The following is a 144,179-nucleotide window of genomic DNA, read 5'->3' on the forward strand; positions in this document are numbered from 1 at the left end:
GAAGCAGATGGGCGCTTCTCCTGTGTGCCCTGGCCAGGAATCAAACCTGGGACTCCTGCACTCCAGGCCAATGCTCTACCACTGAGCCAACTGGCCAGGTCCAGTATCTATGTTTATCAGAAATATTGACATTTTTTTTTGTAGTGTCTTTGCCTGGGTGTGGAATGAGGATAATTCTTGCCTCATAAACGAAGCTTAGAAGTCTTCCCTCCTCTTGAATTTTTTGCAATAGCTTGAGAAGGATTGGTGTTAGTTCTTCTTTAAATGTTTTGTAAAATTGGCCTGTGAAGCCATCTGTTCCAGGACTTTATTTTCCTGGGAGTTTTTTGATAACTGTTTCAATTTCATTTGTTGTTATCGATCTGTTTAGGTTTTCTAATTCTTCCTGATTGAGTTTTGAAAGATTGTATGATTCTAAGAATTTACCCATTTCATCTAGGTTGTCCAATATATTGGTATATAGATATTTATACTATTTTCTTACAATGCTTTGTATGTCTGCGGTATCAGTTGTTACTTTTTCACTTTCATTTCTAATTTTTTTTATTTGAGTCCTTTCTCTTGGTGAGTCTGGTTAAAGGTTTGTTAATCTTGTTTACCTTTACAAACAACCACCAGCTTTTGGTTTCATTGATCTTTTTTTTTTTTTTTTTTGCCTCTGTGTCATTTATTTCTGCTTTTATATTTATTATTTTCTTCCTTCAACTTCTTCTGGCCATAATTTGTTGTTCTTTCTTTAGTTATTTTAAATGCAGGGGTAAGTTGTTTATTTGAGCTTTTTCTTGCTTCTTCAGGTATTCCTGTAATACTGTGAACTTCCCTCTCAGGACTGCTTTTGCTATGTCCCATAAGTTTTAAGTTGTTGTATGTGCATTTTCCTTTGTTTCAAGGAAATTTTTTATTTCTTCCTTGATCTCGTTGTTAACCCATTTATTATTTAATAACATGTATTTAGCCTCCATGTGTTTGAATGTTTTTCATTTTTTTATTGAAGTTGATTTCTAGTTTCATGCCATTGTTATCAGAGAAGATGCTTGATATGATTTCAGTCTTCTTAAGTTTATTGAGACTTGTTTTGTGTCCTAACATGGAGTCTATCCCAGAGAATATACCATGAGCACTTGAAAAGATATTCTACTGCTTCGGAGTGAAATGGTCTGAAGATATCAATTAAACCCAAATGATCTAGTGCATCATTTAAGACCACTGTTTCTTTGTTAATTTTCTGTTTGGAGGATCTATCTATTGATGCTAGTTGGGTATTAAAATCCCCTACTATTGTAGTATTGCTGTTCATCTCGCCCTCTATGTTCATCAAAGTCTTTATATATTTATGTGCTCCTATATTAAGCGCATAAATATTTACAATGGTTATATCCTCCTGTTGGATTTCTCCCTTTATCATTATGTAGAGTCTTTTTTTATCCCTTTGTTTTAAAGGCTATTTTGTCAGATATAAGTATTGCTACCTCAGCTTTTTCTTTCTTTTTTTTTTTGTTTCTATTTACATGAAATACTTTATTCCATCCCTTCACTTTCAGTCTATGTGTATCTATTTTTCTGAGGTGAGTCTCTAGTAGACAACATATGTATGGGTCCTGTTTTGTTATCCATACAGCTACCCTATACATTTTGATTGGAGCATTAAATCCCTTTACTATTAAGGGTATTAATGACATTTACTTAATCATTGCCATTTTATTCTTTAAATCTACATTCCTCTTTTTCTCGATTTCATTTTTTTTCTTTGCCCTTTTTATAGCAGGCCCCTTGATATTTCTTGCAGCACTGATTTGGTTGTAATGAATTCCTTGATTCTTTTTTGTTGTTGTGTGGAAAGCAATTTATTTCTCCTTCAATTTTAAACAATAGCCTTGCTGGAGAAAGTAGTCTTGGTTGTAAGTTCTTGTTTTTCATCACATTGAATATTTCTTGCCAATCCCTTCTGGCTTCAAGTGTTTCTGCTAATAAGTCAGATGCCATCCTTATGGGGGCTCCTCTGTAGGTAATTAACTGCTTTTCTGATGCAGATATTGTTTTTCATGTTGTCACAGAGCTCTCTTAGAGTTTCTTCTAGAGTCTTTTGAGCCTCCTTTCTTTTTGTTGCTCTGCTTCCATGCTTTTGTTTTTATCTTGTCCTCTAAATTGCTGATTTGATCCTCTGCTTCATCATGCATGCTGTTGATTCTTTCTAGTGCAGTCTTCATTTCTGATATTATATTTGTCATTTCTGACTGGTTATTTTTTATTATTTTAATGTCCTTTTTGATGCTTACTATCTATTTAGGTGCTTATTATGTCCATCCATTGTTGCTCTAAGATACTTGAGCATCCTAAAAATCATTATTTTAAATTCTCCATCAGGTAGTTTGGTTATTTCCATTTCATTTAGTTCTTTCTCTGGGGATTTCTCTTGTTGATTCATTTGGGTCACATTTCTTTGTCTGCCTATTTTTTCTGTGTATTATGTAGTGCTGTCTGGCTTTGAAATTTGTTATGATGCCTTTATGAGGAAGATGGGTTTGATGATACTGCCCTCAAAACCACCTGTTTTCCTTGTTCTAGGAATGCTTCTTGAAGGTACTATTTTTCTTCCTATTGTATCTGAGTATTTAATGCAGTTGGTCCTTTCATGCATATAGTTATTCCTTCTGGCTGGATGGCTCTAAGGGTCAACCTTGATCATGTGTATTAGACACTGTGCCGTGTCTGTCCTGTTGGGCATATTTATTCTCCACAATGTCTGATGGCTGCTAGACTCCTCCTTTGGGCATGCTGCTTGTGTAGCTAGCTGAGTCTAGGGTTTATGCTGTCTGCCACCCACTTCCAGTTCTGTTGTTTCTGGATCTTCTTGGGTTGCATCAGCTATTGTTTGTAACCCACTGTGGGCTACCTGTCTGCAGGTACTTCTCTGTTCACAGTCTGTGTCTGCATTTTCTCTGCCTGAGTAGTGTGGGAGAGGCCAAGCATTATATAAGGATCAGCTTCCTCCTCCTAGTGATGACAGCAGCTCTGTAAAAGCCCCAAGTTCTGTAAGAGTTTCCTTCATTTTTCAGCTACTCCATATCCTCTTGCAGCTGTGTGGTCTTCTGACAGAATCTTCTCTAGAAAGACTGTTGTATGTGCTCAGACTGGCCTCACCCAACCAACTCCTCTACAAGTTGCTAGCTTGTTGGGTTAGGGCAGCTGGGATTGAGAATACAATGTTTGTGGGATCCCCTACTTCAGGGTTCTCTTCATCAGGAGCTCAATACAGGGAATGTGGCCCCTATTCCAGTGCCTAATTCCTCAGCCACTGCTGGATACTCAAATTTCATTTCTCCCCAAAAAAGTGAACAGAAATTTCAGATTGAGTAGGGCTGACAGTCCCTTCTGCAGAAGTTTTTCCAGCTGGTAAGATCCTAGTCTCAGAGAGGAGGACTGAGAAAGTTCTTTCCTGGGGCTGACTGTGCACCCTAGAAAGTGGCTAAGCCTCTCAACCAGATCCAACAATAGGCTCACAGGGACCCACACTTTCAATTTCCATGCTCCAAGCCTCTCTCCCTTCCCCCTGTGCAATCTAGCCCAGCAGGGCAAGATATACAGCACCCAGGCCAGCTAACTGTGAAGTTCCACCCTATCCAAGGCATATGAGCCACTGTGTTGGTACTGATCCAGAAAGCAGAACTCGCCTCAGCTGGGCCAGGTGTGAGGAGCCCTTCATTAGGATACCCCAATACAGGGTTGTTAGGTTCTGAACCGATGCTCTCCATAGCTGGCCACTGGATGTGCCTGCACTGGGCCTCCCTAGCAGGAACCTGGCACAGATCAGTGGGAACCACTACCCATGACTGGCCCTCAGCAACCTTCTTGGAGCTAAAAGCAATCCAGAGTTTTTGGCTGCCTCTGCTGGACCCATGTGCTCATAGAAATACTAAGCTGCACACCTAGGCTGGTTTTTCTCCACACTGGGCCTGGGGGGAAGGTCTGCTTAAAAGATCAAGGTTTCCTGAGTCCTGCCTTCTACAGCTTCTGTCTACTGGCTGCTTGTTGGGCTTGGACACTGAAAAATCCTCTGATTGAGTCTGGAGCCTATAGCAATTCAGGGATTAGGAAGGGTGGTGGGTGTAGTTCTGCCCCTCAGTTCCAGTTGTCAGTCTATCCAGACTTTTTTCACAGACCTCAGAAGGGAATGTCCCCAGTAGCCTGGTGGATGAGACCTTTGTGACCCAGAGATGTGGTCTTCCTGCAGTTGTGACAGTTTCTAATGAGTCTCCCGTGAGGTGGAAGCACCAGTCTTAGACTCAGGAGCATGTGGGAGAAAGCTCCAGTCTCCACACCAGAAAACTGAGTCAGTGATGTGCCCACTGCTTCCTGGCTTCTCAACATGACCCTGTCTCCATGAGTGGGGCAGAAGAGACTGCCAAGGGCTGAGCAGTTGGCTTTTCCCCAGGCTGATGCCATTCAGAGGGGACTGCTCCACCCAAGAAAGATGGCAACTGCAGTATCGCAGAATGACTCAGCACTGGGGTTCTAGTGGCTGTCCTCCACAGATCTCTCCCTAGGCCTCCAACTTTACACTCTCCTTATGTAACTCTAGTCCTTGCAGCCTTCCCTCCTCCAGAGCCCCTGGTTAAGTGGCTTGTGAATGAGGTTTTCTGCACAGGCTCTTTAAGACGAAGCCTGCATCACCGAGAGCTCCGTTTCTTTATCACAGACAGAAACCCAGCTCTTTTCACCTCCAAATGCTGTGTAGGCACCTCTTCTAGGCTCTGGGGATCTAGGCTAGTTTCCGGGCCTGGGGATGAGCACCCACACCTCTCAGGGAAACCCTCCCCATAGTGAGAGTCTCTTCAGACCCTCTGCCTCCGCTCGCTCCTGGGAGCAGGGCTTTCTGTGTCTCTGCCCTTCCTACCAGTCTTGGTGTGGCTTCTTCTGTGATCCTTGGTTATAGACTCCTCTTCCTTTAGTCCAAAGTTGTATTTTTAAGATGATTTTTCTTAAATTAAGTTGTAATCCAGTTTGTTCCTGGGAGGTGGTAAAAGTGGTCCCTCATCTATCACAGGGGTTAGGTTCCAGAACCCCCCATAACCAGTGAAAATCAGTGAAGTTGTGACCTTATATTTATTTTATTATTTATATATATTTTAAGTCTTTATTTTGATTTAATATTCTTTTAATATGTTTTAATCAGTATTTTTATATTTTTATATTGTTTTTATTTTTTAGGCTAGGAAATGTTTATTTTACCTCAAAAATAATTAAAGTAATAAATATATAAAAATACCTATATACCAAAAAATCCTGTGATATAGAGAAAAATTCATGATACAAAATTAGATATATACAATTAAAAAATCTGTGATACAGTGAGACCGCGAAAGTGAACCGCAATATGGCGAAGGACGACTATACTTGGAACATCTACCTACTCTGTTGCCATCTTGGAATCCAAATCACATGCTCTTAAATTTAGCTTTTCAAATATATCCAGAAAGGAATCAACCTCACTAAAATATTTGGTCATGGATATTTGTCCATGAAAATAAGATCTATTTTAGCCATAAATTTATTTAAAAATTACTTTAGGTCTTTTATGTGTTAATGGGAGATTGAGTGGTCTATTCAGGCCCCCTTCTTTCTCATGGTGGCACTTTAACTATTCAGTACTTTTTGTTGATGCTTAATAGCTTCATTGCCTTAACTGATACGTGTATAAATTCTGGCATTACTGGAGCATTGGTTGTGGTGGTGGTAGAGATGACAGTGGTAGTGACTGCAGTTCCTCTAGTTTCACAGACACCTCTAGGTTTACTTGGCTGTCATGAGCCTGTCCGATTTTTTTTTTTTGGTTTTTTTTTTGTTTGTTTTGTTTTACCGAAAGTGATAAGGGCTGTCTGAAACACTATAAAAAAAAGAACCAGAGTAAGTAGGTTTAAATGTGAGAGATTTCTGTTGTATATAAAGACCAATTTAATGTTCATAATTCCATGAAGATGCAAAGAGTAACTTTTGGGCCATGTCCAAAGCAGAGACTCTAAGAGCAAGACAGCAGAAAATGTCATCTGGGAATGAAGGCAAGTTTAAATGTTGAATTATGTATTTGTTGCAGATTCACTGCTATAATGAGCCACATACCAAGTCAATCAAATGGGTCTTTTTAAACATGAAATTTTACACTTACCAATTAAGATTTGAGCATTATGAGACAATAACTTTTACAGTGAAATTTGGTTTGCTTTCAGTTGAATTTAAGAAAGTTTAATATTCATTTTTATTGTATCTTGAGCTGAAATCATTGAGTCAAAGAGTCTATTGTTAAGAACAAAACTTACCTAAAATCTGTTTGGGGGGTGATATTTATACAATGAGGCCCACAAAATGAGAAAAAAAATATAAAAATTTTGTGCTCATAAAATCCAACTCAGCCACAGAAGTTGTTTATACTGCACTATAAAGGTAGGCAGAAGTTAAAGTAATTATTTTCATGAAAGAAATTTTTTTAATTGAGGTAAATTTTCTGTATAGTAAAATGTATTCTTTTGATTATATACTTTTTTAAGTTTTGACAAATGCATGCAACTGCTTATGTACAACCACAATCAAGGTATAGTTTTATAATTCCCAAAAGTCCATTTTGTAGACATACCTTTTCCTTAACTCCAGCCCCTGGAAAACATTGATCTGTCTCTCTACCTATAATTTTCTAGAATATCATATAAATTGAATCATATAGGATGTAGCCACTTCTGTCTGGTTTTGTCATGAAGATAATGCTAATGGTTGAAAGAAACATAGTACATTTTAAAGCCTGGCTTGTTTGGGGTTGCCTTGAGAACCACAATTAGGGCAAATATAACAGAAGGATGAAGGACAATTTGGTACAATCAATAGTGCAGACACGAGGAGAAAACAATACTGGGATGTGTAACAGTACCAAACAAATGTGAAACACCCCCTGAGGAGTCTCAACAATGGATTATTTTAGGGGAATGAGATTCCACAGTTCTGCAGGTGAAAGATAACTCAGTGAAATTCCCATATTAACACTAGTGTAACCTCATATGCCTTGGTTGATGAGCTCTGTAAATTTTATGTAAGCATGCCAACATTGGTTAAAATAAATAAAATAAAATAGAAAAATAAAATAACTTACAAACTAAGTACTGCATGTACTGGAATGTTGAAAATAATGCTGACAATCAGAGAAAGATAAAAATATCCTGCATTAGTCCCAAAACTCAAAATGAAAGACTTTAAAGAAAAAAAGCAGGAACTATATGTAGTCATTCATGGACCAAATAGAAATAAATTAGTGGAAGGAAGTTGTTAAGTAAATGATTCTATTCTTAGGAATTGCCATCAGGCTTCTATTTTAACCATGGTCATTGGTCAGGTTTGTTCTGGTAGATTTCACGACACTGGATAAATCCAAGGATAAGCTGAGATCGCATAGTTATTCAGAGTGATGTAAATAGAAATAGTTTACTAAGAAAAAAAAGCTTAGTCAAACTTCTAAAATGATCAGCCAGAATTTTTTTTCAGATATACTTAATAGCAACATTTTTTTCTTAAAGACACATCATTCAGAATTAGAGGTTTTGTTATTTGTTTTAATGACAGTAACAAGATTGGTTAATAACTAGGTTTCACTCAGTTTGGACTTGAGGAAGAAGGAGAATGCGACTTATACCTTAAGACTTCTGGAAAGTTAAATGGATCATTCTTTCACTCCTCCATGCTCTTTTTTCACAGTCATTATTATGACACATAGACCCACTTGCTACAGAACATATTCCAACTTGTTAATGCTCCCTCAACTCTCTCCAAGGCTCTAGAGAAATTTCCAAAAATTAGTACCAGTTTATCTAAGGGGAGGTGTTGCTCAGAGAAAGTTGTATCTTACTTGATTTTGTATTAAGATGTGATTTTTCTTCCTCTGATTCCTCAAAATAATTGAAATTGGTGGGTATTATATTCCAAGTAATTCATAGCCCGATTCCTGCAAAGCCATGAGCTAACTGACTTAAGATTTACTGTTCTTCAAACAAACTCAGGTAGCCTCCAGTGGTTAGGTGAGAGCTTTATTTCTTATTCCAACAAAAAAAGAGGTGTACTACCATGAGAACAATTATTTGACATATTCCTGCTAAAAAGAAACATTTGTTACAAAACATTCATAAAATCAATCAAACTTTTCTGTAGCTTTGAAAAGTTTTCCTCCAGTCAGTAGGTGCTTGCACAGAGATCTTAAATGAAAGATAAAATATAATCACACTTCAACAGCAGGCACCTTGGCTTTGTTGTCAAGACAGGGAAAAGGGTGTGCTACTCACTACTAGAGAGACTTAATACCTGAAATCAGAGATTTGGATTTTTATACAATGATAGAGAATACAATACAATATTCTTAACAATTTAACACTCCAACACTAAATACTCAACTTTATAAAGACATTAAAAACCTATAACTAACATGGTAATAGTGAAAATCAAAATGCTATCCTCCTAAAAGTGAGAAAAGGCAAGCTGTCAATTCTCAACATTTTTATTCAGTTATAATTTTTAAGATGCAGCCACTCAAGTAAGGCAAGAAAAAGACTTAAAAGATGTATAGATTGGACAGAAGGAAATAAAACTGTAGTTTTAAAACACATGATTATTGAAGTTTTCAAGGAATCCACAAAAATACTCTTAGAATTAGAACTAGTAAGATCACACAATACAAAATTAGCATGCAAAAATTCAATAACATTTCTGTGTATTAATAATTAATATGGAAAAAACAGCAATTAAAATTACAATAGAATTTATAATTACTCCAAGCATAATGGAAGGCTTATGTATACATTTAACAAAATATGAACAGGATGTGTATATTAAAATTACAAAATGCAGATGAAAGAAATCAAAAAAGACCTAAGATAACAAGTTCGTGGATTGCAAATTCAACATCATAAAAATTATCTTCAAATGGATCTATAAATTTAATGCAATCTCTGCAAAACTCCCACAAGATATTTGTAGACATAGACATTTGTAAAATATACTGGAGAGTTATAGGCTCTAGAATAGCTCTAATTATCTTGAAATAAGAATATACTTGGAGTAATCACTTTACTTGGTAATTAAAATGTACTATATAGCTATAATATTCAAGATATTGTGCTTCTGTCAGGGAAATAAATACAGCGGTACCTTGAGATACGAACAGACCAACATACAATTTTTTTAAGATACGAGATGCAACTCGGTTCGTATTTTTGTTCGAGATCCAAGTGAAATTCCGAGATACGAGTCATGATTCGAGAAGCTGTCACTAGTTGGTGCACTGGCGCACGGGTCCAGTATTGACAGTTTGATATACGAGTTGACTGACTTTACAAACTCTGTTACAGAACAAATTGAATTCATATCTCGAGGTACCACTGTATATGTATATACATAATGAAATAGAAAACCCAGAAATAGGCCAATGCAAATACAGTCCTCCCTTGCCATCTTGCCATATCGCAGTTCACTTTTTGCGGTCTCACTGTATTGCGGATTTTTAAATTGTATATATCTAATTTTGTATCATGGATTTTTCGCTATATCGTGGGATTTTGTGGTATACAGTCATTCCTTGCCATATCACGGTTCACTTTTACTGTCTCACTGTATCACAGATTTTTAAATTATATATGTCTAATTTTGTATCATGGATTTTTTGCTATATTACGAAATTTTGTGGCATATACGTATTTTAATATATTTATTATTTTAATTATTTTTGTGGTAATATAAGCAAAATAAGTGTGGGAAAGGTTAATAACAGTGTGGGAAAGGTTTATAAGAATATAGAGAGGGTTTATAAAGCCTTAAAATATATATAAATAATAAAATAAATATAAGGTCGCTACTTCGCAAATTTTTGCCTATTGCAGGAGGTTCTGGAACCTAACTCCGGCTATAGATGAGGGACCACTGTACAGGTAGTTTTATATATTTATTATGTTAATTATTTTTGAGGTAAAATAAGCATTTCTAGCCTAAAAAATGGAAAACAATATAAAATATTAATTAAAACATATTAAAAGAATATTAAATCAAAATAAAATACATAGCATACAGGAGATGAGTAGGCAAAGACTCGCATGTATGGAAAACTCAGCTATGGCCAGTTCTGCTTGAGCTTGTTTGCCCACATAGATCGTACGCAGCACACTATTAGCTGATGGATGGGAGGCAACCAACCAGAGCACTGTGTTCTGTGTCTTGGGCGCTGATTGGCTCAGCAACCATAGCCTTAAAACAGATATAAATAATAAAATAAATGTAAGGTCTCTACTTTGCAGATTTTCACCTATGGGGGGGGGGGGTCTGGAACCTAACCCCTACAATAGATGAGGGACCACTGTATGCTGAACTAATTTGGTAGCAAGGGTTAAAAAAGCAATGCAACTAAAAAAAAAAATTACCTTTCAACAAATGCTGCTGAGGAAAGGGGGCATCCATAGGCAAAAAAAAAAAAAAACTTTAAAACCTATTAAAAATAACTCAAAATGTCAAAATGGATTATGAACTTAAATATAAAAAATAAGAGTAGAAAACTTTGAGAGAAAAATATTCAAGATTTTTTAGCAAAGTATTTTTGTAGGCTTGACACAAAATGTATGATTCATAAAAGGGAAAATTGACAAATTGGTTTTAGAAAAAATTAAATAATTTTGCTCAAAAGCTTATATTTTGAGTGCCTCAAAATTCATCTAACAAAGAGAGGAGCGATACTTCCTAAATCCTAATACAAGAAGAGCTTTGGATAATATTGCAGTAATTTACCTAGAAAATAAGTGCATTCAAAGATGAGGATTAACCTTTCTCAAAATCAAGTATTATATTTTTATAAGAAGATATGATATCACCTGTACACATTGCTCTGACCTTGCCCTTTCTACCTAATAACTGTAAAGATAGTTTACTTCTCCCTGAGAGTTGTTGGCTCACTCTACTTTCTAGTACAAATGATGATTATATTATCTCTGATTAGATTATATCTCATTACCAAAAATCTGCACCCTCACAAAGTTACATACCATAGATATATTGAAAACTAGGCATAAATACCTTGAATTAAAAAATAAACTGTAAGTTATCTTATTTTCCACCAGATTCTCATGTTTTCCTTTATCTCTTTTCTCTCAATCCTTCCCTTTATAAATCAGAGCTACTGTGCTTCCCAGTGGTGCCATGTCTGTCCATCATTATGCATGCCTTCTTCTTCAACATATTGAAATTTTTGTCTGTTACAGCTGGTACCTACTAGATATCACTCCTTCAAATGTAAATAGCTGATAGGCATAAACTTTATTATATTCCAAAAGGAGAGCTTATTAATTAAAAAAGAAGAATTGAAGGGAGCAAACCTTATAATCAAACAAGTTTGCAGAATAACCAATACTCTCAGATTCACAGGGTCACTCACTTGACATTGACATTACTTTATAATATCTCTTCCAAATTGTCATGTAAACTGGGCTTGAATACCATGAATAATGAGGAATTCTGTGTCATAGGACAGAGTATTACATTTAGACAAGACATGACTATAACAGTTAATATACAGAATGAGTAAAACATGTGTCCCTTTAATTTTCACTCATCAGATACTAGTTCTCTCACATGGGATCCCTTTCTAAAAAGCTCAATTTTTCTTCTACATAATACAATGTAGTCGTCAGAAAAGCTATTATTTCTCACCTTAAATTTTTGGTTATAAGGTTAAAAGTGTGCTTCATTTATATGATTCAAGTGCTTTGACAATATGGACACACTCCTCTGAGCAGATTTCAATTAGTTTATAATCTGTTTAAATTAATATAATATCCACACAATGTAATATACAGATGTGTCATGGAGGTATATTCTTGAAACCTATTTGATTTTATTGACTAATGCCACCCCAATGAATTTAATTTAAAAAAATAAAGCAAAAAGAAACAAAAATAATAAAAAAGTTATAATATCCAAAAATAAATGCAATATTGAAGGTGGAAATGATAGAACAGTATTATTACTCTCATACTGAAGATTTCTTAAAATGCAGCCTAAAAGTAGTTTTATTTTACTTACAATTTTAGACTGAAATTTAAATCTCTTAATTTATTTTTTGACACCATATCCACTCTACCAACAACTTCTATCAGCTTTTTCCTTTAAATAGATTCAGAATCCACAGCAATTTTTCACTATGGTTTACTGGTAGGAAACAGAACCTCTGATCTTAGTTCAAGCTACCGTCATTTGTCATCTGGACCACTATAACAGTCTCCTAACTGGTCTCTTTCAAATCTTGTTCACTCTACTCTATTTTCCATACAATGATAAAATGTTAAAGTGGACCTTAAAGTCAGATCAAGTCCTTCCTCTGCCCAAAACTTTTGATGGCTTATCTTCTTCAGAATGTCAATTGCGATTGTTCATTTCACTAAAATAGAAGCTCCATGAGGGTGCAAAATTTTGTCTCTATTCATTGCTGAATCACCAGTCCTTAGAATAGTGCCAGAGGTACTTAATATTATATTTGTTAATAAATAGGAATTAATTATGACCAAGGTAATAAAATCATTCTTTTAATTGCTGCTATATCTAAGCAATAGCTCTTTCAACTGCTATATTAAAATTATGGAACATTGTTCAGTTTCATCTTCTGTATAGAAATATACATTAAAAAATCTCAGACAATCAATTTATAATGTCTTTGAACTAATTATATAATAAGCCAGTTGGATAGTATTCAATGCCCAATACATTTTCCTGTATTGTAATAAAAGCAGATATGAAATACAACTGAAGAATAACCCCATTCATAAAATCTAATTATAATTAACCTAGCAAGAAACTTTAAAAGAAATGTAAAAACTATAAAAATAAAACTACAAAATTGTACTTAAGCACAAAAATAACTTTCATTAGTAGAAAAATATGACATGTTCTGTGGTGAATACTATAAAACTGATTTCTTCACTACTATTTTAAAAATAAAATAAAACAAACTATTAGATAACAATAATAAGATGTTTAAGATAATGTGAAGAATTTATTCACTTTATTTGAGGGAGTTATTTCTAAGATATTAGCATAAGGCAAGTTTTTAAAAAATTTAAAAAGATTTAATTTAATTTATTGGGTGACACTGGTTAACAAAATTATACAGGTTTCAGGTGCACAATTCTACAACACATTTCTTGTTCAACACTCCCAAGTGAAGTCTCTGCTCATCACCATTTATCCTTCTTATACCCTCCTCCACCTCCCTCCCCCACCACAATCACCACACTGTTGTCTATGTCCATGACTTTTTCTTTTTGTGTTTTTGTTTTGCTTAATCCCTTCAACCTCTCTATCAACCACCCCACTTCTGACAGCTGTCAGCCTTCTTTCTATCTATATGACTCTGTCTCTGTTTTGCTTGTTAGTTCAGCAAATGTTTCAGGACTAAGGCCAAGTAAGACCATTTTAGGCCTGCCAGTTAGCAATGGACATTTAATGTTTAACCCAGTGGTTCTCAAACTTTTTGAAGTCGGGCACATTTAAAATTCTACAAATAATTGTAGGTGCACTATATATAAATTTTGAGAAATGTTATGATAATTAAGTCAAATATTAAAGAAAAAATATATGAAGTCCAAGCGTAATTTTATGGTAATTAAACAAAATAAATACAACATAATTAAATTTGTTCTGACATTAAAAAACATTTTTATGTTACATATTTTGAGTTATGCTTTTTTAGAATTTGGAAAAAAGAGGGGTTAAAAATAAAAAAAGACAAAAAAGTTATCTTTTTATATAAATAGATACATTCTTAGTAAGGTTTAGTAAATTTGGCAGGTCCCAACACGAATGTGTTTTCTCATTTTTGTGTTTATGAGAAACATGAACCTGATGTGTCCTAGTGATTTCTTCAATGTTTGGACATCTATTTGAAAGGCAAACTCTCATTTCCTTGTCAATACATTGAAGAATTCCTCTCTTTTTACTCTTAATTGTGTTGAGAGTAGAAAATTCTAATTCACATAAATAGGATGTTGAAAATTGTAGTAAAATGTTCAAAGCGTTTTTTTATATTGCCACATATTCTTCTTTTATAGAAATCCAAAAGGCTTCAATAGACAATTCCTTATGTTTAATCATCAATCCACTATCAGTCAATATAGCTGCCAGTTCTTCTTCTTCTGTTAATGTTAAACCAAAATCACTTGAAGCTTTCATGAATGGGTTTCTAATCCAATCGTATTGTTCAGTGTTAAGTGATGGAAAATAAGAACCCAATTTTTCTTCTAAACTTATTAAATGTTCAACTATTATTGGATTTGTTTCATTTATGCAAGTGTTATTTACCAGTGGAAACATTTCCAAATTACCTTCAATAGCTTTTCTTTTCCAAATCTGTAGTTTTCTCTGAAACACTTCCATTTTGTCAGTGGATGTGAGAATATTTTCTTCTTTCCCTTGTATGCTAGTATTGAAAGTACTGAGCTGCTGAAATATATTGGCCAAATACTATAACCTGGCAATCCAAAATTTGCATGGAAGTATGTTACAAAATTTAACTGTTTCATCTCTTCAAAAAATGCAAGAAGTTCTTGTCCTAGCTCCTGTACATGGGTAAGTACTTTTTACCTTGACAACCACCTCATCTCAGTGTGTAAAAGCAGCCATCTGTGTTGTGAATCCATATCGATACAAAGCTTTTTGAATAAACACGGATTTGACAGGTTTTGTTTTAATAAAGTTTACTATCTGACCAACTTGATCTAAAACTTCTCTTAATTTTTCTCCCAATGTTTTTGCCATCAAGGCCTCCCTATGAAGAAAGCAGTGAGTTACAATAACATTCTCATTTTGTTTTTTTACAAGAGATGTAAGACCCTTAGCACAGCCTATCATGGAAGGGGCTCCATCTGTACAAATGCCTACACACGACTTCCATATTAACTGCCTTTTATCAAGAGAGTTATTCAAAATGTTAAGAACATCTTCACCTTTTGTAGACACATCTAATTCTTTGCAAAAAAAGAAACTTATTTACTATATGATCTTCATTAATAAAACAGACGAATGCTAAGAGTTGCGCTGTGTTCTTAATGTCTGTTGACTCATCAACTTGCAATGCAAAATTTGAATACTGAAGCTTATTACTGCATACATTTTTCTTAATATCAGAAGACATTTCTATAATATGCCTGTGAACTGTATCTTTGGACAGAGGAATCTTTCTTATTTTCACTGCTGCTTCATTTCTTAGCATTGTCATACCATTTTTTTTTTTTTTTTTTGCATGCAGGCAAAATATGTGACTCACCTAAAGTATGAGCTTTCACATTTTTTGCTATCAGTTCTGAGACTTGATAAGAAGCGATTTGAGCTTTATCAGAAAGTCATCATACTTTTAAAAGAATTTGCTGCTTTTGTTTGTTGTTCAGACAAACTCTTGAAAAAACTTACAGATTTATCTTGTAAATTAGAGTGTATAGTTTTAAAATGTTTACTCAATTTACTAGGAAGCAATGATTCATTTGCCATTTTACATCCACATACTGAACATAGCAGTAAAGAATGATCTTCACTTCCGGTCCAAGTGAAACCAAAGCTTAAATAACTTTCATTATATTTGCGAGTAGGCCGCGATTTTGTTTCTTACTTGCACTTAACTTTGCTCACTTCCAGAATCGGATTCTTCAATATCACACTTCTTTATTTATTTATTTATTTATTTTTAACAGAGAGAGAGAGTCAGGGAGAGGGACAGATAGGGACAGACAGACAGGAACGGAGCAAGATGAGAAGCATCAATCATCAGTTTTTCGTTGCAACACCTTAGTTGTTCATTGATTGCTTTCTCATATGTGCCTTGACCTTGGGTCTTCAGCAGACTGAGTAACTCCTTGCTCGAGCCAGCGACCTTGGGTCCAAGCAGGTGAGCTTTGTTCAAACCAGATGAGCCCACACTCAAGCTGGCGACCTCGGGGTCTTGAACCTGGGTCCTCCGCATCCCAGTCTGATGCTCTATCCACTGTGCCACCACCTGGTCAGGCTCAATATCACACTTCTTTTTTGAGAAATCTATTCATTTTATTTGGGTGTATTTATCTAAAAATAATATGTTGTTAATAATAAATATAATAATGATGGGTTAACAAAAAGAGTAGTATTTCCATAATGAAATGGTATAATAGAGTAACTATATTTATTTTTATATCTGGGCACATGCCGTTAACCAGCACAGCTAGTAATTCCAGGTCCCAAGTGGGAACGGTGCAGAATTAAGAAAATACGTGGAATTAAGAAAACACAAGGTCAGAGGGCCCTGTAATTGCAGCTGACTAGAACAAAGCACGCCCAAACACCGCACCTTGCTTTATTTATAGGGCAAAGTGAGGCCATTAGCAAATCTTAACTTTACACCCAACAAAGGATAGAAGAAACTTGCCTCCAGTCTATTCGAGGAACATGGGGGTAGTGTAAACCAGGGGTTCCCAAACTACAGCCTGCGGGCCGCATGCGGCCCCCTGAGGCCATTTATCCGGCCCCACCGCACTTCCAGAAGGGGCACCTCTTTCATTGGTGGTCAGTGAGAGGAGCATAGTTCCCATTGAAATATTGGTCAGTTTGTTGATTTAAATTTACTTGTTCTTTATTTTAAATATTGTATTTGTTCCCGTTTTGTTTTTTTACTTTAAAATAAAATATGTGCAGTGTGCATAGGGATTTGTTCATAGTTTTTTTATAGTCCGGCCCTCCAGTGGTCTGAGGGACAGTGAACTGGCCCCCTGTGTAAAAAATTTGGGGACCCCTGGTGTAAACAATCCAGCACCACAGTCTAATAGCCTTTTGCAACCTAATCAGTCAAGTGAGGTGGAGGTTGGGCAGACTGTCAGTTTACAGCCAATTCCCCATACCTCTGTCCCCAAAAACCTAAACTCCAAAAACCCTATTGGTTTTTTGGTCCCCATCAGGCACATATTTCTCTGAAATACTATAGGGCACACCTAGAAATCTTCTAGGGGGCACCAGTGCGCCCTGATGCACACTTTGAGAATCACTGGTTTAACCAACAGAAACAATTAAAATTTTTAAATCATCATTTTTTAGTTAACTATCTTTTAGCCTGTGAACTTCTAGTTCATATTTTTTCAACCAATCCATGAATATCCTTATCACATACACATACATAATCAACATATTAATATTTCTTCACCATTTTCTCAAATTTTTAAAATATTTTAAATAACCAGTATTTATCTAACATATTGCAGTCCAAATCACTGACAGAATGTAATTACAAAGTTTCATAAGGTTCTTTATATAAATGTTCCTTTAAATTATACTTATTTAGCTTACTTCTGAATATTTTGGAGAATAAAATTTAAAATAGCTTTTCCTTTAGATATTCCTATACTATTTTCTATACTGCTTTAAAGTACCCTCCTATAGTGAGAATGCATACATATACACAATAATTTAATTTTTATATCCTACATTTGCTGTTTTCCCATATTGCCCAGAAACATTTTATAAAAAGTTATCTCAGACTCATGACTAATGTTGAGACATTATTTAATTGCCACATTTCTAGCATAATAATATATATAGTATATAGAATATAGTATAAGATATTGATGTAATTAGTCAAAAATGGTTTACTTTTTTGCCCATTCACATGGATCCTAGTTATCATTAATTCATTTTTCATCTTATCCTGAAGCATCCTTTTAACAATCTCTCCTAAATTCTTCTCACAAATTGAGTGTAAGTTCACCAATAATTTTGTTTTCTGGTTATTTGATTTGGTTTGTTGCCCATCTTCTGGACACTCTCCCAGTCTACATATCTCTTTAAAGCCTTGACAGTGCTTCACTAATCTTTTAAGTATAGTCATAGTGCTCTGAGCTATAATTGCCAACTTCATTTGATTAAGCTTTGTTTTAATTATTTTATCATGGCTTTCATATTTCTCTTTCATGACTTCCTGGATATATGCTTATTTAGTTTGTTATATTTGTAATACTTTGAGAAATATCATCAAAATTTATATCCCTTTTATAAGTTCATGTAAAATTTTTCAGAGATAATTCTATTTAAAGATTTCTTCAGAGAAATTAGTCCGTTTACCAGAAAAGAATTACTTGAGCATTTGGGAAAGCCAAATTTATAGGTTCCAACTTATAAAAGAATGTGTCAGCCTTTAATTTTTGCTACATAGGAAACTAAAATAAAATTTAAAACCTGGCGTTCCCCTTTATCTATTTCTGTCTTGTCTCCTGCATCACTTTATAGTATTCTAAATGTTGTAAGCACACAGATACACAATGTGGAAATAGTCTGTATTGCACTTTTGATTCATCAGCAATAGAAACCAGCACCACATTATTAATGTACTCCATATTCTAATAACAAAAGGGATACGTAAATCAGATTGAAAGATTAGTAAAAGTTTAATAAGCAAATAAAAATGAGTATTAATAGGTGATATTATATTTTTAGGTGATATTATATTTAATAAAATTAACTATTTCTTTTCTTTCTTTTTTGTTTTAGTTTTCTTTTTTAAAACAATGTAGCATTTTAATTGAATTTATTGGGAGGACCCTTGTTAACATAATTATACAGGTCTCAGGAGCCCTATTCTACAACACACCTCTGTATACTGTATTGTGTGTTCAGTGAGAATCTTAAAACCAGGCCTATATACCATATAATAATCTTATGGGAGAGCTAATAATGTTGTGTGCATGCGTGCGTGTGTGTGTGTGTGCATGTGCACACAGAAACAATTTAACATATAAAGAGATAAAAGAATACCCTTTATTTATGGAAGTCATCAGAAATACATATTTATGTATAAAATTTATCATTTTTATAATACTAAAGTTCAAATTAACTGAATAATTAAAACTATACAGTGAAGTAAGCTGGTTTCAGATACATTCTGCAATATTATTCAGGCATATATATTGAGTTTTGAGAGTTTTTAATAGCAGTAAAAATACGTGATGACCTCAAATAAAAGCCAAAGATAAGAAATTGCTAAATTATGTGTACAGTATGACATAAACTGTAAAAAAGGAAGAAACTGAAGGAGAGTATATGTAAAATTATACAAATGGTTATCTCTAAATTATAAACTGAAAAGTAATTTTTATTTTCTTTAATCTTCTGATTTTTTTTCTAAATCTGAAATTATTTTTTTCAATAGTTATGTATGCATTTTATTTGAAAAAATTAGAGGAAGACATTAAAAAAGAAACAACAGAATGACAAAAGTAGCAATCCAATATCCAGAGTCCTTATAACAAAATTTTATTTCATACTATATTTAAAGGCATAGCTATTGTTATTTTCAACTAGGAACTCTGTCTCTACATATCTTTGTAATTGTTTATTTTTCAAGAATAACTGAAGCAACAAGATGTCATTCATTCACCCAGTTTAGATTTCATTTGAATCCTAACCCATGAAGAAGCTGTGATTTCATTCCATCACTCCAATAATGAACTGAGAACATGAAAACATAAGATTGACGTGTGTGTTTAATTAGTCATGCTTGGCTAATGTTCAACTTCTCAATGATAAAGAGAAGAAGATTCTGGTAATGAAGCATCTACTGCACATACTTCAGTGATGGAAAGTGACATGAGGAGCACAGCGTATGCTCTGCTCTTCAGATTCAATCCTCTGGACCATGCTGCTCTGGACAAGACATCTTTTAATCATTTATAGAACAACCAAGCAACTTGATGCTTCAACAGTAAAACCCAGCTCAAGATTTAATCAAGGTGTTCCAGGTTTAAATAACTTAATAAAGATGTAGACCTAATCAAACAGAAGGGAAAATGGAGGGAACTAGGGATAGAGGGACACAGAGAGAGAATGAATTTAAGAAAGCTATTTGGGGTGGCAACTGACAAAACTAAAATATTTAGGCAACAGTTTTTATTTTCAGACCGAATCCTTTCCACTTGTATCACCTGCCCTTTCTAAACCCCCCAAATATCATTTAAGTTAGAGCATGTGATTTACATCTCTGTATGTCAGCTTTATGCTTACCAACATAAGTTTTTTGTTTTTGTTTTTTTGTGACAGAAACAGAGAGAGAGAGACAGAAGGACTGATAGGGACAGACAGACAGGAAGGGAGAGAGATGAGAAGTATTAGAGTATTAGCTCTTTGTTGTGGCACCTTAGTTGTGCATTGATTGCTTTCTCATCTGTGCCTTGAATGGGGGCTACAGCAGAGCGAGTAACCCCTTGCTCAAGCCAGAGACCTTGGGCTCAAGCTGGTGAGCTTTACTCAAACCAGATGAGCCCGCACTCAGGCTGGCGACATCGGGGTCTCGTACCTGGGTCCTCTACATCCCAGTCCAGCGCTCTATCCACTGTGCCACCACCTGGTCAGGCCCAACATAAGTTTTGTAGGAATCCTCTCTTCTCCTCTATGGTGATAACTTCAAACTGGCAGGCATCTATTTTCAAATCATTTCCAGTTCCCCATAAAAACATATAGAATTGGCTTTTCCAAATTGCATTAAATGTGAAACCCTTACCCTTACACCATAAAATGGGGGCGGTATTATTTATTCTTGTTTTTGTCTTAATGTTGCACCTTTTCTTATTAAAGAGCCTGCTGAAAATAATACTGCCTAGATCAGGGGTCCCCAAACTACGGCCCGCGGGCTGCATGCGGCCCCCTGAGGCCATTTATCCGGCCCCCACCGCACTACGGAAGGGGCACCTCTTTCATTGGTGGTCAGTGAGAGGCGCATAGTTCCCATTGAAATACTGGTCAATTTGTTGATTTAAATTTACTTGTTCTTTATTTTAAATATTTATTTGTTCCTGTTTTGTTTTTTTACTTTAAAATAAAATATGTGCAGTGTGCATAGGGATTTGTTCGTAGTTTTTTTATAGTCCGGCCCTCCAGTGGTCTGAGGGACAGTGAACTGGCCCCCTGTGTAAAAAGTTTGGGGACCCCTGGCCTAGATCAACACTCATTTATTAAACCAAGTCCTCATGTGCTACTTTTCAACCTTTTTCAATAAGAGGCCTTTTGCATATCTGATACATACAATATATTTGTGCTGAAGTGGAGTTGCTTTGCTGAGATGTCCTTGCTTTTGTCAGTATTTTTCTTACCTCACTCTACTTTCTTAAGTTTGGAAGAACAGTTCAGAAGTCCAAGCCCCACTTCGAATATTTGGTGATTAAAGGATTCAGGTCGGTATAGGGGAATTTCCAAAATAGGTGCCAGTTTGCATTCATGCATTAAACATCCATTAAATGAATGGTAAGGTAGTCTTTTGGATAAACAATTTTTTTTTAGAATTTACTCGCTTGTATTGGGGCAGCGTCTTGTGTGTGTAGTCTATGGAAGGTTGTGGGTGCTTGCCCTCAGGGTGGCAGATTGCAAATTGTGGATTGCCTTCCTGCTTGGGAGGGACCACAGTTTGCTGGAGAAGAGTTTTTTTCCCCAAGCCAGTTTTGGCTGGAGTTCAGAAAGAGAGCAGGAATGCTGAGGGGATTTGGGAGCCATGCTGAGGCTGGTCCGGGGCCTGTGAATCTAGGAGAGTCTGGAGAATGAGTCAGGGCTTTGGGAGCCCTGAGTGAGAGGAAAGTGGTCTTCCCTGCCTGTTTGCTCGTCCGCCATTAGGAGACTTTAATAAATGGAATGGCCCACCATTTTCTGGCTCCACAGTTCCCAGCTGCCCAAATTGAATGTGAACCTGCATGGCCATGGCAGTGGCCACTAGCCCTACATAGTCTTTCCAATTTTCTTTCTAAATATCCAAATTTAGGCACAGATGCTCACCCAGCACCAGTGTTCATATAGCTCCTCTCTATGTGAAAAAGGGTGGCTGTCTATTAGCTCCATTATTCCTACCATGCCCTATTTCTCTTTCATTACTTCCCAGCTAGCTGCTCAGCCATGACACTGGTTTGCTATTTACTATAGTCGCCTTTCTTACTGTTGCAACTGCACCTTGCTCACCAATCCAGATGATTTATTTTTTATTTTTACTTATATGTGCCAGTAAATATTTGTAGAAATGCTGAAATGATCTATATGAACCGAGGCACATCACAACTCTGTCTCCCTTCTAGCTACAGGAATGCATATTACTAAAATCTAAATTGTAGAGTGTTAGTTTTCAAACAGCTCATTTTTTATTGGCTTTGTTACTTGTTTTTAAGCAGAAGAGAAAAAAAAGCCTTACCTAAATTTTCAGAGCCATGAACCTGTCTTTTCTTTCCTTAATCGCACAACACAGTGGAATTAGTATACATCTGAAAGGGCTATGAACAGAACTGTTATCTCAGCACGTTTGCACTGCACCTCCCAGCAGGTATCCAATGCTTATTGCAAACTAAGGAAGACTTAAGAATAGCCACTGGCAATTCATTATTAACTCTCATATATTCTCCTGTTGCAGGTGTGGAGAGCTAAAGCAATATATTTAGTCTCAGAAAACTATCAATGTTCTAGAAGAATAAAATTAGAGGACATAATAAAAACTTAATGAAAACAAGCGTAACTATAGGTTCAAGAGTGGATACTGAGAACATTTCTGAAGAAAATTCTTCATACAGTTAAAACAAGCTGACATGTGATATACTCTTCTGTTGGGCAGATCAAGTTATTTTTTTTCACCCTTATTGTTAAAGATGGTGCTGCCCACGTGAATGGCCATCGCCTAGGTGATCATGTTAATTGCCCTTCTTGTTTGGAAGGGGCATGGTTATGCTAATGTGTGTTGGGGGAGGACTATCGCACCAAAAGGTTTTAAAAGAAGAGCTAGGAGGCCACTGGGGAGAGATCACATTGCTCCGGGGGAGAGTAATGGAGGCAGGGCAGGGAGGCCACAGGGAGGAGGCAGTCAAAATGGCAGATGGCGAAGGAGAAGCCAGTTCATAGAGGAGAAGGAGATGGGGAACAGAGGTGAATAGACTGGTGAGGTTGAAGCCTTTGATTCTAGTAAAACTCAGATGAGTCAGTAGCTTTGTGAGCACTGAATGAGTGGGGTTTGGAGCCCAGTATGTGTTCTTACTTGCTTGCTTGGTGCGAGTTAGAATAAAGGAAAATGGACCGCCAGTTTTTGACTCTGTTACCTCTTTACCATCTGTCCAAATCCAATGCGAACCTGCACTGGCCAGGCGGCTGTGATGGTGGCCGTGGCTACTGGCTATACATCTTCATTGTTAACTTCACACTAGAAAGGATATAAGAACCCTCTGTTCAGTTCTCTTTTATTTGGTCAAGATAATTTTAAGACAGTGGTTAAATATTGAGAAAAAAGACTTGAAATCCTAAATTAATTATTTAGATAAAAAGAAATTTGCATAGCTACTTATGAATACAAAAATTGAAGAACTTAGACACATAGCTATATACTCATATATTATTCTACATTTATAAGGTCTATATCTGTCCATTGTACCTCACATACTTTACTCAGGGATACATTATTTGTAGAAGATAAGTTTATTGAACACATACTAGATGATGGCATGCTTGGTACCTGGTATTTATTATCTCATGTAGTCTTTACAACAATCCTATGACATAAACGTACTCTTCTTGGAAATGACTGATAAATGTTCAGTAATAGTTCCAGGGTCACACTATTGGTTTAATTGGAATATTAACTCATCAGTCTGCCTCCAGACTATATTTACTATATTTTTTATGATTTCACCATTATTTTATGGCCATATAACTATAAGGTTGGCCGAAGGAGGACATCTGAGTTCAGGTGAGAAAAGTTTATTAGGGAGCCATCTGCCAGGCTGACTCCTAAGGCCAAGCTCAGCAACCGGTTCTCTAACAGGTAGGGTTAAATAGGGGATTCGAGGGTGGGCTTGTAATTGAATGGGAAAAAAGAAAAATGTAGTTTTCAGTGATTTATGTAGAATTAACCATAAGTGAGCTAGGGGACCCTCCATATGCAGGTGAGTCAATTCGGATGCCTGGGGAGGAGGTGATCTAGAACATCCAGTTTGTCAATGTCCCTTCATCCACATAAGGGAGGAGGAGATCATGGCCCCCCACCTGCAACCCTATCATTCCAGCCTTTTGTTATATTGTTATGGGGCAGTGGTCATTTTTCTGTAGCTGCTTTCTGCTGACTGGAGGCGGTGAGTTATAGGAGGAGACGGCTGGTTTCGGGTTGCTCTGGCAAAGTGACGATCTTTTGGTAGCTGGCTTGGAGCAACAGGAGTTTGTGGACTGTCTGGTTAGTAAAGGCCTTCAGGTAGTCCTAGAGGAAGTTAGAGAATATGTGCAGAAAACAGGGCCCAAATGCTAAAATGACAAAAATAGGAGTGTATGACCAATAAATGGTAACAACCAAGACACTCAGTTTGAGTGGAGCCAGTGATTCCAAGACCCATCTTGTCTGTCACAGATTTGTTGGGCTTGTTCCTTTAATTTGGTGACTGCATCTCTAACCAGCCCTGATTGGTTGAGGTAAAATCAACATTGTTCTTCTAAAAAGACACAGATACCTCCCTTTTCTGCTGTCAAGAGATCCAGGCCTCTGCAATTTTGTAGTGCAACAGTGGCCAGGGAATCAAGTTGGTCTTGGAGTCTTACCAAACTGGAGGCAATTTCCTCTAGGGAGTTTTGAAGATCTTAAGAGAGAGTTAAAGTAAGACAAGAAGTTGGCTAGCTGCCCCCCATGCACCCCTATGCTCACCCCTGTAGAGATTCCTAGGGCTTCTAGGAGAGGGATTACTTGTATTGCCCATTTGTTCCTTTGCTTTATTAGAAGAGTGCTAGGAATGGGAAAAAGCTCATTGGATGGAAATATGTTGATGTTAGGGATGAGGTAGACTAAGATACAGGTTCCAGTCCAGTTAGTTGAGACACACATGTAGGTGTTAGTCCCATACATGTAGAAAGCCCCTGACCAGGTCATGCAGATTGAGAGATGAAGAGAGAATCAATAGATAAAGGGTCATTCTCATCCTTCTGTTTCCAAGCTCCAGACAGTCAGGGTGGAGGAAAGAGCAGCCCTAACAAGGGAGAGAGATATGAGAGGTAGAATGTTTTGAGCATTGTAATCTTGTCGAGGAGGAAGTAGTAAGCCAGGAATATAGTTGATCAGTGGGATAGGAGTATTTATGTTGTGAACCTGTAAAAATAGGAGGTCTTGTGAATTGAACTGCGTTAGAAAATAATCTGTTTGCTTCTGGAGAAACTTGATAGTCTACTCAGTTGTTCTGATGGTCTTTGGGAAATTGAATAGTTATCATGATGTTACAGAGGTCAGAAGGGCAGTGACCTATTAGGACAGTACCTTGAGCAGTAAAGCATAGGGGGCAGGTGAAAGGAGGGGGATGTTGAGAGTGACTGCCTTTTGGGCAGGAGGGGTAGAGGTTTTCATTTCTCTAGCTGGGAATAGTAGGTTTAGTATGGCTTGTTTGCTCAGTTTGCAGCTGAGGTGGGGTAATGTCCTATGAGAGTGCTGGCTCTCTCAAAGAAGTGACCCCTTTCTGAATCTTGTACATAAGAGTGGTGTGAAGGAGATGAGTATTATTAAGAGGAATAGGGAGAGCTGAGTAACCTGAAGATGACATGGACAGACATATCCAGCAGTCAGCTGCATAGAAGGAGTTTGTCTTTAGGAGATTTTTTAGTAAGATTAAGGGAGCATTCTAGATGTTAGGATACTAAGAGGGAGGGTGGGAGCAGAGCATGCCTTTAAGTGTAAGGAGATTAGAAAGAATAGAGCAAGCTGGAATAGAGGAATGGGAGCAGGCATATCTGGACAATGATTCAGATAGACTAGAAGGGGCATCTGTAGCCATATGTGGAGTTGGAGCTTCCATTTTCTTTATCCTGGAGAGATGAAACCAGGGGGCCTTTCCTTGGAGTTTTGCGGCCACAGGGGTGGTAAGGAGGACCTTCGGATTCACTATGCTGAGTGGTAATTCTGTAACAGAAGTGGGCAAATCTGGCTGACTGAAAAGCAGTAGCAGGGCCAACTCTGAGGACGGAGGTAAAGGAAGAGACAGCCTCTGAATTTGGAGATAGGTATTGACCTAAAATAGGCATGGGGCATTGAGGTAGGAGAATAGAGTGTGCAAAGGAGACACCATGTATTAGACAAGGCAGCAGACCCATGTCAAGTGGGGAGGAAATAAAATCATCAACACCCACAACAGAGATCTTCAAGGGATGAATGAACAAGACCCGAATGTTCTGGCAAGGCAAGTAAGTGACCCTAGTGTCTATGAGATCGGCTTACCTGCTACTTGGATGGTTATCCTAGGCTCTTTGATGGTGATGTGAGATGGGACTGATGGCTCTGGGTACCTTCAGTCTTCAGTGGCAAGACCCAGCAGGCTGGGCAAAGTTAAGTCAAAAGTAGCTGGGGTAAGGATGGAAGAGAATGAACCCTCTCTTAGAGGAGTGAGGGGGCAGTCTACCTTCCAGTGTTCCTTTTTTCTTGCAGTGAAAGTATGACCCTGGTGGGGCCAAGGAGCCAGACAGAATTTTGCCCAATGACCTTCCTTTCCACATCTGAAGCAGGCCCTGGCGGAGTCTTATGAGGACCCTTAGGGGCATTGGAGCCTTTAAGGGCGGCCACCAAGAGCTGGTATTTTGCCTGATCTCTTTGGGCTCTGTCTGCCTTCTCCTGTTCCTCTCGGTTATTACGGACCTTAAAAGCCATGCTTAGGAGATCTTGTTGAGGGGTTTGAGGGCCCTCCTCTGCCTTGTGAGGGGCCTCTTGGAGCCCCTCTATCAAACAGGTGACCATATGATTAAGAATGTGGCCCCTACCAGGTTTGCCAATTTAATAATCCCAATTAGGGTCTTCCCAGGGAACAGCTGCTGCTCCTCCAGGTTTCTGATTGTCCTATGGAGGTCGTCAGCATGTGCCTGTGCAGCCAGCCAGACTTGCTCCTTCTCCTCGGGTAGTAAAGTAGAGGAGAGAATGATATAGAGGTCATACCAGGTTAGATCGTATGACAGGGTAGGTATCTAAGCTCCTTTATGTAAGTGTCTGGGTCCGTGGAGAAGGAGCCTAGTCTCTTTTCTGTTTGTGATAGGTCTGTGAGGGAGAATGGGATGTAGACTGTCACAATACCCTCAGCCCCCACTACGTCCTGGAGGTGGAGGAAGGAGGTCTGGGGGGTCATCAGTGTCTGACTCTGAGCTTTTATGGTCTCTAGATGGCAGGGAGTTGTCGGTATGAAGGGGAGGAAGAGAGAGCAGACAGAGGGACAGCATGATCAGCTGGATTGATAGATGGAGGAATCTGCAGGAGGAGGTTTGGAGTGTGTTAGGAGAGTCTGATATGTGGAACAGGTATGACAGAGAAAGAGACAAAAGCGAAGAGCAAAGAAGGCCTGAACATAGGGGATGTCCAGCCATTTGCCATTGCATTGACAGAAGTTATCAAGATCTCAAAGTGCATTAAAATTAAAAGTGCCATTTTCAGGCCATTGAGACCCGTTATCTGATACTGGGGCGAAGCAGTATTACAATAAAAGATAAGTCTTTTGGGTCTAAGTATGTCTGGTAGGTCAAGAGCCTCAGTATTTTGGAGGAGGCAGCCTAATGGGATGCCCTTTAGAGAGAGATTGTGATGCTCCCATGATACGAAGTTAGAGGCTATGAAGGCTGAGGGGTGAGTGCCAGAAGGAGGAAGGACCAAGGGAAGAGGCATCCCTTTATTCCTGGCCAGTCTCCGAGAGCGACAACGAGGCTCACTCACAAATTAGGCAGCCCCAGATCTGTGAGGATCAAACCTGAAGGCCAAGAGGGTCTTCCTGGCCTAGCACTAGGACTTTCAAAGACTGAGGTCTACACAAAGACAGAAGACCCGGACTAGGAAAACGTGTTACTCACTCATGAGAGAAGAAATCAGGCCAGTGCCGTTAACAGGTTCAGCAATGGCAAGGGTGGAGAGCCCCTGGGAGAAGGCGTCCTCTCGGCAGGTCCAGGAGGGGCGGCCAGGAGGCTGATCAAGCCCAGGGGAAGAAAAGCAGGAGAGAGTGGCGATCCAGCAAGTCCTGGCAGGCGCCCCTCCCTGGTTTCAGCACCAAAATGTAAGATCGGCCAAAGGAGGACACCCAATTTCAGGTAAGAAAAGTTTATTAGGGTGTCATCTGCTAGGCTGACTCCTAAGGCAAAGGTCAGCAACCAGTTCTCTAACAGGTAGGATTAAATAGAGGATTCAAGGGTAGGGGCTGGTAGTCATTAAGGGAAAAAGGAAAAATGTAGTTTTCAGCGATTTATGTAAGATTAACTATAAGTGAGCTAGGGGGCCTTCTGCACCCAAGTGAATCAGTCTGGATGTCTAAGGGGAGATGATCTAGAATGTCCAACTTGTCTTGCCCCTTTGTCCATTTAAGGGAGGAGGGGGTCATGGTCTCTGCCTGCAACCCTATCAGTAACCAACTACATATTTTTATTATTTTACTTTATATATAGCAAAAAATATCTGTTATCAGTGTGGTAATCATAGATATAAGAATCTTTTTACACCAGGCTTCTATAATAAATTATCTTGACAAGCTCTTTGCATCTTTAGTTTGAAGAAATATCACTGGCATCCCATTGGAGTAGGGGTAGATACCCATAAATAGGACACTATATAGTCCTATTTCATATCCACTTTAAGAATTCCAAGATTTCAGGCTACAGCCCTGAGAAAAATGGTAACAGAATCCTGGTATTGGTAAGCAAACTTCCAGAAATACCCTTTCATACAACAACAAAGACAAAGGATCCTCCGAGCTGTGATGGGTTCAGCATCTGGGCAAGGAAATTGTAATGGTGAATGTATAAGTTACAGTAGAAGGTTAGGTGAATGTATAGGATATAACTGGGATGACTAGGTGATCAATGCCATTGCCACCATTTTCTCCTATAATAAAGAATATTAAGTTTAGTAGTGTCTAAGGAAAGAAAAGCCACACACACACACACACACACACACACACACACACAATTTGCATTTTCCTCTTTTTATCATTTTTTAGACACTTAAATATGATAGAAATTATATCAGATTTATAACATGCTCTTGAAACATAGAAAATACACATTTATGTATAGATAGACAATGGAGAGTAAGAGCAAAAGAGAGAAGATATTGATTGATTTAGGACATAGGAATTATATATGCATATTAATGTGTATACATATATATGTACACTTTATATATATATATATAATGCATACAGACATACTTTTGTGAATTAACTATGCAACTGTGATTGTAATAAGTAAATAAAATGATCCCTTCTGCTATGTTACTAGTAAATGAACCTGAATCCTAGCAGTTACTGTATTTGTATCTGAATCAAGAAAAGTGTGCAGATTTGGAATGTGGAGAAAATAGTTTGATGATAGCCATTTTCACAAGTAATGCCAAAGCAAATATGAATCTTATGATACATTGTGTTCTCTTCATTTTCACATTCAAGGAGAGAATATTTAATTGTTGTTAAAGAAGATAGAGATCTATTAAAATCATATGGTCCTTTTAAAAATAAGAACTACTATATGTTTCTACAATGATTGTGTTATTAAATTCAAAGGATCTATTGGAGCTAATTCATTATCTTTGAGATGGAGCATCAGCATTCTAACTGTGGCATTTAATAAGCTTGCGTCCTTCTTATTTGAAAAGAAAAGAGCAAAATATTTTGTTGTGATACTTAATGAATGTACTAGTTTCCTACAAAGTACCACAGACTACTAGGTAGTTTAAAACAACAGAAATTTACTTATTCACAGTTCTGGATGCTGAAAGTCTGAAATCTGGAGGCTACAGGGAATAATCTCTCCTGGCCTCTCCCAGCTTCTAGCATTTGCCAGCAGTCTTTGGCTTCTTTGGCTTGTGGCCCCCTCAGTCTACTTTTATCTCTATTTTCACATCACCTTCTTGTCTTCCCTCTGGCAAATCTCATTTGTGTGTCTCTCACATTGAATTTAAGGACTACCAGGATGATCTCTTTGTCTCAAGATCTTAAACTTAATTGCATCTGTGAAGACCATTTTCTAAATAAGGCAAAATTTACAGGGTACAGGAATTTGATGTGGATATATTTTTTAGGGGACCACTCTTCAACTGATTTGGAATATTTAAGGAGAAGGCAGTGATAAAGCACGACACTTGTGTATCCAGTAGGTCCTGAGGAAGACTTTCTTTTTATATACACAATCCTAATCACATGAAATTTGTTTTACTAGTTTTTTATATCAGAAGACTTGGCATGCTCTATTGCAGTCACTTTAAAAGGTTTAAAGGTATTCTCCCTTCCTCATTATTTGGGGTGCTCTGTCCCTTAAATAGCATATAGGTAAGAGAAATGTTCTTGTCTGTCATCTCAGGAAGCAAGTTCCAAGCCTCTAGAGAACTGTTTTCTCCTGTTCAAAATCAAGATTTAGTTCTCCCACAATTCTCTCATGTCCTAGTTCATGTATATTCTTCAGTTGGCCTTTGTGAGTGGTGACCACTCCCATTGTTAATATTTTCAAATATGATAAAGATCTTTAATTAACATAGAAACATTTGGTTGGAGAAAAATTTAACAACGTTCACTGCATATTCTGATGGATTTGTCATATTATTCCTGGCTCTTGAGATGATGTTAAAATGTCTTGTTGTTTAACATATGCACTTAAACTATTAAAGTTATTCTATTCTTATAAAGCTTTGGAAGTTTTATTGCAGTCATCTAAAGTTCTAAAAAGAGTTGCCTACAAGATGTAAAAGAGTTTAATTTCAGTCTGAGTTTTACTAAGAATGACTTTTGGATAAAATCTTTCAATAAGCTAATGAATGAATAGAAGCAAACATGTTTATTATAAAATAAACCAGACTGTCAGCATCATACTTTGGGATTAATTAGTGTAATTAAGTTAAGGAGAACTGGAAACTACCAGTTATTATATTGTCCCAATAAAGATAGCTCTATCATTTGCATTCAAAATTTTAAACAATAAAATGTGTATCAAGAGTCACACAAACTCTTCAATATCTCTTTTCCAAATTCAGATTCAGAGGACATTTATACACTCTGGAAACCACAATGTTCACCATTTCCTGTTCAATTTACTTTCAACCTCCTACTTTGTCTGAGAATAAGAAAAACAGCACAAATCAATCCTGGTATATTTTTATTATTTCTGAGGAAGTCTTTTCAAAGTGAAGGATAAACAAAATATGCTATGCTGGCATTATGTACTGATTCCCATTATTCAAGATAATTGAAACCTACTATAGTATAAAAAATAAATGAATTCTTCATTAGGAAAAATGACTAGATACTTTGCAAAGCAGTGAACTTCTTTATATTAAAACATTTGAAAATGCAAATAAATTTAAACTATATTTCATTTTCTTACTATTTACAAAAATGTCTCTGTCAATAATAAAATCGTCTTTGATGATATCTGAAATGTTAGCTTAAGAACTCTTGAGTGATGGTTACAGATACATATATCAAAGTCCCATCCCAGAAATAATAGATACAACTTTTTACATACATAAGAAATTATGATTTTTGATAAATCACTATAGTAGGGTATATCAAATAATAAAAAGGGTGCTTACTTGTTAGGCATAGGACAAATTCCTAGCACAACAACAGAAATGGATATAATAAGAGATTCAAGACATAGATATATCCTAAACTATTTCCGTAAATTGAGTCAATGGAGTCTACACACAAAAGTGAGGTCTAAATAGTACACAAGTTTTCTTATAGTAGACTGCTTTACATCTCTCTACTCAATCAAAAGAAGAGTAGGTATTAACCAGAATATTTCACTTGAAAATAATTTAAACAACTATTACATGTTTATGAGCTTCGGTTTTTTAAAAGACCCTTGTATTTTAGCATGTTGCGTGTTCTCTCTCCCTCCTTTCTCCTTCCCCTCCTCGTCTCTGTCTTTCCCCTCCATATATACATACTCTGCAAGTCAAACCTGATCAGGACAGTTCTGTTATACACTGAGTTGTTTATATTTACTTATAGTTTAAATATATGGACCCTTTAACCATTTACTAATTTTCATTACAATTTTTTGTGGTAAATAGATTAGTGAATCTAGAGAAGAGACTCAGGCCCAATCAGGGGGTGGCACAGTGGATGGAGCATCAGCCTGGAAAACTGAGGACCCAGGTTTAAAACCACGAGGTTGATGGTTTGAGTGCAGGATGATAGACATAGCCCCATGGTCTTTGGCTTGAGCTCAGAGGTCACTGGCTTGAAGCCCAAGGTTGCTGGCTTGAGCAAGGGGTCACTGGCATATGAGAATGTAATCAATGAACAACTAAGGTGCCACAACTATGAGTTGATGCTTTTCATCTCTCTCCCTTCCTGTCTTTCTGTCCCTGTTTCTCTCTCCCTCAAAATAAAAAAAAAAAAAGAAAAGAAAGAAAGAGATGCAGGGTCTAGTCCAAGTTAAGCTACTAACTGTGAATGCGATCTTAAGTAGGTCCCATTCTAAGCATCATCCATAATATAAAGGTGCTGCTGGGATCTTAGGTGTCCCTTTCAAATTTGGAGGACTGTGTTAAAATATTAACCAAAAATTGCAAAAGAATATCAAATTAAAAAAATATTTATCAATATTACAGGAAATCTACCCATTTTAAATCCTGAAGTGCTCTTTTGTTTCCTTGTTGGAACCAAAGAACTCTAAATATATATTTAATATATATGTTTAATTATGTAAAAATTTGGTCACAGATAAATTTATTTAAGTAAGAAATGGAAAAATAGGCTAATGTGAAATTGAAAAGAATCACAGAAGTATTAATTTTATTGCTATATTTAAAATGAGAGATAAACCACAGGATATTTTTATTTTCTTGGCAAAAGTGTTGAGATGTTAATCTCCTGTAGACACAACCTTTATTTTCATAAAGAGAATCAAGAATTGGGATATTACCTTGCTATCTAAAGATCTATCTAAAGTTAGTGTAATCATTATTTTTAACTGTGTGAAAGTTTTTAATTTTAGATCTTTACCTAACATACAAAGAATATTCATCAGTTCTCATAACTCATTAATTAATTTCTGAAAATGTCAAGTCACATGAAAACTATGAGTAATCAATGAAGTTATAATTCAAGCAGATGTAGTTCTTCAGTATTTTGTTGTGAACATTTGTGTTTCATACCTCTAGCAGTTTCAAATGGCAGAGCAGCTAAAGTAAGAGGAAAATGTATCATAAAGCATTAGCATTTTCATTTTAACCAAGACTAAACTGTCTAGTAACAGAGTCTCATTTCTCTTATGCTTGATTTCACACCAATTCTGTACTCTTTCTCCAGGGATGTACCCCAAATTAATGAATAAAAGTGTATTCTATAGGTTCAATAATGCCTGGTATCTATAAGAAATTTATAAGTGGTTATTCATTTATTGATTTAAAGACACATTGTTTTTTAAACGGTCATATTATCCACACCATATACAGATCTGATGTAATCTCTGTCAAAATTACAATAGCATTTTTAATAGAAATAGGAAGAAAATACTAAAATTTATGGAGCCACAAAAGACCCAAAAGACCCAGCAATCCTGAGAAAGAAAGACAAAGACAAAGTTATCATACTTCCTGATTTCAACCTACACTACAAAGCTGTAGTAACTAAAATAATATAGTACGTACGTAAGAATAGACACATTGATCAAGGGAACAGAATAGAGAGCTTAAAATTAAGTCGCCCCCCCCCCCCCCCGCCCACACACACAGTCAACTAATATTTGACAAGGGAGCCAAGAACACTCAATGGGGAAAGGATAGTCTCTTCAATAAATAGTTCTGGGAAAAATAGATAACCACCTGCAGAAAAATAAAGTTGAATTGCTATCTTACACCACTCACAAATCTTAACTTGAAATTAATTAAAGAATTAAGCATAAGACCTAATGCTGTAAAACTCCTAGAGGAAAACAGGACAGGAGCTCTTTGACATTGGTCTTGGCAATGTGTGTTTTTGTTTTTGTTTTATTTTGTTTTGTTTTTGATATGACACTAAAAGCACAAGCAGCACAAACAAAAATAAACCAAGTGGGAATACAATATAATAACAACCTTTGTCAGTGCAAACAAAACAATTAAAAATGAAAAGGCAAACTAAGGAATGAGAGAAAATCTTTCCCAGCTATATATCTGATAAGGGGATCAGATATATCCAAAATGTATAAAGAACTCATACAACTCAATAACAACAAAAAAATTTAAAATGGACAGAGGATCCTACTGAGTAGACATTTTCCTAAAAAAAAAAAAATCCAAATAAACGACAGGTATATGAAAACATGCTCAATATCACTAATCATCAGAGAAGTACCAGTCAAATCCGCACTGAGGCATCACCTCACACCTGTTAGAATAACAATTATATGTGGAATCTAATGAACAACATGAACTAACAAAATAGAAACAGACTCATAGATACAGAGAACAGACTGACAGCTGTTAGAGGAAGGGGCATTGGGAGGCTATGTGCAAAAGGTGGGGGCATTACAAGAAATTTATAATCACAAAAAACAGTATGATTACCAGAGGAAAAGGAATGGTGGGGAGGTAAAAAAAAAAAAAAAAAAAAAAAAAAAAAAAAAAAAAAAAAGGTAATGGAAGTGATAAATGATGACAGAAGGAGATTTTACTTTGGGCTGAGAACACACAATACAGATGATGTATTATAGAATTTCTTAATAATAATTCAACTTAACTGCCATTTGGAAAAATAGAATGATTAATCTAATTTAGCTCATACTTGACATGCATTAAAACCTAAAAATGATTTGTGAATCAGTTAGAAAATGAAAATTAAAAAAATAAAATAAGTGATTCAATTTAGAATTTGTAAACATTTTATTTTCAATATTTATATAACTTGCATGTGCAACTTCACACTTTTGCTATAGGTTGCTTGACTATAAACTACTTATATAATATAAATGTTTATTGGCTGCAATGTGAAAATTGAGCAAAATGTTTATAACTGAAAAAAGCATGACATTATAATTTTTAGCTGGTACAAATAATTCCTTTTTTTTTTGTATGTTGAGAGATATAATAGTGTACAATGTTACTGAGACATATACAAAAACATCTACTGTTTTCTTTAAGAAATGAAATAGAAACAGTTTTAAAAATTATTAATTTATTTCTTCATTCCCTGAGTTTACACTATCTGGTTTGTCTAACATCTTGAACTAAAAGGTCTCAGATTCTTTTTATTTACAAGCTTATTAAGTAAAATAAAAAATAACAATTTCAGTCTATGAAGTTATTGATGAAATAATTTTAAGAGTATTGAAAGACTCTCATGTAAAATTATTATTGCTATTCTTTTTGTCAGGAAGGCAACAAAAATATTAATATTCCAGGCTCTGATGCCAGAATGCTAGTGTACTCTTTCTTCATCACTTAGAATCTGAGATAATTTAAGCCAATTATCTAGACTACCAATGCCTTTTCATCAACTTCAAAATACTGTAAAATGGAAATGAGTACAGACCCTACATCTTTGGTTTTATGTGAAAAAGTTAAACCAGATAAAACTATACATGTAGCACCTTGGGCAGTACTGATATGTAGTAAACAAAGTATTTATTTTCTTGTAAGTTGAGTTCTAGTTTTGTTTTTATGATAGGGCATCACCCTCATAAATGGGCAGTCTTGGGGAATATTTTATTTGATTCATGTTCATTTTAATAATCTTATATATAAGTTGTATAATTTTAATAATACTATAATCATTTAGAAGCATGAAGAAATTTGAAAGAAAGAGTTTGTATTCTAAACAATTTATATCTGAGGAATTCCTAGGAAATTTATAAGAACCAGAAATTAAGTCTGCCTTGAAACAATTGACTCATTTATTAAAGGGTATATCTCCTCTTAAGTAAATGAGATCTTTTGATCTCTATAAGATCTGTATATAGAATTAAAGACATGAAAATCTATGAAATATTCTATTATTAACCTCAATCATAAGTGTGAATCCTAGTAAATTACTTACCCACTATTGATTTTCTGGAAACTATGTTTCAAGAAATAGAGACATGATTTTTATTCTTCATTTTGAAGAGAAACTGCACTTGAAATGCACCTTCTTTGTAGTGTATTCACATGCCCATGTGTAAAGACTGTGTGGGAAAAGACAGAGTTTTTTCATTGTCGTGTACAGTTCCTTCAGCCATAGGTGATCTATTCCCTTCATTCAAAGAAGAAAACAGCAATCCCATGGGGTTAAAAGGCATACCAGTTCCAGTTGCACACCATGAATTTATGTGTAGAAATACTGTCTATGCATAATTTTAGTCTTTAATTTAGGTACAAACCTGGGTGAAGAATATCTCCAAAGGAAGAAATCAAGATAGAGGCAATGCCTCTTTCTTCAGTACCCGAGGAATGCCCATTTTCTGATGTGGAGGGTTATTTCAAATTCTTGCATATTTATGTATTTACATGTTTATTTTAGTTTTTTTACTTTATTTTTGTATATAATATAGTATTTCTCACTATGATCATAATGCTGTATTAGATCTACAGAATTTATTCATCTTCCAATAGTACGGTTGTACTCTTAGAAGAACAACTACCCAATCCTCATCCCACAGTCCCTGGTTACTATCGTTCTACTCTGTTTTTTCTAGAAATTTGACTTTTTAAATTGCCAATATAAATGATTTTTCTTTCTCTGTCTGATTTGTCTTACTTAGTTCTCTAGTTCAATCTGTGTTTTTATGAGTTTCTCTTTTTTCATTTTGTTTTATTTTGCTCAGTCTCTCCACACCCCTAACTCAGCCCCCCCATAGCTGTCAGCCTGCTCTCTATCTATGAGTCTGTCTGTATTTTGCTTACTAGTTCATTCTGTTCATTACATTCCACATATGAGTGAAATTTTATGGTACCTGTCTTTCTCTGACTGGCTAATTTCCTTAGCATAATCCTTGAAATAAATAAAAAGCTATGGTACATTTCTACAGTGGAATACTACGCAGCCATAAAAATCAAAATAAAGAGGGAAATCTTACCTTTTCTGACACCATGGATTTCCTTCTCTCTCATGGGTTAATGTGTGTGTGTGTGTGTATTTCACATATTCTTTATTCATTTATTCATTGAGGGACAGTTAGATTGTTTCCATATTGTAGCTATTGTGACTAACGTTTCAATAAACATGAGGGTGCAGATGTCTTTTCCATATCATGTTTTCATTTTTGTTGGATAAATATTCAGAATTGAAAATCCTGGATCATATGGGGGCTTTATTTTTATATTTTTGAAGAACCTCTCTATTGTTAAATGTATAGGCTTCACTGTATTTACATTACCATCCACAGTGCAGGAGGGTTCTCTTTTCTCCACATCCTTGCCAAAACTTTTTTAAAAGAATATTCAGAAAGAGGATTTGTTATCTCTATGTCCTTTTTTAAACTTATTGATTTTTTTAGAGAGAGTGGAAGGGAGAGAGAAACAGAAACATTGATTTGTTTCTGTATGTATCCTGACCAGGGATAGAACCAGCAACCTCCGTATATCAGGACAATCTATTCGGCCAAGACGTAGTCAATACTTTTTATCTCTCTTTTATTTTTTTCATTTAGTTTTTATTGCATTTATGTGGGTGATATTAAATTAAAAATTATATAGGTTTCAGGTGTACACTTCTATAATATATCATCTGTGTATTGTATTGTGACCCAAAATCACCTAATTGCTACCTGGTTTTCCTGTTCTTTTTCCAGTCTTCAGTCGTAGGCATGAATTAGATAGAAGCATCACCTTTGTTCAAAATCTGGGCTTATCACAGTGAACCAGTTCTTGATGAATGACTGTAATAAAAGTTTTCTCACTTTTAATACAAACAACACAGTCATTTAAATGTTAAAGGAAAATCAAGCTCTCAAATAAAAGGAAACAAGTATGATGAATAATTTTTAATCACCTCAGAGTCCTGTACGTACCTACTAACTTCTATAAATATCACTGACTAAGAAAAGCAAATTACTTTAAAAACGATCTCAGGAACTTGGGGATATATTTATTTGAACAAGGATATATCTAAAAGTTTATGTGGTTTGCCTGACCGGTGGTGGTGCAGTGGGATAAAGCTTCAACCTGGAATGCTGAGGTCGCCTGTTCGATACCCTGGGCTTGCCTGGTCAAGGTACATATGGGAGTTGATGCTTCCTGCTCCTCCCTTTCTCTCTCTCTCTCTCTCTCTCCTCTCTGAAAATTGAATAAATAAAATCTTTAAAAAAATAATAAATAAATAAATAAATAAAAGTTTATGTGGTTCATACCAAATAATTTTATAGTAATCAGTGAGATATTTTGTGTTTAGTTTGGTGGTGAAAGGAGCAACAGGGCCACTAGAACACACCTCTGTTATCAGCTCTGTAATTTCATACCACAAAACCTCATGTTCTAGAAGAGCATAATGGCTATCTAAAACTGTGGAAAACTTGATACCTGCAGAGATTGAACCTTCCTGTGCAGATCTAATAAAAGACCTTTATCAACTAAAGTGAATACACCTAGGGAGAAAAAGGGGACAAACTGAAAATTTTAATAGTCTATTTATTTACTAAAGGCCTAGAAAAAACAAAGTTTGCCTCTAATGTCTAGGTAAGGCATGGCCAACATACAGCCCGCAGGCCAAATCCGGCCCGCCTAATGAGTTTGTGAGGCCCACGATTAAATTTTTAATATTCTTTGCTACTTTAAAATCACAGCTACTCAGCCCTGGCCAGTTTGCTCAGTGGTAGAACATCGGTCTGGCGTGCAGGAGTCCCAGGTTCGATCCCCAGCCAGGGCACACAGAAGAAGCGCTCATCTGCTTCTCCACCCCTCCCCCTTTTCTTCCTCTCTGTCTCTCTCTTCCCCTCCCACAGCCAAGGCTCCACTGGAGCAAAGTTGGCCCAGGCTCTGAGGATGGCTCTAGGGCCTCTGCCTCAGGCGCTAGAATGGCTCTGGTTGCAGCAGAGCAATGCCCCAGATGGGCAAAGCATTGCCCCCTGGAGGGCATGCCAGGTGAATCCCGGTTGGGCGCATGCGGGAGTCTGTCTGACTGCTTTTCCGTTTCCAACTTCAGAAAAATACAAGAAAAAAAATCTCAGCTACTGAGAAGCAGAAGTGTCTTTGATTATTGTAAATCGAGATATTTAAGAAGATACGCAGAAAAGAATTCTGCATGTGACTCATCTAGGGTTAACTTAACTTCCAATAATTGGTCGAATGGATTCACGATACTTCTTTATTTTTTTTAAAAAAATTCCATTTTAAAGATTTACAACTTTTGTACTCATCTGTACTCAATATGAACTGTTTGATGTTTAGCGGCGATGTGAAACCCACATTCTTTTAGGCAGAGTTTGCCAGTGCGCACCCAAGGTCACACAATTCCTTATTTTTGTGATCAAGTGTGCTGAATCAAATGACATAGTAGCATAGACAATAGCTGCAGTTGATAACTGGAAACGTATCCAGGCTGGTTGTAAAACAAAATAATTGTTTTATTTGTGATATAATCCCTTCAAGCTCATTCTCTTAATTAAATATTGTTTCGATTGATTGCGATACAGTTTGGATATTTATACGGTATATAATTATATTTTTATTAAAATATATTTTTATTAAAATAATATTGTATACTTAAAATTTTTTTCACTCACATTTATTCATAAACAAATTACATAATAAAATTTTGTTTACTTAAACAAATCGTTTTTGTATTTAATATTTTTTAATTTTAATATTTCATCCGGCCCGTGAAGAAAGTTTTCTTTTTAATCTGGCCCAGAGGCAAGAACTGTTGGCCATGCCTGGTCTAGGTGGATAAAGACTCTACTTTAATGAGCTTTGAGTTAATAAAGATTACTAATGAAGAAGCTCCAAAATAGAATGTAGGCAAAAATTTCTTACTACACTAAAGCTGATGTCCATTATCTTCTTGAAAGATAAAAATAGAAAATTTTGGCCTCTGTAATGGTAAAGAGACTGATAAGTTTGCGCCCTGGTGATCACCAACTATACAGATATTGATCGACTTACGACCTATGCAACTTACGACCATTCGACTTTACAACAACAATTGCTAGCCACGACTGCTCCGCGTCTGGCAGCACAAGCGTTGTCCAGCTGGGCATACAGCATTCTGGACCAGCTTCCGGCAGCACAACCATCTCCACATGCACCATTTCAACTGTTATCCCAGACTCAGTACAGCAATTTGTGTTTTGTGACTTGGATTTTTTCATCAAACCCCTCCCAAGATGTCTACCAAGAGGAAATTGTCTTTGCAAATATTAAACCAGTTGTACTGGTAATGCAGTGTTTTACTTAAACCTGACAAATGTAAAAATAAATAAAATGGTGTAGAGATGATACAAATGGCATAAAATGAACAAAGAAAATTATGATATATAACAATGAAAGAAAATTATGATAAAATATGACCTAAAGATTTTTATAACATCCTTTCACAGTACTGTACATATAGTCTACTCAACTTACAACCAAATCATGTTACAACTGGTTTGTCGGAACCAATCGTGGTCGTAAGTGAAGCACTAGCTGTATTAGGCAAGTCTTTTAATCACTGTGTATGTCAACTGTAAAAAGTAGAAGTTAACTTTACTATGTGATTCTTGTAGTCCCTTATGGCTTTAAGACTCAAAGATTCAATATATTGATTAATATTTTTCTTTCAATAAAGCACATGTTGTGTGACTAGGTGGTGGCGCAGTGGATAGAGCAACGGACTAATGCACAGAAGACCTAGGTTCAAAACCCCGAAGTCACTGGCTTGAGAATGAGGTCACTGGCTTGAGCATGGGATTATGGTTATGACCCCATGATTGCTGACTTGAGCCCAAAGGTTACTGGTTTGAAGCCCAAGGTTGCTGGCTTGAGCCAAAGGTCACTGCTTGAGCAAGGGGTCACTCACTGTGCTCTAGCCCCCTGGTCAAGGCACATATAAGAAAGCAATCAGTGAACAACTAAGGAGCCACAACGAAGCATTGATGCTTCTCATTTCTCCATTTCTGTCTGCCTGTCCCTATCTGTCCCTCTCTCTCTGTCACAAAAAAAACAAACAAACATATTAAAGAAATGGACTCATTATTAAATATAAACATATCTTTTGAAGTGCATCAAATATAAAAATATACAGTGTGTCCGTAAAGTCATAGTGCACTTTTGACCGGTCACAGGAAAGCAACAAAAGATGATAGAAATGTGAAATCTGCACCAAATAAAAGGAAAACCCTCCTAGTTTCTGCAGAATGATGTGGCAGCATGTGCGCATGTGCAGATGATGACGTAACACCGTGTATCCAGCGGAGCAGCCCACGGCCATACCAGTCGAGATGTGGACGGTACGGTACAGAGGAAAGTTCAGTGTGTTCTGTGGCTCGCTAAATTCAAATCTGTGACTAAAGTGCAATGTGAATATCGGCGCGTTTATAATGAAGTGCCACCACATAGGAATAACATTACTCTGTGGAATAAGCAGTTGAAGGAAACCAGCAGTTTGGTGGAGAAACCCCATTCTGGTAGGCCATCAGTCAGTGACAAGTCTCTAGAGCAGGGGTCCCCAAACTACGGCCCGCGGGCCACATGCAGCCCCCTGAGGTCATTAATCCAGCCCCCGCCGCACTTCCGGAAGGGGTACCTCTTTCATTGGTGGTCAGTGAGAGATGCAAAGCATGGCATTGCTCACATACAGTACTACTTCCAGTGACATGGGATGCACGCCTCACGGTTCCGGAAGCACGTCACATCACTGGTTACATCTAGCAGTGACAAATATGGAACCGGACATTGACCATCTCATTAGCCAAAAGCAGGCCCGTAGTTCCCATTGAAATACTGGTCAGTTTATTGATTTAAATTTACTTGTTCTTTACTTTAAATATTGTATTTGTTCCTGTTTTGTTTTTTTACTTTAAAATAAGATATGTGCAGTGTGCATAGGAATTTGTTCATAGATTTTTTTATAGTCTAGCCCTCCAATGGTCTGAGGGACAGTGAACTGGCCCCCTGTGTAAAAAGTTTGGGGACCCCTGCTCTAGAGGCTATACGGGATAGCTACCTAAGATGCCCTAAAGAATCTGTGTGTGAGCACACATCGAACTGCACTGAATAGGTATGAAACTGGGAGATTTTCCTTTTATTTGGTGCAGATTTCACATTTCTATTGTCTTTTGTTGCTTTCCTGTGATTGGTCAAAAGTGCACCATGACTTTACAGACACACTGTATATAGTTTTATATATATATATATATATATATATATATATATATATATATACACATATATATATATGCTTACATATAGTACAGATAATTATATATAATGTATTATAAGTATATTTGATCCATTGCATTTTCTTTCTTCTTTAATTATTCAAGGCTAATTATTGTCTCTAATAATTACATAAATTAAGTCAAAAATGCCAATTTTCCCACTAATAAATTTTAGGTAATACTAAATTTTCATTCTACATATTTTAAAATCCATGCTAATGATACAACATCTCACTAAATTTTTAATGAAAACAAAAATAACAATAAATAATTTTTTATCTATCTCAAGGTTATGTAATGCAATGAATTGCATAACTTGGATTCCATCTGTTTGGCTCAAAGATGAATCAAGCTGAAGATGAAAAATTACACAGATATCCATCAAATGCCCACCGCATCTTTATGTGAACACGCTGTGATTTTTGTTTTCTATTTCTCTGTGTCACATAACAATTCTAACCCCAGTAGAAAGGAGAAATAATATTTAGAACCAAGTTTCTAAATAAGTACCAAAAATGACTAGTACATTAGTTCTAGGTAATGAGTTTTGGGGATAGCTATCTCATAAAAGCTTATAAATTTATCCTGAGAAGTAGTTTGAGAGGTTAGCTTGTCTCTTTCAACTTATAATAAGACTGGCATCTAAACTATCTAAATTGATGAATCTTATCATATTGCAAATGACCTTGAGATAGAATTATTTCACTTATCTTCTTGATAATCCAATATAATAAAAATCTAGCCAAGACTGAAGCAATGCAAATTTACCCTCCTTAACTATAACAAAGGTTATTGTCACATGAAAAATCAAAATGAAGCAAATTTTCTATAGTTCTTAATTTACTATTAGGAAATAACTCTGAAACTCTTTAAAGGCTGAAAAGATAAAATTTTCACTACAAAATTAGAGCTGGATATAACAAATATTGTCAGTGATTAAATCCTTCAGTTTATTCCATATATTTTTCATCACTCTCTCACTTTAACCCTTTGAGAAGTGAGTTTTTTTCATGCTTGCTGACCCCTAAGAGTTTTTTGTTTTGTTTTTTTTCAAAAAATGAAATTAGCTCCAGTTACAGATTTATTAACTTAGAATCATGTTTGTTTGACAATCAGTTTATGGAAATAAGAAGAACATACATTTGCCTTTTTATTTAATGTTGCCTTACACATTTTTAAAATAAAAATTTTTGTTATCTCATGCAATTCTCATGTACCTCCTATCTGTAAATAAAGACGTATTGTTATTAGCAGAATCTCAAATATGTACTCGCATATGACAATTATAGTTTTTTAAAAATTTACTCCTTATGGTTCAAAATTTTTCAAACTGTGGTATTCCTCAAATCATGGATGCAGGCAAAGTGGTTTGTTCCGTTCAATGCGCATCACCCTGTGTCCTCCGGTTACACTCCCTTCTTGAAGTGTGCTGACATACGAAGCTCTTTCGTGGTGGCTTATCCTTTGAGGCTGTGGCAGGGACTGGCTTTGGGAAGTGACGCCCTGATAGACGAAGCCTGTCTCCTACTGATGATGGTCAGCCTCCTCTGGGTGATTTCCTCTCTTTCACAAACTCCTCCAAAAGCTGATCAGTGAGCTTCAGTCTGAAGTCCTATAGCTGTGGTCTTCTTCCAGTCTTCACCTGATACACAGTGTATGAGTTCAAAGCAGCAATGTCAGTTTCATGATGAAAAAAGTTTTATATACCCTTTCATGGTTTTTCTTACATTTCCTGTGAAACGTATTTGCATATCAGCCTTGTCAATCAAACCCATACTCTCATTATGCCTGACCACACTTAGTGGCTTGGTAATGCTTTGCCCAGTAGTGTAATCACTTTTGCCGGTTTCAATCATCAAGTCCTCATGAATTGTAATTAGCATGTTGACCTCTCTTTTGTCATGCCATCTTTGAGCTAACATGAGTGTAGTATATCTTGAGACACATTCGCCCTTTTTTATATTCTTAGGAAACTTGGGCCTTCCCTTTTGTTTTTTTCTGACAGTACCACAAGCACCAGTTCTGTTTTCATGTAAATATTCAAACAAATTAGGACTTATATACCAATTGTCAAGGTAGACATTATAGTTTTTTCCTGTGTAAGGAGTAAGTAAAGATGTAAATGTACGATCGTACTCTGGATGGTCAGGAGGCACGAGGACATACGTGAACGTTTGTACTACACAAACAGTTAAGTGAGTAAAGAATAGTACCAATGCTTATTATTGCCATAGTCCCCCCAAAATCTGCTCTACACAATGTACACAAAAGTTACAGTGCTGTGCCCCAAAATTGTGCGTGCTGCAACTCTCAAAGCACTAATATTCAAGACATGACAAACTATTCAACACCATGATGTTCACAACTAGCAAACTAGTGTATTATTCCCACCAAGAATTTTAGCCACTTTCCAATATACAGGTTTTAGATTTCAGTTTAAAGGGAAGTATCAATATTATTTTAAACCAAATGTATTTTTCACAGTATAAAATTTGCTTTATTACTGTCATCCCCCAGGCTTGCAACATTGGAGAAACCTGAGAGTTTTCCAGTTCTTTCACTTCCCACATGTAAACATTTGACAAATCCAAGGTTTTCTGATCCAGGGCTCTTTTACTTAAAAATGATTTACACAATTTTGTAAATATGTGCATTCTCTGTGATCAAGGTCCAAGTATTCAACATTTCTCAGAATGGTTATTAAATATCTCACTAACTAAATAAATTATGAAACATTGCATCTATTCTCACTAGTAGTGATCTAACTCTTTTTCTCCCAGCCATCAATCTCTCATATCTCCACATTATATTATGGCTCATAGACATAGCAGCCCTTTAGATTTTCTTATCACTTGTCCATTAAAACAAAACAATAATAACACCACAACATTAATAGCATTATTTTTTAAAGTTTAGAATAGCGACAAAAGGAGTATTAGGTATTTATTTCATGTTTAAGAATAAGTGCTAGTATTGTTTACTTAGCAGATAGATAGATGATAGATGATAGATAGATAGATGATAGATAGATAGATAGATAGATAGATAGATAGATAGATAGATAAGAACTCTGGGGCTCAGTGCCTCAGGAACTCATGGAAACTAATGATGAAAAAAAAAGAAGAAACAGCAGAATCAATTTTTGCAAGGATGGCAGAAGTGGTAGTAACTCTAGCATACACAATTTCCAGAGGCATCAGTGGCTGCAGTTCAAGAAGAGGCACTGTGTGTCCAAAGTCGGTGGTGTTGGGGATGCAAGCTATAGTGTCCATAGCCCAAGACAGTTTCCATGGTATTTTTAAAGAACCAGAACCACAGTGAGGTCTGAAACACTGCTTCTGGATATGTAAATTTCATGTCCAGTTTTCCAGCTTTTCAGAGGTCTCAGAAATTCCATCATAATATCATTTTAAGAAGTTTATTTTCCACTTATACTACCAATATCTGATTTCTGTTGCTTGCAAACAGTACTCTGAATAATGTAGCTGCTTAGATTATATACAAATAAAGAAATTTTGCCTCATTTTTTTTTAAGAAACAAAGAATTAAAAATGCCTTGACATAACACTTTACAATGCAGGGGCGAGGTGGGGGGGGGGGGAGTTAAATACTTACCAAATTTCACTTCCCTCCCTTTCCAATTGGATTTGAAGATTTAATTACTAAAATAAAAATAAAAATGGGTAACTTGAAGTATTCACTTTTCTGTCTTAAATGTAGTTCAAATTTATTTTTCTTACATAAAAACTTAATTTTATATTCTAAAATTAGTAAACTTTATATTTAGAGCAGTTCTAGGTTAACAGCAATATTGAGCAGAAAGTACAGAGATTTCCCATCTACCATCTGCCCCCATATACGCATAGCCTCCCTCGTTATTAATATCTCCCACCAGAGTGGTACATCTCTTACCAGTGATGAAACTACATTGACATCATCCCCCAAAGTTTATAGTTTACATTAGGATTCACTCTTGGTGTTGTACATACTATGTTATTTGTACAAATATATAATGAAATTAGCCCACACTTTTAATATACTGGATATTTTCACTGCCATAAAAGTCCTCATGCTCTGCCTATTCATCTTTCTCCTCTCCTTAATCACTGGCAACTACTGATCTTTTTATTGCCTCTATGGTTTTACCTTTTTTATAATGTTCTATATTTGGGATCATATAATATATCACTTTTTCAGGTTGGCTTCTTTCACTTACATGTTGGCTTCATACATGTAAGATTTTTCTGTCTTTTGATAGTTTGATAGTGGATTTCTTTTTACTGCTGAATAATACTCTATTTTTTGATGTACCACAGTTTGTTTATTTATTCATCACTTAAGGACATCTTATTCACTTTCATGTTTTTGGTGGTTTAAAGCTGCTATAACATCATGTGAAGGCTTTTTCATAGATATGTTTTCAATTCCTTTGGATAAATACCAAAGGGTGCAGTTGTTGGATCCTACAGTAAAATCAGTTTTATTAGAAGCTGCCAAATTATCTTCCAAAGTGGCTGTACTATTTCGCATTCCTACAAGTAATGAATGGGATCTTGTGGCTCCATATCTCCTGCACTTTTGATGTTCTCAGTGTTCTGAATTTAACCAACCTAATAGATGTATAGTAGTGTCTTGTTATTGTTCTAATTTGTAACTCTCTGATGACATATAATGTGAAAAATCTTTTCATATGCTTATGATAAATTTGTATATATTTTTAGGTGAAGTGTCTGTACAGGTCTTGTAGGCATTTTTTCATTGTTCGTTTTCTTAATTTAATATCTTATTTTTGAATTTTAAAAGTTCCTTGTATACTTTGGATAATAGTATTTTATCAGATAAGTGTTCTGCAAATATTTTCTCCAGTTTATGATTTATCTCCCCTTCCTTCCTCCCTCTTAACATTTTCTTTTTTAGAGAAGAAATCTTTCATTTTAATCAAGTTCAGCTTGTCAATTTTTTCTTTCATGGAAATAATTTGATGTCTCTAAAAAGACATTGCCATATCCAAAGTTACCTAGTTTTTCTCCTATGTTGTTTTAGAATCTTATAGTTTTATGTTTAGGCCTGTGCTCTGTTTTGAGTTAATTTCTATGAACAGTATAAGATCTGAATCTCAATTAATATATATTTTTTCATGTGGATGTTCAATTGTTCAGGCACAATTTGTTGAGAAGATTATCTTTGCTCCCTTGTATTTACTTTTCTCTTTAGTCAAATATCAGTTTCTCCTATAGATGAACTTTGCAAAAGGTCAGCAAGATTAATGACTTTGTTTTTCTGCTTTTACAACATGCTTCTCTAGGTGCCTCCTCCTCCCCCACCCTTGACCAGGAGGTGGATTTTGTCTTTAAGAGCTCACCCTTGACTGGTCAGGGCTGTGAGTCCTTTGGGACACTAGTCTGCTCGTGGTTGCTGGCTTCTGTAATAAAGACTCCTAATTTGACAATTCTCAGTGTGGCAGATTTTGTTTCTTTCTCGCTGAATTGGGATATAACAATACTGACTTTTCTCCTTAGTCAAATATCAGTTGATCATATTTATTTGGGTCTCATTTTGGGCTCTCTGTTCTTTGCCATAGATCTGTCCATTTTTTCACCAATACCTTACAATATTTTACAAATATAAAACATTGGATATTTTATTTTTTTAGATTATGTAAAATATTCCATGTTAACATGACATAATATTTTTGGAATCATACCTTTTATAATGAATTTCATATCCTTGTCCTAATTTCTCACTCTTGCCATTTCAAAGGTATAATTTAGTATAATCCTAGGAAAATAAGGTAGACATTTTATTAGTGCCTTCAACAAAACTATATAGTATGCCTTCTCTGTGTCGCTGTCCTCAAGGAAGCTTTCTACATGATTAAGAAGACAGACATAAAAAGAGTTAACATGGAGAAGTAAGCTGGCAAATATTTTCTAAAGAAAGATAGTGAAAGATGCTTGTATCAATTACAGATCTTCTCATCAGCTTCTTTTCCTTTACTGAATTTATTGAGGTGACACTGGTTAACAAAATTATACAGATTTCAGGTGCACAATTCCACAACACATTTTCTGGACACTGTATTGTGTGTTCTCCACTCTTAGTCAAGTCTTCTTCAATTACCATTTATCCCACCTATACCCTCCTTCAAGGCCCCTCCCCTTACCCACCTTCCAGTAATCACCACACTGTTGTCCCTATCCAGGAGTTTTCTCTCTCTCTCTCTTTTTTTTTATAAGTTCTTAGTCAAAACCAAACTAACTAACTATGACATATCCTACATTATAAAAAGTCATAAAGTATTTTTTAATGGACAGAAAAAGAAATTTTAGAAGTAATAATCAAACTTCTATAATTAATTTTTTTAATATAACAAAGGATATATGGTTATGACTGTTAGCTGGATTTATTTTATGGTCATGATCACAAGTACGTACATGTGAGATTTGAGACATGGGTACTGATATTAAAGGTAGGATTTTCTTTATGATTTTACTTAACAAAAAAGCTTTAACAGAAATAAATTTGTGCTTCTCAATTAAGAGATGTAATATTTTTATAAATGTTTATCTTAAGTAATTGGTAAAGGCATTTTTTTTAATCCCAATGTTCATGCTGACCACAATGCCATTCAAGATAAAAAGCAATAGAACTTAAAAGCAAAATCTCTAACAGTAAATCATTTTCTCAGAAAAGGATCTACACTTCTGCCAGTTTTATTCACTTAATTTTTACCATCTCCAACTGATTGTGAGATACCTATGACAATATTTCTGTGTGTACACATTAAGCAATACTGTTGTAATGCTTTATTTTTTATTTATGTTAATGAGGCAGAATCTATATAGTAGAAAGCAGGAAATTTTCCATTATGATGGATAAATAACATCTGTGGAAATTTTAAAAATTCAAAATGTGTTTGTCTTGAGCAGCATGAGCCACCAAATTTTGATGGCAGACATACAAACACATTCAGCGAGAACTACCTGACTGGATTAAAAATTCCTATCCTATTAAAATAATATCCAATGTTTTCTCTGCAGCCATAATTGATATTGATGTGGTAGATGATGTATCAGTGTAATATTCCACGATTAGTTGGGCATATCTGTTCAGTCCCCCTTACAAGCCCAGAGCCATGAATAGATTCAGTGAGTTAAAACTCAAAAGCCATTCAGATAGAATTCAAGCATTATTCTTTAATCATTATTAAAGCTGATTTCTATAGTGGGAGGGGGGAGTGGAGAATGAAACCAATGCTAAATATTTATATTCTTATTCAAGTCTATCAGTTTAAATTTAAGAATTTTCTCTCCTGACATGGTCCTGACCTTCTATTCCACTTTGCTCTCAAAAGAAAGAGCTGGGTGGGGACTATGGTGTTTGTTTTTCCCTTTGCTTGTTATTGATATGTGTTAGGTTTTAATTTCAGTTCAGTACTGTGGTATAAGTTGAACTATTTTTAATTTCACTTAGAAAGCCTCTACTATTATTTCTGTTTGTTGATAAATTATGGGAAAGGAGTGGAGAATGGGAGAGGAAAGCTGTGAGCTCTTCAGGGAAGTATTGCTTCAAATTAAAACACCGTATAAGGCTGTCTGCTCCAAAACATGAAAGCAACACTGGATTTTTTTTTCCAAGTGAGAGGAGTGGAGACAGAGAGACAGACTTCTGCATGCGTCCCAAGCAGGACCTACTCAGCAAACCCCCATGGGAGGGAAAGAGAGAGAGAGAGAGAAAGAGAGAGAGAGAGAGAGAGAGAGAGAGAGAAAGAGAGAAGGGGGAGGAGGAGGGGTGAAGAAGCTGATAGTTGCTTCTCCTGTGTGCCCTGCTCAGAAATCAAACTCGAAACATCCATATGCTGGCCGATACTCTATCACTGAGGGCCATATGGATGTTACATTTTAAGAAATACTTATATTGAATAATGATTCTATTTATTTTATTGTAATTTTTTTACATTAAATCTACTATTTATTAAGTGCTCATTACAGCCCAGAACTTCTGCAGGGCACTTCATAAAATACAACCCCTCCAATCCTCACATCAGACTAGTAATGTAACTACTATTGTGCCCATCTTAGAGAGATATTGATGAATGTAAAGGTACAGAGACATATCAGAATACACTTACACACATATATACATTAGCAAAACCTAAAAAAACATTGAAGACAAACTCTACAATGTAGATTTATTTTTTTTTTACAATACATTTTTCTACTTAAGATTGCTTATTTCCATTTTAGGTACTAACAGTTTTAGTAACAGGAGATGGATCTCAAGAGTCTTACATTGTTGGTGGTGCTAGAGATATGGCCAAAAATAATAATTCAAAAATAATATATATTTGTATATAATAATATGTTTCAATATAATTCTAAGTAATGTTTTAAAATAGGAATATTAAGCTTCAATAAACTTGTTTTTCTTAAACAAGAATTGCCCATTTAGATATAATTTCTTTCTCTCTTTTTTTTTTTAAGTGAGAAGAGGGGAAATAGTGAGGCAGAGTCCTGTATGTATCCTGATCAAAATTCACCTGGCAACCCCATCTGGGGCCAATGCTCAAGTACCAAGCTATTTTTAGCATCTACAACTGATGCACAAAGACCCACTGAGCTATCCTCATGGCCCAGGACCATGCTTGAACCAGTTGGGGAAGGAAGGAGGGAGTGAAGGAGGAGAGAAAGGGGAAGAGATGAATATGGTCACTTCTCCTGTGTGCCCGGACTAGGATCCAAACCCAGGATGTTTATACACTGGGCCGATGCTCTATCCATAAAGCCACTGGCCAGGACTAGATAAAATTTCAAATATCTCATAAATATTATTATGTAAACTTTAAACAATAAAATAAAAAATGCATCAGCTACATATAACATAAGAATGACATCTCCCCATGCATCTGTTCAGGTGGGAACACGCTTTTTCACCATAACAGTGAAGTTACCTATAATAAAAATCAAACAGGTTTAATTATTTTTAACTGCTGATTTGAATATTTCCAGCTAAAAAATAGACCTCTGAATTCAACTGTCATTTTTGGCTTCTAAAATGAAGCCAATTTGATAAATAATAATGGTCCACATCCTCATTTTGCTCTACACTTAATATCTCATCCCTCAGGTCACAACAACTTAAACGGCACTTCCTTTATGCTGGTCTCCCTTTTACCTGGCCTTGTGTTAAGCACTGTAGCTATGTATGCCCAGGGCAACATTTAACTCTCCTGTTGTTGCAATTACTGTTAGAGTATACTGAATTGTCTCAGCCATGAGACTGTATGCTCTACAAGGCCCATCACTATGTCCATCTAATTCAAACTTTTAGGAAAGCACCAAGCAGTGCTTGGCACATGCTAACCCCATAATAAATATTTTTGTTACTATTGTTGATGGATAAGGGAAGCAACTCAGAGAAAATAAATTAATAACAGAGTCAGACTGCAGAAAGCTCCCAAGAGTCAGAGCCAGGACCAGAACCCAGACTAGAACAGACCCACTGGAACTGGAACTTGTGACTGCTAACAGGTTACTCTTCCGACAGTGTAGCTTCACTCTCTGCACTGTGGGCAATGACGAAAACTACATTGGCAGTTACCTGTAACGCAAGATATTGTGGAGTAATCTCCTTATTTTAGATGCATTTCAGTCTCAGAAAGGAATATGAAAGATTACTTTTTTAAAAAGTGACAAAGCCAAGATAGTTCAGGAACAATATCAACAAAAATAATGTAATAATGCTACTAATATGACAGTTTATATTACCTATTTGGTTTTTGGTTTTCTTTTTTAACAGACTCTCAAGGGACTTACAGAGCATGCTTTAAATTTAAGTCTATATAATGAAAGCTCTTTTAGGAGATGAATACTCCTCAACAATTTTTCTAAGAATGCATATATTGTTATGTGTCTCTTAGTAGTGAACTTTATTAGGGACAAAAAAGGGCATTATCATTTATCATTATTGATTTTGCCCCAAATGTGAATTTTGATATATCCAAAGGGCTTTTTCTTGGATACAGAAGAAACTGCCTTTGTCTTTCATAGCAACCTAAAGATGTACCCCTCCCCCAACCTGATTAGGACAGACTGGCCTTTATTACTTCAGGGTCTGTAAACAAACTACCCCAGGTATGGCTGATTTTCTTTCAATTTCTGAGACTACTGGAATTAGTCCAAAACCTGCAAGTTTATGTCCAGACCATTTGCTGACACAATGCTGTGTGCCTTTTTAAAATGCCTCATTGACTGAAGAGTATACTGTTAAACTGTTTTTTACATGTTCTGCAGCTGTGCATTCATGATGTTTTGTATAAGGGAAAAAAATATCTTCTGAGAAATTGATACAATCCAGAACTTGTTGGCCACTTTAAGCACTTGTGTGTAAGTTCCACTTACTCAGTAAGTGGTACTATTAGTCTCAAACCACAGCAATTCAGCATGTGAACACCACAGGAAATGTGGCACTTTCTTATCCTGCAATACCTTCTTGAAAATGAGTGAGAGCTAAGTTCTGTTTTGCGTAGGAATTATATACTAATTGGCTGGCTGCCTTGATGCAGATTCTAGACAAGATTATAGTATATATGACTCATCCAAAAAAGTTAACCCATCCTGTTGATACCTACATTTCTGAAACTAAACTAGAATGTCAATTTTATTTTCTAACTTTCATTGAGTTCTATAATATACACAAATTGAACAAGATGATCAATAATTATAATTATGTATATATTTATAATGTAAGGTTTATAATTATGCTCAGGATGGCCTACCATTGTTAGGTATATAAGAAAATGGGCCCAGAAAAAATTTTCTTTTTAATTTAAAAAGGAAAAAAACCCAAAACAACAACCAAGCCCCACCTATCTAAATATCATCTGGTTAATTGAAGTGAGATTAAGTCAAGTTTTCTTCTACATTATAAAAATAAAGAAATGCAATGATATGACTACTATTTTAGCATAGGTAACCATAATTTTTTTATGTCCAGAGTCAATTTTAATTCAATATAATCCCACAAATGCTGGGCATGAGAAAACAATTTATTCAGATATGCTTCTTTATGAGAGTTTAAAATCTAACTGAGAAAACTTGCACCCCATCATGATAAAACAAGCCAGTGATGAAAAGTGAAGAGGAAATGTGTGGCATTCTTTCATAGCATAAATGAGAAAAACATTACTTTATATGAAGAAAACTATAAAACGAATTACTGATTCAAGAATAAGTGGATCTTTAAATGGAAAGTAGAAGGACTGCTGAAGAATAAACAGACATGAATGTGAACTAGTAAAGCTCTTTGAGGAAAAGCACAGTATGAGCAAGCACACATCGGGTATATCCGGGGGAAAGTTATATTACCTCATTAGCTTAAATATAAAGTAAATCAAAGTGAGTAGAAGATACATGTAAAAATGCCACTTCTAGCTGGGAAATCTATCTGTCTTCTTCCTTTTTCACTTGGCAAAACCCTGCTCTTCTGCTTTCTAATTTCCTCAGTGTAGAATCCTGTTCTATCTTCTATATCCAGGTAGCACAGGCTGCAACAAGAGTAAGTGTATTAGTTATCGATAGCTGCATAACAAATTATCCCTAAATTTCACAGTTTAAAACCTTTTATCTCACTGTTTCTAAGGGTCAGGAATCTAGGAGCAGCTTTGCTGGGTAGTTTTTGCTCAGGTTCTCTCACAAAGCTGCAGTCCAGCTGTTGGCTGTGGCTGTAGTCATCTCAAGGCTTGATAAGGGATGAGAATCCACTACCAGACTTACTTTAATTGCTGTGGGCAGGCTTCAGCTACCACTAGCCACTGCCCAGAAACCATCATTCCTTGCCATGTGGGCCCTCCATATTCTACCTGTGTGTCTTCAGGAAATGACAGCTGGCTTCCCCCAAAGTGAGTGATTGAGAAAAGAGTGAGCATAGTGAGCTAGAGAGCACCCAAGATAGAAGCCATATTGTTTTATAATCTAAATTTAGAAGTTACATTCTATCCATCACTTCTGTCATATGCTATTGGTCACCAACCTAGTACAATGCAGGAAAGGAATATACAAGGGTGTAAATACCAGGGGACAGGCATCATTGTAGGCTATGGTGGCAGCTTGACTACCACTGCAGTTTAAGCTGTTTGTTCATGTTGAGTGTCTGAGCTGAGCAGTGAGCAGTGGTGTCCCCACAGAACCGGTTCAGCCCTGTGAAACTTCCAAGCCTATTTATTCTGTTGCCTGCTATTCAGAATGCCAATTGTTATTTTTAGATTTTTTACCTTTTTAAGAAAAAATGTATATCATAATACTACACAGAGACTGCTGAGATCCCAAAGCAATTTTATTCACCCTCAATGATTTATATTAAGATCATATTTACTGGAACTTCTTCTCATACCTAGTTTCAGGGTGACTTAACAATTGCTAACCAGTTGATGAGAAGTCTTCCTCTAACATTCTCCCTTATTTAAAAAAAGGCCCTGATTGGGTAGCTTAGTTGGTTAGAGTATCATCCATATGTACTGAGGTTGCAGGTTCAATCCCCTATCAAAGAACATCCAAGAATCAACTAATGATGGCATGAATGGGTGGAGTAACAAATTTATGTCTCTCTCTCTCTCTCTCTCCCTCTGCACCCTTGCCTCTCTACTTTCCTCTCTCTCTAAAAATCAATAAATAAAATTTTAAAATAAATTAATATCACCAAAAATGCAGTTTATTAAACAAGACAAATACTCTTATCTTATGCCTTGTATATAGTATCTTAGAGCTCTTGTTTTGTCTACTGTCAGGTTTTTATATCTGTTAATATAATACCTTTTTATATTTACTTGTTAGTCATTTACTGATTTAGCTATAATTTCTGAAAACACTTTTAGTCTGCCATTATTTCTTAGGCACCTTACCTTTGAGTTTACTGCTGCCTAACCTGACATCTTAACTTCACCATTGTTCTTTCCATAAACGTGAGAATGGACGGTGCTTTTCAATGCATTGGGGATCAAATATATAATTTTCTCCTTTTCAAATTTTTTGTTTGATTTTTTCATCTTATATTGTTATTTTACTTCAACTTTCAAACATTTGCATACACATCTACAGTCATTCTTGCCCTGGCATTCCCTTCCTGTTCATTTGTCTACTTGTTGATTCAAAGCACCAAGTTATTCCTTTTTTATATACTGAAATTCTGTCTCTTGCACAGTGCCTTCATAGACTAATTAGAAGTTAGCTAAAAGCTTTTAAAAACCTATTTACAAGCAAAAATGGTCTCTGATTTTTATGAGTGAGTAATATTCAAACTTAAGATGCACATTTTCTAAGTTTAATAGATCAGTTGGTTAGAAGACAAGACCTGAAGGTAATGGAGTCAAGGTCACAATTATGGGCTTGAAATATGGTACAGGTATTTTTTTTTCCACCTGCAAGAATTTTATAGCAACAGTAGGAGGCAAAACTTGGAGAGAACCATTAGTCATAAGGTATGTAAAACTATCAAAACTATTGACGCAGAGCAGTGCCAAGATAGAAACTGCCTGAGTCAGAACACCTGGATTTGAATTGAGGTTTGCTAATTAGTCATCATATGACCTTGAGTATTTTACTTGTCTTCTCAAGCCTAAACCTCCTGATCTAAATAAGGGGTATAATAATAACTAACAGATGATGAATTTAGATAGCCAATGTAAATGAATAAAGTGTATAGTAAATATTCAACAGTAGAGCTGAATAGTTTTTCAACCAATTTTAGTCATATGATAGTAAGAAAAGTATGTCAGAATAAACAACTATTGGCATTAAAATATTTAAGTGGTTTTATCACATAAGCTCTCATAGCTTGAATGTTCCAGGAAAGTAGAGAACATATATTTTGTGTTCATCAATCTATTTATCTCTTTATACAGTTTCTTATACATTAACCTTCATATTAATTATATACATATCAACATATTTATTGAATATATAAAGAAACAGTTATGATATTTAAATTTTATGTGAACTGGTATGTTCAATTTTATCAAAAGGTTTTAGAGAATCTAATCACTTTTTTAATAAAAACCAAAGACAACTACGCATGCATGAAAATGCATTTTGGTATTATTAATAATAGCTAAATTTTGGTAATAAGTTAAAGGTCCTACAGTAGAAAAATGGTTATGAAATTGTTTCATATCTATTCAAGAATATATTATGTAGGAATTTTAAATGATGTTTATGAATACAATATGTGAAGTATAGTATTAAATAGTAAAAGTATGATATAATAAACAATAATAAACATATAGGAATATTATAATTAATATCATATATTAATCTGACTTTTTAAACTTGAAGAAAGTACATCTATATTCTAAAACTATTGTATTATTAGTAGATTAGAAAATTTTTTTACTTTATTTTCTAGATAACTGATAATATTAGGTTAATAATATGATTAAAAATAGAATATGAGCCCTGGCCGGTTGGCTCAGCGGTAGAGCGTCGGCCTAGCGTGCAGAGGACTCGGGTTCGATTCCTGGCCAGGGCACACAGGAGAGGCGCCCATTTGCTTCTCCACCCCTCCACCGCACTTTCCTCTCTGTCTCTCTCTTCCCCTCCCGCAGCCAAGGCTCCATTGGAGCAAAGATGGCCCGGGCACTGGGGATGGCTCTGTGGCCTCTGCCCCAGGCGCTAGAGTGGCTCTGGTCGCAATATGGCGACGCCCAGGATGGGCAGAGCATCGCCCCCTGATGGGCAGAGCGTCGCCCCATGGTGGACGTGCCGGGTGGATCCCGGTCGGGCGCATGCGGGAGTCTGTCTGACTGTCTCTCCCCGTTTCCAGCTTCAGAAAAGTGAAAAAAAAAAAAAAATAGAATATGAAATGTAATTTAAGGGATATCTATTATGTGTTTATAGCCAGTAATTAGATTGTGGAATTTAAATATTGCAATAGTGGTAATTCACTTTAAACACTTAGATCAGAACTGGTATTGTTTTTAAGGAATTAGAAGATGTGTGCTGGGGCTTTGCTACTGAATTGGCATTTACTGTCCTCTAATTTTGAGTAATTATTATTTTTTTAAAAATTGGTAACATATGTAAAAATCTGTTAGTTTCTTATTGCTGATTTAACAAATTACCAGAAAATTAGTGTCTTAAAATTACATTAACTTATTCTCTTACAGTTTAAAGGAATAGATGTCTGAAATGAGTATTATGAGAACAAAATCAAAGTATTGGCAGTGCCACATTATCTCAGGCTCAAGGGAAATCCTTTTTCTTGTCCTTTCCAGCTTCTAGAGGCCACAGGCATTCCTTGGCTTGTGGTCCCTTCCTCTGTCTTCAAAGTACAATACGCAAACCTCTACAGCTGTCATCCCATCTCTTTTAGACTTTGACCTTGCCTCCCTTTTACACAGATTCCCGGTGGTTGGTCACATTGAGCCCATTTGGAAATTCAGGATAATCATTTTTTTTTCTCAACTACATCAGCAAGGTGCTTTTTGACAAGTAAGATAACACATTTCACAGGTTCTAGAAATTAGGATGTTGGTATCTGAAGAGAGCCATTGTTCTACCACAGAACCTTTATTGGGTTTTCTATGAAATTAAAAAAAAATACATGCAGCCTGACCAGGCAATGGTGCAGTGGATAGAGCATCAGACTGGCATGCAGAGGACTCAGGTTTAAAACCCCAAGGTTGCTGGCTTGAGCACAGGTTTATCCGGCTTGAGTTACTAGCTCACCAGCTTGAACAAGGGGTTACTGGCTTGAGCATGGGATCATAAACATGAGCCCATGGTTTCTGGCTTGAGCCCAAAGATTGCTGGCTTGAGCCCAAGGTCGCTGGCTTGAGCAAGGGCTCACTTGCTCTGCTGTAGCCCCCTAGTCAAGGCACATATGAGAAAGCAATCATTGAACAACTAAGGTGCCGCAACGAAGAATTAATGCTTCTCATCCCTCTCCCTTCCTGCTGTCTGTCCCTATCTGTCCCTCTCTCTGACTCTCTCTTTATCTCTGCCAATAAAAAACAAAAACAAAAAACTATGCATGCATAATGACATTTTTTCAAGTTTGTTTTGTTAAATATAAGATTATACCTATAGAAAAGAGAATGATTTAATCATGAGAATAACAAGGAGTTTAGAAGACCTTGCCACGGGAAACAAACTATTTCTATATAGGACATATTTTAGCTTGTGTGTGTCAATATGGAATATATTTAAGCATAACTAATCATTTCAGCATCACAGGACAGCATAAAATCTCTCTTAAAATCAAGTCCCTAATCTATAATCTATTTTTTAATCTTACCTCTATTGCTACACCCTTTAAAAACAATATGAACCAATATTTTTACTGTTAAGTATTATGTTGGTAGCAATAGCTAACTTTATGTTTTAATCAGGAATAATGGTGATGGTATTAGCCATTTTGTTATAGTATGTTGTGGATATTTTAAAATGTATTAAAATATTTCAACTTAATATTTCCACTTACAGATATTTTAACTAATATTGAGTTCATTTTCCATATGCACATATAATACCTCATAATTATTTGTACAAATGCATTTAATTGATTCAATTAAAATAATTATAAGCTAACTGATAAAAATATTTTTACCTTAAAATGGTATACTTTAAATGAGCTCTTTAATATGGAGGTTTCAATTAGTGATTCTGAAATAGTGATATATTTATGCTAGAAGACTGAAATTTTTTAAATCTGATTTTATAATATGCATGAATTATAATTATATTTATGCTGGGAAATCAGACAACTTTTAAAGTTTATCTATTTTTTAATTTTAATTAAAGTCATTTTTTAAAGATGACATTATTCAATAATACTCAGTAAACTTCAGTTCCTTTGGAAATGACATTTTATTAATGGTGACTCAAAGATCATTAACTGAAAATAGAGGTTTTATCCACACAAATAATTAAATAACTCTGATAAGGAAAAATTTTACAAAATAGGTTAACAAATATATATATTTTTTTACTAAATCCTGCACAGATTTCCCACAGAACCATGATTATGTATACTTACTGCATAATAAAATCTTCTAGGATCTTTTACAACAGCCATTTCCTGGACACCAATAAGATTCTCAGGAGTAGAGGAGTACATGGCATAAGTACTTTTAAAAAGTTACCAAGTAATTCTATGTGCTATCTAGGTTAGAAGACCTGCACTAAGCTAATGATGATGGATGACAATCTGAAACCCCATTGATTATTCATCTGCAGTTACCAACACTTAAACACTTAGGAATACACACACACACACACACACACACACACACACACACACACACATATATATATAGTTGACTGAAAATTGATAATTTTAGCATTGGTTATGATTTTATGTTTCAAATATATAATAAGGACATACGTTCAGTATAAATTAGTTATAATGTTACAATTCAAATATACATGTGTATTCGGAGGAGTATAGAAAACTATACTCTCAGTCAATTAATTACTTATAATTTCCATAGTTTTTCAAATCAGATTAGCTTTTAGACCTAGGGATACCAAATCAAATCCAAATCAGTTAATGGCAGACACTAGAATTTAAATTCCTAAGCCATGTTCTACATAACAATCACTATTGTTTTAATTTCTGTTAAATGATAAATGTTTGAAAGAAATAGGAATTTAAAGAACTTTTATGTATTTATTTATCTGTTGGTGAAAGGAGTTGACATTAATTGACTAATAGTTATCATGTACCCATGACTTACAAGTATTGTGGCTAATTAAATCCTCAAATCTATACTTGCAGGGATAATTTTATTGTTTGGTATTCTTTTAAAAAATATATTTAGCTTGACATAATTAGTGCATGATTATTATCATTGAAATAATACAAATAATTTCAGAGATTTCTAAGTTTACTTCATAACACACACACGGAGAAAATTTATAGTGTTCTGTGGGTTTTTGTTGTTTTGTTTTATATAAAAGCCATCATTCTTCTATATATATCCATCTTTAAGTTTTTATAAAAAAATATATTTTAGATATTACATATGTTGTTACAAAAGAATATTATTTTTCTTAATTAGTATGCAGTAATTCATAGAATAGTTAAACCAAAATTTATTTAGCCATTCCCATATTGATGTCTTTTAAGTTTTCTTATTTTTGCTTTGAACCTCCTACTGTAGAAACAATATGCAGTGAAATTTTCTCTTGTGGAAATTGGAAATATTTATGAAAAGTAGATACTAAGAAGTGGAATTATATGTCACATAACGCATGGACTTTTGGTGTTGAGATGATCAATTATCTTACAAATGCTGGTATCATTTGTTCCTGGCAACCATTAATTCTCAGAATATCCATTTTATCATTTCATTGCAAAATCTTATCATCAAACTGTGATTTTTGGTACTCTGATATATGAAAAAATTGATAGCTCACTTCTTATAATTAGTGTGCTCTTAATTAGTAGTGAGATTGAACATTCTTTTATATGGTTATTGGTCATTTTTTTTCCTTTTTTGTAAATTAACCAGTCATCTCTTCTATCAGAGTGGTAGTCTTTTCTTTATTTGAAAAATTATTTATTTGAAAAATTTGAAAATTATTTATATTTTTTTATTCTAGTCAGTCTTTTACTTTTTAAATTTATTTAGGGTTTTTGTTATTTTTTAAAAATAATTTGAGTTTAAAATATAGTTTCAGTGGTCATTAGTTTATTTAGGCCTTTTGTTTTTATGTCTTGTTTAAACAGAATCTTCTTTACACTAAAAGTCATAAATATACCTATTACTATACTTTCTAGTTATTATAGCTGTTCTTTATATTTGAACCATAAATATATATAAAGCTGTTCTTTATATTTTAACCCATTTTAAATTATTCTATGAATTATATAAAAGAGGGATTGCTTTATTAATATAGAGTTAATTACCCAAATACCATCTATTGAATGGTTTACGTTTTATCTATTGTTTGTTTGTTAGTTTTTAAATTATCCTTGACATACAAGTTACAAATTATTGTGTACCTAACATATAGAGGATATTATAGATGTTCATAGACATCTATACCTGCAGACAGTTCAACAATATCAAATAGTTATTTGATGGATTAAAGGGGTTAAATATTAGAGCCAAAATTACTTAGCTAACAAAAGGAAAAGCTGGTATTTGAACTCAGGTCTGGGTAATTACCTCTATTGCTGTAATCTCAGCACACCAGATACTATAATTTGAATAGAAGCTATTTTTTAAATGATCACAAAAATAATTCTGATATGGATGAAAATATTATAGTCAATATTTAAATTTTAGTACAACTGTTTAAAAATCCTGCTAACCACACCCATATGTGCTAGAATACTTCTGCATCAGCTGAATCTGGCCTTTGATTTGCTTGTTTTTCTAACTTAAATTTCAAAGAGACATTAAAAGAAAATGTGAAAATGTTAAAGTAAGTCAGAGATAAGAACCATGTTGCAGACATTTTGTGTAGTTGTCAATACACTGAACACGCATTAATAAGGTAATAAGTAAACTAAATTTGATTTGTGCAATATAGCCAATCCATCGCTATCACCAAAGTAGTAAAAAAAAAAAAAAAAAAAAAAAAAAAGAATAAACAGTGACACAATATATAAGGAATGACACTCCGATATTTTAGATATAGGATACATTTATGAGCCATAATATCTTGTTCATTATTTTGAAGCACAACTCTTGTTTTACTTTGTTAAATCTCTTATAATTTATAGAAAATGCTGTCAGAAGAATGTGAATGTAAAATATTTTCTTTCCTAGATTGGAATTTCCTTGCAGATAATATGTTGAGTGTGTTTTTAAAATGCGACTTGGAAGCTGGAAGTGAAAAATAGAGTAAATTCTGACCTTAAATTTTTTTCTATACACTTTCTTGCCACTGGACAAAGTACTTAGTTTATTCAATATAGAGCAGGGGTCCCCAAACTATGGCCCGCGGGCCACATGCCGCCCCCTGAGGCCATTTATCTGGCCCCCACCGCACTTCTGAAAGGGGCACCTCTTTCATAGGTGGTCAGTGGAGGAGCATAGTTCCCATTGAAATACTGGTCAGTTTGTTGATTTAAATTTAATTGTTTGTTATTTTAAATATTGTATTTCTTCCCGTTTTGTTTTTTTACTTTAAAATAAGATATGTGCAGTGTGCATAGGGATTTGTTCATAGTTTTTTTTGTAGTGCGGCCCTCCAACGGTCTGAGGGACGGTGAACTGGCCCCCTGTGTAAAAAGTTTGGGGACCCCTGATATAGAGTATCCTATATCCTATCTTGTTTTGGTATAATACAGATAGAGTCTGTCAAAATAGTCTCTACATTAAAAATATCGCAATACAGTGTTAAGCAGATATTCAATATTATAAAAAGGAATACATTAAAATTTCTTTCAAGCCTCTTACAGTTTTACTAAATTTAAAATGTATGTGTAATACTTATAAAATAAAAAATATTTATCTCATTTAGTTGTGTAAGTTATATTTGTACTTATTCTGTAGACATAAACTACTTTAGGCATATTTCTAAGCATATTGAAAAAGAGGCCTCAGACTTAAGTATAAGAAATGTGATTGGGATATATTGTATTTTTGGTCAATATTTAACCCTAACTCAAATGAGTCCACTTTCTAGATAGTGTTACATATATAAAATTATTAAAGAGACTTATAAAAGCTAAAAAGACAGTGTTTTATATATATATATATATATATATATATATATATATATAGAGAGAGAGAGAGAGAGAGAGAGAGAGAGAGAGAGAGAGAAAATTAACTGGAGACCTGGCTTATACAGATATGCTTACAGATATGCTTTTGTGATTTCAATTACAAAAAGAATTATAAGACAGTGTTATGTACTAGTACATGTTAGTTAATAATAATAATTAATAGTAATAAAGAGATCATATTATTATCATATATTATAATAATAATAATAATACAGAAGAGGTAAAAGAGAAGAAGAAAAACTGACCCTTCTATAATATGTACTATGAGGTAAGCCTTATTCTAAAGTCTTTACATATAATAATTCATTTAAGTTTTTCAAGAACCCTGTGAAGAACTTAGTTATATCCCCTTTTTGTCATAGCAAACTGGCTCAGTGAAGTTAATGAAGTAATAAATGGTGGACCCAGATAATCTAGCCCATGAATTTATGGCTCTACATGTCCATGATTCAGAATATAGTAAAACTAAAATCAAAGCATCATTTAAAAAAAAAAATGACCTCAAGTATATATTCTGCTAGCTTTTTGTAATGATCCAAGAAAAGCTACATTTAAGGCATACACTCTCCCAAGACCTGTCTTGTTAATTGGCAACTGTGAACAGGAGAATTGAGTGATTTTTAAAATTTAGTAAAGTTAGGTTTCTGAAGCCCAGTTACAATAATGCATATACACATGCCACTGTCCAAGTCAAATTATTATTACTGAATAGTTTTACCTTGTATTCTCTCCCTCTCCATATACTTCTCCAGGACAAGTCTTGTGGATCACCATGGGTTCTTGAATACACCAACAGAATTAAGACTAGCTAACTGAAACATAAAAGAAATTTATTTTTAGAATCTTGGGCAAATTACTGATTAGCTCCAGGAAGACTGGAGAACAAGTCTCAAAAATAAATAATAAAAAATAAACAAACAAACAAAAAACACCCAGAAATCAAGAGAACTGGATGCCAACATCATATCCAAGGCATTCTAAAGGAATAGTCCCTTTCAAATACTATTCTGGTGCATCCTACCCTTGGCATCGCCTTTGCCTCCGGGATTGTTTTCATTTGCTCCAGTAGCTTTAATCCCTCCCTCCAGAGTCAAAATCCTGAAAAGGAAGAATTTGACTGGTGAGCATGGTTAGTATACCTTCATCTTGGACACAGAGAAAAAAAATGGAGGCAACTTACTTTTTTCCTTTAAATCCCACACAGTGAGAACTTCTGCCCCCAACAAGAAGAAAAAAGTTTGATGCCAGGTATTTAAATATGGTAAAAAATTTCAATCCCCAGCATTCAAATGCATTTGTTTTGGATCTATGTCATTTGCAATATTCCATACCAGAGAAATGGTTAGAAATTTGCGGGTGATAATTTATTGCTATTTCACTACTGCATTTGTTTATTAAAGACTGTTAGCTACAAGATTAATCTTGATTTTAATCATGAAGGAACTGAGATAGGAAAAGGTTAGGATACTTACCAAAGATCACTTTCTAAAAAGCGGCAGGCTGAGATTTGACCAAGGTAATTGGGTTTCATAATCTATGCTCTTAATCATTATGCTATGCTCCCTCTCACTGAAAGTCATGGATTGCTAGTTGACAATTTCTGAATACGAAGAGCATTCTCACTGTTTGCACCCCTAAGTAGGACAGTTAACACTGAAGAGTCATTTAATTATCCATGAAAATGTTCTCCGAAACCCAGTAATTTTTTTTTCTCTTTCTTGTCATTTTTGTGGGTTCCTCTTCTGTTCCCTGGAATCTCTCTGCTTTTGCTTATAGAATGCAATTAGAACTCTCATTGAAGGACTGCCATTGAACTACTGGAGTTGATGTGTCTAAATAAGCAGACAGCTAAAAGTGCATGGAAATTTATGTGCCCCTGAGTTTGGCCTTCTCCAATAACTGACCTGCACAGAAGGAGGAAAATCTCTAAAGTGTAATTTATAATATACTGTTGCCCACAGGGAGGACGGTAAACATATCTTCCATTGTACTTTGCCTGAAATCATGTACATGCTTACTCTCTTCTCTCCCTGTCCTGCCTTACACATTCATTAACCTTGAAAGATATTCCTTAATAATTCTCCAGCCCAGCTCTTTCCCTCAGAATCCATGTTCTGGAGAATCTGACGTATAACAGGACCACCCTATTGAAAACAACACTGTTTCTGATTAACTTAAGCAGAAAAATAATGATGCATTAGGGCACGTTGACCTGCTCATGAAACTGCTAGGAAGTTTAAAAGCTGGCACAAAAAAATTGGCAAGAAACAAAGTGACTAGAAAGCTCAAGCAATGTCATACCATAAAATACGTAATTTGATAATTCACACACATTGGTGTCACTACTACTAAAAACTCTTCACACTACCACCACTAGGCATTGGCCATGGCAAGGGACACTCAACCCTAACACTTCCAGTGTGAATTGTGGTGATCTCAGAGTAAAGACTAGAAAATGTCTGCCTGCTTTATTTGAATAATTGGGCCCATACAGTACGAGGAAGGCCAAATATTGGCTACATTCTAACCTTCCTGGAATTTAATCTTGAATGCTCCAATTTTTTTGTAATTATACTCATTAATTTCCTTTATCTTGAATGCTCTTCTTCCTTACCATCTGTATTCTTTACTTATCTAAATCCTACCCATCTTTTATAATATAATCCAAAAACTAGATAGAACTTTACATTGCCCCTGAGTCAGCTTGCTAAATATTATCCTTCCATACTAAGAACACTGTTTTACACTTTATCAATTGTTTTTCCCCTGGCCATTTAATGGTTTAACACACAATACTTTGATGAGAATTTAGGTATAATAAAATTTGTCAAATAAATTAGAGAAAGGGCTGCAGAAATATTAGGAGAGGGATTTGGTGAACTCAGAAGGATTTAACAACTGATTAAATTTGGAGGGTTTGCAAAAGAAAGTTGCTATGTTTGTTTCTCAGACTTGAAGCTTGAGTGTCTAGGTCCAAGATGATGTCATTATGATACTTTTTAAAAAATAGAAGTAATGGGCTTAATAACTGGAATCTCCATTGGAGTTGTTAATGACCTTTAAGATTGATATGTCTAGTATAGACTCACAAAATTAAGTCTGAAGCTCAAGTGAGAAATGAGGGCCAAAAATTTAGATTTAAGTGTTTTCAGAATATAAGTGGTAGTAGAAGCCATATAAGTACATAAAGCCACTCGGGGGAAATTCATAGAATGAGAAAGGAAAATAAATATTTTAATAAGGAGGCTTATGAAACTCCATTTGGAAAACAAGAGGGGAAAAAAGGATAACTAGGGGAAAAACAGGATAGAATTGAAATTAAGAAACCATGAGTTCTAAAGAGTGCATAGCAGGAAGAGATTTTACGAGAAGTCATCCTTTTGGCTGTTGGTACCTGTATGGCCACAATTCTTCACCCTTTCTATTGTTGATGTTCTTTGCTATGTAACTTAGCAGTTCCTGACATAAAAGGTGAGTGTACTTCCCAGTCTCTTGTCATAGGGCTCAGCTGTGGTGCTAACTTTGAACAATTAAATATGGACAGAAGTAAGAATGACCTAGGCCCTAAGAGACCTCACATATTTCTACTTGTCTCCCTGCACTTTGCCATCACTATGAGAAGACTATTACCTGGCCAGACTACTAGTCCAAGTAAAATAAAAGACTCATGGAACATATGTGGACTCAACCTGCACTTAGAACTGGTCCCTCAGACCAGACAAGAGCAGCAGAGCCATCCAATGGAAATGCAAAAATGTGTGAAATAAATGCATATTGTTGTATGCCACTGAGATTTTGTGTTTGTTAGAGGTAAGAACTTATTGTTAGAGAACATTGCTGACTAAAGAAAAATCATTGACTGTGTACTAATGAGTCCATAAATCAGATACAAAAATGTAAAGACTGATTTATATAAAGAATAAATTGAAATCAATCAATAAGTTGGCCATTGAAGAACGTCAAATAACTAAGGTATTAACTTTATGAAGAGTAAATATAAAAAGATAATGGAGAAAGTGTACAAGGTTCCATACTCTTATTTCAAATGTAAAACTCAGTAAATGGGACTCCACATATATACTTAGGCATTTAAATCATAGTAACTAATGGAGAAAATTTCAAGCCAATGAGGGAACTGATTTTGGTTAGGTGAGTTTTTAATAGCACTACTTAAATCATGTTGTATAGGAAAGAGTCTTTATTATGCAGCTGGGAAATGACTAGATAAATACATATTTTCTCTTATATTTAACTGCCAGGATCTTACCTTAGTAATAGCAAGTTTATAAATCGAAAACATTACCTAAATAGTTGAAACATTTTGATTCACATGAATACTAGGAAGAACACTGAATGTTGACAGTTTGGCAAATTGGTCTATATGCAAATTAACCATGTTTTAAATAAAGAAATACATCAAGGGCATGCCTATTCATTTATTTTGACATTTTATAATTTAGACTAATTATTTGTGAAACTGTAACCCATTAAGCTGGCCTTTAGTATAGTTTGTGAAAAATAATGACATTTTAGTCAGAGAAGCACTTTTACTTTCTATAGTACATTTAGCCAAGATGTTTAGTGGAGTAATTAATTAAAAAGTAAAATGTCAAGTCTTATCCAAATCTTTGTGTATGAGCCAAAGATACAGACTAGAAATCAGAGAATTCAGAATTGGTTCTTAGATTAATATGCATTTCCAGAGACAAATCTATGAAAGTAATTCTCTTAATAATGTATAAACTACATACTGTGCTTAATTATTTGTCTTACCTATCAAATATACCTTTATTCAAACTAACATATGATTTTGCCATTTTGCCAGTTTCTTTATATTTTGTATAATCTTGCATTTCAATGTCCTGCACCTATCTTTGTTGATGTCACTTTGCCCACGAAAAACCACAACGTATTGACAGGGGGGATTTCTTAGTGCTACTTTAGACCAGTCTTATATTAATATTATACTTTACAATGATTATTTTATAAACAGGTAATTATGGATTATTCTTAATATGGAGCTGGTTTTATTTTTATATAATTTACTTCAAATGAAATAATTCCTAGTTTGTCAAGCCTGCAAATTTTTAGTTCTGTCAAGACTCACTGCAAATTACCAAGCCCACAAACACTACACAGCATTTCCTCCAATTTGGTTTTCTGTGTAAACAAAGCCTGCAGCAACATCTTTTGTTAATGTGGGATGAATCTGAGTCTTTTCTGACAAATCAAAGGGCTGTGCCTATTAAACAAAGATGATGTTATTGATTCAAAGGGCATGCTCTTTAAGCAGTTTTTTTTTCTAATTGTTTGTGCTGATCCATCTTCATTTTACATTTTACTTCCGATTTTAGCCACACAATTTAGCCAATCTTCAGAGGTTTTATTACAAGTATCATATGATACAATACTCACTGTCCAATGAATAGTAGACTGATGTCCTTAGCATTATTAATGGCAAATTAGGATAACTACCTGATAAGCACATTAATCCTGGTGTGAACATCAAGGAGAATTTGTATGAGGCAATATAGATTATATATGTACAACTAACAGAAGAAATCGCCAACATAAATACTTGTAAGTAAAGTTCTTTAGTTAAAAAGAAAACATTTTTATTTTCTTTAGTGCAAATGGCAATAGAAGGAGATTTGACTTGTGAACACACAGTGCAGTGTACAGATGACATGTTGCAGAGCAGCGCACTTGAAATCTATGTGATACTGTTAACCAGTGTCACCCGAATACATTCAAGAAAAAAGGAAAGTGATATAAATAACATTAATCTACCTGGCAAAAATGACAACCCATGAGATGCTCACCATGAAGTGAGGGTCCTCTTTAATTGCTTGAGCAACATTAACTAATAGCATAAAGAAGTGACATAGAATTTAACTCATATTCCTTGTGCATGATGTACTTCTAAGTTAATAGAAGTTCTGCTAGGATACCCAGCAGATTGAGCCTGAAACAATTGCTTAATAAAATGGTAAAATTTTAATTTACAGAGATCATCTATCATTTTGGTAACTGCAACATGTACACCTGCAAATAGTTTGAATTTTGCCATTGTCAAATGTAGGGCATACTATATGACAATTAAGTCTGTTAAGTTGTTTGTTAATTATGTTGTTCATATTTTCTATATCATTAATGATTTGTCTTAACTTCAGGTATTAACTTTTGACATTTTTTGAATGATAGTCTCATATATTTTAAATATTTATTGATTGCTTAGAAATTTAGAACAGTCAAATATTCCAATTGATTTACCTCTTTTTTTTTTTTTAATTTAATGAGAGGCAAGGAGGCAGAGAGACAGACTCCCACATGTGCCGGAACCAGGATCCACCTGGCAAGCCCACTAGGGAGCGATGCTCTGCCCATGTGGGGCTGCTGTTCCATTGCTCAGAACTGAGCCATTTCAGTGCCTGAAGTGAGGCCATGGAGCCATCCTCAGCACCTGGGGCCAAATTTCTGGAACCATTTGAGCCATGGCTACAGGAGGAGAGGGAGAGAGAGAGAGCGAGAGAGAGAATGAGAAAGAGAGAAAAGGGGGAGGGGTGGAGAAGCAGATGGTCACTTGTCCTGTGTGCCCTGATCAGGCATTCAATTCAGGACTTCCACACACCAGGCCAATGCTCTACAGCCAGGGCCAATTTACCTCTTTATTATTACGAAATTTCACTCTTTGTCTCTAGCAATGCTCTTGGCCTTAAAATTGATTTGATATTATTATAGCCACATACATTCTATTTTGCATTGCATTTGCTTGATTGTATCTTTTATTCATTTTTTTTGGATTTCAATTATTCTGTATTTTTATATTAAGATGCTTCTCTTAGCAATAGCATATTCTCTTAGCAGTAGCATATAGTTAAGGTTTTTTAAATCTAGTCTCTTAATTTTTAGATGATATATTTGGAACATTTACATTGAATGTAATTGAGTGTATATTTTACTTTATATCTCCCCTAAAATTACTTGTTTTCTATTTTGCTAAACAGCTTTATGCTCTCATAAAGCTATCTTTTGAATTGATTTGTTGTATCTTTGTTTTGTTTTGTTGATCTAAATATTCTATTTTCCCCCTATTGATTTGTTAGTTATAACTTCTCTTCCTGTTCTTCTAATAATTACTGTAGATTCTTTAGTTATTCTTGAGTAATTTTAATTTAATAAAAATTATTACTTTTAAGATTTTCTCTCTAATGCTAGAAACATAAAACACTATAACTGCATATAACCTTCCATCTTTCACATTGTTTTCATGCATTTTAACTATATATTTACACTGTACATAGTATCATTGTTATTATTCTGTGCAGTTTTTTTAGTTGTTTTCAAGATTAACTTTGTAGCAATATACTTTATTTAGTTCAATAAAAGAAAGCACATTTTTGTCCTAATTTTCTATTTCTGAGATTATCTCTCCAGCAAAAGGGAAAATTTACGTTGTCTTGCTTGTCTGTTAGCTTGTTATTGAAACTAGATTTATATATGTGTGTGTGTGAGAGGAGGGCAGGTAAAGAGACAAACTTTCACATGAGCCTGGACTAGGATTCACCTGGCAACCCCTGTCTGGGGCCGATGCTCTGCCCATCTGGGGCCACTCACAACCGAGCTATTTTTAGCACCTGAGATGGAGGCTGACAGAGCAATTCTCAGTGCACAGAGCTAGTGTGCTTGAATCAATCAAGCCATGGCTGTGGGGGGGGGGGGGGAGAAAGCAGATGGTCATATCTCCTGCGTGCCCTAACCAGGAATTGAACCCAGGACTTCTGTACTCCAGGTCCACTCTCTACTGCTAAGCCAACTAGTCAAGGCTTGTTATTTATATTTTAATTCTAAAGGATGGATTTCTTTAGAAACTGGAATTCAAACACTATCAAATATTAGTATTATAGTTTTGATTTATATGTCTGTTTTTAAAAGCATGCCTATAGAGTTGTCTCACTATATAAAGAAATACACCTAGATGAGTTCTTATACTTTCTTTTATTGTGATCAGGAACAAAGTCACACTAATTTTTGGACCAGGAACTATCTGGAGAATAGAATTTAGCACTGCTCTATTAGTTTGTCTACAACCTATAAGTAAAGCTTAATGCTGGAAATTGACATGTTTTCTGCATTGGCATTATTAGAAAATGTTCAGTAATTTAGAAAATTGTTTCATGTTCTGTGCACCCAAAGAAACATATTTAGGCTAACTACACATTCAGTTCAAAACACGCCATTACCTCAGAACAGTACCTGGGCTAGTTTTTAAACATTATCAAAATTGAGATTTTTTTTTTTGCAAAAGATTCTATCACCCAATAATTTATTGTTTTATATTACAAAGAGCTCATTTGTTACACAATAGCTTCCTAACATTTAAAATAAGTTATTTTCATTTTCTTTCTCGTTTACTTGTGTCAGTTTGGAATATATTTGCATTTGTAAAACTGTAAAAATAAGTATGTTTCATAAGGAAGAATGGGAAAGCCAATGAAAAAATGGCTTCTTACAAATTACTCACATTTAAAGAAGAACTATAAAGATAAATATGCAAGCCTACTTTTTCCATCTTGCATATAAATTGATACAAATGTTCTTCTACATAAAACAGACAAAAACTTTGTGTAATGGCTTCATGAGTTAAATATCATCATTTCGTCTTTAAGCAACACATGTGTTTTTATAAAAAAATTATTTTAATAATGATTTTATTATCAGACTCAATTTTGAAGAAAATAAATAACAAACCTTTAGTTTCTCAATTATGCTAGATTCAGGAATAAGTATGTAACAAAATGTCAAATTTAAAGTGTCAAAAGGGGACCTCCAGTAAAAATTGTTACAGAATGTCAAGATTAAATAATAATGTAGAAATTTTGTAAAGGATGAGAAAAACCTGTCCCATGACTCTGGAATCCCTCTATCCATTTTAAAAAATATGAAGAGTAAAAGATAGAAGTCTTTGTGGATAAGGTTAGTGAAGAGAGGTATTAAAGAGAGCTCTTTCACACTACAGACCATACTTGCATACTTTGGGGAGAAAGGGTGGTATGGCATGTAGCCATAAGAATATACCTCCCAGAACTTCAGTCATAGAGAGTTTTGTTCAGTAATTGGCCAAGGGCACCTTCTGCAGTGCTGTGGTATGTATAAAGGCCACACCTCTACTGGACTTAATTATACAAAGATACTAATAAAAACCTGCTCTTAGGAGACCTACACAGGATTCCTCTCATCAACAGTGACTTCAGGACCTCATCATAGCTTTGCCAACTTTTATCTGACTATACAACAGTCTTTTACCATTCTATCCAATCTTCTCACCTACCACGCTTCATCTGGGTCAGACTGAAATCAAGTCTGAAGGCTCTTCCAGACTTTCTGGCTCTCTAACCTTTTTCCCTACACCACTTTCACCTAACAAAATACTATTTCTTGGATCTCCTCAGAAAGAACAAACACAGAAGCTAACCAAATTCTAACTACAGACCTAGTCAGTTTTCAAAGCAATTACTTGGGGAACTAGGCATAATGTTCCTTGTAATTGAAAGACCTCAAGTATTGGGCTTGGTTCCTACCTATAAAACTAGAGGAGACTGTGGCCTGTGGCCTCATTTGTAGTAAGATAATATGACAGGAAGGTGAGGGTTTGCTCGCAGAACTAGTAGTGCCGCTGCACTGAGGTCTTCTTGCACTGCCAACATTAGCCAGTGGAAAGGATGAGAGCATGTTGCTCTTGGACCAGGGTGTGGCACTCTGCAGAGAGCTGGCATGCGGTCATCATGGATCCTGTAAAATAGACCTGCCAAGACAAATGAAAATCTTATCAGAAAGAAGGTAAGTCTATACAATGGATCCTCAGATGCCAGAAAAAATGACAAGGAGCTGCTGTGAAGTTCAGCCTGCATCAGAAGAACTGGAGTAGCGAGAACAGCAGAAACTTCGGTGGAGTCCGTGGAAGGAGGGTACTGCAAACGTGAAAACACCACCAGCTTGACCACATCCCTCTGCCTCTTGTGCTATTCTCTCTTCTCTCCAGAAATCTGGAGAAAAGGCACTAACAATAAATGGGAGAGAAAATGAGCTGACAAAAAATAGAGAACATAAGAGAATTATGGTGCCTTTTTCTCACTGGGGGTTTCCAGGCTGGAATAAGAGGGGGGAGAGAGCAGATGTAGATGTTATACAAAATCAAGTTTGAAATCATAATTTTAATTATGTGTCAACAAATAAAATTTGGTGAATTGACTAAGTTCAAGCTCAAATATTGAAAAATTATCTATTTGCTAAGCAAAAGCAGAAAAGCCATGGGAAGCCTATAGAGCTTTTATAAAGGGGCAGGAGAATTTTTCTCCCAATTAAAAAGTTAATGTGATGAGTCAGGTTTGTTCAACCTACTGTTCACACTGATTAGTCTTCACAGGTTAGTAAAAGTATAACAAACTTGTAGTTAGTGGGGCATAATGTAATTATTAGTCAACTGTTAGTATAAAAATTCATATCTTGAGTCCTGTACAAGTGATTTTTTGAGGTAATTTACTAATATTCTTCATATAGCTTGGAAAATTATAAATTCTCTTTGATAACATTGTAATGAAAATAGTTGCAATTATCTCTCTATATATAGTATATGTAAATATACTTGTAAGTATAGTCAACTTAGTATTTTGAACTGCTACCATATAAGCATGATCAAACATTAAAACTCTTTATTTTATCCTAGTCTATATTTCATTATCAAAAGAAACTAGAAGAATAAAAATAAGCCGCAACAAGGTCATTTGAAAAAAGGGGATATTTCTATGTTGTTTACTATAAAACAAAATGAAATAATAAAACTGAGACTTTTGTCTTGACTGTTTAGCAAAAAATAACATGAGTTATGGGCACTTTGAGCACATGTCTCTTTCTGAACAATTATGTATCTATAAGCAAAAATATAGGCAATGAATACAAACTGAATCTTAATGAGCATCGAAAATCCAAGAGATGAAAAACAAACAAAAGGCCAAGAGAACCACTAATGATGTTACAATTGCTACTATGAGCTTTTCTCATTCGGATAACAACAGCATGATTCATGAGCAAGCTAACCAAGTTTTATTTTTCCATCATCAAATTAAAGCCTTTTGCTAATTCTTAGGACCTCAATCCATTAATTTTGTTTTGAATCTTCATTTCCAGCCTTCACCAAATCAAGACGCTATGGCTAAAAAATGAGTCACACTTTAACTTTTCGTCTGGAAAGCTAACACCTTCTTCTAGTGGATAATGTTATTTTATTTTGTAAAATGTTTTATAGCTTTCTAATCAAACCAAACACCAAAATTATGGGAGAACTGTGGTCTTTTCCTTAAATACTTTGGATTTTACAAGGCTGTTGACTCTTTATATGTACATATTCACTTTGATAGTTTTTTAATTTTGCTTTCTATTACCATTATAGCAGAGCAGTAAAAAGTAGATGAGAATTTAGTTATATTTGAGCATGTCTACTTCTGGGAATACTTAAGCTATACTAAAAGAAAATACATAATTAAAGAGAAATGTTTCATTCAAAACAATTCATAGACAAAATCAAGATTTTTATTAGTTGCCTCATCTATGCAAATACTAATACCCACTTTGGACTAATTTGAATCATCTGATTCCAGTTAGCATCTACTTGATAATAACCTAATAAAATTTTTCCCTTACCTAATTTCTACATTTTCATTAATTATAAAATTACCAGCACCAACTCACTTGTGGAGACTGAGGTAACAGACGGTCACGGGAAATGGAAACCATTCACTTGATCCCCCCCACACAATGCTATTTGGTCTGAGATATTAGAATTAACATTTCCGTTTTAGATAGCAATAGGGTTATTCCTCCTCCTCCTCAAAATAGTGACAAAATTCTAAAAGAATAAAATTTGTAATCTCAAATTTGTTTTCCCAGATAAAGTAAAAAGAACATTTGGTAAAAGCACAAAACACATTTTAAAATTTAGGGGGATTTTGCACAAAACCTCACTAATATTCTCTACCTGAAAAATTACTTTAAGAAACAGTACATGCCTATGCCAGGTGGGGGTGCAGTGGGTAGAGCATTGGACTGGGACGTGGAGGACCCAGGTTTGAAACCACAAAGTCACCAGCTTGAGCGCAGGCTCATCTGGTTCGGGCAAGGCTCACCAGCTTGAGCCCAAGGATGCTGGCTTGAGCAAGGGTCACTCAGTCTGCTGTAGCCCCCCAATCAAGGCACATATGACAGAGCAATCATTGAACAACTGTTGTGCCACAATGAAAGGTTGATGCTTCTCGTCTCTCTCCCTTCCTGTCTGTTTATCCCTCTCTCTGTCTCTGTCCCTGTCACACACAAAAAAAAGAAGAGAAAAGAAAAGAAAAAGAAATAGCACAGCCCAAGGAAAAATGATCACAAAAAAATTATTGTAAGAAACATCTATAAACATAAAACATTATTCTAATAGCTATAAAAAATAATTAATGGAGCAAAATGTAAGTACTATGATTAATGAAGGAAAGATTAATTGAAAATAGTAATATGTGGTAATAATTTAACTAAAAAACAATGGGTTAAAATCCTAGAGCATGATAGCAGAAATGAGTCATTTACATAAATATAAACTTAAGTTCTACTTATTTCTGTATCTGTGAGAATTCAATAGAAAAGTTTTTATTTCTATAAATAATAACTTTATTTTTTATTTATTAATTTTTATGTGTGTGAGAAAGACAGAGAGAGACCTAAAGGGATAGACAGAAAGGAAGGGTGAGGGATGAGAAGCATCAATTCTTTATTATAGCTCCTCAGTTGTTCATTGATTGCTTTCTCATATGTGCCATGACTGGGGGGCTAGAACAGAGCGAGTGTCCCTTTGTTAAAGCCAGAGACCTTGGGTTCAAGCCAGAGACCTTGGGCTTCAAGCCAGCGACCTTTGGGCTCAAGCCAGCAACCATGAGGTCATGTCTATGATCCCATGCTCAAGCCAGCAACACCACGCTCAAGCTGGTGAGCCCATGCTCAAGCCAGATAAACCCAGGCTCAAGCCGGCAACCATGGGATTTGGAACCTGGGTCCTCCACATCCCAGTCCAATGTTCTATCCACTGTGCCACCACCTAGTCAGGCTATAATTAATAAATTTCATTTCCCATTTTGGAACTACATGTATAACTTAGGTATATAGATTTAACTTCATATTTACATGGACAAAATCATGTAAACCTTTCATTAATTGTTCATAATTAATGTAATATTTTACATTTTGCTTTTGATTGGCTGGGTTTTATATTCAAATAGATTTCCCAAGACTTATTGTTTACATCCCTTTTCATTGCTTTCTCCCATGATGCATTGCTTTGCCTTCACTCATGAATTTCACTTGGTTGCACATGGAATTCGTTACTCTTCACTTTTTAACTATATAGACATGAAAACCTGAAATTCTGAAGGTTAATTATTACCAAGCCAAAATCAACGTAAGTTTTTACTACAGACTACTTATTTCTATTAATAGCTATTACTCTGTTTAGCCTTGAAAACATATTCTATAAATATACAAGCATAGCTGTGCTAACACTGTTTGTAATTAATACAAATGAGAGCACAACCGACATAAACATTTCCGAACTTTGCTTTCTAAAAAAATAGTTCTCGTCAGCAGTACTGAGACCTTCTGTTCGTTCACAATTTCACCAACACAGCATTTTCAAGTTGTATGATCTTTTCCAGTTAACATTTGGATAATGGAATTTCATTATAGTTTTAATTTGTATTTTATTTCTCTGTTTATACATGAGGTATTTTATTATACATATGACTCCCATGCTATTTTCTGTGAAATCTTTGTCATATGCCTTTTCTGTTTTCTGATAGGTTACCAATTTATTTCTTATTAATTTTTATTAACATTTTATATATTCAGGAAAAGGAACATTTTTCATAGTAAAATTTTCAAATAATTTTTCTAGGGATTTAAATTTATGTGCCTACTCAGTTGTCCCAATATCACTTACAGAATTATTCATCTTCCCCTAATGATTACATTGCCATTTCTGTAATTTACCAAATTCTAATTACTTTGGACCCTAATAGTTTGCTGAATGTAACTATTTCTGTATTCGTACACCACTGTTTACTTTTAAAATAATTAACCAAATATTTTATTAACCATTTGAATTATTCATTTTTATCTTTATTCCAGCATGTTTTTAAATTTAAATATATATATATTATATTTCTTTATAAAATTGAGAGTAAGTTGGTTATTTCAAAAATATTTTGGTAATTTTATTGAGATTGCATTATATATATATATATATATATATATATATATATATATGCCTTCATATTTGTTTATTTATTTGTCTCAAAGTGATTTTAAAGTTTTATTCACATATATGTCTTCTTTATTCATGTGAAATATATACTGCTCAAAGAATTAGGGGATATTATATCACTTCATATTTATTTTGAAATATCTCCTAATATTTGTGAGCAGTATTTTTTTTTGTTACAGACAGAGAGACAGAGAGAGTGACAGCTAAGAATAGACAGACCGAAAGGGAGAGAGATGAGAAGTATCAATTCTTTGTTGTGGTTCCATAGTCTCCTTAGTTATTCATTTATGTTTGTTTATTATTATTATTATTATTATTATTATTGTATTTTTTCTGAGGTGAGAAGCAGGAAAGCAGAGAGACAGACTTATGCATGTGCTCAACCGGGATCCACCTGGCATGCTCACTAGGGGGTGATGCTCTACCTGTCTGGGGCGTTGTTCTGTTGCAACCGGAGCCATTCTAGTGCCTGAGGGGGAAGCCATGGAGCCATTCTGTGTCTGGGCTAGCTTTGCTCCAATGGAGCCTTGGCTGTAGGAGGGAAAGAGAGAGAGAGAAAGGAGAGGGTGAAGTGTGGAGAAGCAGATAGGTGCTTCTCCTGTGTGCCCTGACCAGGAATCAAACCCGGGACATCTACATACTGGGCCAACAATCTACCACTGAGTCAAACAGCCAGGGCCAGTTGTTCATTCGATTGCTCTCTCATATATGCCTTGACCTGGGGGACTACAGCAGAGTGAGTGACCCCTTGCTCAAGCTAGCAACCTTGGACAAAAGCCAGCAACCTTAGTCTTTAGGCCAGCAACCTCTGGGCTCAAGCCAACGACCATAGGGTCATGTCTATGATCCCATGCTCAAGCCAGTGACCCCACGCTCAAGCTGGCAAACCTATACTCAAGCCGGATGAGCCCACGCTCAAGCTGACAACCTTGGGGTTTCAAAGCTGGGTCCACCGCATCCCAGTCCAACTCTTTATCCAATGCGCCACCACCTGGACAAGCTGTGAGCAGTATATTTTATGTTATCCTTTTTGTTACTATTAAAAATGGGTTTTGTCTAACAATTTTTATATTTTTATTGTATTTTTTGCTATATGCTTCACCTTCCAATCTGACAATGTACACCTTACATTATTTTCAAACATAACAGATGATAAATGGGCAGGTAGATATTATTTTATCTTTTGATTTTTTATAATCATTTTTCATTTTATCTTCTCCAGAAATATCAGTTATCTATTTGTTGGTTTTCAATGGTTTAGTCTCCAAAGCATGTAGTCTATTTTCACCTTAGTAAACATTTCCACTACATGAAAAGTAACTTTTATTGTCTTTCCTCTGTTGATTTGTGCTACTCTTTCTATTGTTTTAAGTATTACAATGTTTTTTCTTAATTTTATATAAGAGATCTGATAATTATAATTATCTTTTTTTTTTTTTCATTTTTCTGAAGCTGGAAACAGGGAGAGACAGTCAGACAGACTCCCTCTTGCGCCCGAACGGGATCCACCCGGCACGCCCACCAGGGGCGACGCTCTGCCCACCAGGGGGCGATGCTCTGCCCATCCTGGGCGTCGCCATGTTGCGACCAGAGCCACTCTAGCGCCTGGGGCAGAGGCCACAGAGCCATCCCCAGCGCCCGGGCCATCTTTGCTCCAATGGAGCCTTGGCTGCGGGAGGGGAAGAGAGAGACAGAGAGGGAAAGCGCGGCGGAGGGGTGGAGAAGCAAATGGGCGCTTCTCCTGTGTGCCCTGGCCGGGAATCGAACCTGGGTCCTCTGCACGCTAGGCCGACGCTCTACCTCTGAGCCAACCGGCCAGGGCCTGATAATTATCTTGATATTCTCAAATTCTATTTACTAACCCATTTTTAATCAACTTATCTATGAATTGTTTTCTTACATATTAGAATTAATCATTTCTATATTGCTAGTTATCTGTCTTTAAAAGCCATATTATCACATATGTAAATCGATCAACATAATACACTACTACATCAACAAAACAAAGAAAAAATCATATGATTTTATCAAAAGATGCAGAAAAGGCATTTGATAAGAAATAAAATCCCTTTATGTTTAAAAAAAATTATAAAATGGATATAAAAAGAATGTATCTCAACATAATAAAGGCCATATATGAAAAAATGAAGGCTTTTTCTCTAAAATCAGGAACAAGATAAGGCTGCCCAGTCTCTCCACTCTTATTCATCATAGATATGGAAATTTTAGTTAGAGTAATCAGGTAAGAGAAAGAAAAAAGCATCCATATTGGGAAAAAAGAAGTAAAGGTATCACTTTTTGCAAATGGCATGATTCTGTATATATAAAACCCCAAAGACTCCACCAAAAAACTATTAGAAACAATAAATAAATACAGTAACATGGCTAGATACAAAATCAATATAGAAAACTCTATTGCTTTCCTATATGCCAATGATGAAACTTAAGGAAATGAAATAAAAAAAAAAAATTCCTTTTACAGTTGCAACAAAAATACAAAAAAAAAAAATACCTAAGTATAAACTTAACAAAAGATGTGAAGGACCTATATACTGAAAATTACAAAGTATTATTAAAAGAAATTGAAAACAACCCAATGAAATGGAAAAATATTCCATGTTCATGGATTGGAAGAATCACCATACACCACTCACAAAAATTAGGGATCAGGGAACATGCATATACTCCATCCAGTACCTTCAGCTTTTTGTATAGTGCATTTTCACCAAAGAAATAAAAGTTGGTTTTACATCTTATTTGCATAATCAACTTTTCTTGACTTGTCGTTTGCTTTTCTGATGCTCTTGTTTAGAAAAAATCAAACACTTCTCTTTTTTTATTGCTTCATATTCATTTAGAAATATCCTCTAATTTTTGTGAGCAGTATAGTTAAAATAGACATATTACCCAAAACAATATATAAATTTAATACAATCCCCATCAAAATTCTAATGTTAATTTTAAAGAAATAGAACAAGAAAATCGCCATTTTTGTATGGAATCATAAAAAATGCAGAATAACCAAAGTGATCCTGAGAAAAAAGAATGAAGCTGAACCTTTCATACTACCTGACTTCAAATAATGCTACAGAGCCACAGTAATCAAAACAGCAAGGTACTGGCAGAAAAACAGACATTCACACCAATAGGACAGAATCAAGAGCCCAGAAATAAAACCATATAAATGTGGACAAATAATCTTCAACAAAGGAGCCAAAAACACACAATGGAGAAAAGAAAACCTCTTCAATAAATGGTTTTGGGTAAATTGGGAAGCCATGTGCAAAAAATAAAATTTGACTATAGTTTGTTCCCCTGCACAAAAAAAAATTAACTCAAAATAGATCAAAGTTCTGAATATAAGATCTGAAACAATAAATTACATAGAAGAAAACATAAGTACTAAACTCCTAGACCTTGGCTGTAAAGAACATTTTATGAATTTGACCCCAAAGGCAAGGGAATTAAAGGCAAAAATAAATGAATGGACTCTATCAAACTAAGAAGCGTCTGCACAGCAAAAGAAACTGACAACAAAACAAATAGGCAGTCAACCAAATGGGAGATGATACTTGCAAACAACAGCTTTAATAAGAGGTTAATATCCAAAATATATGAAGAACTCACAAAGCTCAGCAAGAAACAAGCAAACAATCCAATTTAAAAATGGAGAGGAAACCTGAACATTTTTCCCAAAAATACATACAAATGGCAAACAGGTATATGAAAAAATGTTCATCTTTACTAGCTATTTGAGCAATGCAAGTCAAAACTACAATGAGATACCACCTCACACCTGTTAGATTGGCTATTATCAACAAGACAGGTAATAGCAAGTGTTGAAGAAGTAGTGGAGAAAAAGGAACCCTTGTTGGCTGCTGGTGGGAATGTAAACTAATACAACCATTATGTAAGAAAGTAGTGGTTCCTCAAAAAGTTAAGAATAGAACTACCATATGACCCAGCAAAGCCTCTACTGGGTATCTACCCAAAAAACTAAAAAATATTGATACGTAAAGACACATGCATCCCCATGTTCATCACAGCATTATTTACAGTGGTCAAGACATGGAAACAACCAGTCTCCTTCAATAGAGGATTGGATAAAGAAGATGTAGTGTATATATACTATATACACAATGGAATGCTATTCAGCCATAAGAAATGATGACATATTGCCATTTATGACAACATGGATGGACCTCAAGAATGTTATACTGAGTGAAATAAGCAAATCAGCAAAAGCTACGAACTGTGTATATATGATTTACACATAAGTTAGATATAAAACTGAGACTCATAGACATAGATAAAAGTGAAATGTTTACCAGGGGGAGGGGTGGAAAGGAGTAAAGAGGGACAAATATATGGTGATAGAAAATTATTTGACTTTGAATGATGGGTACACAATATAATCAACAGTTCAAATGCTATTGAAATGTTTACCCGAAACCTGTGTACTCTTGTTAATCAATATCACCACTTTACATGTAATTTTTTATATAAAATTTAAAAATTAAAAAAGTATTTAAAAAATTAAAGACATATTATCACTTATTTTAGTACAATTTACAAAGATCTAATTTGTTTGAATATTTAGTATTTTGTCCTGTTATTTCTGCTTGTTTACCTATAAATGCATTCACTCGAGGCCTTTTATTTTCTCTAAAAAAATTAAGTTTGATTTTTTTCTCTTTTTGTTTATTTGAACATTCTTTGGAGTTCCACTTAGAACATGAAGTTAGATATTTAATATCACCTCTTTAATTACTTATTAGCCTTTGAGGTATTAAGGAGGAAATTAAAGGCATGGGTTATTAGTCAAGAAATATTGATTCTATGAAGTTTCTCTCTGAATAACTTACATTGTAACATTTATGGGTGTCTACGAAGATTGGCAGTGTAAACTGTCCACTGAGTGGTGACTCTGTTAGCTTAATTTGGGTAATTTGATGAGAGGATAAATTTGTGAGATTTTTTTTCTTTTTTCAGAAAGAGAAAGTCAGACAGAGGAATAGATAGGGGCAGACAGACAGGAATGGAGAGAGATGAGAAGCATCAATCATTAGTTTTTCGTTGCGACACCTTAGTTGTTCATTGATTGCTTTCTCATATGTGTCTTGACCATGGGCCTTCAGCAGACCAAGTAACCCCTTGCTTGAGCCAGCAACCTTGGGTCTAAGCTGGTGAGCTTTGCTCAAACCAGATGAACCTGCGCTCAAGCTGGTGACCTCGGTGTCTCGAACCTGGGTCCTCCGCATCCCAGTCCGACGCTCTATCCACTGCGCCACTGCCTGGTCAGGCTCGTGAGATATTTTGTAAATAGAGTATCAGACTGTATTTTTAATGGCTTATAGGAGGTTTTTTCTGGTGCCCTTCATAAGACTGTCTTAGGCTGCATGAGGATTTCTAACATTTCTCATGCTATACAGCCCCCATTACATTAATTTTGCTAAATTGGTGAATGGGGTGTTTTAAAAATGGTTTTATCAGAATTTTCTCTATTTCTTTCATATAATACACTATAATAAAGAGATTTTGTAAATTTATTTCTCATATCACCAGTTTTTATTGCATTTGGTCAATATTTAAAATATGTTGTATTAGGTTGAGAGCATTCTCAAATTTGATTAATTAAATAACATTACAAAGAACAAAAAGTAAAGTAAATGTATCGATGAGGAACCATACCTAAAATGTAAATATAAATTATGTACTTTCTTTAATTGAAAAAGCTTAATAGTGCTAAAAAGTAAAGAAAATTGACAGAAACATAATAACAAATCTTGACACCTCTTCCTTAATTACTGACTGACTGAAAAGGCAATCACAAATAAGAATTTAGACTATATTTTAGTTATTAAATGCATATTAAATTTTATATACCATAATCTGCAATTCGACCTCATTATGGAGCACATGAAATATATATAAAATTATCGCATGCATTTTTTTGTCACACACTACCTTTCCAAAACAAAGGAATAAATTTTGAAAATGAAAAATCTATACCTACAACAGTTTTTGTTTTAGTTGATTCTTGAGCAAGACAAGATCATTAAAAAAGGGCCATGTATATTAGACCAATTGATCCAGAGAAGAATCCTATCTAGTTATCATTTTCTATTTTTACTTCAATTTGAATTTTGATAGGTGAGTAAGAATGCTAAGAGCATTTGGATCATATTAGTATTCTCTTATATTTATGTAAAATATTTTAAAGTCGGTTATTTTGAAAAATGTTTTTTAATATTAATATATAAATATTAAATAATATAATATTTCTTAAATAATATAATTTTGCAGCAAAGAGATTAATGATACATGGTTTTTACTTTCTATTAATTTCTAAATTTTATTTATGAATTAAATTTAAGGGGGTGACATTGGACAATTTCTTAAAATAAGACAGCAGTGAAGTTTGCCACATTGATCAACTCTCTCTTTCACAGTTCTCTGTAACACCTCACGCTGTTTGATTGCATTTTACATACAGAACTTCTTTCAAAGTTGGAGTCGCCTGACCTGTGGTGGTGCAGTGGATAAAGCGTCGACCTGGAAATGCTGAGGTCGCTGGTTCAAAACCCTGGGCTTGCCTGGTCAAGGCACATATGGGAGTTGATGCTTCCAGCTCCTCCCCCCTTCTCTCTCTCTCTCTCTCTCTCTCTCTCTCTGTCTGTCTCTCTCTCTCCCTCTCTCTCTCCTCTCTAAAAAAAAATGAATAAATAAAATAAAAATTTAAAAAAAAACCCCAACAAATTAATAACTTAAAAAAAAAAAAAGTTGGAGTCACTCCTCTCAAAACCTGATGGTGCTTTATCAATAAAGTTTGTATAGTATTCATTTCAACAATCCTTGCAGTGTTTTCACCAGGAACAGATTCCACCTTAAGGAACCACTTTCTTTGCCCAAGCATATGAAGTAACTTCTCACTCATTAAAGTTTGATTATTAGATTGCAGCAATTCAGTCACATCTTCATACTTCACTACTAATTCTAATTCCTTGCTGTTTCCACCACTGAAGTCTGAAACCCTCAAATTCATCTATGAGGATTGGGATCAGCTTCTTCAAGACTCCTCTTAATGTTAATATTTTGACTTCTTTCTATGAAAGACAAATGTTCTTAATGGCATCTAGAATGGTGAATCCATTTCAGAAAGTTTTCACTTTACCTGGATCCATCAGAGAAATCACTATCTGTGGTAGCTACAGCCTTATGAAATGTATGTCTTAAATAATACAGCTTAAAAGTCAAAATTACTCCCTGACCGATGGTTTTCAGAACAGATGTTGTGTTACCTGGCATGAAAACATCAGTCTCATTGTACATCTTTATCAGAGCTCTCTGGGTACCCAAGTGCATTTTTAAAGAAATCCATTTTTCTGAATGATTGGTCTCAACAGTGGCTTAAATTATTCAGTAAACCATGTTGTAAAGAGATGTACTTACCATCCAAGCTTTGTAGTTGCCTTTACAAAGCACAGGCAAAGTCGAATGAGTATAATTCTTAAGGGTCTTAGGATTTTTAGAATGGCAAATATGTACTAGCTTCAACTTAAAATTACCAGCTACATTAGCCTCTAACAAGAGAGTCTGCCTGTTCTTTGAAGCTTTGAAGCCAGACATTGACTTCTACTCTCTAGCTATAAAAGTTCTAGATGGCATCTTCTTCCAATATAAGACTGTTCTGTCTACATGAAAAACCTGTTGTTTAGTGTAGCCACCTTCATTAATTATCTTAGCTAGATCTTCTGGATAACATGTTGCAGTTTCAACAATAGCACTTGCTGCTTCACCTTGCACTTGTACATTATAAAAACCATTTCTTAAACTTCATGAACCAACCTATGTAGCTTCATCTTCTCTACTGCCGTTTCCTCACCTCTCTCAGCCTTCATAGAAGTAAAGAAAGTTAGGGCCTTGTTCTGGATTAGGCTTTGCTTTAAGGAATTGTTGTATCAGGTTTGATCTTTTTTCCAGACCACTACACTGTCTCCATATCAGCAATAAGGCTGTTTGACATTCTATTATTTGTTTATTTATTGGGGTAGCACTATTAATTTCTTTCAGAAACATTTTCTGTTGTGAACCAGCACGGCTAGTAATTCTAGGTCCTGAGTGGGAACAGCATGGAATTAAGAAAATACGCTTAAAGAAATAAAAGGATGGGTTTGGGAGGGCTCTGCAAAGCTGCTAGCAAGAACAGAGCATGCTCAAAAACTGCTTCCTCCTTTATTTATAGGGCAAAGTGGGCCAATAGCAAATCAATGAGATCTTTGATCATATCTCCAAGGCAACCCAAGAATTTTACCAAGTGCAGAAAACCCCCCTCCATACATACCATCTTAGCTTCACAAAACAAAGGATAGAAGAAACTTGCCTCCAGTCTTTCTGGTGGACATTGGAGGTAGGATGAGTATAAACAATCCAGCACCACAGCTTAACAGCCTTTAGTAACTTCACAGAACAAGTGAGGTGGGGAGTTCAGCAGACTGTCAGTTTACAACCAGTTCCTCACACCTCTGTGCCCCAAAAGTCTAACCACTGCAAAAACCCTGTTGGCTTTTCGGTCCCCAACAATTTTCTTTGCATTTACAACTTAGCTAACTGTTGCAAAAGTCTTAGCTTTTAGTCTGTCTGTGCTTTTGACATGTCTTTCTCACTAAGCTTAATAACTTCTAGCTTTTGATTTAAAGTGAGAAACCTATGATGCTTCACATAAAATCTTAGAGGCAATTGTTGGGTTATTAAATTGGTTTAATTTTAATATTTTTGTTTCTTAGGAAATGGGGAGGGCTGAGGAGAGGAAGAGAGACAGAGAAACCAGTCAGTGAGGTGGTTAGAGGACACACACATTTGCTAAGTTTCTCATATGTGGGCATAGTTTGTGCAACCACAAAACAATTATGATAGTAACATCAAGGGTCCCTTATCACAGATTGCCATAACAAATAAAATAATAATTAAAAATTTAAAGTATTGCAAGAGTTACCAAAGTGTGACACAAAAAAACTGAGTAAATTCTGTTTGAAAATGGTGCCTATAAATTTGCTTGACGGAGGTTTGTGCAAAATACACCATATCTGTGAGATGCAATAAAAAAAATGCAATAAAAGGGTATGCCTGTAACGTGATTCATGTGTAGAATGATTATTTGGATCAGTTTTACTCTGAAAGTCATACTTTTAACTATTATCTGCATTCAAATTATAACTATAAAACCTGGTTGTGTCTTAGTACAAGTTAAATATATTTTTTAAAAAAACAAAAAATCCCTTAGATCCCTAGGTCATATTTCATACCTATAGAATCATAACCTCTGGATATGGGTGGCAGAAAGAGGGGAAGAATATTGTAGCTCTTTTTAAAAAAGATGACAAAAATAATACACAAAAGCAAAACACGTATGTATTGCTGATCTGCTTCCAATGTTGATACTCTTGCTTTAAAATCTAAGTAACCATTTCATTAATATTAAAGGAATATGTGGAATTTTCAATTATATAAAAAATACCAATAATATCTAACTTGTTTATATCATTGTGTTATTCTTAAAAGGTTGCAGAATTGCACTAAAGTCCAGGATAATTGCAAGATTTTAGCAGGTATGATATTTCATTCTTATCAATTCTAATGTATTATGTTACGTAATAAAGTATGTAAATCTTTGTAAAGATTCAGAGTTTTATTTTAGCTTTTCACCAGCCTCAAACTGTCTTGAGCACTTCAAAGACCACTTTCAAGATACTCTCATTGCTCCTTTTTACTTTTCTTAGCACATGAGCACTTTGGCACCTTTTCAGATGTATCTGCCCATTGACGCCTGTACAGTGTGCTCCAATCAACAGGAGTAGAGTGAGATCCCATCACATGAGGTTTAGAATTGAAGTGCTACCTTCTCACATATTTGCTAAGCTCTGACTAGCTTTTCTTCAGCCCTAAATCTCTTCCCAATTTTTGGAGCCCTTGCCTCCTCATTTTAGTTACAGCTTTGCCTTCAGGTTCTAGTAAAATTTTAACCTCAAGAAAGCCAAGACTTGCAGAGGTCAGGTACCAGCTTCTATCAGAATCAAAACAGAATTTGCACTTATCTCACTCTGACCTGAGACTTTTCCAATGTGTAGGCCTCCGCCTTTTGCCCAACACACAGTTTTATCCTCGGTCCTCACTATAATAATTTCTTCTAATTCTGACCATCCTCTGCAGAGTTAATGCTCAAGATCTCTTAAAGCTAAAAACAGTATTTATCATGTTTCCTTATAGTTTACATATAGGTGGGTTTAATTGCAAACTTAAGAATCACAAAGCCAGAATATTGGAATTCCTTGGACAAAGAAGGAAAAATGTCAACCCCTCTCTGTGCTGATCTTTTTAACCAGATACAATACTTCGATTTCAGAGGTCACTTCCTTTTCAATGGATTTCCTAGTGATGGGTATAATGCTAGTGAGGCCTCGGGGACACTGGCTCATATGCTTGGCTCCAACTTCAGCTGCTTGCTAAGGATTAAGTGTGTTCACACGCAAAAAAAAAAAAAAAAAAAAATCGTGAAAAGCCGGAAGAGCATTCAACACTCTTACCCTCACCATATATTAATAATTTTTAAATACCTGCTGCTCTAAGATCTAAAAGCAGAGAACATGATTCTTTTCGTTCATGGCCCCAAGATTATTATTTTTCATAAAAGTATACCTTTTTAAGGTTGCTATATTAAAGGTCAAGACTTGCTCACTGATTTCTTAAAAATTGCTTATCGTGCATTAAATATGTTTGACATTTTATCTCCTTTTTCTCTGAAGGTAAAGTTATTCCAAACAGAATGTAATAACATTTATACAGGATAATTTTTATTTTTGGCTTATAGCATGAACATTTTAAATTATAATTATATTTATTAATTTTAGGCAAAATTTGGCCTAGTTTTTTTAAGTGGCTTTATATTGGTTGTATCCACAAGATAATTAAATTATTTGGTGTTTTCCCCCAAAGCATTCAGTATTAACAGATACAGCAAAATATGAAGGGTGAACGATAACTCTGAAACTAATCAGCACAATGTAAAATCATGTTCAAGTTTTATTCTGCAAAAGTGACAAGTTAATTTTTTATCTTTTCTTGTTAAAACTAATCTCTGAAATTAAACAAACCAATAGAACATTGCTCGCTTTGGACCATGTCCAATTTATAGTCATTCTATCTAATAAAGATACCTGTTTGAGATGTGGCAAGATGAGTCAGGAAACATCACTCAGTTCCCTAGATACTTTTCATCTCAGACAATCTTAAAGGGTTCCCTAAATAAGTTCACCCAAATACTAAATTATTGTTCAGAACAACAAAACTAAAATTGGGAAGTGGTACAAAAACTATTTTTTAAAAGCAGTGTATTATTTTTCTATAGTTCTTGATGAATGCAAGCAGTCTTTCAAGGGACATTTCACTATGTTCCTTGTGATGACTCTATGATTACTGTGCTTAACATTGAAAAATAAGTTTTGAGAAATGTATATATAATTTGTTCATATGAGTATTTTACTTGTAAAATCTACTATTTTCATGGTTTTTAAATTTTGTGTGCATAAACTTAGTAATAATTCCAAGTATTTTTTCAACCATATGTTTAATAGAAGTTGATTAAGGCTGGTGAAAAACCTAATCAAAGTCTTTGTAAAATAGAAAACCACTCTCTTCTGGCTTGTACAGTTTCTACTGAGAAATCTAATAATAACCTAATGTGTCTTCCTTGATATGTTGTATTCTTTTCCCTGGCTGCTTTGAGGATTTTTTCTTTGTCATTGGTTTGTGATAATTTTATTATGATGAGCCTTGGAGTAGGTTTGTTTGGGTTAAGATAACTTGGTGTTCTGTTTGCTTCTTGAATTCAAGGCTTTAATTTTTTCCACAGGCTTGAGAAGTTCTTGTCTATTATTTGTTTGAATATGTTCTCCATTCCATTTTGGTATGTAAAGACACACACAGCCTAATGTTCATTGCAGCATTGTTCACAGTGGCCAAGACATGGAAACAACCAAAAAGCCCTTCAATAGATGATTGGATAAAGAAGGTGTGGTACATATATACTATAGAGTGCTACACAGCCATAAGAAATGATGACATCAGATCGTTTACAACAACATGGATGGACCTTGATAACATTATACTGAGTGAAATCAGTAAATCAGAAAAAAACTAAGAACTGTATGATTCCATACATAGATGGGACACAAAATTGAGACTCATGGACATGGACAGAGTGTGATAGTTACCAGGGGGAGGGGAAAGGAAGAGAGGGAAGGGGTGGGAGAGGAGAGGTGCACAAAGAAAACCAAATAGAAGGTGACAGAAGATAATTTGACTTGGGTGATGGGTATACAACATAATCAAATGTCAAAATGATCTGGAGATGTTTTTCCTGAATCTATGTATCCATCCTAATTAATCAGTGTCACCCCATTAAAATTAATTGTCTAAATAAAATAAATAAATAATAGAAATCCAAAAAACAACAACTACAACAAAGAAGGAGACATAAGGTTTTTTTAAAGGACTGATGGCTACTGGGTCAGAATCAGTGAACTAGTAATGGGGAAATCATGGACTTGAGCATTATGTATACATAAATTCTTGCTTTACAATGTGTTTTCTGTGCAAAGTAAGGAATATTGATGAAATTTTATGGAGCCTCACTTTTTCTCATCTGTAAAATGGACATAAAAATTTCCAGTTTGTATTCATTCAGTCATTTTTTCATTCTACAAATAAAAACTTAGTGGTTACTATGTCATATATAACTAAAAACCTAATAGCCATTTGCATGTCTAGATTTTTTAAAAATTATCTTGATGACTTAGCAATGCTTATTTCTGTGGCCCAAGTTTTTTGAAGTCTAAATAGGTTTTTTTTATTTATTTTTATTTATTTTTTTTATTTTTTTTTGTATTTTTCTGAAGCTGGAAACAGAGAGAAACAGTCAGACAGATTCCCGCATGTGCCCGACTGGGATCCACCCAGCACGCCCACCAGGGCACATCGCTCTGTCACAACCAGAGCCACTCTTGTGCCTGAGGCAGAGGCCAAGGAGCCATCCCCAGCGCCCGGGCCATCTTCGCTCCAATGGAGCCTTGGCTGCGGGAGGGGGAGAGAGAGACAGAGAGGAAGGAGAGGGGAGGGGTGGAGAAGCAGATGGGCGCTTCTCCTGTGTGCCCTGGCCAGGAATTGAACCCGGGACTTCTGTACGCCAGGCCGACGCTCTACCACTGAGCCAACCGGCCAGGGCCCTAAATAGTTTTTTAAATTAAATTTATTGGGGTGACATTGATTAATAGGATCATATATGTTTTAAGTGTATATTTTTATGATACACGAATTATATAGTATTTAAAAAGAATGAAGACCACCTGTACTTGTATAGAAATTCTCTTCAATTTCTGGGGTTTAGACCTTGCTCATAAGGACAATGTTATTATTTCTTGCTCTATTTCCTTGCATTTTATTAATTTAAAAGAAGTCCCCTGAATAGACATGTAACAGATATTTACTCTATTGTGGCAGCTTCCTAGTAGTCAAACCCCTATGCAGCTGTGTGTCCAGCTGTGCATATGCCACTTTTTTATATTAACAGAAGCTGAATCTATTGTTTAGGTGCCATGCCCTTCATCTTCCTATGCCACAATGCCTCTTTGTGGTTCGAAAAAAGCAGAGGAACATTTTCTGCTTATTATTGTTGTTGTTTCATATCTCATTTGCTCTGCACTATCACTCAGAGGTTTGTTTTGCCCCTAACTGTTTTCTTGGGTCTCTCTTCCCTCTAAATAGCTGCATTAGGTTATTTCTTCCCCTTGTATAGTTATTTGCATTTTTACAACCTAAATCTTGGCTTTATCATTTTTTTTACCATACTTCTAATGCCTCCAGGTTCTTTATTAAAATTATTTCCCTGTCCTCCCCAGTGTATGCAGCGCCATTCAAGTAAGCTCCATCCACAAATAAAAATGTGTTGCTTATTATATTTTCTTAAGCTTCACTAATATGTTTAACTCAAAAATCTCAACTTTGAAGTATCTTCATTTATTTCTAAGAAGCCCAACATTTGTTTGTGTTGTTTTTATTTATTTAAGATCATAAAACCAGTGTAAACATATTTAACAGACTACATTTAGGCTAATTGGATTATATAGCATCAAATTAATATTTAACATCAGTATTATGCCTTAAGACATAATAGATTTCCTCTTCCTTCCTTTTTTTTTTACCCAATACAGCCTTTTGTTGGTCTTATTGAAATTTAACTGACCTAATTCTAATAGATTTTTTTTTTTTTTTTTTTTTTTACCAAAAATATGTATAGGTTTAAAGGAAAACATTCTGAAAGGTTGTTTTGCTCTTTGGATTACATTGACTTTTAATAACATTTTCATGATGAATCTCTGAGGAAATTTTAGCCAAACTATATTCAAGAGCAATTTCTGTGTGGTTCAGAATTCACACATAAATAAATGGTCTTTGATAAATTATAGTTAACTATCAATATGCCAGAAATAAAAGTGCATTGGTTATGAAATATCTTAAAAATAACCTCTACCATCAGTTACTTTCTTCTCAGGATTCTACAGGAAATGATGTAGAGATCGGGAAAGCATGTTTTGAGGTCTAATCTGTATGGAATTACCTATCTCTTGAGTGCTACCCCAGTCTCTGTGAATAGGAAAGTCACAAAAGGGAATACAAAGTATGAACATTGGAAGTGAGTTTAAAATAATCTAGGTCAATCTTTTCATTTCATAGATGAAGGAAAAGAAACACAGAGGGACCAATGGAGAGAGGATCAAGGTCACACAACTGAGGAAAATGTCTGTTTCACATCACTGTTATAGACACTACCGGATTTTTTCGGGAGTACTTTTCTTTCAGCCTGAGACAATGCTTCTAGTGTTTTCTAGATAGACATTACTTTATGATAGATGTCCCTAAAACTTACCAAATTAAAACCAATGTAATATTATATGCCTGAAAAATCATTTCTATACTTAGATAAAATTTTATATGTTTTACTTAAATTTAATAGGTAACAGCAACAGCCTATTTTTTAAAAAGGCATCTTAAATGTGCTTTCAAAGCTTTGTTACTTGGTAAGATCAACAAGAATCTCTAGTCATAAGACTTGGTTTTGTCTGATCTGTATCTTTCTACAATATCCCAATGAAATTCTCATTCAGAAAGTAGAAAGATTATGACTATGAGAGTAAATAGTTCTAATTTTCCAAATTCTACATAAAAATTATATTCAAGAAATTTATGTAGATAGAACATCAGATTATCTGTCCTAATAAGGAAATATACTCAAACAGAAGTAGATATATGGTTTGAAAGAGACTCTAACACTCTCAGAAAGGTGGTCACCATCCTGGTTACCAGGAGGACAGAAAGAAATAGAAAAATAATTTTTCCCCAAATTAATGCTCTGAGAAGAAAATTATATTCAGCTTCATAAAAAAATCCACTTACATCTTTTTATATAAAGAAAAATAAGATGGAAAACAACACAAGGCCTCAAAGAATTCAGTTTTCCATCTCTCTAGTATTTTCAACACTTCCTATTGTGTCAATATTGTTAGATAATTATTTGCAAGTCTGCATAGACACGCAAAGCCTAGGGGTAGTATTAAGATATTAGACATGTACAAATATTTTAAAATATATTTAGTATTAAGCAACAGTGTAGTTACTTCAAACTAAGATATCTATAAGCTATAGCTGAACAAATTTACTAATTGAAACTCTTAATTAGGAAAACAGCCTCAATTTTTTAATCTAGCATAACTAAAATTTTTACTAGCTAATAAAGCACTGTTTATTAAACAAGGTTATTGAACCTAGATATTCCCTTTGCATTTAGTGCAAGTACTTTGTATCAATTTGGATGTCAACCAATTGGTATTTTAAATAAGTATTTTTAAAAGTTAGAAAAATTACAGATATTAAAGTGTTTAAAGAAATATTGCTAATCCACATTTAACAGCTGCAATATTCTAATTCCAATATATTTTTTGCAAATAAACTTAAAAGATAATTATGCTTGTGAAACTAGAAAATGTTTTTTTTCCTGAGTTAGAGAAAACATATTTAATTGAATTTGCATTAGGCATTATGGCAAATTAAAATTTTGTCCCTCCCATTGATGGTCTTGCCATCTAGATGGGACACAAATTATTATTTTCCTTAGATTTCACTAGCTAGTGAATTTATGTTACTTAGAGTAACTAAGTAGCAAAAAATTACTTTATCAAGAACAAAAAAGAAAAATGTGTGAATAATATATGTTGTACCAAACCTCTAATTTTTTATATGCTGTGTAGAGTATCTGCATGTGACACTAAAAATGATATTACATGAGAACTGTCTGAATTAGGAGTCATTATAGAACTATAACAAGTTGTTGAAGAGATCGAGTTACCCATCACCCACTTCATACTTTAGCTTTAAAGCATTCATTGCTTCTCATACAACCAGTTCTATTTATAAACAGTCATCTTACTTTTGTCTTGGTTCGTATTAGATACTCATTTATTAGAGTTTTTGGTATTGTAATCTTAGACAACTTAGAGAACCTGTGTGTGCTGTAACTGTGTTACTAAACTAATACAGTAAACCAGGTTCCCTCAGCAATATAGGCCTAATTGGAACTATAATCAAAGTAACACAAATTATGTGTGCAGATGTTAATAATGAGATAATTGGGAGAAAAAAAATACATCATCCATGAGTGTGTGTTTGAGTGTTTGTGTGTGTACATGCATTTGTAAGCTAGAAAGGAACTGCCAGGCCCTGTATCAAAGGATTCCTTTTAGATGAAATGGAGTACAGACACTTCTAATTTTACAACTTGCCTCGTGGAGGTGCACAGCCAAGCCAAGCCCAGGAAGATATCACCTCTCACATCCTCTTATAACACCTTTATTCCCTAGATGAGGTTCATTTTGGCCTTCAATATTCTAAAACAAAACAAAAAACCACCTAATAAAAATAAATGCATGAGTAGGAATTCATAGCTAGCATTAATCTGAGCAATGAAGGCAAAGACTTTTCAAGTTTCATTCTTTGTAGGAATGGGACTATTTCTCCTGAGTTACCTAAAAGGCAAACACCTGACTTCAGATTAAATATTGTCGCCCCTCATTACACCCTCTCCAAGCAGGAAGACCCCTCTCTCTAATGCTCTTTCAGGAATTTATAAATATGCTTCTGTCTACTTAATTCAGCATTCTAAAATCTTTATTTTTACAATCTTCATTTTTTTAGTATAATACAAAATTCCCCCAGATGTCCTATTAAACTACTAATTGTATCTGTTTCCTGTTTCCATATGTGTGTATACCTATATTTATTTATATTTTTTTCACTTAATAATTTCATTATTATTTTTTTAATAGGGAGACATCAGTAAATCAGGATACATATATTCAAAGATAACATGTCCAGGTTATCTTGTCATTCAATTATGTTGCATACCCATCACCCAAAGTCAGATTGTCCTCTGTCCCCTTCTGTCTAGTTTTCTTTGTGCCTCCCCTCCCCCTTTCCCTCTCCCTCTCCCCCCTCCCCCCGTAACCACCACAATTTTATCAATGTCTCTTAGTCTCACTTTTATATCCCACCTACGTATGGAATAATGCAGTTCCTGGTTTTTTCTGATTTACTTATTTCACTCCGTATGTTATCAAGATCCAACCATTTTGCTGTAAATGATCTGATGTCATCGTTTCTTATGGCTGAGTAGTATTCCATAGTGTATATGTGCCACATCTTCTTTATCCAGTCATCTATTGAAGGGCTTTTTGGTTGTTTCCATGTCCTGGCCACTGTGAGCAATGCTGCAATGAATATGGGGCTGCATGTGTCTTTATGTATCAATGTTTCTAAGTTTTGGGGGTATATACTGAGTAGAGGGATTGCTGGGTAATAAGGTAGTTCTATTTTCAGATTTTTGAGGAACCACCATACTTTCTTCCATAATGGTTGTACTACTTTACATTCCCATCAACAGTGTATGAGGGTTCCTTTTTCTCCACAGCCTCTCCAACATTTGTTATTACCTGTCTTGTTAATAATAGCTAATATAACAGGTGTGAGGTGATATCTCATTGCAGTTTTGATTTGCATTTCTCTAATAACTAAAGAAGATGAGCATCTTTTCATATATCTGTTGGCCATTTGTATTTCTTCCTGGGAGAAGTGTCTGTTCATGTCCTCTTCCCATTTTTTTATTGCATTGTTTGTTTGTTTGTTGTTGAGTTTTATGAGTTCTTTGTATATTTTGGATATTAGGCCCTTATCTGAGCTGTTGTTTGAAATATCATTTCCCATTTAGTTGGCTGTCTGTTTATTTTGTTATCAGTTTCTCTTGCTGAGCAAAAACTTCTTAGTCTGATGTAGTCCCATTCATTTATTTTTGCCTTCAGTTCTCTTGCCTTTGGAATCAAATTCATAAAATGGTCTTTAAAACCCAGGTCCGTGAGTTTAGTACCTATGTCTTATTCTATGTACTTAATTGATTCAGGTCTTATGTTTAGATTTTTGATCCATTTTGAGTTAATTTTAGTACAGGGGGATAGACTGTAGTCCAGTTTCATTCTTTTGCATGTGGCTTTCCAGTTTTCCAGCACCATTTATTGAAGAGGCTTTCTTTTCTCCACTGTGTGTTGTTGGCCCCTTTATCAAAAATTATTTGACTATATATATGTGGTTTTATTTCTGGGTTTTCTATTCTGTTCCATTGGTCTGTCTATTTTTCTGCCAATACCATGCTGTTTTGATTGTTGTGGCCCTATAATATAGTTTGAAGTCAGGTATTGTAATGCCCCCAGCTTCATTCTTTTTCTTTAGGATTGCTTTGGCTATTCGGAGTTTTTTATAGTTCCATATAAATCTGATGATTCTTTGCTCCATTTCTTTAAAAAATGTCATTGGTGCCCTGGCCGGTTGGCTCAGCGGTAGAGCGTCGGCCTAGCGTGCGGAGGACCCGGGTTCGATTCCCGGCCAGGGCACACAGGAGAAGCGCCCATTTGCTTCTCCACCCCTCCGCCGCGCTTTCCTCTCTGTCTCTCTCGTCCCCTCCCGCAGCCAAGGCTCCATTGGAGCAAAGATGGCCCGGGCGCTGGGGATGGCTCTGTGGCCTCTGCCCCAGGCGCTAGAGTGGCTCTGGTCGCAACATGGCGACACCCAGGATAGGCAGAGCATCGCCCCCTGGTGGGCAGAGCGTCGCCCCTGGTGGGCGTGCCGGGTGGATCCCGGTCGGGCGCATGCGGGAGTCTGTCTGACTGTCTCTCCCTGTTTCCAGCTTCAGAAAAATGAAAAAAAAAAAAAAAAAAAAAAAAAATGTCATTGGAATTTTGATGGGCATTGCATTAAATTTGTATATTGCTTTGGGTAGTATGGCCATCTTGATTATATTTATTCTTCCTAACCAAGTACAAGGAATATTCTTCCATCTCATAATATCTTTTTCGATTTCCCTTAACAATGGTTTATAGTTTTCATTACATAAGTTCTTTACATTCTTTGTTATGTTTATTCCTAAGTATTTTATTTTTTTTGTTGCAATCATGAAGGGGATTATTGTTTTGAGTTTGTTCTCAAATGTTTCATTGTTGACATATAGAAAGGCTATGGACTTCTGTATGTTAATTTTGTATCCTGCGACCTTACTGTATTGGCTTATTGTTTCTAGTAGTCTTTTTGTGGGTTCTTTGGCGTTTTCGATGTATAGTATCATATCATCTGCAAAAAGTGATACCTTTACTTCTTCTTTTCCAATATGGATGCCTTTTATTTCTTTGTCTTGTCTGATTGCTCTGGCTAGAACCTCTAGTACCACATTAAATAAGAGTGGAGAGAGTGAACAACCCTGTCTTGTTCCTGATTGAAGGGGGAAAGCCTTCAGTTTAGTGCCATTTAATATGATGTTAGCTGATGGTTTATCATATATGGCCTTTATCATGTTGAGATATTTTCCTTCTATACCCATTTTGTTGAGAGTCTTAAACATAAAATTGTGTTGTATTTTATCAAAAACCTTTTCTGTGTCTATTGATAAGATCATGTGGTTTTTGTTTTTTGTTTTGTTGATATGGTGTATTACGTTAACCGTTTTACGTATGTTGAACCATCCTTGAGATTCTGGGATGAATCCCACTTGATCATGATGTATTATTTTTTAATATGTTGTTGTATTCGATTTGCTAGTATTTTGTTTAGTATTTTAGCATCTGTATTCACTAGAGATATTGGTCTATAGATTTCATTTTTTGTGCCATCCTTGCCTGGTTTTGGTATGAGGGTTATGTTGGCCTCATAAAATATGTTTGGAAGTATTGCTTCATCTTCAATTTATTGGAAGACTTTCAGTAGAATAGGAACCATGTCTTCTTTGAATGTTTGATAAAATTCGCTGATATAGCCATCTGGGCCTGTACTTTTATTTTTGGGGGAGGTTTTTAATGGTTTTTTCTATTTCTTCTCTACTAATAGGTCTGTTTAGGCTTTCTGCTTCTTCTTGACTCAGTCTAGGAAGGTTGTATTGTTTTAGGAACTTATCCATTTCTTCTAGGTTGTTGAATTTAGTGGCATAAAGTTTTTCATAGTATTCTACAATAATTCTTTGTATATCTATCGTGTCCATGGTGATATCTCCTCTTTCATTTTAGATTTTGTTTATATGAGTTCTTTCTCTTTTTTCCTTGGTAAGTCTTGCCAAGGGTTTGTCAATTTTGTTGATCTTTTCAAAGAACCAGCTCCTTGTTCTATTAATTTTTTCTATAGTTTTTCTGTTCTCTATTTCATTTATTTCTGCACTGATTTTTATTATCTCCTTTCTTCAGCTGGTTTTGCGTTGTCTTTGTTCTTCTTTTTCTAGTTCCTTAAGGTGTGAATTTAAGTGGTTCACTTGGGCTCTCTCTTGTTTGTTCATATATGCCTGAAGTGATATGAACTTCCCTCTTATCACTGCTTTTGCTGCATCCCATAGATTCTGATGTATCGTATTGTCATTTTCATTTGTCTGTATATATCTTTTGATCTCTGCACTTATTTCTTCTTTGACCCATTCATTTTTTAAAAGTATGTTGTTTAGTTTCCACATTTTTGTGGGATTTTTTTCCTCTTTTTTGCAGTTGAATTCTAGTTTCAAGGCTTTATGATCAGAAAATATGCTTGGTACAACTTCGATTTTTCTGAATTTGCTGATGTTGTTTTTGTGGCCCAACATATGGTCAATTCTTGAGGATGATCCATGTACACTGGAGAAAAATGTATACTCAGTCACTTTGGGATGAAATGTCCTGTAGATGTCTATCATATCCAGGTGCTCTAGTGTTTTGTTTAAGGCCACTATGTCTTTGTTGATTTTCTGTTTGGATGACCGATCTAGAGCCGTCAGCGGTGTATTGAGGTCTCCAAGTATGATTGTATTTTTGTCAGTTTTTGTTTTAAGGTCAATAAGTAGCTGTCTTATATATTTTGGTGCTCCTTGGTTTGGTGCATATATATTAAGAATTGTTATGTCTTCTTGATTCAGTGTCCCCTTAGCCATTATGAAATGGCCATTTTTGTCTCTGAGTACTTTTGCCGTCTTGTAGTCAGCATTATCAGATATGAGTATTGCTATGCCTGCTTTCTTTTGGACGTTATTTGCTTAGAGTATTGTTTTCCAGCCTTTCACTTTGAATTTGTTTTTATCCTTGTTACTTAGGTGAGTTTCTTGAAGGCAGCATACAGTTGGATTTTCTTTTTTGATCCATTCTGCTACTCTGTGCCTTTTTATTAGTGAGTTTAATCCATTTATATTTAGTGTAATTATTGACACTTGTGAGTTCCCTATTGCCATTTTATAGATTGCTTTCTGTTAGTTTTGTGTCTTGTTTGATTCTTCTCTTTTGTTTTTCTCTTTTGTTTTTATTTGGTTGTGTTCCATACATCTTTTCTCTGTTGCTATCTTTTTTAAATCATGTGCTTCTGTGGTAGTTTTTTTCAATGGTGGTTACCATTAAGTAATGAAAAGGGTTCCTACCCTGTTCATTGTAGTGCACTATTTTGTGAGTACTTTTGCACTCCATCGTCCTTTGCTACTTTTAATCTCCATCCTCTTTCCCCCCTTTCTTTATGTTGTTTTCAGTTTAAATTTAGTTTTATTGTGTTTTTCTTGGAGCTTTTACTTGTGGCTTTGTTTTGTTTGTTTTTTTTGTTCTTTGTATCTGATTGGAGAACCCCCTTTAGTAATTCCTGGAGTGGGGGTTTTCTGATGATAAATTCCCTCATCTTTTCTGTATCTGTGAATGTTTTTATTCCTCCTTCATATTTGAAGGATAGCTTTGATGGGTATAGTATTCATGGCTGAAAGTTCCTCTCTTTCAGGACTTTAAATATTGGGGTCCACTCTCTTCTAGCTTGTAGAGTTTCTGTTGAGAAATTGGATGGTAATCTAATGGGCCTTCCTTTATATGTTGTATTCTTCTTTTCCCTGGCTGCCTTGAGAATTTTTTCTTTGTTGTTGGTTTGTGCCAATTTCATTATGATGCGCCTTGGAGTAGGTTTGTTGGGGTTAAGAAAACTCGGAGTTCTGTTTGCTTCTTGAATTTCAGGCTTTAGTACTTTCCACAGGCTTGGGAATTTCTCATCTATTATTTGTTTGATTATGTTCTCCATTCCATTTTCTCTCTCTTCTCCCTCTGATATATCTATTATTCTTATGTTATTCTTTTTGATGGAGTCAGATAATTTCTGTAGGGCAATCTCATTTTTTAAAATTTTTTGAGTTTCTTTCTTCTTCTCTCTGTTGTGCCTCAAGTTGCTTGTCTTCTATTTCACTAATCTTCTCTTCTATCTGGCCTATTCTATTAGCTAAGCTTGTTACCTCGTTTTTCAGCTTGTGAATTGAGTTTTTCATCTCTGTTGGATTTGTTTTTATAGTTTCAATTTCCTTGGAAATATACTCTTTGTGTTCATTGAGTTGTTTTCTGAGCTCCCTAAATTGCCTCTCTGTGTTTTCTTGTATATCTCTGAGTATTTTTAGGATTTCTATTTTAAGTTCTCTTTCATTTAACTCCAAGTTTTCCAATATATTAAATTTTCTCCATAGATTTTTCCTCATCTATCTGTTACCTCTCTTTCTTTTGTATCCATGATATTCGATTTTCTCTTCTCTAATGGCATTTGAGGGTGGTTTTGTTGATAGTATTTATGATTTTTAATAAAGAATAAAAAGTTAAAAAAATAAAAATAAAAAATCGAAGTTTTTTTAAAAAAGTTAATAATTAAATAAAGAAAAATAAAATAAAATAAAAATTTGAAAAAAAGGAAATTATTCCTCCCCCTCCTTTTTTCCTCTCCTCTCCTCTCCCCTCTCTCTTGAGAAAATCTTGTGATGAACTGTAAATTATATTACACTAAATAGAACAAACAATGCCTGTAATGGAGGTCCTGAATTGGGGAGAAGTAATAAAGGGGCAAAAGAAAAAAAAGTGGGTATGGACCCACAAAAAGCAAATAAGGAAAAAATTTGGGTCAAGAATAAAATGATTTGCTTTTAGGTGTTGGTTGACTAAGAGTTATGATGAAAGGAATAAGAGGGAAACAGGAAAAAGGAGGGGGAAATTAAAAAATTACTATTGTATTGCCTGACCTGTGGTGGCACAGTAGATAAAGCGTCGACCTGAAAATGCTGAGGTTGCCGGTTCGAAACCCTGGACTTGCCTGGTCAAGGCACATATGGAAGTTGATGCTTCCAGCTCCTCCCCACCTTTTCTCTCTGTCTCTCTCTCCTCTCTCTCTCCCTCTCTGTCTCTCTCTCTCCCTTTCTCTCTCCTCTCTAAAATGAATAAATAAAAAAAATAAAAATAAATTAAAAAAAAAAACAAAAAAAAATTACTATTGTATTTAGTAAAACAAGAACTAGATAAAATGGAGAGTCAGGGATGGGAGCACTGCTAGTGAGTTAAAAAGGTGAAGTAAAAACCCCCAAAATGCCACAAACATAAGTTTGAGTCCCAGATAAGAGAATTTGTTCGTTATTGAGGTTTGAATGAAAGGAGACGTAAAGGAGAAAGGAAGAAACTGATATAGAGGGAGAAAAGAGAGAGAGAGAGAGAGAGAGAGAGAGAAAAGAGGGAACTACTAAAAGAAGAAAAAGAAAAAAGAGGAGAGAGAGAGAGAGAGAGAGAGAGAGCTAAGGGTTTTGGAGTGCAACCCTCATAGAGAGAAAGGAAGAGGAAAGAAAAAATAATGGGAGATGTAACACTTATGGGTAGTGTAGTTCAAGGAGAGGAGAGAGTAAGACCGGCAGAGAGTTAAACAACCAAATTGGAGGAGGAAAAAAAAAATTAAGAATGAAGATTAGAGAAACAAACGAAGAAATATAATAAAATGAGATAGGTTATAAAGTCTGCGAATTATTCTTGATTTTGAGAGGTTATCTTCTTGCTTTTTCTTTTCTCTCCCTCTTTCTGGTCAGTGACTTTACCCTGGGTTCTGCCCCTTTGGCATGCTCAGGTAGAGGTTTGCAGTTGATAAGTCTCAAGGCGATGTCATGTATTGTGCTTCAGTCTCGTTGGCTGTCGAGGCTCAGCATTTATAGGCTCTGACAGTGAGAGAGTCCGTGTTCCTGGAGCCTCTCTCCTAGTCATTCCTTCCACAATTAGAAGCCTGATAATCCAGCTATGGGGTTGTTGCTGCCTCTGCCTGGATAGTAAGAGGCTCAAAGAGCTGGCAACTCCCCACTCTATTCCCACTCAGCACAGGGCTCTGGGTAAGGCTCAGTCAGTCAGAGCTGCTAGCATAATCAGGCGGGGCTTCCGCCCACTCAAAGACCTCTGGCTCTGCCACTCTATCCGGTAACATGGGCGGGCGCTTGGATGAATCTCTCCCACTCTCCATGTGCACCAACCAGGATATCAAGCCAGCTACCTCACACTTTGAGTGAGACCCCCACCCGCACGGAAAAGTTCCAGCGTTGGAATTGGCTCTCGCTCCCTCCCTGTGCGCAGCTTTTTCAGGGTGCTGGGGCGGCCCAAGATTCCGCTTTTGGCCCACACAAAGGCCTCTGACTCTGCCCCTCTGTGGGATAACACGGGCGCCCACTGCTAAGGTGCTCGGAGGAATCTCTCGCCCACTATCTATGTGCGCCGTCCAGGAGATCGGGGCGAATGGCTGCCCTGCCTGTCTTTCTTTGTCTGGGTTTGGTGCGAGTGTTAGCTTGTATTGCCTGGGTTGCCACAGTCACAGTTTTTTCTCAGCTTGGATCTTCGTGCCAAAGCCTGGTTTGGCCATTTGTGCCGCGGCCTGGATCTATTCGCCCCCTTTGCCCACCTTAGTTTCTATACTCTCAGTTCCCAGTGAAAGAAGCCCTATTTAGGTTAGTGAGGAAGGCAGAGCATTTCTTACTCCCTATCTCCCTCGGGGTTTGATTATATATTTAGCCAATTTTTCGCTCGACCATACCTTCGGGTGTGTTGTGAAACATCTGGAGGCTCCAAGGATAGGTTTTTCTGTTTCTGGTTGAAGATCTTGTTGAGTTTTGGGGGAGATTTATCGGTATCGCTTCCTACTGCACCATTACTATGACATCATCTCTATATCTATATTTAAATGAGACTATGTTTGTCTCAAAGTTGAAGTATTCATTTAAATACATTCAGTAAATTTGATAATGATTTAAGTATGTCCAAATAACTTGGGTAGACTGCATGAAATATATGTTAATAAGTATTCTAGAACATCACACATAAACTAGGTATGCCATCTTAGCTGGATTTTCCTCAGGAACCTGAGCTGTCTAGTTCTATTGCCATATATATTTATTTTGAGTACACACTCCTAATTACAATGTAACACAACATTTACTGAGCTCCTACTATGACCATAAACTATGCAAAAAAGGAAAAGTGACATATTTTCTCAATGGTGAAGTACCACTTGCTCTTTACACAAAATGAGATCTTTGTATTTTTAGTCTACTGTCTTAAGATAATTTTTATAAGATAACTATACTTTTTCTTCCAGGGTTATGATTGTAATAATGGGAATAGAAGTCACAGTGTAGTAAAGGTTTTGATTTTTGTGAAAAGGTGGAGACATGGAGTAAAAAGAAAAATAAAACAGCAATAGTAAAATTTATAACACCCTAGTAGGGTAAATCTATAAAAAATGAGACCTTTCAACTATCAGTACTAAAGAACATGTAATTCCAAGGTCCAAATATATAAGTATATTAATTTTAAAATTCACCTCAAGTATATAAAAGTATATTTGGCCAGGTATATGCAGTGTAAATGTCTGTTCCTGCTATATGGTAAGACCTGAAATTCTGCTTTTCTGCCAGTGGTTGAGATTATATTCTATCTATCTCTAATTTGTACATCTACTTACTATCTATTTATCTATACAGATGGACATTTATTTAGATTTAATGTTAAAAATACTGAGTTTTTATGTATGTTATCATTTATAGGAAATGGAGAAATAACAACAAATTATTTCTTCTGCTATGACATTTACTCCAGAACTTATAAATAGATATAATTTAGACATTTTCTGGTTGAATAAATCACAGTAGATTTTAGGAAACTAAAAAAGTTTGGAAGTGCTTCTTTGCTACTCATGAGACTTTCCCAATTCTCAGTATGGAGTATTACCTACTACATTCCAAGCAGATCTGCCTTCCATGATAGCAGATATCAACAGAGATACAATCGGTGCTCTCTGAACAATGTGGTATGGTTTTAAAGACATCGATTTTGGAGTCAGGCAGATCTTAATTCAAGTCATAAATTGGCCATGGCCATGGCCATGGCAGTAAGGTTGTAGTTGTTACTTCATTTTCTTCTGTAGCATCTCACTAATGCTGGCAGCATCTAGAAAGGCTTGTGGGAATGTTCTGTATTTTAAAAAATAATTTAACTCTTAGAGAATTAAAAATTCATCCAGGGGCCAGAAAGATGTCTTTACCAGTACCCTCAGTGTCACTATAGCTACATAGAGTTCTTACTGGATGGGCACTCCAGAGTTCTCTCTCTGTCTGAATTCTCTCCCTCAATCCCCCACTCCTGCCCTAAGACTCTTCCCAGCCATGTCTGGCACCATCTAGAGAGATATCCAGCCTTGAAGTGCCCTGCAAATACTTTCAATTTCTTCATTGTTGTGTACACTACAAGAGTTACTATTCTGTGCTCTTGTGGCCAAATCTCATAGACAAACTATGAAGTTTACTTTGCTGCTGATGCTTTTGCCTCTCAACTCTATCAACAAACAGCCTTTCTTCCAGGGTTTGGACTGGAGGGAAAAAACAGAAGTGGGTTGGGAACTCAAACTCTTGAACTGGATAATCCAATAATCTATAAAAATAGGTGTAGTCATAGTACTGTTCTGAGGACTATTTAAGTAAGATCTATAAAATAGTTGGCACAGTGAAAATATTACCTATATTATAGTTATTTTCAATCATTACCATTGCCTTCAAATAAAACTAGAAAATTATAGAGTTCATGATCTTTTAGTCTTCTCATTTGTTTGTAATACCAATAAATATATTCTGAACTTTTAAATATCAGATTAGCATACAACACACTGTCTCTACAGATATTCAGGCATACAATACATATATATACACAGACAAAAACACATAATTAAACATGATTCCTAAATACCTAAATAAGAGATAATTCTTTTAGCCATAGTACTTGTGGGTATTTATTTTCCAAGCAAGGACAGAACACAGGAAATCTATTTTAATTCTCTACACTGTTTCTCTCCCCCCACCCCATCTTCTTTCCCACACTCTCAGTCTTTCTGTCAAGAATGGTGGAATACATACCATAAGCAAAGTAAGACACTGCAGAGGCAGCAAGATACACTGGGAAGATTAGAGTGGAATAAAAATGACTCCAGAATAGTCCACTGATAAGAGTAAACTTGAGAACAGACATTTTGGACAGGTACAAATGTAAAAGAATTCACATGGAAATGTCTCAAAGCCTGTCACCACTGGGAAAACTCCATAATAGAAGAGAAAAAGACTCCTTTTCTTATCTTTACATTTGTTTCCATTTCGTGTTTCTGCCTAAAGCACATTAAACTGATTAGCTCTGTTTATTGACATAATAGTTGTGGGTCTGGACATATGTTGGTATACATTAAATTACATATTAATAGGAATTATAACTTTTTAGCTACCACAAGTGCTTACAAAGGAAACTCTTTATGAAGATATTTCCAGTACTTGAGCACTGTGACAAATTTCACATTTGTAAAATGATATCTGTGTTGCCTTGAAGCTATTGGAACATTAAATCTAGTAATAGACACTTTGTATTTTTTTTATAAATTAAAAGAGAAAGAGAAAAATAACATGTTTTAAGAAAACCACATACTATTTTAAGAACTTAACCCAAAATAAGAGCAGATGTTTAGGTTTATTTAAATGTAGCTATTTCTATAAACATCTTCATTCTTTCTTGGAATAAGCAGTTAGTATTGATAGATCTTAATAGTTTATCATTTACAGCAAAGCATAAAGCAGGTTAAAAGAGAGTTCTTGTTAGTATAACATTTCTTTAGTGAGCTGTTCAACATTTTGAAGGGGCATTGTTTATTAGTCTGCCCTGTCTTCAATGTTCTGTCTGCAAGATCATAATCTAAGAAATAAAAACTAATGAGGAATCTGTTTGAAGTCCAAACATTCATAAAATCAGGATGAAATATGAAGCCCTCTCCTGTTAGTGGCCATAATAAAGTTTGGTAAAAGTATATTTCCAAAGGGAAAAGAAGTATGACATATAGATAGGTACTCAAATAGCACTGGGTTTTTATTACCAGGCTGCTTCTCTACCATGTCTAGGATGGCCAAATCATATGTGGTAGAGTAAAAGATTTGACATGGTATCAAGTGCTTACAGGATTCTGGATGATCGTGCTGCTAACCCTACATGGGAAAGGGCTTGAAAAGGTTAATAAACATTTTCTGCTTCTTTCAAACTGCAGAATACCACATCTGGTGGGTCACCTTACCCTGCAATCAAAACTGAGCGAAATAAGTAAATCAGAAAAGCTAAGAACTATATGATTCTATACATAGGTGGGACACAAAATTAAGACTCATGGACATAGATAAAAGTGTTGTGGTTACCAGGGGGAGGGGAAGGGAGGAGAGAGAACTGGGAGGAGGGAAGGGGAGTGGCTTAAAGAGAAACAAAGTATAAGGTGACAGAGGTATACAGCATAATCAACTGTCCAAATGATGTGATGTTTTTTCTAAAGCTATGTACTCTGGTTGACCAATGTAACCCTTTTAAATTTAATTGTCTAAAAAAAAAAACTCAAAGGACATTTGCCTTGTGAATGTCAGGATAATTTTATAAAAACCAGACACCAGACAACTGATAGATGGCTCAGAGAAAAATGCTGATTGTTACATGTGAACTGTTTGGATTATAAAAAAAAGGGAGGGACATATGAGTGTGAGGCCAGGACCCACTGTAGTAGTCACTGAAGCTTCCAGGCAGATTGCAGCCATGCTATGCCTAACATCAAATGGCAGGGAAATTCTGCAGTAATGAGATTTCAGAGCACAGTGACTCCATATGAGCAAAAGTCATGGATTAGACAATTCAGTCACATCTGGCCAGTTGTGTGATAAGAATAAAGAATATCAGGACACAATGTAAGACCTATAACAACAACAAGGGCAACAAAAACTGCTTTTATTTATAGGTTAATATTTTGTTGTTTGCATATTTTATTTATTGATTCAAGTTATGAATACTCAGTTTGCCTCCCACCCTGCCACCCCCACTACAATAATGCTGCAATGAGCTTCCTTGAACATTCCCATTAATACACCTGCATGGATTACACACACACATACCTGTTCACAGGTCATAAGGTATGTGTATACTAAAATTACATAAGTAGTGCCAGATTGCTCTGATGCACATGTTATAAATAATCTATGATGCAAATATTTGTAATTGGTAAAATAATATTAAATATAACATTTCTTTTTATAAGATTTTATTTATTGGCCCTGGTCAGTTGATTCAGTGGTAGAGCATCAGCCCAGTGTCTGGAAGTTCCAGGTTCTATTCCTGGTCAGGGCACACAAGAGAAGCAACCATCTGCTTCTCCACCCCTCCCTTCATCTCTCTTTCTCTCTCTCTTCCCCTCCCACAACCATGGCTCCAATGGTTTGAGCAAAGTTGGTCCCGGGTGCTGAGGATGGCTCCATGGTCTCAGCCTCAGGCTCTAAAGTAGGTTTGTTACCAAGTAACAGAGCTACAGCCCAGTCAGGTAGAGCTTTGCCTGGTAAGCACTTGCCAGGTGGATCCTGGTCAGGCACATGCAGAAGCTTGTCTCTGCCTCCCTACCTCTCACTTAATTTAAAAAAAAATTATTAATTTTAGAGAGAAGAGAGAGAGAGAGAAAGGTAGTATGTAGGAACAGAAACACCAACCCCAAGCTTCTGAGCCAGCAACCTCAACATTCCCGGTGGAATGCTTTTCCACTACACCACCACAGGTCAGGCAATATAAAAACATTTATTTGTACTACCATCTCCTTCCCTTATTTATTTGTAGGAGCACCATCCCCTATTCAGTTATACAAAGTAGGAGTCTATCTAGTCTTTGGCTTTTACTTGTTTTCCATTGCTATTTCTAGTAGTCACCAAATTTTATAGAATTTATACTATCTTACAGTATAGATAATATTGATGATAACATCCACCATTTTCTCTAATCCTTCCCACTAATCCATTAGCCTTAATTCCTTCTGCCTTAAATCAGTCCTTCATAATTTCTTGATATCTTTACATTTGCTCTACTTCCAGTTCAGTAGCACTATACAGGTGTCTCCCTCAATCTGAAATGTATCTCAAATTATAATGCTCTTCCAAATATCCCTAAAGACCTAAGGAAAATGTTAACTTTTTCATATACTCATACTTATTTACAATATTTTTATAGTATTTCTCCCATTTTTTTTTTGTATTTTTCTGAAGTTGGAAACAGGGAGGCAGTCAGACAGACTCCCGCATGCGCCCGACCAGGATCCACCCAGCATGTCCACAAGGGGGCGATGCTCTGCCCATCTGGGGCGCTGCTCTGTTGCATCCAGAGCCATTCTAGTGCCTGAGCAGAGGCCATAGAGCCATCCTCAGCGCCCGGGCCAACTTTGCTCCAATGGAACCTTGGCTGTGGGAGGGGAAGAGAAAGACAGAGAGGAAGGAGAGGGGGAGGGGTGGAGAAGCAGATGGGCACTTCTCCTGTGCGCCTGGCTGGGAATCGAACCCGGGACTCCTGCACTCCAGGCCGACGCTCTACCACTGAGCCAACCGGCCAGGGCCTATTTCTCCTATTTTATTACAATTATTCATTAATATTCATTTCTCACAGTCACAAATTTTCAAAGAAGGAATTATATTTTATTGTCTTTTGTATCCCCAGTGCCTACAAATGTTAACTATTCCACACAGGTTTGTTGAATGGGCTTTTATTATTCCCTCAGGAGCTTATATCTTCTTTTCAAATTATAGTTAATTATCTGCAAAATAATCCTACATTAAGATGTTAATATAAAAGTATACCTCCTCTAATAAGTTTTAAAAAAATAGGCAAAACTGCACAACATAATTGTTAAGCATTTATATATGTTTGTCAGAAAATATTAAAGAAAGACAAGAGAATAATAAACATAAATTTCTGGATATATGATATTTCTGGGTGAGAATCCAAAGATAGGATGTCAGGAAAAGCACATAGAAAATGTAAATTTTTAGAAATATTTGAGTTCTTGGAATTCATGGTGCATTAGAGGTGTTAATTATATTACTAATAAACATTTAAACAAATATAATTAGTGAGAGTCTTAAATGGACCAAGATGTTGGTTAGCTATAAATAAAACATAACAAAAATGAAAGAAAAAGAAGAAAAATAAAGAGTGTGTGTATGTTTAAAATGAGCATTTTTTTCTTCAGAAGAAATATTTTATAATGTTATAACAGGAGAATTCTAGAGAAATAATTTCTTAACACAAAAAATATGTAATGCTACCAATGTAATGGGATTGTGGCAAAATAACGCTGTCCAATTGTTTCACTTAATAAAATACCTGGTTCTAACACTAAGGTATCTTTCAGTAGTGAAGTTTATAATTTCATGGACAGACAACCTTGTGTTATTTTACAGCCAAGAATTATTTCCATATGCCTCAACTCTGGTCACCCAGACCGGTCCATGTACTAGACACACAATGCACAGTCTACTTGAGAGGTTATGGGACACATGGATTTATGATTGTTGGAACTCCTAAAGGAAATACTCAAAACTTGAAAAAAGTCTATGTTTATCAACACTGACAAAAAGTGAAGTTATTTACTCCATAGGTAATAAAAGGGACTGGAACACATATAAAAGAACAATGAATCCAAGGTCTCTTATGATACTCCATGAAATAATCTCAACCAAATCGTAATTCCTACTATTTCTTGCTCTCTCCATTAGAGCATCTCCACACTTTTGTTGATGTAGTATGCTGAGCCTAGTATGTCTATTCAGTTACGTTCAGTTTTCAAATGCCTTCTTACTGCATAAGAAATAGCCAAGTACCCCTTTTTTTTAAATTTCTCAATTAGAATCAAGCCCCTTTCCGTCTACAATCCTAACTTAACTCTCATTTTATTCTAATTGACATTATAGCTTGTTTTTGCATATCTGTCCCCTTTTTATTGAAAGCATATGGTAGAGCTTAGAAAAATGTTTGTTGAATGAATTATTGAATGTTTAATTAGTAGTGCACACACATGGTAAAACATGCAGAGCCCACTCCAAAGGAAGATAGCAAATGGCCACGATGTAAGAAAAGCTTAAAATCACATTGGGGAGCAGTAAGTTTCTTGGCCTCGATACAGCTCCTCATGGCTCTGTCTCCTGTCCAGTGATCATTATAGTGAAATATACTTACTGAAGAATGAAAAGATATTAGGAAATATCCAATCACTGGTGGCAGCAAGGAAAAAGTTCACTCCCTAACTGATAACTAAAGACAGGATATTCTCTGCATCTCAGTTTCATTATTTATAAAATAAATATTAAATCTTAGTAAATCTCTGAAGTTCTCCAAGTAGATATACTATGATTCTATGCATGAATAAATTTAATCTGAGACTAAAGGAGAACAATGGGTATTTATTTTTAAGTATACAGTATAATTGCACCATCTTCTACAATTTATTTAATTCAGATATTTTCAGGAATCAGGAAATGCAGGGGAAATCCATCAACTACCTATTATTAGTCAATAAAAAGAGTCAAAATAAGAACAAAAGCAAGCTACTTAATTTGCTACAGAAAAATAGACTATTTAAATAATATATTTTGTTTTATGATATTGAGTGCTGATAAATGCTATGCAAAGCTATGTTTTATGAAAGATGTCCATTAAGGACTATAAGTTAAATCACCTCTTCTGAATACAAGAAGACTTTAGAATTTCTGAAATGTACAATTATACTGGGACTAATTCTTAACTGGATTTTATATTTGGAAGCCTTTCAATAATCTTCTTATAAATTGGGAAAAATAAAAAACTTTACAGTAATGGCTTTGTTTCCCCCTTTTTAAAAAGAAGGGGAAAAACCTATTTTCTAAAATAGATGTTTCTGTACTTAAAGTTTTGTAAGTTAAAAATTTGTATTAAAATTCCATATTGTCTAAACAGTTTGGTAATAAAGTGACTGTTAATTAGTACAGAGGGAATATTTAAATATTTAAAAGTTAAGAATAATACTATATCACTTCTCTACATAAAATTCCATCCTAGAGTACATTAAATCAACAAGTACAGTAAGACATAGCCACAGCAACCCTGTTTGTAATTCACATCTCTGCTTATTCAGTTATCCTCTGAGATGGAAGATAAACTGAAATACTTGCTAAGAATGTAATTCTAAATAGAAACAAGGACATGATAGGCACTTAGTTCTCACACCTAGCAAACGTGGAAAGAGAAGTCTTGTTAAACATAAGATACTGAAAGTAGGAGAAAATGCCATTACAAGGAGCCCTTGAAAAAAAGATCTTGAAAGAATGCTTATTTTTCTATCTTAATAGAGATTATCTAGCCAAATGCAAAGAATATGAAGCGGACTGAGTATCTAATCACCAGAAATACAGTTTCTGGAAATAGAGGTGGCCTTCTCTGGAGATTTATTAAGGATTATTTCTTGATTCACAATTTACATTCCTCTGAAAGGCACTAATCTCCCTCGAGGCACTATGGTAACAATACCTCTTCATTCATTCTTCTTCTGACTGCAATTCCACTTTAAATACTAATTTTAGAGGAGGTTTTACTTGCAATTAACTATGCAATTATATTGTAATCATACTAAATTTCATACTCTGAAATGAATTTAGCATAATCTGGTCCTAAAGAGGCAATAAAGTTAACACCCCTGAGTTTCCTGAGAAATCAGCTATCTAGCACCTTCACTAACTGGAGACAAACACATAAACCGAAATGTAGACATTTTTCTGAAATAGTAAAAAAAGAAATCCAAAACTATACACATAAAGATATATATATAATCTTACCTGTTTATGCAACCAACTCAGCTATGTATCAGATAAAGAAGATGAACAACTCAGTTATTCCAAGAATTGGTAAGAATGCAAAAATTACTTTTGTAAACTTGGCCCAATAAAACTATGGGCTGCTGGAGGGGAAGCATAGGTCTATAAACCCATTGCAAAAATCAACAGCACATCTAATGGGATACTCAATATTCAGAAACATTGGCATTATTCCCCACTAATTACTTGTGAAATTTTTTAGGTCATTTGCAACCTAGAATTCTAACCTTTGTCTTTCAACTCTATAGTTAAAAACAGATTCTTGAGTGTTTAGATATTAAAATGAAGAAGAATTATGGAAAAGGGCTCATGTCTTTACCTTCACTATTCAATATGTGTTTGTGTATATAAGTATACTTGAAAACATATACACACAACAATAGCTATATTTGCATAAATTTCTACAAAATAGCATCTGTAACTTAAAGCTTGATAAATCAAATTTTTAGATTAAAATCTTATGTGGTCTTTGTAGTGAAGTGCCTGGTGAACAGTAAGAGTACCTAACATCAAACTCTATTTTATTTTTTTAATCATCATATCATCCCTATGATGTAGTATCATTTCCATTTTAGTGATGAATAAACTAAAACTCCATAAAATTTTAGTAACTTGTACAAAATAGAACAGCTACTTAGTAACAGAACCAGGACTCAATCTACGTCTCCTAACTCAATGTATCTCTAACACATCATGCAGAAAAGAAATCTATGAATTTTATGGAAATTTATAATATATAACTATATTTACATATTTGTAACTACATAAAAATATAATACATTAATTAAAGTCACCTGTTATCTCACCTTTTAGAAAAAGTATTTATTGCTATTTTGGTACATATATTTTCAGTACTTTTTTTTGGTGCTCTAAGTTTTTTTGATGATCTCTATATATGTATTTAAAGTAATTATACTGACTATATAGTAAATTATCTCTTGCTTTGTTTTTATATAATGTCATGCTGTCAGTACTTTTATAAGTCAGTGTGTTTTTCAACATTATATTCCTCCCAAACAAATGCTTTTGGATTGTTAACTTCAAGTGTCATTATTTATTCCTGGGTGGATACTGTGTCTTTGAATCATGTGTTCCTTTAATATAAATATTAAATTGTACTCATATGCATGAGAAACATTTTTCAGTTCCCTCTTTGGGACATATTTATCAAGCTAAAAAAGAATATACTCATATGTCCTTTCCTTTGCAAGGTGGGGCAAAATTAGGTTTACAGTTGTGAGTGCACAAAAGAGTTTTTTCTTATATTATTATTTTCTAACTATTGTATTATTTTCCATATGACCATATGCAAACCTACTTTTGTTCCAACCTGTATATTATCAAATGCTCTGGAAAAAGAGAAAGTCCTTTCAACACAATTGTTACCTCCAAGGATTATAAATATTATTTTCCATTAAATTTATGTTTTAAAAAGTTATATAAATGTCAATTTACATTTTCTTAACTAGAAATCACTAGAAGAGGTGATTTTTTTTATATTTATCTTCTAACTATAATTCTTCTAGAATTGATAATATATAATTTCTTGACTACATACTTGTGGTGACATAGTACTTATTATTAATTTCCAAGCACATTCTCTATTTGAGGATATTATACATTTATTTATTTATTAGAAATAATTTACTCATCTTATGACTTTTAATTATTCTTGTGATATGGATTTTTAATTTTTAATAGAGTTAAATTTATCAATATTTAATAAAAAAAAATAGCTGCCCCCATATTTTTCCTTAGTTTACTCTTCTAAAAATTTATTAACAGTCTATATATATATTTTTTTGTATTTTTTTTTCTGAAGCTGGAAATGGGGAGAGACAGTCAGACAGACTCCCGCATGCGCCCGACCGGGATCCACCCGGCACGCCCACCAGGGGCGAAGCTCTGCCCACCAGGGGGCGATGCTCTGCCCATCCGTGGCGTCGCTCTGTTGCGACCAGAGCCACTCTAGCGCCTGGGGCAGAGGCCAAGGAGCCATCCCCAGAACCCCGGCCATCTTTGCTCCAATGGAGCCTTGGCTGCGGGAGGGGAAGAGAGAGACAGAGAGGAAGGAGGGTGGGGTGGAGAAGCAGATGGGCGCTTCTCCTATGTGCCCTGGCCGGGAATCGAACCCAGGTCCCCCACACGCCAAGCCGACGCTCTACCGCTGAGCCAACCGGCCCGGGCCAACAGTCTATATTTTTTATATATTTTACTTTGACATTACATAAATAAGAATCTATCTAGAGCTTCTGATTTAGCTAATGCATTAATTTTTCAAAGAACCTAATTACCAGTTTTTGTTGAAAATTACTTTTTTAAAAATCACATATATTTTAACTAAAACTTTCATATATATTCATTGATAAAAACTAAAATGTAAGGAAAAATCACAAAGCAAAATTTGTGTTCCATAATCTCCCATGCTATAAAACATACAGTGGGGGGTCTTCAGGTTAGGACACAGTTCCGTTCCTAAAATAGTGACATAACCAAAATTTGATGTAAGTTGAAACACACCTTAGCCTAAGTCACTTACCTAATCCTAACACAGTAGTAAAATTATAATCTACAACATAAAAACACAACTAACCCACAGAAAAAGGAAAAGGACATAAACATACTGTACTACACCCTGTACTGCATATTCTTCCACTGTGCACAACCAAACTATAGTAGTTCACCCATGTAGTCCATAAGTGTGACGCTAATGGTGTAAGCCAAAACACTCATGTCTCAATTTTTTAGAGTTTTTATGGGAGTAAGCATCATAAACTCAAAACATCATATGTTGATACTATTATAACCTGAAGACCTCCTGTATATTTTCTTTTAGAAAATGTTTCAGATCAGATTTATTTATGTTTTAAGTATAACCATACAATAAAATAATTTTTAGTATTGCTTTGAATTTTTTCACTCAGGTTAGTCATAATTATAACCATTCAATCTTCACTCAGTTTAGTTAATTGTTTTTTGTGTTTCTATCAGATGTTGGATACTATGACTTTATTATTTTTGAATTCTTGATTTTGATTTGCCTGTTAGTTGACTGTTAATGTCAGTCAAGTTTACTAACTTGGGAAGGATATTCACATAATAGTTTGAGAAGAGTTAACAGTGTTACAATTTCTATTTCTAAAGTAATTATATAAGCATTATTCTCCTGTGAATAAAGATTTTATGAGTCTCACTATCTTCTCTTTCCTTTTTTTTCTGAAGTGAGAGGAGGGGAGATAGTTTGACAGACTTCCCCAACAGGGATCTATCTACCTGAGGCAAACTCCATCTGCTGCCCATGCTCAAATCAACTGAGCTATCTTCAGCACCCCAGGCTGATGCTCGAACCAATCAGTCACTGGCTGTGGGAGGAGAAGGGAGAGAGAAAGGGGAAAGGAGGGGAGAGAAGCAGACCATTACTTCTCATGTGTTCCCTGACTTGGGATCGAACCCAGGACATCCACACACAGGTTGATGCTCTGTCCACTGAGCAAACCAGCCAGGGCCCTCACTATCTTAAAATGAGATTAATTTTTATTCAAAATTTTAATGGTTTCTGTGATTTATTTGGGAAGAAGAAGTGTAACACCATCCTGATTCTTTATAACATTTTAAAAACTAATATAAACTAAATTCTCTGCCTTTGTAAATTACCAGTTTTCATATTTAATATTTCTTCACTTTATAAATGTTTCTTTTGTTGTATATTTGGTTATTTCTTCTATGCACAATGAAGTTATTTATTTTACTGCTAGGACTAAATTATGAACCTGATTTGTCAGTTAAACAAAATATGTATTTTTAATTTGCATTCTTAATAAGTTTCTCAAACTTATCCTCTACACTATTGCATAAATTTCTGCTGTAACAGGTCTTTCAGCACTTCAATTTTCTTATTAGATTTTCAACATCCTTTCTTCTTTTAGGTTTCTGATTCCTGCCATCTGAGTGTACATCTCTATAATCATTGTAGTCTTATTTTTGTGGCTTTTGCCCTATCTCTAGTTTCCCTTCTTATAGCATTTTCATTTATTTTTCGTAGGAAATTAAAAAAAAAACTTTTTCTCTAATTCTTTAGATTACTGTTTAGTTTTCCGTAAGTTGCTTTTTTATGTTGGCTTCAAAAACCTATCATGTGCAATGTTTTGTATAGATTTTGTTTAGCAATCACTAAATAGGGAAAGATATACAACATTCAGTGTTCAACATATGGTTTAAAAAAGTAGGAGCCATCATATTCCTCTTTATTTTCAGCTTCTGTGCTGATAGGCAGTTCCTTTTCTAATATGCGTGTGAAGGTGAAGGCTAGCATCAGAAGTCCTAAATGCAAAGCCTGCTAAGTATTGATCCAGTATTAATTTATTCCTGTGAGCTATAATTTTTCTTTGCTCAGGTTCTTTAACTCAGAGACTCCAATAGGAAGTGTAGTAAGTATTAATTTAGGTAATAGTTGGAAAGCACATAAACCAATTGTCTAGTCTACTTTACCTTGCTTTACAATTACTTTATTTGGAAAAAGTTTAAGGCACAGTTAAAAATATGTGTAGATGACAGTTCCTGATTAAATTTGAGGGAAAAGTTTCTTAAATATAAATGAATATAGAAATGTAATGTAAAAGCAAAAGTAGATTTTATAACATAAATTCTTTAATACCAAATTTACTGTATACAAGAGGAAATAAATTGAAAACAATTTTTAAAAAGAAATATTTGCAATGAATATAATGATTAAGGTGTAAATAACCTTATGGAATAAAAATATCTACCATTTGGGGTTATACTATGTGCTAGGTGTTCTACTTGATCTTTTACTTTAAATACATGTAAATATATTTAAATTAAATGTAATTTAAACAACCTTTTAACAGCCTTTTTATTTACAAATTCAACATCTCAATTTTAAAGATTTTGTAAATATATTGCTCACAAAAATTAAGGGATATTTTTAAATGAACATGAAGCTATGAAATTATCCCCTAATTTTTGTGAGCAGTATATTTCAGTCTATAGTTATTTATTAAGAAATGCTGATGAATACAGCATTTGACTCAATAATTTCACTTCTATATGTGAACCATCATTTATAATAAATAATTAGAAATTTTATCAATACCAAACAATAGAGAGCCGATTAAATAATTTATGGAATGGCTCTACAATGAAGTAGACTATTTAATAACATGGAAATATAGACAACATACAGTCTTAATTTTTAAAAGCTTGATACAAAAGTATATTTTTATGGTATAATCTAATTGGTGTTTTATGTCCTATCTTTTTATTATCTCAGACAATCTCTCTATATAAGTATTTTCTTGATAATAGACTCATGGTTGTTTTTACTTTATAGTGTATACTATTTTCCAAATTTTATTTAATGATTGTATATTACTTTAATACTTGGAAAAATAAGCAACATGCACAAAAATGAAATGTTATAATAACATACTTTTTAAACATTCAAAAGACTATAAATTAGGCCTACTAAGTTTCTGGAAAACCAGCAATATGTTAATATTTAAATGGTATTTTTGGTCATTTAAAAAAAAAAGTTATATAACTCATATTCACCAACCTCCCCAAGGAATTTCAGAAATTATATGGATAAGAGTATAACTTGGCCTCTAAAAGAAAAACTAAACTAAAAATATAGAAACAAGAACCTATCAACCCTATCATTATTTTCTCTAAGAAAGGTAGCAAATTATGTATCAAAATGGAAAATAAGCATCTCTAATTTTCTTTGCAGAAAACAGCCTTGATGACATTCAGATCTTGAGCTTGTGCTGTGAGTTAAGCAACTTAACTGTGTGTGCAGTTTTCCAAAAATGGTAGCCTCAGGATAGTGTCTTAAGCCTTTTTCCTATATATTCATAACACCAACTCCACCCTACCCATAGACTAAACTCTGTGACGAAACACCTACAAAAGCCTAGCACTGTGTATCTCTGAAATGCAGAAATATTTGTCTTCCATCTACCTGAAGACTTTATATTCAACAATAAATAAAAAAAAGGTAAAATGAAATAGAGAATCTTTATATGCCTGCGCTGCTTTCCCATAGTTTCTGGAATTATCCAGGGAGTGCAAAGTTTTCTTTAGAAACAGAAAGTAGATGCAAAAAATTGTTTAAAAAACATGTCTCCATGCCAGAAGTAGCAGTAGGTTTTTGTTTCCTTTTGGCACTTAGTTCTACTTCTAAACTTCTCCAATAAAGTCAATTCTGTGATCTTCATTTGTTCTCTGAAAAATATTTTATGCTATATTTAAAGATTAATGTTCTTCTAATTGATCTAAAAGCTTTCTGACACTGAATATATTGCAGTATATTTCCAGGATACTTTACATCTATCTGTATCTATCCAAATGTGCATATATGTGCCTCTCTCATGCCCTCTACCCCCATCTCTCTCTTTCATATCTGAAACATCTATATTTATTCATTTGCTTATAGGTATGTGCTACTGTGTTCTACATTTTTGTTTTGACCCAATAATTAAGAAAATGAGATTTTTAGTATGAAGTTCATCCTTTATAGGCATGGTGATTACATTTTTAAGAAAACAGTCAGGGATCCCTCTAATTAAAAAACAATTGAGAACAATTTTTCTAAGTATTATAATTCTTGCTTATGTCATTTTATTTTTATGACAGAAAAAATTTTAAACAATTTTTTGCATCTAACTCTCCCCCTAATGGGAAGGTTATGTCCCCATTTTTATTTATATGCATTTTCTAGTGAGCACCAAGTTCTAATTTCCTTAAAATTTATTTGTAATCTAATATGTAGTTTTATGCCATATTTATATAACAATATAATTAAGCTGAGATTTACTTTTCATAGTTTGCTAATAAAATGGAGTGTAATTTTGTAGGTAAATGTAAATAAATGTTTAGCCCCATTGGCTCTTTATTTTCCATGATGACTTACTCTTATTAAATAAAATTTTAACTTACTAAGAATAAAGTGTCTTTCTTGGGTTTAACTTCTAGCCCTACTCACTTTCTAGTTATATTCTGTAGACTAAAATTAACTATCTCTGCTTTCTGCTTTTCCATTTTCCATATGTTGTCCTGATTTCCCAGATCATTTTACTTCATTCCATTAATCTTGTCTCACATAATTTTTCTAATCTATGTTTTTAAAGCATCTTTTATGTCTCCTGAGATACTCATTTTTACTTCTGTTCAACTTTGCTATGGTAGGATTATTTGAAAAATAGTTCATGGTTTTTTAGGTTTTAGTAATTAATTAGTGGGGCACGGGATATATTCTCTCCAAAGCCAAGAGGGAAAAGTTTCAAGACATTCATGTCACTGCATCTCTTACTTTCTTGGCTATTTGTAAAATCTCATTGTCTAAAGTTTTATCCTTTAAACTTAAAACTTAAAGTTTTAAAACAAGACAGAGGCCTGGGAGTATATATTTCTACTAAAAGGTATTTTGTTGCCTTTATATCCATTCTGAGGAAGCATCACAGTTAAAATAAAGGTTAGCCAACTAATTTGTTCAACTACCTCCTCCCCCAAAAGAAATAGGTGACCAATATTTGCCAGGCATTTGACTAAGTGCTTTACGTATATGGTTATATTTAATTACCTCAAAACTTCTATCACAAAATTACAATGACCTAATTCTAATGACGTATCTGAACTTTAAAAATAGCAAGATCAGCCCTGGCCGGTTGGCTCAGTGGTGGAGCATTGGCCTGGCATGCGGAAGTCCCGGGTTCGATTCCCGGCCAGGGCACACAGGAGAGGCGCCCATCTGCTTCTCCACCCCTCCCCCTCTCCTTCCTCTCTGTCTCTCTCTTCCCCTCCCGCAGCCAAGGCTCCATTGGAGCAAAGATGGCCCAGGCACTGGGGATGGCTCCTTGGCCTCTGCCCCAGGCACCAGAGTGGCTCTGGTCGCAACAGAGTGACGCCACGGATGGGCAGAGCATCGCCCCCTGGTGGGTATGCCAGGTGGATCCCGGTCGGGCATATGCAGGAGTCTGTCTGACTGCCTCCAGGAATCCAGTTTCAGAAAAATACAAAAAAAAAAAAAAAAAAATAGCAAGATCAGATGGGTAAGAAGTAAAAATTTGGGAATTAAAATGTATGTAGCTCTAACATTTAAGCCCAATTTTAATTACTTATAGATTTAGCTTTCTGTATTTTTACTAATAATGTTTTTATATCTTGCACTATAGGCTTCTAGATTCTCTTGCATTTCATCATGTTTCTATAAGTTATCTATATTTAAAATATTGGTTCTTTATCTTGGGGATTAATTCTATTGTCTTCCATCAATGTTTATTTTGTACTTTCAGCTTTTATATTAGCTTCCCCATATCACGGCATATATATTTTGAAAGACATGTTGTCGAATTTCCTATTATTTCTTCTTTTTTTAAAAAAATTTTAATAATTTTATTTTTTTAATGGGGTGACATCAATAAATCAGGATACATATATTCAAAGATAACATGTCCAGGTTATCTTGCCATTCAATTATGTTGCATATCCATCACCCAAAGTCAGATTGTCCTCTGTCACCTTCTATCTAGTTTTCTTTGTGCCCCTCCCACTCCCCCTTTCCCTCTCTCTCTCCCCCCTCCCCCCGTAACCACCACACTCTTATCAATGTCTCTTAGTCTCACTTTTATGTCCCACCTACGTATGGAATAATACAGTTCCTGTTTTTTTCAGATTTACTTATTTCACTTCGTATAATGTTATCAAGATCCCACCATTTTGCTGTAAATGATCCAATGTCATCATTTCTTATGGCTGAGTAGTATTCCATAGTGTATATGTGCCACATCTTCTTTATCCAGTCTTCTATTGAAGGGCTTTTTGGTTGTTTCCATGTACTGGCCACTGTGAACAATGCTGCAATGAACATGGGGCTGCATGTGTCTTTACATATCAATGTTTCTGAGTTTTGGGGGTATATACCCAGTAGAGGGATTGCTGGGTCATAAGGTAGTTCTATTTTCAGATTTTTGAGGAACCACCATACTTTCTTCCATAATGGTTGTACTACTTTACATTCCCACCAACAGTGTATGAGGGTTCCTTTTTCTCCACAGCTTCTCCAACATTTACTATTACCTGTCTTGTTAATAATAGCTAATCTAACAGGTGTGAGGTGGTATCTCATTGCTGTTTTGATTTGCATTTCTCTTTATTTCTTCTTTTTGAGAGAGAGCTCACACTAAAAGTCTCACGGGTGCCTCTTCTCACTTCTCTTTCTCATTTGCTTCTACTACATTTGATAAACTTTTTTTATTCTATTTTGAGATTTGTTCTTGCTTCTCAAGCTTAATTTGTTGAGCCTTTATTGTTTTGTTAGTTTTTGTTTTATTTTGTTACATTTTAGCATTATTATTTTATTATAAGGCTTTCTAAAGTATACTAAATATCAGATTAAAAGAACAAGTCTCTTGAGTGTTCTTCAACCAGTGAAATATGTGCTTACAAGGGTTTGAGCATCACTTTGTAGAAATTGCATAATCACAGGGAGGATCATGAATACAAACTCTGAGATACCTGTGATTACTTGGTCAAGTAGGGGAAAGATTCAAACCAAACCAGTGATTCTCTCTCAGAGACACTTTCTTCTCCATCATGTTCCATATTATATCCTTTTATGTAGAGTTAATTTGTTAAATATTTTAGTTTTCACTCAAAATCAGTACTTTTCAATAATAACTAGTTTATAATAACTTGTTTGGTTAGTACAGACAGGATAGCAGTATATTGCATATATTTCAGGTGATTAATCTTTTCTTATACAGGGTCATACATTATTATTGATTTGAATAGAGACCAAAATAAAAAAGAAAGCTAAATACAATATATATATATATGAACTTAAATGAAGACTGCATTGCTTGATGTAAAAGTGAAAATGAATATTAGAGTTTAAAGCAAAGAAATAGATCAAATACATTTTTCTCTATTTGTGTAAAGACATTTCATGTACTTTTCAGTTTAACAAATTATAAGAATTTCAGAATGAGGTCTGTATACATTATTTACTTAGAAAAAAATGCATATGTTTCAAGATTAATATGCATTTTTTAATAATAAGGAAAGAAACTGCCAAAATAAATTGAATCTCTATTTTTCAAAACAGCAAGTTTGAGAATTTGACACAGAATAATCTTCATGAGACATATTTACAATGGTTTCTAGGTGCTTCTATTGCATAACAATTAACTTAAAGCAAGAAAAGTAATTTAATACTTCAAAAACTGATTTGAAAAAATCTCAAAAGATTTAAGTATTTTAGAAATATATTCTTTATTTTTTTCACTGCTAAAGGAAACAGAATTTTAAGAAATCAAAGTTTTGAATATATGTAATTTATCCCTATTTTAGAATCACATCAAAATTTTCAGCTTTTGGCCCTGGCCAGATTCATCAGTGGGTTAGAGCTTTGTCTGGAAGCACAGAGGTTGTAGGTTTGAACCTGGGTCATGGCACAAACAGGAACAGATCCATGTTCCTATCTCTTTCCCTCTCCCTCCCTCTTTTTCTTTCTCTCTCTCTCCCTCTCTCCCTTCCTCTTTCTCTAAAATCAATCAATAAATAAATTCAAGCTTTCCAACTTGGATTAACTTTTTAAAAGTTAAATTCCTTATTTTAGAAAAATATTGTAATGTGGGAATAGCTCAAATTGTTTTATTTTTATGTTAATGTTTTAATTTCATTGTTTAATGTGTACATGGGGATCTCACACACAAAAAAGAGAGAAAAACCAAAGAAGTGGTGAAGGCTGAGAAATTATATATACCATTTGAACAATTCATTTAGGGAAAAGTGATAAGACAAAGGAAAAGGGTTTGGGGTTCTTGTAATAGTAAATTGTGGGAATTAAGTATATGGAGGAAAACAAATGAAAGTTAAGGATTATTTAAGTAAGGTTTATTGCCTGACCTGTGGTGGCGCAGTGGATAAAGTGTCGACCTGGAAACACTGAGGTCGCCGGTTCAAAACTCTGGGCTTGCCTGGTCAGGGCACATATGGGAGTTGATGCTTCCTGCTCCTCCTTTCTGTCTGTCTGTCTCTGTCTCTCTCTCTCCTCTCTAAAATGAATAAATAAAAAAAAATATTTAAAAAAAAAAAAATAATAAGTAAGGTTTATTTATGTTTATTCAAGTCAGTTCTATCTCCAACAACAAGTTGTCTTCTCTTCCTGACTTGGGAAAGAGGAGAGAGGAAAAGCTCCCCAAGGGGAAACTTATACCCTCTTTTAATTACATGAGAGGAAGACAGAAAGTTCATCCTAGCTACATCTGCTCTTTCTTAATTGCCTTCAGCTCAAAATCATCCATATGCCAAAGTGGCATATTTTGGGATTACATATTCTGATTCCCTTTATAAAGAAGGCAGCGTGACTGGAGCCAAATAAAAAAGGAGGAGAAGGGGGTAGGAGATGCTTTCAGAAAGATAACAGGGCCAGATGGTACAAGGATACCTCAAAGGTCACAATGAGGACTTGGTCACTTTTTTTAAAATAAATTTTTTTCAATTATAGTTGATTTACAATATTATGTTAGTCTTAAGTGTACAACCCAGTGATTGGGCAGTTATATAACTTATAAGGTGATCATCCCGATTTAAACTAGTACCCATCTAACACTATACATAGTTATTACAGTATATTAATCATATTCCCTGTGATGTATTTTACATCCCTATGACTATTCATTCTGTAACTATTAATTTGTTCTTCTTAATCCCTTCACATTTTTCCCCATCCCCAAATTTTTCCTATCTGACAACCATCAAAATATTCTCTTTATCTATGAATCTCTTTCTGTTTTGTTTGTTTATTTATTTTATTAACTTTTTAAAATTAATCAATTTATATATTTAGAAAATTAATTATTTATTTTATTATCTTTTAAAAAATTAATTTATATATTTAGAAAATTAAATTTAACAAGGTGACATTGGTCAATTAGAATACATAGATTAGAGAAAACATCTTCACATCATTCAGACAGTCGATTATGCTGTATACCCATCACCCAAAGTCAAATCATCCTCTGTCACCCTATATTTTTGTTTCTCTTTAAGCCTCTTCCCTTTCCTCCCACGCCCCTCTCACTCTTCTCTTCCACACCACCTGGTAACCACTGCACTTCATCTATCTATGTCCATGAGTCTCAATTTTGTGTCCCACCTACATATGATATTATACAGTTCTTGGCTTTTTCTAATTTACTTATTTCACTCAGTATAATGTTATCAAGGTCTATTCATGTTGTCATAAATGATACAATGTCATCATTTTTTATGGCTGAGTAGTATTCCATAGTATATATGTACCACATCTTCTTTATCCAATCCTCTACTGAAGGGCATTTGGGCTGTTTCCATGTTTAGGACACCGTAAACAATGCTGTGAGAAACATGGGGTACATGTGTCTTTACGCACCCATGTTTTCAAGTTTTGTGGGTATACACCCAATAGAGGGATTGCTGGGTCATATGGTAGTTCTATTCTTAATTTTTTGAAGAACCACCATACTTTCCTCCATAATGATTGCACTAATTCACATTCCCAACAACAGGGAATGAGGGTTCCTTTTTCTCCAGCCTCTCCAACACTTGTTATTACCTGTCTTGTTGATAATAGCTAATCTAACAGGTGTGAGATGGTATCTCATTGCAGTTTTGATTTGCATTTCTCTAATAACTAATGAAGATGAGCATCTTTTCATATATCTGTTGGCCATTTGTATTTCTTCCTGGGAGAAGGGTCTGTTCATGTCCTCTTCCCATAGTTTTATTGGATTGTTTGCTTGTTTGTTGCTGAGTTTTGTGAGATCTTTATATATTTTAGATATTAGCCCCTTATCTGTGCTGTTCTTTGAAAAGATTATCTCCTATTTAGTTGGCTGTCTGTTTTGTTGCCAGTTTCTTTGGCTGTGCAAAACTTCCTACTCTGATGTAGTCCCATTCATTTATCTTTGTCTTTACTTCCCTTGCCTTTGGGGTCAAATTCATAAAATGTTCTCTCAAGGTCCATGAGTTTAGTACCTATGTTTTCTTCTATGTAATTTATTGTTTCAGATCTTATATTTAGATCTTCGATCCATTTTGAATTAATTTTTGTGCAAGGAGACAAATTATAGTCAAATATTATTCTTTTGCATGTGGCTTTCCAATTTTTCCAGCACCATTTATTGAAGAGGCGTTCTTTTCTACATTGTGTGTTTTTGGCTTTTTTATCAAAGATGATCTGATCATATATATGTGGTTTTATTTCTGGGTTCTCTATTCTGTTCCATTGGTCTGTGTGTCTGTTTTTCTGCCAGTACCATGCTGTTTTGATTATTGTAGCTCTCAAATATAGTTTGAAGTCAAGTATTGCAATGTCTCCAGTTTTTTTTTCCTTAGGATTATTTCAGTTATTAGAGGTTTTTAATGATTCCATATAAACCTGATGATTTTTTTGTTCCATTTCCTTAAAAAAGTGACATTGGAATTTTGATTAGAATTGCATTAAATTTGCATATTGTTTTGGGCACTATGGCCATTTTAACTATATTTATTCTTCCTATCCATGAACAAGGAATATTTTTTCATTTCATTGTGTTTTTCTCAATTTCCTTTAATAATTATTTGTAGTTTTCAGTATATAGGTCATTTATATTCTTTGTTATGTTTATTCCTAGGTTTTTTTGTTGTTCTTGCACTGTAAAGAGGATTATTTTTTTGAGTTCTTTTTCCAAGGTTTCATTGTTGGCATATAAGAAGACAATAGACTTCTGTATATTAATTTTGTATTCTGTGACCTTACAGTATTGGTTTATTGTTTCTAAAAGCCTTTCTGAGGAGTCTTTGGGGTTTTCTATATACAGGATTATATCGTCTGCAAAAAGTGAAAACTTTACTTCTTCTTTCCCAATATGAATGCATTTTATTTCTTTCTCTTGTCTGATTGCTCTGGCTGAACTTCTAGGACTACATTGAATAGGAGTGGAGAGAGTGGACAACCTTGCCTTGATCCTGATTTTAGAGGAAAAGTTTTCAGCTTTTTACCATTTAATATGATGTTAGCTGATGGTTTGACATAAATGGCCTTTATTATGTTGAGGTATTTGCCTTCTGTACCCATTTTGTTGAGTTTTTTAAACATAAAAGGATGTATTTTATCAAATGCCTTTCCTGCATCTATTGATAGAATCATATAGTTTTTGTTCTTTGTTTTGTTGGTACGGTGTATTACATTAATCATCTTATGTATGTTGAACTATCCTTGTGTTTCTGGGATGAATCCCACTTGATCATGATGAATTATTTTTTTGATAAGTTGTTGTATTCGATTTGCCAGTATTTTGTTTAGGATTTTTGCATCTGTATTCATTAGAAATATTGGTCTGTAGTTTTCTTTTTTTGTCCCGTCCTTACCAGGTTTTGGTATGAGAGTTATTTTGGCCTCATAAAATGTGTTTGGAAGTATTGCTTCTTCTTCAATATTTTGGAAGACATTGAGAAGGATAACAACCAAATCTTCTTTGAATGGTAGAATTCACTAGTATAGCCATCTGACCCTAGACTTTTATTTTGGGGGAGGTTTTTTATACTTGTTTCTGTTTCCTCCCTGCTTATTGGTCTATTTAGACTTTCTATTTCTTCATGATTCAGTTTAGGAAGATTATATTATTCTAAGAGTTTATCCATTTCTTCTAGATTGCTGAATTTGGTAGCATATAATTTTTCATGGTATTCTGTGATAATCCTTTGTATATCTATGATATCTGTGGTAATTTCTCCTCTTTCAATTTGAATTTTGTTTATATGACTCTTTTCTCTTTTTTCCTTAATGAGTCTTGCAGAGGTTTGTCAATTTTATTGATCTTTTCAAACAACCAGCTCTTTGTTGTATTAATTTTTCTATAGTTTTTTTTTTGTTCTCTATTTCATTTATTTCTGCTCTAATTTTTATTATTTCTTTTCTTCTACTTGTTTTGGTTTGTCTTTGTTCTTCTTTTTCTAGTTCCTTAAGATGTGATGTTAGGTTGTTTACTTGGGCTCTCTCTTGCATTTTCATATAAGCATGTAATGATATGAATTTTTCTCATTACTGCTTTTGCTGCATCTCAGAGATTCTGATATGTTGTGTTGTCATTTTCATTTGTCTGTATATATATTTTGATCTCTTCTTTTATTTCTTCTTTGACCCATTTATTTTTTAGAAGTATGTTGTTTAATTGCCACATTTTTGTGGGTGTGTTGTTAACTTCTTTTTTGCAGTTGAATTCTAGTTTCAAAGTCTTATGGTCAGAGAATATGCTTGCTATAATTTTAATCTTCCTGAATTTGTTGATGTTAGGTTTGTGGTCCAGCATATGTTCTATTCTTGAAAATGTTCCATGTACACTGGAGAAAAATGTATAGTCTGACGTTTTGGGATGAAGTGTCCTGGAGATGTTGATTATGTTCATTTGTTCTAGCATTTCATTAAAGCCGATATTTCTTTATTGATTTTCTGTTTGGATGAACAATCTAAAACCATCAATGGTTTATTGAGGTCTCCAAGTATGATTATATTATTTTTGCTTTATACTTTTAGATTAGTTAGTAGATGTCTTATATATTTTGGTGCTCCTTGGTTTGGTGTATATATATCAAGAAGTATTAAGTCTTCTTGATACAATTTTCCCTTTATCATTATGAAGTGTCCATCTTTGTCTCTGGTTACCTTTGTTGTCTTGTAGTGAGCACTGTCAGATATGAGTATGGCTACACCTGCTTTTTTTTTGCATATTATTTGCTTGGAGAATCATTTTCCAACCTTTCATTTTGAACCTATTTTTATCCTTGTAGCTTAGATGTGTCTCTTGAAGTTGGGTTTTGCTTCTTGATCCAATCTGCTACTTTGTGCCTCTTTAATGGAGAATTCAATCTGTTTACATTTAGTGTTATTATTGGCACTTGAGTATTTCCTATTGCCATTTTATATACTGCTTTCTGATAGCTTTGTGTCTTGTTTGGTTCTTCTTTTTTATTTTATTATCATTTGCTTTTGTTTGGTGTTATTTCATACTTCTACTGTTTTTTCTTTTCTTAAGCTATGTGTTTCAGTAGTGGCATTTTCAAGGGTGGTTATCATTAGGTTGTTAAAAGAAAAATTATCATATTTATTAGAATCCATTATCTCATGAATGCTTTTGCATTTCATCCTCCATTACTACTGCTGATCTTTATCTTCTCCCCTTTTATGTTATTGTTGTCACAGATTATTCTTTTTTTTTATTGTGGTTTTCTTAAAATTTTTATTTGTAGTTTTGTTTTGTTTTATTCTTTGTATCTGGTTGGATAACCACTTTAGTATTTCCTGTAGTGGAATTTTTCTGGTGATAAATTCCCTCAGCTTCTGTATGTTTGTAAATGTTTTCATTTCTCCTTCATATTTGAAGAACAGCTTTGATGGATATAGTATTCTTGGCTGGTAGTTCCTCTCTTTCAGTACTTTGAATGTTGGGGTTCACTCTCTTCTGGCTTGTAGAGTTTCTGCTGAGAAATCTGATGATAGCCTAATGGGCCTTCCTTTATTCTTCTCCCTACCTGCCTTGAGAATTCTTTCTTTAACATTGATTTGCAATAATTTCATTATGATGTTCCTTGAAGTAAGTCTGTTCGGATTGAGGTAACTTGGCATTCTGTTTGCTTCTTGGATTCAAGAATCTAACTCTTTCCACAGACTTGGGAAGTTCTCATTAATTGTTTCAATATGCTCTCCATTCCCTTTTCCCTCTCTTCTTCTTCTAATATACTGATTATTCTTATAATGCTCTTTCTGATGGAGTCAGACAATTTTTGTAGGGCTTTCTTATTTTATTAATTTTGTGAGTCTCTCTCTCTCTCTTCTTCTCTCTGTAGTATCTTTAGTTACCTGTCTTTGATGTTGCTGCTTCTCTCCTCTATCCAGCCTGTTCTATTGGCTTATCTTGTTACATCACTTTTCAGTTCATGTATTGAGTTTTTCATCTCTGTTTGGTTCTTTTTGATAGTATCAATTTCCTTGGTGAAGTACTCTTTTTGTTTATTAAGTTGTTTTATGAGCTCACTGAATTGCCTTTCAGTGTTTTCTTGTATCTTATTGAGTATTTTTAGAGCTTCAATTATGAATTCTCTGTCATTAAGTTCCAAGGTGTCCATGTGATTGAGATTTTTTTTCTGGAAATATTTTATCATCTATCTGAGCTACGTCTCTGTCTTGTACAATGGTACCTTGAGATATGAATTTAATTTGCTCTGTAACCAAGCTCGTAAGTCAGTCAACTCATATATTAAACTGCCAATACTGGACCTGTGCACCAACGCGCCAACTGGTGGCAGCTTCCTGAATCATGACTCCTATCTCAGAATTTTGCTTGGATCTCAAACAAAAATATGGACTGAGTTGCAGCTCCTATCTTAAAAAAAAATTTGTATGTTGGTCTGTTTATATCTCAAGGTACCACTGTATATCCATATTTGATTTCTTTTTCCTTGGTGGAATTTGCAAGTGGTATTGTTAATAACCCCAACAAGAGATAATTCTTTCTTTTGCTGGTAGGCGGCACTGTACTACAATTTGGTGGTACCTTATGATATGAATTTAATTCGTTCTGTAACCGAGCTCATAAGTCAGTCAACTCGTATATCAAACTGCCAATACTGGACCTGTGTGCCAATGTGCCAACTAGCAGCAGCTTTCCAAATCACGACTTGTATCTCAGAATTTCACTCAGATCTCAAACAAAAATATGGACCCAGTCATAGCTCGTATCTTAAAAAAATTTGTATGTTGGTCTGTTTGTATCGCAAGGTACCACTGTAGTGGCCTCTGCCAGATTCTTGGTTTCTGCTGAGTTGTTGTTACTATCTAATGATGCAGGCAAGGCCTTCACATTGGTAGGAGGGGCTTATTGTTAAGGCTTTGCAATTTTATGGCTCTAGCAATGGCTGACCAGGCATCCTCCAGGGCATTCCCCCACATCCCAGCAAATCAGGGGATCAAGCACCCAGGCACCCCTATTTCTGACAGAAGATAGCAGTCTGGAGACCCTGCTGAAGGGGTCTGTCACCACTACTGTTCTTACTCTAAGCACTCAAAATGTAGCCCTGGCTGGGCAGGGGCTGCACACCACAAGCTGGTGTCTGAGCTTCAGGAGCAGTTGCAGCAGACATTATAGATTAGGGGTGTCCCACCCACACATGCAATACTCCAACCAGCAAGTTGGTGGCCGAGCTTCGGAGCGGGTGGTGCACAGATCTCAGATTGAGTGTGTCTGGCCTTACAAGGCTAAAGTCTGCAGCCAGATCAAGCATGCCCCAGTGTCCCATGGGCCGATCTCCACAAGCTATTCTCATGTAGTTCTTGGGAGCATGCCACAGGTTCTGTGCATGCCCAGCGTCTGTAAGCCAGTAATCACCCAGCGTCTGCAGTCACCAGTTATAGATTGCAAGTGGCAAAAAGCCTTTATAAGTTTGAGGCTTAGCAAAAGGCTAAATCCCCCCCCCCACCTCCATACTGGCTATGATGCTGAGTATTTGCACCCACTTCACTTGCTTGCTTAAGTTGCTGGAAGCAATTTACATGCCCTTCCTCTCACTCTTTGTTCAGATGTTGGTTGATTTCACTTATGCATGATGGAGGATTCCTGTTTATGCCTTGGGAGAGTTCCTGTTTTTGCCTCAGATGTGTAACTTCGTATCAAGGACTTCCTTGATTTGCATATGGCTATATAATAAAGCAAACTGGGACTATGGGGCATTCAGATATTGTCATCAGCATTGAAGAGTTCTCCCAATCCCATCCTTTTTTCTTAATGAGTCTGTTTTCTTAATTCCACACCATTCTCACTCAAGACCCAGAATTACGAGCTGTGCTGGTCCATGGCAATCACCGGTGTGGTAGACGCCAGGAAACAGTTCTGCTCTCTGTTCTTGGTCGTCTCCCCTATCTCAGCTCCTTTGCCACAGACTCCCCTCTCCCCCCAGCTCTGGCTCCAAGACAAAGCCTGTGTAAACAGAGCCTCCCTCTCTCAGGTCCATGAGGAAAGAGAAAGACTCAGTCCTCTGGCATATTTTCTTCTGTGAACAGATTCTATGTTTGGCACACCTTCTAATGCAACCCTACCTTTGTTTATCTAGTGTGTATAAATTTCAGGTTCATCTGGGGTTTTTCTCTGTGTATAGTTGTAGAATTTGTTGAAATTTCAAGAGGAGACATAGGGAGTATCTCTCATGCTGCCATTTCTCTGACATCACCTTATTATTTTGTTTTTTTAGATTCCAAATATAAGTGAAATGCCATGGGGATCCATTCATGTTGCAAATGGCAAGACTTCATTGTTTTTTATGGTTTACTCAGATTCCATTTTATATATGCACCACTTCTTTATCCATTTATCTATTGATAGACACTTCGGTTGCTTCTATATCTTGGCTATTGTAAATATTGCTGCAATGAACATACAAATGTATGTATCTTTTCAATTTAGTGTTTTGGGTTACTTTAGATAACTATTCAGAAGCGGAATTGCTAGGTCTTCCTTGTCTCTTGGTATAACCTTTGTTTAAAAGTCTATTTTGTCTGGTATAAGTATTACTATCCCAGCCTTTTTGTTGTTGTTCATTTCTATTTTTGTGAAATATATATTTTTAAATATCTTTACTTTGAATACATATGTGTCTTTTAATCTGAAATGAGTCTCTGGTAGACAGCATATGTACAGTTGTGTTTTGTTATCCCTTCAGCTACTATGTGTCTTTTGATTAGAGTATTTAATCCATTTTTATTTAAAGTGATTCTTAGTACATAGGCATTTATTGACATTTTATACTTATATTTTTATCATTATTATTATTATTATTATTAAAGAAGAACCTTTAACATTTCTTGTAACATTGGTTTAATGGTTGTGGACTCCTTTACCTTTCTCTTGTCTGGGAAGATCTTTACCTGTTCTTTGATTCTAAATGCTAGCCTGGTTTGGTAGAGTAGTCTTGATTGTAGACTCTTGCTTTTTAACACACTGAGCCTTTCTGTCCTACAAAGTTTCTGTTGAGGTAACAGTTGACAGTCTTATGGCAGCTCCCTTATAGATAATTATTTTTCTCTTGCTGCTTTTAAGAATATTTCTCTGTCTTTAACATTTGGCATTTTAATTATGATATGTCTTGGTGTGGGCCTCTTTAAATTCAACTTGTTGGAACTCTATGCTTCATAGACTTGTATATCTATTTCCTTCACGAGGTTAAGTAAGTTTTTCATCATTATTTTCTCACATAGGTTTTCAATTCCTTGATCTCTTTCTTCTCCTTCTGGCACCCCCATGATGCAAATTTTTATATGCTTATATTGTTCCAGAGGTTCCTTATACTATACTCATATTTTTGGATACTTTTGTTGTTGTTGTTGTTGTTGTTGTTGTTGTTGTTCTGATTGGGTATATTTTGTTTCTTTATATTCCAAATCTCTTTTTATTCTCAATTTTATCTGCTCTATTGTTGATTCCCTATAATGTAGTTTTCAAGTTGTTCATTACTGTTACCATACATTTCTCAGTTTTTTCATATTAATTTGGTCAAAATCATGTGATACATATGGATCCTTATTGGTATTCCCTTCTATTATGCTTGATAAAATGATAGCTGCTTTCTTTATTAACATAAATGTCTATCTGCAGCTGTAAACTCAACAGTTCAACATCTAATGTCTGTCCCTGCTTTTACATCTGCCAAGGTCAGCATTCTATATAATAAAAGAAGACACACTTTAAAGTTATCTTTTATTGGGAAATTTCTTTCTTTCTTGAAGTCAAATCTTAAAATAGATACCACCATTAGACATTACCATAAGTGGATACTCTAGTGCTCAGCACCATAACATTTCCTGTACATCATGAAAGCTTCCCCCCTTGGCTACAACATCTAAAAAGAATTTCTCTTTTGTTAACCCACAGATTTGTGGTAGCATGTGAATTAAAGATATACCTAAGGGATGTGTGTGTTTCCTATATTTAACTGATTATATAACAAAGCAATCCAAATTTATTGAATAAACTTTAGTATTCAGCATTATAATGTTAAATACTTTGAAATCTCTTTAGTATCTAAACATAAGAATATTAGGTCTTATTTGTTAAGGTAATATACATACCTCTACTGAAATGGGTCACATTTCCCAACATATGAGACTCAACACACAGTTCTCAGAACTACCCAAAGTCCCTCTATGTGTTCTTCTTTTCTTTAGTCTGTTTATTACAGGTCAAAGGTAAGCCAAGAATATTTAGTTCTTTTTTCATGGCAAATTGACAGTTCCACTAATAAAAATTAAAAGTCCTAATGTCTCTACTAATTATTTTAAAATCTGAATTTTGTATGCACAGAAGTTTTTTTGCCTAAACAAAATATTTTGATATAAAAAACTGAATCAATAGTTCATGTGTCTGAGATAACATGTAGTAAGGTGTGTGTGTGTGTGTGTGTGTGTGTGTGTGTGTGTATATATATATATATATATGGCATTTAATTTTCAAGTTAACATGTAATATACCAGCTAACTTTTTTCTTCAGTTCAAACCTTCAAAAATATCACACACATATGCAGAGCAGCCAAATGTGATTATAGATAATGTATCTTGACTGAAGTAAACACTCTACCAACAGCTGGCCAAAGTATATGTCTAATGACTGGATTTCTGGTGCTTTTTTGTCTCTGATTATCAGCAAAGATTTAGGTAATAACTAGTAAATATACTACCTGCATTTGGAAGTGAAATAGAAGGCCACTAGAGACCTTTAATCATCTCCTTTAGTGACAGTCTTCCCTGTTAAAGTTATTTGGCCAAAGAATAGATCTAACAAGCTTGTTTACTACTGAAGTACTCTAACCAATAATAATTAGGTATGTGAAACATCTGTGCTAAATGTGAGCTTTGTAGCTTTGTAAGGATAAGCTTTCAGCTTTAGGAAATGATAGATATGTCCTTATTTTGAATGTACATGTGCAAATTATTATTCTTGTCTGAAACTGACATACCCTGGGATTTCTATTTTCTTTAGAAGACTCATCTGGGCTACAGATATATTGATTTAGAGAAAATATAAACAGCTTTAATCTGGGTGCCAGGAGATCAGAATCTCTGATCAAGTCTGTCATTGACCTTTTTAGGCATTTATTATTCCTTATCATGACTCAGTTTCCCTATCATGAAGTAAGATGAGGTAATAACCTAATACTTTATATATTATTATTATTTTAATACTTTAGTTATACTTCACATATATCTGTGACATATATATATATATATATATATATATATATATATATATATATAAAAGTCACAGATACACAACAAGAAAATGAAAGAATAAAGGTAGTATAATAATGTAAACCATTAGTTGTAGTAATCTTGGAAATGCTAACATTAGAATAATTAGTTTCAAATTTTTATAAATGTTTATTTTTCATTTAACATATATTTCCAAACTGAGAATACCTTGGGACTTTAGCTAATCATTTACAAATCTCTGAGAAACAAATAATTCATTTTCAAACATTTATACTATATTCTTCTAAATATTCTTTTATGAAGAAAGACAAACTAACTTATAATTTCTTCCAAAGGTGTTCTAGGATAGGCAGCAGAAGAGGTATATGAAAAACATGGAGCAATTGAAAGCTAAGTATATTCATGTTATTATTTGTTTACTTTCTCTCCTGTTCAGTGTCATCCAGGAACTACTCAGCCTGAAAGAATCAGCATAACTTCTGGCAACTATGTTTTACAATGTCCCCTTTGCTCTCAACAATATAATAATCTCAGTTAAAGGCTGGCAAACTATTGGCCACAGGTGAAATTTGATTCATCACACTGCCTGTTCTTGTTTGTTTATTTGTTTTGTAAATTAAAAGTTATTGAAACACAACTGCTCTCACTCATTCACATGTGGTTTATTAGAGCTTTTGTACTGAAACTCAGAGTTAAGTGCTTATGAAAGACACAGCTATATAGAGCACACAGCCTAAGATATTTACTATTTGCCCCTGTAAATATGAAAATTCTGTATGCTAGGTCTAACTCGTCATTTTTCTTCTTTTACAAAGACATGAAGAAACAGCATGTTGTAAAGGTGAAAATATCAGAAGCTCTCTTTATATGTCAAACCTCAATTTCTTCACAATCAAAAAGATAAGTTAGCCTTTTTTTAAAAAAAACTATGGAAGGACTCCAGGTTGTGGGAAGTTGGGTCTTGTGTCTTTGCAACATGGGGAATCTAGATATGTAGGCCCCAATTAGCTCTTTACCAGTTGTTGGTCAAATAAGTTTGTAAATATGATATATGTTTGCTTGCTTATAGTTTGCATTGGGTGTGGGGGACAGGCTGTAAGCAGGCCAGGTTGTTATAGCCTAAGGCTTAGTTTTAAGACAGCCTTTCCCACCCAAAGTGACTTTGTATCAGAGACTTCCTTGTTTGTATATTGGATTAAAGGTTTTGATTTCTACACTATAAAATGGGGCAGAGGAACCCATGCTGGAGGAGAGCAGAGAAAGGCCATGTGTAGGAGAGGAGAAGCAGCCAAGATGGCGGAGTGCTGAAGGAGGAGGCAGTTTGTGCAGAGTGAAGGAGATGGCGAACAGAGGTGAATAAGGCTGGTGAGGTAGAACTTTGATTCTAGGAAACTCAGATAAGCAAGTAGCTTTGGGAGCCCTGAATGGAAAGGGAAGTGTTTTCCCACTGTGTGTATTTCTTGTCCACCAGGTGCAAGCTAGTATTAAAACTAATGGCCCACCAGTTCTTGGCTCCATTGTTTCATTACTGTCTGTCCGAATCAAATGTGATGTTTGTTTCATTACCATGAAGTGCTATATAGGAATCCTGAAATAGATTATATGAATAAGAAAATGATAAGACAATAAAGCTCTATCTCATTAGTTAGATCAGTGGAAAGAATGTTAAATTTCTAAAGCATGAGTCATATAGTGTCACTCCTTTAGGCAATACCCTACATAGTACCTCATTTCACTTGAAGTGAAATGGTCTAACATGTCTAAAATAATCTTAACTACCCTTACCTGCATTCTCTCATCCTGTGCTGCTCTCCCCTTCATTGCTCCAGTGCAGTTACACATGTCTCTTTGCAGTCCCTGAATCACTCAAGGTGCTGAAAGCTCAACAAGTCTTTCATACCTTGCATTGGTATCTCCCTAACCTCTTCAGGTCTTTGCTCAAATATAACCTTCCCATAGATGCCTCTCTTGACTGAATTCTAAAATTAAACGTATTTTTCCAAACACACTGCAAATCATCTCTTCTCTGTTCTATTTTTCTTTTGGTAGTACTTATCTTCTACAATAATATGTAATTAACTTATTTTATGTTTTCTGTTTGATGCATTTTAAGCTTTACAGGGGCATAAATTATTTTCTGTGTTGTTTTCTAATATATTCCAAGCATTTAGAAGTACTTGGCATCTAGTAGAAAGTCCTCAAAAAATATTTTACAGAGGAATGAATGAATGAACTGAAACCTTAAGATAATAATGAATGTTTATGAATGCTTAATATGTGCTGAGCCTTTTACACATTCCTGAGAATATATGTGAATAAGGCACAATTTCCATCCTTAACAAATACAATGAGGGTCAAAAAGACACCCTAAATAGCCACTAATATGGATAGGTCTTATAAGTAAATAAGCTAATGAAAATCAAAGCTTGCCATTATTAACCTTGTTCCAGTAGATATGCTCTAAACCAGGCATCCCCAAACTACGGCCCACGGGCCGCATGCGTCCACCCTGAGGCCATTTATCTGGCCCCCGCTGCACTTCCGGAAGGGGCACCTCTTTCATTGGTGGTCAGTGAGAGGGGCACTGTATGTGGCAGCCCTCCAACGGTCTGAAGGACAGTGAACTGGCCCCCTGTGTAAAAAGTTTGGGGACCCCTGCAAGTCTAAACCTTTCTTATTCTACAGACTCTTATCAGTTTCCTCCTCATTCCATTTCTTCTTTCTCTTTATAGAGTTGCCTACTTTTTCTTTATCATAATTTTGTTCTTTTGATTCTTTTGTTGTAATTTTTTCTAACTTCCATTGGTTACTCAACTGTAGAATTTTACTAATAACTTTTTTCTAAGCTTTTTCTAATAACAAAGGAAAATTTGTATGTGAAAATTTTACCACACTAGCAGTCATATTAAAAGAGCTCTGTATGAAAAAAACAAGCCAACAAACAAAATAAACACGACTTGGCCAGATTGCTCAGTTGGTTAGAGTATCATCTCAAAGTGTAGAGGTTGTCGGTTCAATCCCCTGTCAGGACACATGCAGGGACAGATTGATGTTCCTTTCCAGTCTCTGTTTCTCTCTCTCCCTTCCTCTCTCTCTAAAAATCAATAAATAAAATAAAATAAAACCCTTTGAGACACTCTAACCTTTTAGCTACCAGAGGCTGCAGAAGAGCTATGAAAATTTACTCTAAAGCATTCTAGGAGTATAAAGCAGCACCCTCAATATTGGGGAGAACATGGCATTGCCAAAGGGCAGAGAGAGAAATGTAAATGTATGACTGAACAGCAAAGATAACTTCCTATGGTCCAGAAATCTGAATAATCAATGAAAGAGAGAGATGATAACGTTTGACACATTAGCAGGTTGCATGCCAAATACTGTAAAGTCTCACAAGAACTCAGATCCTTTGTTTTACAGAAGGGAAAGTCCTGATTACAATTTCAAAATATGTTAAATCAGTGGTAAACTAAAGCTTTAACAATGCCTATGTACAGTTTAACTACATTTCAGATTAGTTCAGCCTCCAGATCTAGCAGTCTGAAAGAAATTGTCATGTATTTTCTGGGGGTGATTCAGTCCACACTCTTATTGAATCAAAATGTCTGGCAAAAAAACAAAAAAAAATTGCAAATCAAATGAAATATTTAAAAAAGTAACTAATAGTCTAAAGTAAAAATAGTTAATAGAATAAACATAAATGGCTTGATAATGCAATTAAAGTGATATTAATTAGGTAAAAAGGAAACTAAAATATTATCTTAGTCCATTTGAGCTGCTATAACAAAAATACCATAGACTGATAGCTTATAAACAACAGACATTTTTTCTCACAGTTTTGGATGTTGAAAAGTTTAGAACAAGACACTAGCTGATTCAATATCTGTTGAGGGCCCACTTTCTAGTTCATAAATGGCACCATCTAACTGCCATCTCACAGGGCAGAGGTAAGGGGCTAGAGAACTCAGAGCAGTCTCTTATAACAATACCAATCCCTTTCTGGAAGGCTCCATTCTCGTGACCTAATCTCCTCCTAAATGCTCTTCTTCCTAATACCAGTAATGTTGAACAAATGAATTTTAGAGGGACACAAAAATTCACATATTAGCAAGTATCTATGGAAAATGGTGAACAACATAGATGATAAGATATTGAGAACCTATTAAAGAACCAAATAGAATTTTATAAATTAAAAATAATCACCAAAAAAAATTATTGAGGTAACAATAATAATTGATGTAATAATAATTGGTTAACAACAGATTGAGTTAGCAAAATAATAAATAAATGAACTTGAAAACTAACCAATGGAATATATACAAACTGAAAAAGAGAGGAAAATTTTTATGGGGAATAGTGCAAAAATACCACATGCAGAGTAATTTAATATTTCACTTTTTTTGGTACATAAGTCAAAGCTTGAATAATAAACCTACTAATAATTTTTGTTTGATTGTCTTAACATGTTCTAGAGCCCATGATAGATTAGGATAAAATTACTATGCAAGACCAAAATTATTAAAACTATGCATGTAATTATAAAATTAAAAATAAAAAAATAAGAGAAAAGAGAGTCTCTGATCTTTGGGAAGATGTCATCTGGTCAGCATAATTATAATCCTGAAAGAAAAGGTAACAAGAAAAAGGTTAGAAGAAATATGTAACAGTAAAATGGCTGTGGATTTCAAAAAATTAATTGAAATATATCAAATACAAATCCAGAACCCTCATCAAACTCTTACATAAATAAAAATAAATTTAATTACTAGGCACATTATACCCAATCTGCTAAAAATTAAAATAAACGGCAGTCTCAAAAGAAGCTAGAGGACAATACTTTTTATACCATGGGAGAGACTCCTTTATAACAAAGACATTAGGAGGCTAGAACACAATATAATAACATCTTTAGATTGCTAAAAAAATGAAATAGAATTAAATTAAAAATGAACCTAGAATTGTATACTTGGCAAAAATAATCTCCCCAAATGAAGGTGGAATAAAGACATGAACTGACAAAAATAAATAAATAAAAGTAAGTAAGTAAGTAATTTTTCTCCAGGAGACTTGGACTATACTATAAGTTCTTCAACCTGGAGGTAAATTATATTAAATCGAATCCTAGATATCTTCTTTTAAGGAAGGACTAAGGATAAGTAGGAAGGGTAATTATATAGGAAACCATGTTATATGTGTATGTGTGATATGTTCTGTATTTTATGCATAAAGATAGATTTTTAATTCTGTTATAAACACTATGGCCCTGGCTGGCTGGCTCAGCAGTAGAGCATCGGCCTGGCGTGCGAAAGTCTCAGGTTCAATTCCGGCCAGGGCACACATGAGAAGTGCCTACCTGCTTCTCCACCCCTCCCCCTCTCCTTTCTCTCTGTCTCTCTCTTCCCCTCCCACAGCCAAGGCTCCATTGGAGCAAAGTTGGTCTGGACAATGAGGATGGCTCCATGGCCTCCACCTCAGGTGCAAGAATGGCTTCAGTAGCAATGAAGCAATACCCCAGATGAGCAGAGAGAGCATTGCCCTCTGTGGTCATGCCAGGTGGATCCCATTTGGGTGCATGCTAGAGGTCTGTCTCTCTGCCTCCCTGCTTCTCATTTTGAAAAAATACAAAAAGTGACCTGTGGTGGCGCAGTGGATCAAGTGTCGACCTGGAACACTGAGGTCGCCAGTTCAAAACCCTGGGCTTGCCTGGTCAAGGCACATATGGGAGTTGATGCTTCCTGCTCCTCCCCCTTCTCTGTCTCTGTCTCTCTCTCTCTGTCTCTCTTCTCTAAAATGAATAAATAAATAAAAAATACAAAAAGAAAAATAAACACAATGAACTAATACAGATAAAAAAACAATGTATAATAATGCAATATGGGGTTTATAGCATTTTTAGCAAAGGAATGGATATACTATTGTGAAGTCTTGACACTGTGAAGTATGTGAAGTAGTATTATATGAAGAGGAGCTTATTCAACATTACTAGAGAAACACTAATAACGTAAAACAAAGTGGTATAACTTAAAATTCAATATAGTAGTAGATAGAATTGAAACTAAGAAAATAAGCACATTACACTAAAGAAGTCAGGAAAGAAAGCACAGGAATAAAATAATATATGGGATAAATATGCCATAAACTCATAGTATGATAAAAGAATTAAACCCAATAGAAATATTATAGTTAATGTGATGAACCAAGCACAAGTCAAAGCTTCTCATATTAGTTAAAATTCAAAGCAAAACACATTTTAAATATAAAGACAGAGACACCTTGAAAATAAAAATATTGGGGAAAAAAGATATACCAACCTCCTGTTTCAGTTCTGACACAAAAAAAGTGTTCAACAACTCACTCCCATTCTTATAATCTAGGAAAAAAATAGGCAAACTGAAAATCAATTATTTTCTTCAACTAATCAGATCACTAAGGTTGCAGGGCAAACCCACCCCCAAATCTGGAGGGTCAGGTACACCTAAGAAGACACGGTTATAATCTGCTTACCTGGACTAAAATGAGAGAGCTATAAAATACTTGCTGAAACACTTACACTGTCATTTTTACTAACTTCTAGAGGCTATGTGTGGAAAATTAAAGTAGCATGAAACAGATATCCAGAAATTCTATATTGATACAAATAACTGATTGATTAATGCACAAATCAAAAAGAATAGACAAATCTCCAATGAAAGAAACTTTAAATAATTTATATAGCTACTATGCTCTAAAGGAGGTAGATAATACCTCCCCACTCCCTAAGTGTGGCCTGCACATATAGGACAGATGAATAGTGTAGAGAAGGGAGAAAAAGAGGAAATTTATTGTAGAGAAATGCGACAAATACCACATAACACAGGTAATGAAGGTCAACATCAATAGTGATAAATCCTGTTGATAGTATGTTCTTTTGATAGAATATAATAAAAATGACACATTCCTTCTGTAGTCTTTCTGCCAGAAACACATAACCACAGTCTATTCATGAGAAAAACTTCAGATAAATCCCAGCTGAGAGGGACATTGTACAAAATCACTGACTGGTAATACTCAAAACCGTCAAAAGTTATCAAAAAAAGAAAAGTCTGAGAAACTGTCATAACCAAGAGGAGCTGAAGGAGACATGACTTACATTTACAGATCAATTGAAATGATGGTATAGAAATTTACCATTTAACCCTCACCCATTTTCCCCTGATATCATATTTTATTAGTATGGTATATCTAACTTTATTATAAAATTAAAATTTTATTTAAACAAAATGAACAAACAAACAAAAAAGGAGGCAGTGAATTGCAGAATGCCTCAATTAAGTGCAAGAAGACAACTATGAGAGAACAGACAAAATTCATAGGCCAAAAGAGTAAGGAAGGCAGCTGAGGTGAGAGGCTAGTAGAAACTTACCTTCTTCATTTTTCCAAATGAAAAATGATGTTTGATCTATCTTTAGGTTTACACTAGAGGTTTTTATTATGAGAAAGCAGGGGAAAGAATGGTTAACATTTGCGCTGTATATGAAAGGTTGCCAAGTCAAACTAAAACGTTGAGATTTTTTACCCATGACTTGTCTAATCATAAAGTTTGTAGGCTCAATGGTATCTCGCAAACCAGCTGAAATATCTGTGGCTTAGTGGACAACCTGACAGGAATAAATGTCATGGGTGCGGAGAATGCTAATATGAATACAGAACATGGTGGGAAGGATCATAAACCCAAGACTCAGGCATGGAAGGAAAATATCCTAAACCTTTGGTGCAGATGGTAAAAAAAAACATCTTTTCTTAAATAGAACACCTTTTTATAAACATCTAGGGGACATATTTTTATAGCCTCAGTGGGGGTACATAAGCAGCCCGGATTAAATTCTATTGTAACAACAATCAAACAAAAATACATAAAAACAAATCACTTTTAGTATTCCATTATAATAGAGTTTTTAAAAAGAGACTTAACATGCAAACCCTAAACTAAAAAAAAAAAAGGCATTAAATTATTTAAAAAAAATTTTAAGAAAATTATATTACAAATAAAGTAGACTATTTGTTAATGATAAAAAATTTATTCAATAAGATATTAAAATTTTAAACTATAGGTTCCTAATATTGTAGAAAATTACACTTTCTAGAAAATATATTGTAATACAGAATTTAGAATACACATTTCAAGAAATTTACAAAACTAAAAGACAACATAGACAAATCCGCAATCCTAGTTGCTGATATTGACACCCCTCTTTCAATATTTGGTAGAATATAAGATTATGAGATGAAAAACACCTCAATAAAGAAAAAGAGGATTTGAACAACACTATCAACCAAAGTATCAAAATTTACATTTAAAGATCATGACATCCAACAATTAGAAATATGCTTTTTTTCCCTAAGTGTAGGTAAAACATTCAAGAGGGTATAACTCAAGTTGGTCCATAAAACAAGTTGCAATAAATATCAAAGGACTGAAATGAAATTGAGTATGGTATCTGATTGTAAAGAATTTTATTAAAAATTAATAAGAATGATATACTTTAAAAAATCACCAACTATAAGACAGACAGACAGAGAAAGGAGAAAGATGGGAGAGAAGGAGGAAAACAGAGGGAGGGAGGCAAGAAAGGATCACCAGGCAGATTAGACAGCATTTCAAAATAGGTTATAAAATATTATCAAATATATATTGTATTGCGTTAAAGCAGTGCTTAGAAGTAAATAAATGATTTAGATACTTTTTTAATTTTTTCTTCTTTATCATCTCTCTAGATAGCAGGGAGGAAAAGATGGAAGGGAAGTGAAATGAGATGAGAGCAAGTTCTTCATCTGTCTTTCTTCACAGCAATATTATTTGAGAAATTCTGTTTTACTGGCTGTGTGTGTTTCTATTGTCCTTTTTCATGATTAAATGAGTGAGGGTCATAACTGATGCTTTATTGATTTAGTATTTTTATGAAAAATTGCAAATATTTTACAAAAATAGAAAGTTAATAAGTGCCTGGTGTTTATTTTTAGCCATGTACTCACAAGCCACCTTTAGAAAAATCTTAATTTATCATATTTATTTACATCATTTTTAAAAAGATAACAGTACAATTACCATCAAAGAATGTCATAAACACTTTTTAAATTCCATTTATTTAAATCCTGTCCCAGGCAGGTTTAAATAATATTAACATTTATCGTTCCTACTCATATTTTATATTTCTAAGCATCCATTAATATTTTAAAATACTGAGTTTTAACTTTCACGTAGTCATATTGAATATGTCATCTTGGAGTTTGCTCATTTTTTTGCTCCAAATATTGTTTCTGATATTTAACATATTTATAAATATAACCACATGTGTGAGTTTCTCTAAAATATATACCTGGGTCATATAATAAATTAATATTTATCTTAAAGTTGTCAAAAATGACCTCCATTTCATTAATACTTTATTTACTAAATCCCAGATATCCCAAGATTGCTTCTGTGTGACTGTTTATTTCTATTTTAGAGAATGGAACATAGTTATTGTGGCATTAATTTAAAATTTTATTATTACTAATATATTGGGTGTTTTTCATGTTTTATTGGCCATTTGATTTTCTTTCCTGTTAATACTTTGTGTATATCTCTTGTTTTCTACTTCTTAGTCATTTTAAAATTGATTTGTTGGAGTGTACATATTTCCCAAAATGCTCTGATTATCCCTTGGAAATAATTTCTTTTAGAGTGAAGCTTATTTTCCCCCTTGTTTGTGATATTAAAAAAAACACACATAAATATTTCATTTAAATATATAAATAATTTTTGTGCCTGGGTATTTTTATTTATTTT

Source organism: Saccopteryx leptura, chromosome 4, assembly GCF_036850995.1.
Source record: "Saccopteryx leptura isolate mSacLep1 chromosome 4, mSacLep1_pri_phased_curated, whole genome shotgun sequence".
NCBI classification, from domain to species: Eukaryota; Metazoa; Chordata; class Mammalia; order Chiroptera; family Emballonuridae; genus Saccopteryx; species Saccopteryx leptura.